The sequence below is a fragment of the Eptesicus fuscus genome, chromosome 6 (genome assembly GCF_027574615.1).
Source record: "Eptesicus fuscus isolate TK198812 chromosome 6, DD_ASM_mEF_20220401, whole genome shotgun sequence".
Classification (NCBI taxonomy): domain Eukaryota; kingdom Metazoa; phylum Chordata; class Mammalia; order Chiroptera; family Vespertilionidae; genus Eptesicus; species Eptesicus fuscus.
This window is the reverse complement of record NC_072478.1, coordinates 25,057,985-25,169,859: the sequence shown is the minus strand read 5'-3', so window position 1 is coordinate 25,169,859 and position 111,875 is coordinate 25,057,985. Positions and strand designations below refer to the sequence as shown.

The window sequence follows — 111,875 nt, the reverse complement described above, 5'->3', positions numbered from 1 at the left end:
AACTCAACCTCCGCTGTAGGCGCAGCCATCTTGTGTTACAGAATCCCTGCCTCCGCTGTGGGTGCAGACATCTTGATGGTTATGACATGATGGTCAATTTGCATATTCCCTCTTTATTAGATAAGAAGGTGCCTGAGGCATATAGGGAAAAATTTCAGCATTAATTCTGGAAAGTGGTTGCATACTGTTTATTTACTGTTCACTTGCTCTGGTGGTTTAAAATATTTATTTTTATTTAAAATAATGTTTTGTGTAGGTTTTTGTTTTTTTTTTTCAAGGAAAGACTGAAAATGTAAAAGAGTGAATCTCAATCTCCAATCCTGGAGTCCACACAGTAAAGAGATAGGGATGAGACTTGATTCTCCTCTAAGAATGAAATCTGAGGATCATACCTCAACATAATAAAAGCCATATATGATAAACCCACAGCAAACATCATACTCAATGGGCAAAAATTAAACCAGTTCCCCTAAGAACAGGAACAAGACAGGGATGCCTGCTCTCACCACTTTTGTTTGACATAGTACTGGAAGTATTAGCCATTGTGATTGGACAAGAAGAAGAAATAAAAGGCATCCAAATTGGAAAAGAAGAAGTAAAGCTATCCTTATTTGCAGATGACATGATATTGTACATAAAAACCCAGAAGACTCCATCAAAAAACTAACAGACTTAATAAATGAATTCGGCAATGTAGCAGGATACAAAATTAACACCAAGAAATCTATGGCATTTCTATACACCAATAGTGAACTTACAGAAAGAGAGACTTAAAAAGCAATCCCATTTACCATCACACCAAAAAAATTAAGATACCTAGGAATAAACTTAACCAAGGAGGTAAAAGACCTATATGTGGAAAACTACAGGACACTGAATAAAGAGATAGAAGAGGACGTAAACAGATGGAAGAACATACTATGTTCATGGATTGGTAGAATTAACATCATTAAAATGTCCATACTACCCGAAGCAATCTATAGATTCAATACACGCCCCATTAAAATACCAACGGCATATTTCACAGACCTAGAAAGAACTCTCCAAAAACTCATCTGGAATAAAAAAAAAAATCCCCAAATAGCCACAGCAATCCTGAGACAGAAGAACAAAGTAGATGGAATCTCAATACCAGATTTCAAGCTGTATTACAAAGCCACTGTTCTCAAAAGAGCCTGGTACTGTCACAAGAACAGACATATACCAGGGGTCCTCAAACTTTTTAAACAGGGAGGCCAGTTCGCTGTCCCTCAGACCGTTAGAGGGCCGGACTATAGTTTAAAAAAAACTATGAACAAATTCCTGTGCACACTGCACATATCTTATTTTGAAGTAAAAAAACAAAATGGCAAAAACACCCGCATGTGGTCCTCAGTTTGAGGACGCCTGATATAGACCAATGGAATAGAATAGAGAACCCAGATATCGACCCAAAACACTATGCTCAATTAATATTTGACAAAGGAGGCATGAACATACAATGGAGTCAAGACAGTCTCTTCAATAAATGGTGTTGTGAAAATTGGACAGATACATGCAAAAAAAAAAAAAGAAAAGAAACTAGACCATCAACTTACACCATACACAAAAATAAACTCAAAATGGATAAAAGACTTAAACATAAGACAGGAAACCATAAACATACTAGAGGAATCCACAGGCAGAGAAATATCAGACATATGCCAAAGCAATTTCTTCACTGATACCGCTCCTAAGGCAATGGAAACTAAAGAGAAAATAAACAAATAGGACTACATCAAAATAAAAAGCTTTTTCATAGCAAAAGAAACCATCAACAAAACAACAAGAAAGCCCACTGTATGGGAGAACATATTTGCAAATGTTATCACTGATAAAGGTTTAATCTCCAACATCTACAGGGAACTTATACAACTTAATATAAAAAAAAAAAGATAAATGATCCAATAAAAAAGTGGGCAACGGACCTAAATAGAATCTTTTCAAAAGAAGACAGAAGGAAGGCCAAGAAACATATGAAAACATGCTCAAAGTCACTAATTATTCGAGAGATGCAAATAAAAACGACAATGGGGTACCATCTCACACCTGTCAGAATGTCAATCATCAACAAATCAACAAACAACAAGTGATGGTGAGGATGTGGAGAAAAAGGAACCCTCGTGCACTGCTGGTGGGAATGCAGACTGGTGCAGCCACTGTAGAGAACAGTATGGAGTTTCCTCAAAAAACTGAAAATGGAACTCCCATTTGACCCAGTAATCCCACTTCTAGGAATATATCTCAAGAAACTAGAAACACCAATCAAAAAGGATATAAGCACCCCTATGTTCATAGCTAAGATTTGGAAACAGCCTAAATACCCATCAGCAGATGAGTGGATTAGAAAACTATGGTACATCTACACAATGGGATACCACGCTGCTATAAAAAAGAAGGAATTCTTACCATTTGCAGCAGCATGGATGGACCTGGAGAGTATTATATTAAGTGAAATAAGCCAGGCAATGAAAGGAAATTACCACATGATCTCACTCATTTATGGAAAATAAAGGACATTATAACCTGATGAACAAAAAGATAGATACAGAGGTAGTAAAGCACTGAACAGACTGTCAAATTATAGCGGGAAGGCTGGGGAGTGTTGGGGAGGTAAGGAAAGAGATCAATTAAAGGACTTGTATGCATGCATATAAGCACAACCAATGGGCACAAGACACTGGGGGGGCGGGGGTGGGATGAGGGCATGGGAAAAGGGGTAGGGGAGAGTGGAGGAAGGTCAATAGGGGGAAAAAAGGAGATATATGCACTGCTATAAATAATACTTTAAACAATATAAAAAAAGATCTATTCTCTCAAAAACAAAAAAGAATGAAATCTGAACCAAATATGGAAAAATTGAGAAGCCAAACTTACCCCACCCTTGCCCCACTCAAGACCAAATAAATGAGGGAAACCAGATAATTGTAGAATATGTCTGGTTTTTGAAGAGGCTAAGTCATGCTCAGGTAGGGAAAGAGTCCCTAGAATTTAGAAGACACAATAGGAGCCAGAAATGATGAAAGCTGATTGCAAATTAGATGAAAGAGGGAAAGTAAATATATGAAATTAGTTTCAAATTTTACTTACAAGTTAATCCTACTGAACTTTCTCTTACCTCTTGGATGTCCTCCAGATAGGCTGGTTGAAAAAAAAAAACACAAAAAAACCCACAAAACTGGCCAATATCTCATAGCATTTACCGGGGTACTTAAGATTACCTAGGAACCATCAATGAGTAACTCATCTTTCCTCTGGAAATTCAAGTGTGGAGATGGGAAATCTGTCCCCAGGAAGGGCAGGTGGACCAAGAAGGTAGCTGGGCTTCTGGGAAAGAAGGATCATCTCAGGAGACTCAGGTGTGCTGGTTTTTGACCTGGGATGGGCTGTTGAGTAGAAAGGTCACAGGTAGACTATTTGTAGTCTTGGGGGCTCAATTCCCCAAACTCCTCATTATCCAAATGTATACTGTCATATTTCACCCAAGGCAGTTCATATCCTAAGGAGCACAGCTCATAGAAAAGAACTCCTGGGTGACTGATTGCTGACACTGAGAAGACAGGTATATACATAATTCTCTTCCTACATGTTTCCTCTTACCTCCAGGGAATCTCATGCTTGAGGGAACTGGTAGGCTTCTCCTTAGACCAATTCCCAGCTTTATCTGAGTATCATTAAAGGACTAGAGAACCAGAGTGTATGTCTCCACAGAGACTCAGAGATTCAGAGAAGGTATCATGGGACCATCTCCACAAAGTCACTCTAAGAAAATTTTCTCTTTTCTTAATTAAAGTCCTTTCATAAATGAGGTTAGTACTATTGCAGGAAAGAGAGAGCAAAGAAACCAATTTAGTAGTTACTTGGCCGGGTTTTTAGAGGTTGCCTGAAAAATAGATACTAAAACCAACACTCTTATAGAGATCACAAAAAAGCACTATCTATAAAGGAAGCAATTGATAAAATGACTGCATTAACACTGGTAAACTTTGAATAATATAAAGGAACTCTCTGTATTATTACTTCAACTTTTCTGTATGTGTAATAGTAGTTCAATAAAAGTTTTAAAAAGTCAAAAAAATTAAAACCAAAAGTTGTAGTCCTTGCCCTGACCAGTGTTATGGGGTCGAACCCTGGAGCCAAAATAAGACCACCGGAGGCTGCTGATTGATTAAAAAAAAACAGGCAAGGATTTATTGAACTGGCCAGGACGGCCTCGAGATCACCACATGCAGGTGGAGCCCACACGACCGCCCCGTTTCAGGTCTCACCAGACTTTTTAAAGGTCCAAACCACAAAAATTTTCCTTTGTTCTAAATTCTAAATTCTAAATGCTGGGAACAGCCTGCCGGGGCGGGGCGGGAGGGTGGGGGGGGAGGTTTCCCAGCCCCTGCTGGACATTATTGGAATGTGGCCCTATCTTGCGAAAGCAGGTTTTTACAGAAGCAGACCCAAGCGGAGTCAGTAATCTCTAAAGGTTATCTACTGTTTCTACTCCTGGAGCTACTGAGTCAGTGGGAATCAATCTCCTGTAGACCTGGTCCACAGGCACAGGAAAATTACCTCTGTGTCTCCAGGTCTCAGTCTGGAAGCTGAGGTAACTACCCTATTATTTAAGCAAGTAAATGAGTGTAGAAACCAGGATAGGAGGGTTAAAATTGAAACAGTTTTTACCTGAGATGAATATTCTTAAGGTCTTACTTCACCAGGTAGCTCAGTTATTAGAGTGTTTTCCTGATATACCATGGTTTTGATTCCCACTCAGGATACATATAAGAAAGAAGTAGAACAATAAATTGATGTTTCTCTCTCTCTCTCTCTCTCTCTCTCTCTCTCTCTCTCTCTCTCTCTTCCTTCTTCCTCTCTCTGTCTTTTCCTCTCTATCTCTAAAATCAATAAATTAAAAAATTTTTTCAAGTGGTATGGCTACATACTCATTAAAATGGCCAAAGTGAAAAAGACAATGTAAAATATTGGCAAGATAGTGGAGTTGTATATTGGTTGGTTTCCAAACTACTTTGGAAAATTGTTTGGTTGTATTAAATAAATGTGACCATGTGTATTCCCTGGGCCCCATAAATTGCACTCATAAATATATTTCCAACAAAAATACATACAACTGTGAACCAAAATATGTATAAAAATGTTTATAGTAGAACTATTTGTAAATTACTCCAATTATAAACAACTTAAATGCCCAAAACAATGGAATGAGTAAATTGGGCTGGAATCAAGCAGAACCTGACAGAATCCTCTCCCTCATCCCACATAACAGTTGAAATTTTAAAATATAGGCATACATTCTCCCCATCCCCCAAAGGCAGCAGCCGTTAACTGAATCCCAAAACCTTCCCTTGATAGGCTTCTCTATCCAAATACTTGGCAGAAATCAATTAAAATGCAGACATTCAGACTACACCAAGCCACACCCCTCTCTCTCTCTCTCTCTCTCTCTCTCTCTCTCTCTCTCTCTCTCTCTCTCTCCCTCTTTCCATCTGAAAATCTAATCAATCTTTCCAGGGTGCATTCTCCAGAGAAAATCTCCCCAACTACTGAACTCTCCCCCATTCCCTGCGCACATGGATAAGTATTTCTTTTTGTGTTTTCTGTCCATTCAAATGTCATTCATCAAAATTACATTCATTGTGAGCCCAACATCCAATATAAAGCCAGTCTTCTCTTATTTCACTGAGAGCTCTCTATTCTTCCTATGTAGCCCTTGTCATGATATGTAATTATACATTTAGTTCTTTGTTTACTTATCATCTTTCTCTTCCTCTAGATTGCAATGTCCAAAAGTATAAGACAGTGGTCTTTTCGCTTTAAAATCCTATACCCAATCAACAGCACATCACTAGCCATATGGTAAGTGTCCATATTCTGAGTGAAGAAATTAATGGGTCACCAAATGATCAATTCTGCCTTCCATCTGGCCCCCAAATCATCCCTTGGTTCTACATTGCAACCATCAAGAATCTTCCTAAACCCTGTGGACAAAAATGGGGTCACATACTAAACCTGACAATTTCAGAAGAGGCCAGCATGGTAGGATTTATAAACGCAGAGACTGAAATTAACCACATTGGGTGGTCTAAACATAAAATTCTCTAACTAAAAGCAACTCATGGTGTTATTGTCTAGTTATTAGCTAGTTATTAATATTAATAATAGAAAGCAAAGGGGGAAAATGGACACATGGGCAGTGAATTCAGGGATGATGTAGGAAAGTGCTTGTCTGTCAGTCTAACCTGGGAAAAAGGTAAGTGGCTAGAGGGGTGGAGGAATCCTGAAGGATTCATTGATTAAGCTCCCAGTTACAATCCCCAGACAAAGAAGTCTCTCTCTCTCTCTCTTGCTTGTTTGCTCTTGTGCTCCTATTTCTCTCTTGCTCTGTGACCTACCCTCACCTGTGCCCCTCCATAGCCATGTGGCCATGCGGACCCCACATGCAGTGAACTGAAACTAGCCTAGCAAATGTTGGGCTCGACTGTGCTTTAATATGGAGCAGAGACCCTGGGCAGTGGCTTTAATCCTAGCTCTGCTGAAAACAGATGGACTTTTATGGCCAGATGGAAGGAAATTGGACCTTCGAAACCCAAGGGTTTAATTCCACAGAAATAAATAGCATTCATCTTCCCATGTGAGTCTCAGGAAATTCCTTTTCTTGTGGCATCACAAGAATTCCACTTCCACAGGCAACAGGTGGGGACACAAAGGACACCCCACCAATAACAATGATGGGGGTCGTGGCCTGGGCCTGTAACTTTTGACAAAGGTCACTCTTTACCTTAAGTAAACCTGCCATTGGCTTTTTGCATTTAAGATAAGATACCCTTGGAATGTCAGAGTAATCCCCTATTTCTGAACCCCTCAGGGCATGTCAATGTGAGAAACATCTAAACCTGTAAGAATTTTTTAGTTTATTTGAGCCAAACTGGTGATCAGTTCTGGAAAGCAAAATCTCAACAGAATGAGAAAATGCTTCAGAAAATGTTATTTTTTGCACCTTATTTTATACATTAGAATCAAAAGAGAAGATCTAAGTGGACTCCATGAAATCCATTGATGATAGATGAGGGAGGTGGGAGAATGCAAAGTGGGGAAATCTCTGGGACTGGGTAAAAAGTAAAAGGAATAGATGCATACTTCTTTTATATAGGTGGGTACAGAATAGTTAACAGTTAACAATTAACATGATAACAATGACAGCGAGGGGTTCTGTGGTCTCCTGCTCCTGTGGGAGATGGTGCCCAGTGGGGTCTGGAAAAGGAAATTACCCTGACAATTCCAAAGGTATGTTATCAGTTGATGCAAAAAGTCAGGTAGATGCAAAAACACAATAGACAGGCTAAGTTAAGATAAAGATTGACCTTTGTTGAAGAAGATACCTGCCATGATTCTTTTAGGTAGGAAGTGTTTTTGTTGTTTTTTCAATATATTTTTATTGATTTCAAAGAGGAAGGGAGAGGGAGAGAGAGAGAGAGATAGAAACATCAATGATGATAGAGAATCATTCATTGATCAGCTGCCTCCAGCACACCCCTACTGGGGATCGAGCCCGAAACCCAGGCATGTGCCCTTAACCGGAATTGAATCCAGGACCCTTCAGTCTGCAGACCGACGCTCTATCCACTGAGCCAAACCAGCTAGGGCTAGTTAGGAAGTTTTAATTCCAGACCATCCTATGTGGTTACTTTAGGTCTCTGAGTTTGTAAGACTCACTATGAAGGCCACCCTTGAGCTTGTCAGATTTAGTAGGTAGCCTCTTTTTCATCCACAGTTACAACCTCACACCAGAACACAAGAGGACAGAGCCCCTCATTGTTATCTTGGTCCACGAATACCAACTCTAAGTGCTGTAAATGTTAATTAGCACCGAAACCGGTTTGGCTCAGTGTATAGAGCTTCGGACTGAAGGGTCCCGGGTTCGATTCCAGTCAAGGGCACATACCTTGGTTGCAGGCACATACCTTGATTGCGGGCACATACCTTGGTTGCGGGCACATTCCTGGTGGGGTGTGTGCAGGAGGCAGCTGGTCATCGATGTTTCTAACTCTCTATCCCTCTCCCTTCCTCTCTGTAAAAAATCAATAAAATATATTATAAAAAATGTTAATTAGCAACTATACTGTACCCACCAATGAAAAAGAACCTTGAAAGTAAGTTAAGGGCTTAATTCTAAGGCTAGTGGGAAGCCATTGTGAGCAGGGTGTCACATGATTAGACTTGCATGTAGCAGAGCTAGTTCATGGTGAAGATGGAATGCAGGAAGAACAAGCTTGACTTCGTTCTACTCTGTATCCAATCTCAGATATTTCCCCACTTCGCTTTCTCCAGCCCCCTTAATCTACCACTAAAAGATTTCATATAACCTCCCTTGTCTCCTCCTTTGATTCTAATGTATAAAATAAGCTGCAAAACTGTCAATCTTTGGAGCATTTTCTCAATCTGTTGGGTTTTGCTTCCCACCAATTGCCATTAGTTTGGTTCAAATAAACTCATAAAGATGACTCACAGGTTTGGATGTTTCTTAGGGATGTTCCACAACTCTACTATGAAACCTTAAATCTTTTCTACATTCAGCTCATTCTTCCTTCGTTCCATCTTCACCATGCAGCTAGCTCTGCTACATGCAAGTCTAACCATGTTAAGAAGGCTAACCCCTATTTTGTAAAACTACTGTTTGGAATTATTATTTAGACGGCTATTATTTAGACGGCCTGTCAGATGCCTCTGCTATTATTTAGACGGCCTCTTATTCTAAACAAATAACTTTGCTTTCTAGCCTGCTTTAGCCTGCTTGAATAATGAGGAAGATAAACTTAGCTGTCTGACCTTGTAGGCCAGAGACTAAATATGCCCATACTCTCAATGCCATGCCAGGTATATTTTTTAATTGGATAGAACTGTGTTGTTTTCATGGCCAGGAGCAAGATAACACACATAGGGCTGGCTCTTTAATAAAAAGGGAAGTTCTGCTTGTAGCTTTGCTTGGAATTTGAATTCCTTTTCTCTAAGCCCACCTCGGTGAATAAAATGTGACTCAAAACTCTCTGAGCATTGCTTGATTTATTCCGGTTCTCTGTAACATTATTGGTTCCGAGACTCCCGGAAAACCAACCCATGCTTGGCCTTTTGGCCTCTGGTGAGTGGATCAGGTTTGGGGCCTGGGGGTGCTGGACAGGCCTCCGGGAGGCTCGAGCTCTGCTGATCTTAGCAGAATTAAACCAGAGGACTATGGGCACTCCTGGACATCAGCCGAGGACCCGGCCGGCATCTGGAGAGAGTGGACGGACACTTCTGGACCTGTCAACAGAATCAGTAAGGTAGGGGCCCCAGTCAGTCAGGCCCACGCCAAGTGAATGGAAGGGGGAGCTTGATCACCTCCCCGGAAGCCATAGGGCTTCCTTAGGCAATTAGTCAGGAATTGGGTGGATTGTTTAAACTCTGAGTGAATGACGGGTGAAAGTGTGTGAGTGTGGAAGGAAAGGGCCTGCCCTCTTCTCTCCTTTGTGTTGCTCCACAACTTCAGTTACATAGTCTGAGTGGGCCCCAACCTGTAGTTCCACGATTCGTCATATGGCATAATGATGACTCACCCCCTCTCGGAGGTGACCAGGCCCTGGGTTTATACAGGTGCACCTTAGCTAAGACGAATCTAAGCGCCCAAGGGATGGGGCCAGGCGGGCATCTGAGTGAGGATCTGTGAAAACAGGTCACCCCCTCCCTTGTCTGTCTCTCAACACCGATCATCATGGGGTCGGGACAGAGTAAACCCACTGTTCTTAAATGTATGTTGAAAATTTTTAAAAAGGGATTCAATGGGGATTATAGAATTAAAATGAATTCTGAAACATAGGAAATTCTGTGAAGTAGAATGGGCAGCCTTCGGGGTCAGCTGGCCCTTGGAAGACTCTTTAGATGAAGGATTGGTCAGGGCGGTCTGGAAAGTAGTCACCAGAGACCCCGGACACCCAGATCAGTTTCCCTACATAGACAGCTGGTTAGAAATTGCTTAAACCTTGCCGCCTTGGGTCCAGTTCTGCGTGTGTAGGAAGGGACAGAGTAAGGTTTTAGTAGCAGGAGTGAAGAGGCAGGCAGGGCAGGAGCAGGCAAAGGAGAGGCAGGGAGGGCAGGAGCAGGCAAAGGAGAGGCAGGCAGGGCAGGAGCAGGCAAAGGAGAGGCAGGCAGGACAGGAGCAGGCTAAGGAGAGGCAGGCAGGGCAGGAGCAGGCTAAGGAGAGGCAGGCAGGGCAGGAGCAGGCTAAGGAGAGGCAGGGAGGGCAGGAGCAGGCTAAGGAGAGGCAGGCAGGGAAGGAGCAGGCTAAGGAGAGGCAGGCAGGGAAGGAGCAGGCTAAGGAAAATCAGGCAGGAGAAGAGAAGCAGGTCCTCAGAAGGAAGTTCAGCCCTCTATTCTATAGGACACCCCCCCCCCCCCCCCCCCCGCCGCCCCTCTAGGAAGTCCCACCAGTTTTACCACCTCCATATGAGCCACAGGCAGCACCAAATGCTCCCCCTGCTAGCCTGGAAGGTCTGGAAAATCTGGAAACACTGCCCCCACCCCCAGTCTCTCCTCAACCAGGCTCTTTAGAGCCGGTTGGGCGGCATTTGCGTTCAGCTGATCAAGGGCCCAAACAACAACCTGCAATGTCAGATGCCTCTCAGGGAGATTCGGGGTGCCCAAGTGCTTGGCAAAGATGGGACCTTACAGGAAGGAAGGCCGGTCTATTATTATCAGCCCTTTACCACAAATGACATTCTGAATTGGAAACAACACACGCCATCTTATTCTGAAAAACCTCAGGCCATGGTAGAATATGCATGGTTAAAGCAGACATCCCTGTGTTGTTCCTGATCTTAAGGGAAACACTTTTAGTTTTTACCCAATGAATATGATGTTGACTGTGTGTTTGTTATATATGGCTTTATTATATTGAGGTATGTTCTCTTTATTCCCACTTTGCTGAGAGTTATTATCATAAATGGGTGCTGGATTTTATTAAATGCATTTTCTGTATCAATTGATATGATCATGTGGATTTTATCCTTCATTTTGTTTATGTGGTGTATCATGTTTATTGATTTGTGGATATTGTACCAATTTTGTATCCCTGTAATATATCTCACTTGATCATGGCATATGATCTTTTTTATGTATTGCTGGATCCAACTTGCTAAAATTTTGTTAAAGATATTAGCATCTATGTTCATCAGAAATATTGACCTATAATTTTCTTTCTTTGTAGTGTCTTTATTTGATTTTGAAACCAGGATAATTCTGGCCTCATAAAATGAGCTTGGGAATTCTTCCTCCTCTTGAGTTTTTTTGGAATAGTTTGAGATGGATAGGAATTATAGTTCTTTGAATGTTTGGTAAAATTCATCTGGTCAAGGATTTTTGTTTGTTGGGAGTTTTTAATTATTGCTTCAATTTCACTAGTTGTAATCTGCATAATCCAATTTCCTGACTCAGTTTTGGAAGATTGTATCTTTCTAGGAATTAATCCATTTCTTCCAGATTTTCCAATTTGTTGGTATATAATTACATCTCCTCTTTGTTTCTGATCTTATTTATTTTTTCTGATGAGTCTGGTTAAAGGTTTGTCAATCTTGTTTATCTTTTCAAAGAACCAGCTCTTGGTTTCATTGATCTTTTATATTGCTTTTTAGACTCTATTTGGTTTATTTCTGCTCTGATCTTTATTATTTCCTTCCTTCTACTCACTTCAGGCTTTATTTTGTTGTTGTTTCCAAGTTCCTTTAGTGCAGTGGTTCTCAACCTTACTAATGCCGCGACTCTTTAACACAGTTCCTCATGTTGTGGTGACCCCAAACCATAAAATTATTTTTGTTGCTACTTCATAACTGTAATTTTGCTACTGTTATGAATCGTAATGTAAATATCTGTGTTTTCCAATGGTCTTAGGCGACCCTGCTAGCGGTTCTCAACCTGTGGGTCGCGACACACAGGTTGAGAATCGCTGCTGTAGAGCCTAAGACCATCGGAAAACACAGATATTTACATGATGATTCATTAACAGTAGCAAAATTATAGTTATGAAGTAGCAACGAAAATAATTTTATGGTTGGGGGTCACCACAACATGAGGAACTGTGTTAAAGGGTCACGGTATTAGGAAGGTTGAGAACCACTGCTTTAGTGTAAAGTTAGAATGTTTGAGTTTTTCCTTGTTTCCTGAGGTAGGCCTGTAATGCTATGAATTTCCCTCTTATGACTGCTTTCACTGTGTCCCATAGATTTTGGGTTGTTGTGTTCTCATTTTCATTTGATTCAAGGTACCTTTTGATTTATTCCTTGATCTCATTATTAACCCATTCATTGTTTAGTAATATGGTATTTAGCCTCCATGACTTTGTGTGTTTTTTCAGTTTTTATTTCTTGTGGTTGATTTCTAGTTTCATAGCATTATGGTTAGAGAGAAGATGCTTGATATGATTTCAATCTTCTTAAACTTATTGAGATTTGTATTGTGTCCTAATATGTGGTCTGTCCTAGAAAATGTTCATGTGCACTAGAAAAGAATCTCCATTCTGCTGCTTTCGTGTTCAATACTCTGAAGATATCAATTGAATTGATTTGATTTAGTGTGTCATTTAAAGCCACTGTTTTCTTGTTGATTTTCTGTCTAGAAGATCTATCCAGTGATGTCAATGTTGTGTTAAAATCCCCTACTATGACTGTATTACTTTTATGTCCATCAAGATTTGCTTTATATATTTAGGTGCTTCTATGTAGGTACATAAATGTTTACCAAAGTTATATCCTCCTGTTGGATTGTTCCTTTTAGTATCAGTATGTAGTGTCCTTTGTCTCTTACTATAGCCTTTGTTTTAGTCTATTTTGTCAGATATAACTATTGCTACCCCAGCTTTTTTTCTATTTGCGTGATATATCTTTTTCCATCCCTTTACTTTTTAGTCTGTATGTATCTTTCATTCTGAAGTGGGTCTCTTGTAGAGAGCATATATATGGGCCTTCCTTCCTTCCTTCCTTCCTTCCTTCCTTCCTTCCCTCCCTCCCTCCCTCCCTCCCTCCCTCCTTCCTTTTTTTTTTCTTTCTTTCTTTTGTTAATCCTTACCCAAGGATATTTTTCCATTGAATATTTTTTTAGAGAGAGTGGAAGGGAGGGGGAGAAAGAGAGAGAAACATTGATGTGAGAGAGACACATCAATTGGTTGTCTCCCACACACACCCCAACCAGGGCCAGGGATCAAGGCTACAACTGAGGTACATGCCATTGACTGAAATCAAACCTGCAGCCCTCCGGTGCACAGGCTGATGCTCTAACCACTTGTCCATGCTGGCCAGTGCTACCCGATGTATTTTGATTGAAACGTTAAAGTGATTATCGATAGGTACATATTTGTGACCATTTTATTCTGTGGGAGATTCTCCTGTGCCTGAGATGTTTAGATGCATTTCCAGATTTCACCATTAGATGCCAGTAGCACCCTACCAAAACCCAGTTGTGACACCACAAAATAATCTCCAGCACTACAAAATGTTCTCAGTTGAGAACCACTGCTCAAAAATTAAATAAAATGTTTTCAATGAAGACAGGTAAGGTGTCTTAGAGTAAAGTAGGCATTTGTATCTGTGTTTCAAATAAAGCAGAGGAACAATATTGAACTTTGCCTGTGCTGTTGGAAAACCACGTTTCAGGAATGACTTACTACTATAAAGAACCTCCCTTTCCCAGGTGACATGGATAAGACTCACTGATGACCAGCTTGTTTACCTATAACACGGCCAGACACACCCCCTCCAAATTCCCACTCTTTTGTCTCATAAATGAGTAGATGAAATGTTTGTCCCCTTTCCGACAAACCATCTAGACCAGTGGTCGGCAAACTGCGGCTCGCGAGCCACATGTGGCTCTTTGGCCCCTTGAGTTTTTAGCGAAGGCCAGCTTAGGAGTACCCTAATTAAGTTATTAACAGTGTACATATCTATAAGTTTTTAAAATCTGGCTCTCAAAAGAAATTTCAGTCGTTATACTGTTGATATTTGGCTCTGTTGACTAATGAGTTTGCCGACCACTGATAGACACAGTGGTAAACATTTCTTGTTCAGCTAACAGACTCCCCTGATTACAGTAATAATTCCAAATGGGCAATCCTTTCACCTATAACTCGCCTATTTTTTCCTATAAAACTTTAAAACAAAATCACCCTTCAGAGACACTCTGATTTTCAAATGTGGGTAGTTTTCCCTATTGCAATAGCCTTTAAAATCAATCTTACTTGCTCAGTTTTTGTTGTTTGCCTTTGACAAAAAAAAAAAAAAGAAGAAAAGAAAAAGAAAGAAAGAAAAGAAAAACGAAGGAAGGAAGGAAGAAAATACCACAAAATGAGGTGGAAGAGAGAGTGAGCTCAACTGAAAAAAAGCACAAACTTACAGTTACCAGACTTTGGGGTTGTAATGTATAGCAATGCGATTATACTAATAATGATACATCTTGTATTTGAATGTTGCTAAAAGAGTAGATCTCAAATGTTCTCATCATGAAAAAATAAATGGTAACTACATGGCTATGTGATAGGATGGAGGTGGTAGCTAATAGTATGGTGGTGTGAAAGAAAAACACTAGCCCAAAATGGAGTCACTTGTGCTAAAGCTAATGCTACCAAACCTAGATTTAATACCTCACCTAGTTGCTGCTTCAACCTCTCCCAGACATTTAATCAAAAAACTGGAATTTTCTGGTCAACACCATGATATCACCTGTCACATGGGCCCTCTCTAGCCCCAATAGAAATAACAGGAAATCCATATGATGAAAATGGTTGCCATTCCCTTCCCCCAGTAGTAGATGTCCTGGTCTAAAAGTAATCCATTCTTTTCTTTTGTTAGTAGCCCTCTTGCCCACCTTTCTTCCTATAAAAACCTTCCATTTTGTACAACCCCTTGGAACACCCTTCTGGTTGCTACATGGGATGCTGCCCGATTCACGAATAGCTTATTAAAGCCAATTAGATCTTCAAATGTACTTGGTTGAATTTTGTTTTTTAACAACTATTATTAGTATACTCAGAAAAAATCATTGCAGTTGTTCTTTTCTTTTATTGGAGGTGAGATTCACAACTTTTAATATTTTCCTTTTCCTGTGTGTGTGTCTCTCTCTGGCTGTCTTAAGCGAGGGATTCTACAAATGTTATAACACTATTAGAGGCCCGATGCACGAAATTCGTGCAAGAGTAAGCCTTCCTTCTCTGGGCTACTGGCACCAGTTTCCCTCTGGCACCCAGGACCCCAGCTTCCCTCACAGCCCTAGCTTCATCCTGAAGGACGTCCAGTCTAATTAGCATATCACGCTTTTAGTATTATAGATTTTTGCCATAGCAATGAGTGGGTACTGCATCATTTGCTTTTCCAGTGCTTTCACCTGCACCTCATACAATACTAACATTGACGATAACTTGAGTAATTGTGATGCCACTTTCTGCATGTGTTACCCATGCCCCATTTTCCCCTCACAAAGAGGTTATTCCTAAGCTTTTCAAAGTATAACCAACCGGGTCCTAGACTCCTATTTTGAGAGTTTCTTTTTTGGTGCCAATCCTGCTACCCTTTACCATATCCATCAAGTCCCAATGGGATTCAGATGACACACTGAATTTAGAATAAGTTGAGAAGAGTTTAACAAGGCCATATTTACAAAAGTATAGGCAGGGTTTAGGGAAATCACAAGGCATTGTGCAGTAATTTATGGCTATTAAGAGAAATTTGCATTACAGGAGTAGAGAATTTGGTCTGATGGATGCAGCCAGCCCTCAGTGACCTGCAGGAGGGAAGGGAATAAATATCTAAATTTCACTCTTCTTCCCTCTGGCTAATCCTACCCCTTTGACACAACCCAACAGGAAGCCAGAGGGCAAAGAAATCTCTTGCTGTAGACTATAAGATTAGCCTTCCTGGGCAGGGTAGAATATGAGCTAGTAGCAAACAGAAAATACCCAACATCAGTGTGAGAAATGCTCACCTGCCTGAAATAAAACAATGGACTCGGAGACAGAAGTATGATGAAAACATGACTTTTAATAGTTCTTGAGAGCAGGCACACCTCGAGTAGCGAGCACAGCCTATTTATCTAGTCCCTCCTCCGGTTCCTCATTGGCTGCGTGATATGGGGTCACCTATTTCCTCATATGTCACCTAGGTCTTATTGTCTCCCATTGGACCATTTTAAAAAATTGGGCAAATTGGGCTGAGGCTTTTACTAGTTGCCTCCCCCTGTCTAGTTGAGGCAGGTGGTGGTAGGTGGTGGGGTGGGGAGGCCTACCTTGATGCTAGCTCACATCCACAGTTTTTTGTTCTTAACGTCCTCTTCCCTCCTCCCTACCTTCTGTTTGCCCCGGGGTAATTCAGTAATCGTTTCCATTAAAAGTTGACTTTGTTGGAGATGGACCACAGAGGCCTTTTCCTCCAATCAGTGAGAAGCCAGTGGAGAGAGCCTGGGTGGGGCTGCTTTAGCTCACTGAGAAGTCAGAGAAAAGGGGCCTTGGAGACAGGGTCAGGGGTTTAGCCCGGGGTGAGCTGCCTCTGCCTATGGCTATCATTGGTTGCAAGTCCCTCGGGGACCCTTAGAACTTAGCAGATGCATGCCTGTGAGGGAAGAAAGGTGTGGACATCCATGCTCCCAGGAGGGAGAGCATACCAAGAATGACTCCTTTTTCATTTGAACTGATAACAGTTGCCATTTTCTGAGATGGGGAGAATGTAGAGTTTAGCGGGTGGGGGTAGAATTAATTTTTTTCTTGAATTATAATGTACATTCAGAAGAGGACACATATAAGTTGAAGAGTTTTTACAATCACGTTATCAGCATCCAGATCAAGAAGTTGAACTCTATCAGCACCCTGGAAGCCCTCGGTTTCCCTTGCAGCCAACATCTCCCTGCCCACCAAGTAATGACCATCCTAATTTCTAACAGATTATTTGGCCTGTTTTGTACTTTGTGTACCGGTGAAATCATACACTGTGTCTGGGGTTTTTACTCAACTCGTGATGTTTTGTGGACGAAAAGGGGCCACATGCTAGCCTGACTACGTCAGAAAAGGCCTGCATGGCGGCCTTGCAAACTCATAGACCTAAAGTAACCACAAAGGATGGTCTGAAATTAAAACCTTTTGATTAAAAAGCAGTTGATAGGGGGTAATCACGTCTTAGGCCAGTACCTTCCCTGACAAAGACCAACTCTGATCTTTTCTGAGCCTATTGTCTTTTTGCATCTCAGACAGCATACCTGTGAAATGTCAGGGTAACTTGTAACTTCCCTTTTTCCGGACCCCTCAGGGCACAACCAAATGCGCCTGAGAGCTGGGACAGAGACCACAAATTCCTTCATTGTTATTGTTATCATTTTAATTGTTGACTATTAACTATCCTGTATCCACCTAAGTAAAAGGAACATGTGTCTATCATTTTACTTTTTATCCAATCCCAGAAGTTTCCTCCCCACCCCAAATCTATCACCAATGGATTTCAAGTAACCCACTTACTTAAATCTCCTTCTTTGATTGTAGTAATGTATAAAACAAGGTAAAAAAAAAACCTGCCATTCTATTGAGCACTATCTCAATACCTTGAGATTTTGCTTCCTGGCAATTGTTGACAGTTTGGTTCAAATAAACTCACAAAAATTCTTCACAGGTTTGAATGTGTTTTACATGAACAGTTTCCAGTATTCACTCAGAATTTACATATAGTGTCTGTCAGCTTGTTCATTCTCAGTGTGTGAATATGCTGCAATTTATTTATCCATTCTTCTGTTAATGGGCACTTGGATAGTTTCCATATTTTGGCTACTAATCATAGTGCTGCTGTGAAGATATTTGCACCTGTCTTTGGTTGAGGACTGGGATTTCTGGGTTATGGGAAATACATATGTGCCGCTATAGTAGATTCTGCCATTTTTCCAATGTGACTAACAAATTACCAGCATCCTGTGAGTTCTTCCTTCATGGACTCACTAACACTTGGCATTCTCAGCCTTTTTTCATTACAGTCATTCTTTTGGGTGAATAGTGCTCCCTCATTGTGGTTTAAATGAGCACTAAATTAGAATTTCCCCCTTAAGTTGAAAACCTTTTCAATATATTTACTGGCCATTTGGACATCATGTTTTGTGATGGGTTCAAACTTTGTTTTCTGCCTGTTTTTAAGCTGAGTTGTTCTTTTTCTTACTGATTAGTGAAAGTTCTTTACATATTATGAATATAAATTATTTTTTCAGATATATGTGTTTTTCTTCACTTTGGTTGCTTTTTACCCTATCAATGATGTCTTATGATGAGCAGTTCTTAATTTTAATACATTGCAGTTTATCAAGTCATGCTTCCCTTTTACCTCCTATTAAAGAAATCTCTACCTACTCCAAAACCATGAAGCCATGTTTGTGTCTCTTAATTTTTATGTTTTACCTTTCACGTTTAGTTCTGCCATTATTCTGGAGTGATTTCTATATGTGGTATGAGAGTGTGATTGATTTAATTTTTTTCTCATGTGAATATGCAATGAACCCAGCTTTATTGAAAAGACCATTTGTTTGGGGTTTTGGGGTTTGGGTTTTTTTTCCCCACTGCAATCATTGCCATCATGCTCTTGGTGGCGCTGTGTGTGCTGGTCTGGTTTTTTATTTTTTGCATTAGTCGGTTTTCTTTTTTTAAATATATTTTTATTGATTCAGAGAGGAAGGGAGAGAGAGATAGAAACATCAATGATGAGAGAGAATCATTGATTGACTGCCTCCTGCACGTCCCCTATTGGGGATTGAGCCCACAACCAGGGCATGTGCCCTTGACCGGAATCAAATCTGGGACCTTTCAGTCCACAGGCCGAAACTCTATCCACTGAGCCAAACCGGCTAGGGCTTTATCAGTCAGTTTTCTACTCTTGCAAGAAAGGGGTTTAATTCTATTTAAAATTTAAAATAAAATATAAAACAACAGGCAAACTCTTCTATGATGTGTGTGTGCGTGCGTGCAGAGTTGGGGGGAATCTTTCCTTCTACTCTTCTTGGCTAGGGTTCTGTAATAAAAGACAGATTAAGAAGAGGAGGGAAAAAGCATACAAGTTTAAGTTTTACATGGCAGTGGGTTTCATAGGAAATGAAGACACAAAGAAATGAGTGGTTAAACCTGACCATTTCTATGCTAGTTTTGAAAAAGTGGAAAGTTGTGGAAAAATGTGATGCACAAAAGGATATGAGCTAAGGGTAGTAAACAGAGGGAAATTTAACAGTCTTATTCATTTGTGTCCCTCTGATATGGAATTTTTGGACTGGAACCCAGATTCTTCGTCCGTTGGAGTCCCAGAATGAATCCACAGACTGAGGATGGTATAGCAAAGGTGGAGATTTATTGAAGAACAAGTACAGACTCCGACGTGGGGAGGGGGAAAGGGTCCCACCGACGTCCTGTTTCCATGGTTTATAAAGGCTGCAGTTCCTGTGTCCTGATGTCCCCTCTGATTGGTCAATATTCCCTTTTGAATTGGTTACTATAGTGATTCCTGAGGCCCTCCTCCCTCATTGACCACCTATTCCCTCTGGGCTTTCTTCCTCCTTCTTTATTTTGTAAATATAAACCTTTTTTGGCTACTCCCAGTTCCCTTGTCTTATGGAAATGTAACTGCCTGGCTTCCTTGTGCTATGGAAACCCTCATCTTCAGAGATCAGGGTGCTCCTTTCCTCTGGGGATAGAGAGGACACCTATCACATGGGGGTCTTGTGACCTGCTTCTGGGGAAGGTCAGAGTGTCCTAACATTGGGGGCAGCAGGAGAATAGTGGGGACTAGCTATGGTTATAAGAACTATTACTCATGCTCTGTTACCTGTGATTGTTTTGTTCTGATTAAAGACAGCACATTCTAACCTGGCTGGGAGTTGTATGCCCTGGGACCTGAGTTAACCTTAGAATGCAGTCCATTCTCAACCAAAAACTGCCTATCATCATGGAAAGATTAAAGTGCTTACCCCCAGCCTGCATGGCCTATTATCTGTAACCATAATACCCATTCTTATTTCGTTTGCCTGCTTCTCCATGTAATCTTTGTCCTTCTACTCAACCTAAGCAGCTGGCTTATGGAGGAGAGGGCAGAGAAGATTTTCATGGGAGACCTACTGCCAGCATTATTGGAATCAACACTCATATCTAACAGATTATTGGCTCAAGTAGTGACAGGCAGACCAGACCCATTGGTTGTCCAATTTCACTTCATGAACCTGTCATTTATCAAGTTCCTTCTGCTCAAAATATTCCATGTGCTAAGGATGCCATTATAATAAACCTAGTTATTAATAACCAGAAAGGAGCAAAGGGGAGGCCAAATAGCAGAGGCATGCCATCTGTGCAGCTTTGCCAGGAAGCTGCTCTTCAACACTCCCCAGGCAGCGACCAGTCCAAGCCCCACAGATCCCAGGGGGGAAGGGACTGGGCAGGGGACAAATAGATGCATGCCCAGGAAAGTCTGGGTAGTACTTGTCTGTCAGTCACACCTGGGAACAGGTCACTGGCCAGAGTAAGCATGGCCAAAACAAGCATGGGAAGATTCGAGATACTTAATGTCCTAAACAAAAGAGTTCAAGTTCTTGCACTCTTGACTCCCTTGGGACTCTTGCTGCAGGGGGCATGATCTCTTGGCTCCCCTGCATTCGCCCACATAGCCCACAGCCATGTGGACCCCACACAATGGACTAATGAACTGCAACTAGTCTCATGCTAAACTGGACCCAACTCAACATGGAAAGGAAACTTTGGATGCTGGCTTTGCTTATAGCCCTACTAAATCCCCAGCTGCGTATCTTCCAGGACCGGATTAAGGGAAATGAGACTTTGGAAATCCAAGGATGTAAATCCACATAAAAATCCCTGTCCTCCCGTATGAGTCTCAGAAAATTCTTCTTTTTCTCAAGATTCATAAGGACCCCACCCCAAGCGCGCACTTTCACCAATAACACCATATTTTAGAGTAGGTGTTTTGTAAACCCTATCAGGTGTTATAATAAGTCATTATAGGAGGATGAGAGGAGGATGAGAGGTTGTAGTGACCAGCAGGACCATGACAGGGGCTTCTGGGTTATGGGTAATTTTTTTTTTTTAAACCTGGGTAGTGTTTGCATAGGCATGTTAATTTAAATATAAAAAGTCAACGTGAGAGGCAACAAGCGTTGTTTTTTTTTTTTGAGATCACAGCATTGCAATTCCAGGACACAAATTCAGGAGGAAACCCAAATGTGTCCATATTTCAGGGTGAAGGCAAAAGGAGTTTTTATGAAAAAAAAAAAAAAAAAGGAACAACATTTATCACTGGTGCTAGCAAGCTAAGTTACTCTTTAGCTACACGTGGCTGGTTACTGATTCTAAAGAATGTCTGTAATAATCTGTTCTTGTAGTCAGGATGTCTGCTTTTCTGTTAGCTTCAAAAGCAGTTGTTCTAAAGACAATGTTGCTACGGTCCAGTTCAAAAGTTATTTTGCTCAGTTCAAACATTCTAAAGGTTCAAGGACCCAGACACAAGGTAGTTCCTCTGGAGTGGCTGCGATGGCTCCATTTTTTTTTTTCTTTCTTTATTTTTGTCACAGAGGTAGAAGAAGTGAATTTGGAAGAAGTGAGTCAACTGGGCTGCTTGAACTCAGGAAACAAGTTACAGAGGCAAAAGAAGGGCCCTAGGAGTTTAGGAAAAAGAGAGGAGAGAGAATAAACCTGGGTAAGAGAGAGGAAAAAAAGCATGGTGTGTGTGTGTGTGTGTGTGTGTGTGTGTGTGTGTGAGAGAGAGAGAGAGAGAGAGAGAGAGAGAGAGAGAGAGAGAGAGAGAGAGAGAGAGAGAATCTCTGGCTCCATTTTAAAATGACTCCACTTATGTCATCATTTCATAGGCATGTGCCCTTTTTAGGATTTGTGCAAAATGTATGTGTTGAATTTCTGTATGTTTGTTATAATTAAACAAATATTTCCTTATTTTTAAATTACAGTTGAACTCAATATTATTTTATTTTAGTGTCAAGTGTATAGCATAGTGGTTATGTTAGACCAGTGGGTCAGACTGGGCCTTGGTTCAGCAACACCAATACTTGAGTTCTGGCTAGGAAAGAATTGAGAGCCAAGATTCAAAACTGTAAGGACTGTTTATTTAGACAATTACCGAGGTGGAAGAAGTGAGTGGTAGAATAAATATGTTTAGGAAACAAGTTACAAAGGCAAAAGAAGGGCTCTTAGATCTTGGAAATGAGGAAGGTAGTGGTAACACACCTGGGGGAAGAGAGGGGAATAGGGGAGGGGGAGGCAGAGGAGGAAGGCACAGGTGTGCTCCCAGGAGGGAGAGCACCCTGGGTCCTCCATCCTAAGGGTTCTGAGGGTGGAGATTTTAGGGGAGGTCCCAGGGGAAGATCTCAATAGACTATTCAGCAGCTTTCCAGGTGTGTTCTTTCAGGGTTGGGGTCTCCACTGATTGATTCCTCGGTGCCAGGATCATTTATTCAACGCAGCTGGTCCTGAGGTCAACCTTGGCATCGCTTGTCTGGTTTTGCTGCTTTGCTGGGCCTGGAGCTGAAATACAACTGAGACTTAGATGTGATCTCTAAAGAGGAAAGGTCAGAGGGTCTAAACGGAATGACCAGAGATATGCTAGGGGGCTGAGGTCCCACTCTATAATAAGCAACTGAGGCTTTTTGCCCTGGTGACCTTTAGTACCTGGCTCATCTTCATTGCTTTGCTCATGTCTGTCTAATTGCCTATCATAATTAGACAGTTATATAATTTACTAGATGATTTTCCTGATAATTCTAGTACTCACCTGTCACCACATAGTTATTAAGATATCATTGACTCTATTCCCTATGCTGTACTTTACATCCTGGGGACTATTTTGAAACTGCTAGTTTGAACTTCTTAACCTCTTCACTTTTTTCACCCAGACCTCCAACCCACTCCAATCCTGACTCAGCATTGTTAACTAATTTTAACTACCCAGTTTCTTCCCCGGGTCCTGCATGAATCCTAATGAACATTTTTCTTTTCTTCCTCCTTTGTCCTGGCTCCAGATCTTGAAGATCTGATCTGTTACCTTTCCAGGAGGAATTTTCCCAGCTTAACACTGAAGTACCTTGTAGGAACCACGCCAGGACCCCGGATAGTCAAGGCCAATGGGAGTACAGAGGCCTTGTTATCAATACACCAGAATGGCCAAAGGCCACTCTGAGCATGTGCCTAATCGGGATGTCCAAGGACTCTGAGCTTGGGAATCCTATTCAGGCCAAGATATCCTGAGCGGGTGCAAGGACACAAGGTACACTGTGCCCTTCAGTAGCCAATATGATTGGTATAACTATTGGCACGAAGCCTACTTTGTCTAAATAGTGTAAAAGTAGGTTACTGACTAGCTAGTAGCCTGAAGTGTGTTCTCTAGAGAGAACAGCTGGGCAGAGCAGAGCTAGAGAGAGCTCAGAGAAGCAGAGGCGATAGGCATAGAGAATGTAGCTCCTATGTGTGCAAAGGAGACTAGAGAGCTCAGATGGAGCGGAGAGCTGGTACTGTAAAGCTAAGAGCTCACAGAGAGCTCAGATATAGCTACCATGTTAACCAGCCAGTGAGCTGGGTAGGGGAGACAGGAGAAGCTGCTAAGCCAGAGAGCTCAAGTGCCACTACAGTGTAAGGCAGTGAGTCTAGAGGCAGCATGCAGCTGCTCAGATAACAACTGGGTACAAAGACTGATGCTGCTTTATGGGAAAGATACGTATTTACCAGCCGGTGTCCGGCTGCCTGCCTTTATGGACTTTGCTGTGAGGACTGTTCTTGTCTGATGGCTGTGTGGCCACTGGCTTCTGCATTAAAGACTCATTCTTATTTACCCACAACCTCTCATGGCTTCTCTGTCTGCCCCGCCACCGAGAATTGATCTGTGTCTCTGATACTTGGTAATGGAGGAACTTGGACTAAGTTCCCAACAGTTAGTACAGTAGGCAGGGTTCAAGAAGGAATCTGCTGTGTGCTTGGCGTAGTCGAATGGGAGAATTTAGAAGAATATACATGGACCCAAAGCCAGTCAGACCAGCAGTGCTGAGCAGTGCTCCTGCTGTCTCTGACACTCCTGCCCCGGAGTCTTTCCACCTTTGCTCACCTCTCAAATTGGGCTTATGCTGCCAACTTCTGACGAGAAGTAATCAGTTATTTGCATTTCTCATTTGAGTCTTGCAACAACTTTAGGATGTGGCCCTTTTATACAAAAGGAGAAACAGGTGGTAGGCAATTTACTGGAGATGTCAGTCTCTCGGTAGAGTTAGGGTTAGAACTTTTGTTAGGAGGTGGATTTCTCTTTGTGCCCCATTAATGCTCACACCACCTAGATAAACGTCTTTACCTGGAAGCTGTGCCTCCTAAATTTCTGGCTCGGGTTTTATAAAAGAGGACCATGAGATGCTAACCCCGACTTTTCTGAGTCCCGGCATGACCTCTCTCAAGTTGACCCAGGGGCATGAAAAACATTTATGGCAAAGTGATCAGGTTCTGGGTTACCTGTCAGGGTAGAACTCACCATTCCCTGATGGATCAATGGGACAAACAAAAGAGTCGAGGGTGTTGCCCAGGTTTACAAGTGGAAAGTTAAGGTTCCTGTTATTTGAGTTTGAGAAGGTGGAGTCTGGAGTTGGATGTGTGACATTTTAAAGTGTTTATAAAATATCCAAGTGGAGAATGTCTCATTCCGTTTGGAATTCAGGTTAGAGGTGTTGGGCTGCAGGTGGACATTTGAGTCTTAAGTGTATATGTTGTATTTAAAGCGGTGAGACTCCTTGCGAGTATAGAGAGAACAATGATAAGAAGCTTGAAAAGTGAGACCCAAGGCTCTCAAACAATTAGCAGTTGGGGACAGGTGCTCAACCATCAGAATCCCCCTGGGCATACCGACCAGCATGCCTGCCTAAGCTCAGAACTACATTTCCCAGAAGCCTCTCCGCCCTGTGCTTCCGGGTTAAAGCAGCCAATGAGTCACGCGTGACTTAGAAGGCGGAAGTGAAACGGAAGCCATTATTCTCGGGAGGCGATAGTCGCTTTACACATAGGCTGTAGAGAGCTCCCCTGCGATTTCCTCCAGTTGTTGGTGACCTTCCGCCTCCCTGCGGCAGACTGGACCTTCCGTTTGAATTTCTCGGCCCTTCGGCGGCAGCTTCCGTGACCTCTGCTCCCCCCGATTTTACCCTCAGTAGGGTAAGCCCGGCTTTCCTCCTTTAACCCTTTACTCTCGGCTTTTCTGAGAACACCAGAGGCCTACAAGGCAAGGAGTTATGGGGGACCTGGACCTGGACCTGGGACTGGGAAGCCAGGTAGCCCGGCCAGTAGTGTGTTTTAGTCCCTGTGGAGACGCCAGGACTGAAATTTAGAACCATATTTAGCGACATATTTGGGCGCTGATGACTGGTCAAAAAACAAACAAAAATCCAACACCTGACACCTGGGGGTGGAGACAGAAAAGCCAGGCCCAGTGAGTTCAGGATATTATGGAGGCTCAGGAAATAGAGACTTTGAGGATGAATTACCTTTCTTTTGCTTTTGTGGTCAATTTTCTTTGTGGTTAGTTTTGTCTTAATATTAATACAGGCACGTTGTTTTTGGCAGCATTTGTCTTTAATGCTTTTTATACTCAAACTTTTGGTGCACTTGTCTATTTTTATGTTATTAACTTTAGTTGACTCGCATGTAAATAGCCTATAACTAGATTTGAAAATTCAGTTGGGCATTGTTACTTAACTTGAGAGTTAGTCCATTAATAGTTATTGTGATTATAACACTTTGCATTGATTTTTACCATCTTATTTGGTTCCTTTTATTTATCTTTCTATAGGACATATGCGCAAAAAATGTATGAAAACACATACTGGTACACACAGTTAAAAGGACAGCAATAAAGCACATCCACAAATCAGGCCAAGAAAATATTATGAAACCTCAGAAACCTGTGTGCTCCTGAATTGCATCCTCCTCCAAGATTTTCTTTAGGATTCTACTGTTTATATGCATTTCCCTCAAAATACATTTCCTAATTTTAATAATTTTTTTAATGTACTCACACGCTAAAGTATTTTCATACACATCCTTTTTCCATACTGATGCCACTACACATTCTAATTTAGAGATTTCTAAATATCTTTTGGGTGGAATTTGTACACATACCCATTGTTTTTTAGTACCTTGTGGCTTAAATTTTATTTTTTCAGAAAGTTTTTATTGATTTTGAGAGAGAGAGAAACATCGATTTGTTGTTCTTCGTATTTATGCATTCATTGGTTGTTTCTTATATGTGCCCTGACCAGGGATGGAACCTGAAATCTTGGTGTAACTGACAAAGCTTTAACTAATTGAGCTACCTGGCCAGGGCCTGGAAGCTTTTTTAAGATAGTATTTATTAGGTCAAAGAAGCTCCCTTCTTTCCCTGGTTTAAGAGCTTTTCTTTTTTCTCATGAGCAGCTGTAGCTTTTTACCAGTGATTATTTTTTTCTAGCATCCATCTACTTGGATATCTGTTGATGTATTTCAAAGGGATGCCTGGCTTGTGGTAGGTGCATGGAATGAATGAGTGAATAATATGTTTTTCTTATTTGTCTGATAGAGTGGTGAATTATATCAATGAACACTTCTAATATTACATTAAAGATGCATTGGTAAATAAATTACTTGGAAAGGATACTTATTATTGTATCATTTTTTGGTGATTTTTGTTTGTGATTTGTGTTTTCCTGTCCTATTCAGGTTTATGCCAGCCATATAAACTTTTTTCTAAACCCTGGAGTATTGTGCCTAAGAATAGATTGACTTGTTCCATAAAGGGAGCTGTACCAAGAAAAACCATTTAGGTTTGGAGTTTTCTTTGTGGGAAGTTTTAAAGCTGTTGTTTCAGTTCCTTTAAGGGTCATAGGGCATCTAAATTCTCTATTTTAAATAAAATTTCTTTTTATTCCATCTAAGGTTTAAATTGCATAGTCAAAGTTGTTAATAATGTGCTCATATTTTTAAATGCTTGCTAATCCGTAATGTTATTTTTTTCACACACACACACACACATATATACATACATATACACACACACACACACACACACATATATATATATATACAGTTCTTTTAAAAATATAAATCCTGACAGAATTTGGTCAGTTTTGTTTTCTCAAAGAACTTTTGACTTGATTGAAGCACTTTATAATATATATTTTTTTATTTTATAACTTTCTTCCTTTTACTTTATTTGGGATCTTTCTAATTTCTTTCATTGGGTATCTGCAACATCCCACAGAAGTGCCGTATGTAGTATTAGATTTCAGTTCTAAATATTATGACTTCCTTGACCTATGAATCACTTAGAATTTTCTCTTTTAATTTTCAAACTTTCATTCCTATGACTTGGTTGTTGTCGTCGTCTTTAGTCATAGTTTGCTTAACTTCATTGCACTGGTCAGACTGATGCCATTTACATTGTGCTTGTATGGTTGGATTTTATACTTAGGAAATACTGTTTCATCTTAATCAGACTATGTATAGTTATTGAATTATCTGCCTGAACTATATTAGTGAGAGCTCTGGTGGTGCTTTTTAATTTTTTTCATACTTTTGAGACTGTGTCATAACATGCAGGTATACACAGCATTTTCTTCAGTTATACTTTTCACTGTAATAGCTTGGTTTTCTCTCTGAGCTTTATTGCCTTAATCCATTTTGCCTTGTGTTAATATTTTTAAACCAGCTTAAAAAAAAAAGTGTGTGCCTTATATATTTTTTAATTTTCATTCTTGTTATATCCCTATGTGTTAGATCTTTCTTAGAAACAGCATATAACTGAATTACTTTTATTCCATTTTGAGAATATCTATCTTAGTTGAAGCATTTTCATTTCTTTTTAAATTTTTTAATATATTTTTATTGATTTCAGAGAGAGGAAAAGAGAGGGAGAGAGGGGCCAGGCCAGGGAGAGGGAGAGAGAGATAGAAACATCAATGATAAGGGAGAATAATTGATGGGCTGCCTCCTGCACACCCCCTACTGGGGAAGGAGCCTGCAACCTGGGCATGTGCCTTGACCGGAAATCAAACCGTCACCTCCTGGTTCGTGGGAATCACTGAGCCACACCCTCCAGGCTGAAGCATTTAGTCCATTAACATTTTATGTGTTAATATATTTGGTTGTTGAATTTGCCTTATCTTTTTCCATTTATTTTTTTCTTGCTTCCTTTGATTTGAGTATTTTTTATTCTACTTTTTTCTTTGAACGTTTTGAATTTATTTTACATACATATTTACTCTGAAGACATTGGCCTTAGAAGGGAGAGCAGATATCTCTTGTTTGTAATAGGAGAGGAGAAGATAATAGATTAGTTGTAGGAGGAATTTTTGTATAACTAGAGACCAGAAAGTAAGAAAATTTTCTTTTAACTTTTAAGTATAGATTACAGGAAAATGCACAGATCTTAGGTGATCAGTTTGATTAATTTTTTTGATAGTTGTGTACATGGTGTAACCACTAACTAAAAAAATACATGTAGTTTTTCCTCAGTCTATCCAATACCATCTCATGTTCTCCATCAAGGCAACCACTTTTTTACTATGGACTTAAACAATTTTTTTCATTGACTTAGATAAGTTTTGCCTATTCACGAACATCATGCAATTGGAATCAGAAAATTTCTTGTATCTATCTTCTGTTTGTCAGCATATATTGTGTGTCTCGGTAGTTTCTTTTTATTGCTGAGGAGTATTTCATTGTACATGTCACAGCTTGTTTTTTCTCTCGTTGATGGATATTTACATTGTTTACACCTTTTGGCTATTGTGAATCAGAATGTTTCTTGGGTAAATATCTAGATGTGGAATTACTTGGCCAAATAGTAGGTCTACTATTTAAGAAACTGGCAAATTGTTTACCAAAATGTTTGAACCATTTCACATTTCCACCATCATTATATGAGAATTAGAGGCCTGGTGCACGAAATTTGTGCACAGGTAGGGTCCCTAGGCCAGACCAGTGATCAGAGCTGATCTGTGGGGCGATTGGCAGGGTGATCGGAGGACCCTGCTGGCACCTGCCTTGGCCGGCCTGGCACCACCCGCTCGCCAGTCCTACCCTCCCTCCCCCTGCTGCTGCCGCCGCTGGTTGCCTTCCTCTGCGGGGCGACCAGAGGGGCGATTGGGGACCCCTGCTCACACCTGCCTTGGCTGAGGGCAGCTCCTGCGTTGAGTGTCTGGCCTCTGGTGGTCAGTGCACTTCATAGTGACTGGTTGTTCTGCCGGTCGTTCCACCATTCCGTCGATTTGCATATTAGGCTTTTATTATATAGGATAGGGTGTATGCCACATCCTTGGGAACATTTAAAATGCTGATAGTCTTTTATTTTGGCAACTCTGGTGGGTTGAAATGCTATATCATTAGTTTTAACTTTCATTTATCTCATAACAAATGATGCTGAGTACCTTTTGTCATGTTTATCTTATTTGTCATTACATTTCATGAAGTGTCTTAGTTCTGGCTTTTTATTTGTTTTGTAGGAGTGCTTTAATCTGAATATGAAATTTTTGTCATCACCATACATAGTTTCAAGATCCACTCTTCTAACTACTTTCAAGTATGCAATACAGTATTATTAACTACTAGAGGCCCGGTGCATGAAAATCGTGCACTGGGGGCGGGGGGGGGGTAGTTGTCTCTCAGCCGGGTCTGTGCCCTCTTGTAGTCCGGGAGCCCTGAGGGGATTTCTGACATCCTTAACACTGCCACAGAGGCGGGAGAGGCTTCCGCCGCTGCACTCACCAGCCGTGAGCCCGGCTTCTGCTGAGTGGTGCCCCCTGGTGGTCAGTGCGCATCATAGCGATTGGTCATTCTGCCATTTGATTTGCATATTAGCCTTTTATTATATAGGATAGTCACCATGCTATATATACATCACATGACTTATTTTATAACTGGAAACTTGTACTCCTTTCCCTCCCTCTTTTTGTTGTTGTTAATTCTCACCCAAAGATTTTTTTTTTTATTGATTTCTAGGCAGATGTGGGGGCGGGGGGGAAGAGAGAGAGAGAAACATGATGAGAGAGAGACTCGTGGATTGGTTGCCTCCCTCAGGCCCCCTGACCTCTTTTACCCATTTTACCCACCACAACTTCCTGAGGCAACTACCAGTCAGTTCTCCATATTCGTGACCTTAGTTTTTGTTTTGTTTTGCTTTTTTTACGTTTCTATATATAAGTGAGAATTTTTTTGTCAGACTTATTTCACTTAGCATGATATCCTCAAGGTTCATCTATATCACAAATGACAAGATTTTTTTAATAGCTGAATAATATTCCATTATGTGTGTGTGTGTGTGTGTGTGTGTGTGTATTTACTTCACATTTTCCTTGTCCATTCATTCATCAATAGACATTTAAGTTGTTTCCATGCCTTGGCCATTTTAAATAATGCTGTAATGAGCATGGAGTTGGAGATATCTTTTCAAATTAGTGTTTCCACTTTTAGATAAATACCCAGAAGTGGGATTGCTGGATCACATGGTAGTTCTATTTTTAATATTTTGAGGAAATTCCATACTGTTTTCCATAGTGGCTGTACCAATTTACATTCCCACCAAACAGCACAAGGGTTCCATTTTCCCTATATCCTGGATAACACTTGCTGTCTCTTGTATTTTTTATAATAGTCATTCTAATAGGTGTAAGGTTTTGATTAGCATTTCCTGGATGATTGGTGATGTTAAGCACCTTTTCATGTGCCTTCTGGCCATTTGTATGTCTTTGGAAAAATATCTGGTTAGGTCCTCTGCCCATTTTTATTTGGATTGTTTGTTTTTTTGCTATTGAGTTGTATGAGTTCTTTACATGTTTTGAATATAAACCCCTTGTCAGATAAATGACTTGCAAATATTTTCTCCCATTCAGTAGGTTGCCTTTTCATTTTGTTGATGGTTTCCCTTGCTGTACAGAAACTTTGTAGTTGTTTTTTGTTTGTTTATTTTCTTTGTTTTATCTTCTCCCAAGGATATATTTTTAGGTAGTGGAAAGTAGTGATAGAAACATCAGTCTGTTACCACCCATATGCACCCTGACTGAGGATTGAACCCGCAACCTAGGTATGTGCCCTGACAAAATCAAACCCACAATCTTTTGGTGTATAGGATGACATTCCAATCAACTGAGCCACAGGCCAGGGCAACCTTTTTTGTTTTTTTTTTAAAGAAAAATTTAAAAAATATATATTTTTGTTGATTTCAGCGAGGAAGGGAGAGGGAGAGAGAGATATAGAAACATCATTGAGAGAGAATCATTGATTGGCTGTCTCCTGCACACCCCCTACTGGAGATTGAGCCCGCAACCTGGTCATGTACCCTTGACTGGAATCAAACCCTGGACCTTTCCATCTGCAGGCCGAAGTTCTACCCACTTAACCAAATCAGCTAGGGCAGTGGTCAGCAAACTCATTAGTCAACAGAGCCAAATATCAATAGTACAACGATTGAAATTTCTTTTGAGAGCCGAAAACCGACTTCTGCGCATGGGCCACGAAGTTTCGCGTGGTGCGTGCGCACCCGCACGTGGTATTTTGTGGAAGAGCCACCCTCAAGGGGCCAAAGAGCCACATGTGGCTCGTGAGCCGCAGTTTGCCGACCACTGAGCTAGGGCAGGGCGAGCTTTTTTATTTGATGTAGTCCCACTTGTTCATTTTTGCTTGCTTTTGGTGTCAAATCCAAGAAAATCATTGACAAGACTTTTGCCAAGGAGCTTACTGCCTGTTTTCTTCTGGAACTTTTACGGTTTCAGGTCTTACGTTCAAGTGTTTAGTCTGTTTTGAGTTAATTTTTGTGTACAGTGTAAGATAATGGTCCAGTTTCATTCTTTAGCACATGGCTGCCCAGTTTTCCCAACAGCATTTTCTGACTGTCCTTTCCCATGGTATATTCTTGCCTACTTTGTCTTAAAATTAGTTGAGCATGTATGTGTGGATTTATTTCTGGGCTCTCAATTGTTTCATTGATCTGTCTGTTTTTATGTCAGCTTATTCATTTTTTAAATAATGTTATTTGATGATTAAAATTTTTTAAATTTGGTAGAGTTCAGCTTATTGCTTTTTTTTTAGTCTAGTTCTATTTGTGTCTAGTCTAAAATATTGTTATGTAACTCAAGGGTCATTAAAATAGTCTCTGTGGATTTTATTTTCTGGTGTCTAATTCATCTTAAACAGTTTTTTTTAATTCAAATTTTTGTGTATGTAGTGATAATATAAGTCAAAGTTTCTTTTTTCCATTGAGTCTTTCAACACCATTTATTAAAAAGATAGCTGTCCTGTTTTGCTCTGTTAAGTCAATAATCCTATATAATAAAAGGGTAATATGGAAATCTACCAAACAGTGGAATGACCGGTTGCTGTGACGCACACTGACCACCATGGGGCAGATGCTCAACACAGGGGCTGCCCCCTGGTGGTCAGTGTGCTCCCACAGGGGGAGCGCTGCCAGCCACAAGCCAGGTTGATGGTGGGCGAACGCAGCGGTGGTGGCGGGAGCCTTTCCTGCCTCCACGGCAGCGCTAAGTATGTCCAACTGCAGCTTAGGCCCGCTCCCAGCCTAAGCTGTCAGTTGGACATCCCCCGAGGGCTCCTGGACAGGTAAAGGTCACAGGCTGGGCTGAGGGCCGCCCCCCACCAGTGCATGAATGTCATGCACCAGGCCTCTAGTATTGTAATAACTGTGTATGGTGTTAGATGGGTACTAGACTTATAATGGTGATCACTTTGTAAGTTACATAAATGTTTGATCACAATGTTGTACCCCTGACACTAATACAATATTACATCCTATATAATAAAGAGGTGATATGCAAATTGACCATCACTCCAGCACACAAGATGGCCGCCCCCATGTGGACACAAGATGGCTGCCACAAGATGGCCAGCAGGGGAGGACAGTTGCAGGAGATCAGGCCAGCAGGGGAGAGCAGTTGGAAGGGACCAGGCCTGCAAGGGAGGGGAGTTGGGGGTGACCAGGCCGGCAGAGAAGGGAAGTTGGGGGCAACCAGGCCTGCAGGGGAGGGCAGTTAGGGGTGACCAGGCCAGCAGGGAAGGGCAGTTAGGGGCAATTGGGCCAGCAGGGAAGGCAGTTAGGGGCAACCAGGCTGGCAGGGGAGGGATGTTAGGGGTGACTGGACCAGCAGGGAGGGTAGTTGGGGGTGACCAGGACTGCAGGGGAGGGCAGTTAGGGGCGACCAGGCTGGCAAGGGAGGGCAGTTAGGGGTGATCAGGCCAGCAGGGGAGGGCAATTAGGGGAAACCAGACCGGCAGGGGAGCAGTTAGGCGTTGATCAGGCTGGCAGGCAGAAGCAGTTAGGGGCAATCAGGCAGGCAGACAGGCAAGCGGTTGGGAGCCAGCAGTGAGAGGGATGTCCGACTGCCCATTTAGGCCTGATCTGGGCAAGTCAGACATCCCTTGAGAGGTCCCAGATTGGAGAGAGTGCAGGCTGGGCTGAGGGACATGAGAGACACTCCCCCTCCCCCCCCCCCCCCCCCCGCCACGTGAACAAATTTCATGCATTGGGCCTCTAGTGTCAAGTATAATTTTAAAATGAATTTTTTAAAAAGACGGCTTTTCTACCCAGCCAGTGTTGCTCAGTGGTTGAGTATCGACCTGTGAACCCAGAGGTCATGGTTCAATTCCTGGTTGGTCAGGGCACATGCCTGGGTTGCTGGTTCAATCCCCATAGGGGGTGTGCAGGAGGCAACTGATCCATGATTCTCTCTTTTCACTGATGTTTCTCTCTCTCCCTCTCCTTTCCTCACTCTGAAATCAATAAAAACATATATATATATATATATATATATATATATATATATATATATATTTTTTTTTTTTTTTTTAAAAAGACTGCTCCTCTTATCGAATTGCTTTGTTCTTTTATCGAAAATTATTTGACCCTGCACTTGTATTTCTATTTCTAACTCTCTTCTGTCCTATAGACCAATTTATCTATACTTATTTCAATAACGCTTCATTACTGGTGAAGTTCATAGTATGAATCATTCAAGTTTGTTTTTCTTAATATTGTTCTGGCTCTTCTAGATCCTTTGCATTTTAATACACATTTTAGATTTGGCTTGTCAATTTCTAGAAAAAAGCCTGTAGAGGTTTTGCTAGGAACTGTATTCTATCTGCAGGTGAATTAGGATAGCATGAATACTCTAATAATGGCTCTTGTATTCCATGAAAGTGATATTCTTCCCCACTTATTTAGATCTTTAACTTCTTTCGTCAGTGTTTTCAATTTTTTATTGTAAAGGTCATACACAGATTTTGATTTATTACTAGATACTTTGCTTTCTGCTATCATATATGGAATTGCTTTTTGTTTCATTTTCTAGTCCTTGCTGAGGTCCATTTTCCTGGTTGTGATTACTATGAAAGGAACATAAGATTATTTGCTGAAAGAGGATAATGGTAAGACAGTTCTTTTTTTTGTTTTGTTTAGTTGTGTTTTTTTGTTTGTTTGTTTGTTTTTTTCAGAAAAACTGTTGAGATTTTTACCTGGTTATGGGGATATTGGACGATTGGATTGCCTAGTGTGCTTTCCTTTAGTGTAGATGTTCCTTTAGGGTTAACGACTTTGAGTTTTGAAGGTGACCAGGTGTGTGTGGACTAATCTTCCCAACTATCTTTATAGAGAGGAGGTAGATGGTTGGAATCATCCAGGGCTGGTCTTTTGCTCATTCAGGGTTATAATAGGAAGAAGAATTGGACAGATTGTAGAAGTGATGGATTGTGATGAATCTTGGCTTGATAGGTGGAGCAGTGAGAAGAGGAATTTGCTGTGAGGGAGCAAGATTGTAGAAGCCTGAGTGGTTTGGAATCCTCTATAAAGTGAAAGAGTTCATGCAAGAAGAATGTTGTGTAGAAGTGCAGATTTCTGAAGCATTGTTTGTGAGATAAAGTTGGCAACTAGAGATGACAAGGCCTGTGCGTTGGCCTACATTGTGTATGTTGATGTGGAGTCGGGGGGCCAAATAGCATTGGAGATTGGAACATGTAGTCCTAGATAGGCCATCCTCATGGATACTTGAATGATCCTAAACCATGGCATGTATCAAAGTTGAAGAACAGAAGTCTGGGGCACAAATATTTAATGAGCGAGGGAGTTTAACAGAGTTGCTGACACAATACTTTGGAGTCAGGGTTGTCCACCGCATTGCCTGGAGGTTTTGCCTAAGCAAGGGAAAGGCTTAGGATCAGACAGAATTTGCTGTTCAAAAGGAGAAATACTGGAAAGCAGAAGTCAGATTGTCCCGTTAGCAGGAGAGATAGAACGCCTTGACTTCTCCTAGTAATCTTTTTCTCATTTACTACAGATGCCTGCTCAAAGAGTCCCATAAGAACAAGAGAATAGCTTTCTGATACTAGTGCCCTGTTGTTCAGGCAAATTTATATCGTTCTCATAGGATGGCAGCTCTTGATCTCTCTCCCACATGTGGTAAGTTCTAGGGGTGAAGAATGCTCTCAGAATTCAAGCTTAAGTGGCTACTGCCACTTCCCAAGGACAGAGGGAGGGTTGCCAGGAGAGGATAAATCAACTGGAAAGTAGTGGGAGCAAAGTCCTGGGGAGAGCCCCTTGAGGTGACTGTCTGATTTAGGCAAGCTCTTTGTGAGTTTGGGTGAGAGAGGCGAGTGTGTATAATTGGTGTGAAAAGAAAAACACAGTATGGGTAGTAACCCTGAACTACCTCATTTATTATTTTGATAAATCTGAGCAAAGTTCTATCTCTTAGAGATTTAATTTCTTCTCTCATAAATTGAGAAAACATAATACTTTTGTTATAGGTATATTGGCCCACCTCCCTTTTTCCTGTCCTTGAGTAGAGCAGGGCTGCTCTGGATTCTTACTGAATGTGGTGGTGGTGGTGGTGTGTGTGTATTTTGATTGGGAATGTGCACTACACACTTATAGTTTAGTAGTTTGTGAGTGTTAAGCAAGCTTTTATTCTCATGCATTGTGTCTTCTCTAGCTATATCCATCCAGGAACCTGCCCATATCCAGGAGTCAGAAATTCCTCTTGCTTCAAAAGACCATTCTTGTCACCAGAATGTGGACCTGTTTGCATGTAATGGCCTGGAGCCTCATATGCCAACTAATGTTGTTTCCCAGGTACACCAATATCTCTGGGCCCCTGAAGGGGGGAGAGGCACTTCCTAGGACACCCCCAGTATCACATAATGAAATTCTTTTAGATTTTTATTCTGGTTAATTGATGCCTGATCAGGGATCAAGAGAAAAGAGCCAAATAATGTTTCAAGGCTGTCACGGTATCAAAGTTGTTAGGGAAAATGACTTACATACCAAATGTTTCTCAATAATATAGTTCAAGTGCTCAGGCCAGGCTAAAAGTGGAGAGAGATTTTGATCCCATGTCAGAGTTGCATTTGAAGCAGTGAGACAAGATAAGATCATCTCATAAGGAAAACAGAACAGCTGTTGACTGGCTTCTGGAATAAATTTTGAGACACCAGAACCCCAAACTGGAAATTCTATGATTTGAGTCTTTCATATTCAGTCTTCAGCCTCTACCATCTTTGAACACAAGCTGTTTCTCACTGACCCCAAATGTGGTGTTTCAGGACTCAGTGACTTTCCAGGATGTTGCAGTGGACTTTACTGAGAAGGAGTGGCCCTTATTGGATTCTTCTCAGAGAAAACTATACAAAGATGTGATGCTGGAGAACTATAGCAACCTGGCCTCAGTGGGTAAGACTGGCATCATTTCTTCATTTATTAATCAAATAATTTTATTTTAAGTAGTTGGCTGTAACCTAGGAGCAGGGTGGGGATTTGGAACACAATTGTTACCTGGTGCCTACCCTCTTGGTGTCTCCCATGGATATTGAGATCTGTTTATTGCATTGACCTTGGAGGTTGTCAAATGTGTCTGAGCTTGGGCATAGGTTTCTGAATTAAGAAATCCTTACCTTCTGAGTTAAGAAATCTTTTGAAGGGCAAAACATGTGGGTATTTGTGGTTTTGTTTTTTATGACAGCCTTTAACTGTGTCCCTTAGAAATTTGTCACCATCATTTTACTGCTCCTAAGTCAGTCTTGTCCATCTTCAGAACTCCAACTTCAGAACATGTGTCCTCTGCACAGTTCTCCCTCAACATGTATCTTTCCCCATGAGTAGGGTGTCAGGTGGGGAAACCCAGCCTCATCTTCCACTTGGAGCAAGAAGAGGAGCTGAGAACAGAGGAGAGGGGACTTCCCCAAGGCACATGTCCCGGTAAGGACCTGTAATCATAAGTGCTTCATATTAGTGGTTATTCTCAGTGTTTGGGGTGGAGGGAGATCCATTAGGAAATGTCACCCAGGGATATATAATATGCTCATTCCTTTCACTGCTCCTCCATTCTCTGACAGATTCTTTGGTTTCATTATCCTTTCACCTTTAAATTTGACATGTCCACACGGAACTTTTTTCTGTCCTTTTAAATTCAACATTCCTGATTATATTTTTTCTTTCATTAATGTTGGTCTTTGAAGAATGACTTCTTAGTGTGCTCACATGAATGTCTACCCCTTATCATTGCCAAATATCACACAGTCAAATATTCCAGTCATTTTTACTCATGCATTCTTCCTTTTCACCTCATCTTTCCTTTTTAGGATTAGTATTTTTTTAAAAATTACCTATTTTTGTCACCAGCATTCTACCATTTTCTTTTATCAGCAGATTTATTTATTTCCAATTTGTTTCAGATTGGGAGATTCCTTCTAAAATCAAGTGGTCTATTCTCATGGAAAATATTTTGGGGAATGAAACACCTAGTGGTGTGACAATGGTAAGATTTTTGGGGGGATAATTCTGGATCTTCTATATTAGGAGATGAGTGGGGCGGCTTAAGTTAGAAAAGGAGCTCAAGAACTAGGCAGGTGGCATTCCCCAAGAGGAAGCAGTGTTAGAGACACTAATATTACCAATTACTAACCCAAAACTTTCCACTTAGAGTTCTGATGAGTAAATATTTTTATAGCTATGTCTTAGATAATTGAGTGTTAAGAGCTCAATTCAGATTTAAACAGTTAAAGTCTATTTTGTAAAAAGCTTTGTTATAGTTACACACATGGTACCTTAGGGCATACATAACATTCACCTATTCTACTTGATAGAACCTACAGCGGCAGGAGTAGTACTTTTACATCTATAATCATAATGATGACATCTATAGTCATAATGATGTGCTTTAATTTATGTCAGTTTATATGGGGATAATTCTTGGGAATGAAATGAATACTGGAAATGCCTTAGCACTCATCTTTAAATCAACAGGAAAGAACTCATCTTGGAGAGAAATCTACTGAATATGCTCACCTGTTTGAAGTCTTCAGTATGGGTACTCATATTACTCAGCAAATGGGAAGACATACTAGTAAGAGGCCCTATCACCGCCGAGACTATGGGGTGGTTTTTAAGAACAGGCCACATCTAACACAACATATGAGCATTTACAATGGGAGAAAAATGCATGAATGTCATCAGTGTCAAAAAGCCTTCACCACAAGTGCTTCTCTTACACGGCACAGGAGAATACACACTGGGGAGAAACCCTATGAATGCAGTATCTGTGGGAAAGCTTTCAATGATCCCTCAGCGCTTAGGAGTCATGCAAGAACTCACCTCACAGAGAAGCCCTTTGATTGCAGTCAATGTGGAAATGCATTCCGAACCCTCTCCTCCCTAAAGATACACATGAGAGTTCACACTGGGGAGAGACCTTACAAGTGTGATGAATGTGGGAAGGCATATGGCAGGAGCTGCCACCTCATTGCACACAAAAGAACACACACTGGAGAGAGACCCTATGAATGTCAAGACTGTGGGAAAGCTTTCCAGCATCCGTCACATCTCAAAGAGCATGTCAGGAATCACACTGGGGAGAAACCCTATGAATGCACACAGTGTGGAAAAGCCTTTCGATGGAAGTCTAACTTTAATTTGCACAAGAAGAACCACATGGTAGAGAAAACATATGAATGTAAAGAATGCGGGAAAGCCTTTGGTGATCTCTTATCACGGAGAAAACACATGCGAATTCATATTGTAAAGAAACCCGTTGAATGTAGACAGTGTGGGAAAACATTCAGAAACCAGTCCATCCTTAAGACACACATGAATTCTCACACTGGAGAGAAACCATACGGGTGTGATCTGTGTGGGAAAGCCTTCAGCGCCAGCTCAAACCTAACAGCACACAGGAAAATACACACTCAAGAGAGACGCTATGAATGTGCTGCCTGTGGGAAAGTCTTTGGTGATTATTTATCCCGGAGGAGGCACATGAGCATTCATCTTGTAAAGAAACATGTTGAATGTAGACAGTGTGGGAAAGCCTTCAGAAACCAGTCAACTCTTAAGACACACATGAGAAGTCACACAGGAGAGAAGCCGTACGAGTGTGATCACTGTGGGAAAGCCTTCAGCATAGGCTCAAACCTTAATGTTCACAGGAGGATACACACTGGGGAGAAGCCCTATGAATGCTTGGCTTGTGGGAAAGCCTTCAGTGATCATTCATCTCTTCGGAGTCATGTTAAAACTCACCGGGGAGAAAAACTCATAGTGTCATCAGTGTGGAAGAGGCTCCAATGATACACCTTCTTTAAGAAACACAAGAGCTCAGACTGGAAGGAAACCTTGTAAGTTTCAGGAAGGCAGGAAAGCCTTTATTAACTCATCTTACTGAGCACAAGGGAATACATGTAACTGGAGAAAGCCAGTTTGTGTAATGACTGAAATGAGTTTTTTTCTCATCTCTCAGAATTGACGCTGAGGGAGAAAATGTGTCTCTATGTTGTGGAAAAGCCATCAGTGTACATTTAGGTCTTAACAAATGTGACAGCTTAGGAAGAGAAACCCTAGCCTGATACTTAATGTTGAAATTACTGTTGTACCACCTGACACCTTCTGAGCATACGAGTCAAGTAAGCACTCTAGGGAAACATGGAAAAATCAGTAATGGGTCAGGAAACTACAGCCAGCTGTCTATTTATGTACGGTTCTCAAGCTAAGAATAGTTTACATTTTTAAGGAAGAAAAATATGTGACAGAGACTGTGTGGCCCACAAAGTCTAAAATACTCATTGTCTGGCCCTTTACAGAAAAATAATTGCCAATTCCTGTTGCAGAGCCGTGGTTATTACCAGGGAGTGGATATGCTCCCCAGGAGACATTTGGCAATTTCTGGAAACATTTTTGGTTGTTAAAACTGGGGAAGGCATTACCTTCATATAGTTGGAAGACATCAAGGATGTTGCTAAATAGAGTACAATGCAGAGGAGCCCCCCAGAACAAAGATTTATATGCCCCAAAAGGTTAATATTGCCATGGTTGAGAAACCTTGTCCTAGAAGAGCTCCTCGATTTTTATGAAACTTGAGTACTCTAGTACTCACAGTAGGTGAATTTCTATTTAAAACTTCAAAAGTATAACCAATGTAATTCAAGAAATGCAAGAACCCACACTGCAGGCAATCCCTATGTGGAAATTATTTCAGCCACAGCCCCCTCACTTTGCTTATGGGGTGTGATAATTCATTCACACCCCAAAGGAATTTTCTAGTGAGTGTGAAATTGCATTTGATGTATTTCATCATGAAAATAGACACTAGCTCATAAATATTTAATCTTTAAGGTTATGCTCTAAATTACCCTTACACACATCACAATATGTTTGTATGTAGTATTTTAATTATAATTTCATTCTTAAGAATGTGTTAACTTCCTTTTGAATTATTTACTTGACCAATAGACTCTGTAGAATCTATGTACTGTGAACCATTGATATTTTTAGTGCCTGTTTGTTTGAGTATCTAAATCAAATGCATTGTGATCAGACTATGATGTCTTCATCAGATGAGTCCTTTGGGATGTTACAGCCAACAGTGGTATATACTTCTAGTTGCTCCTCTAATATCTCATCTTCCATGTCAAGAAAACTCAATTTTTGTCAGATTAGTAAGGTGTACTATTTTTAAAATCTCTTACAAGTTTCCTTACAATTCATACAGTCCATGTTCCACAGCCTGTCTATTATCAAATAAGCAGATGTTACTATACGGGCTTTGAGAAGACTCCTGAAAAAAGGGCCATTCTTACCTCGATTATTCTCCACTTGTTTTTTTTTATTTTTGTTCTTCCCCCCACTTCTCACCTAGTAAGGAGATCCAGTACCTAGTGTTAAAAGATCCATCTTGTGACCATGAGGATGCACAGGCTAAGAAAATTCACAAAGGATTCTGGCCTCCCCAGGGGCTTCTTTAGGTGTCTATACTAGCCCTAAATTTACTTCCAGACTTCCTATTACAAGGAAAAATAAAACTGATGATTGGTTTAAGCTGCTTTGGATATTCTTTCTTTTTTTTTTTCCTATTAGTTTTTTTATTGGCAGAGGGAGGGTTCTGCCTCATCAAGCTGGATGCTGTTTAACCCATTCACCTGTGACAGAGACTGTGTGTGGCCCATAAGTGAGTTTTTATAACTGCTACACATGTGGGTATAATCTGTTTATGCTTTTAACTGTTGGATATGAACTTTTAACTTCTTCAAGCCAAGTTTTAAAATTGCATTTCATATCTTTGATCTATTTAAACATCTATTTTCCTTTATTCTTGTATTGAAGAACTGTATTTGTTTTCACAGAAGTGCTAAGTGGACATCTACTTTATTCAGTTTCTTCTTAAGGTGAAGAAAACTCTTTGTAAATGTCCTAGAGAAATATAGTAGCTTTCTGTTCACACTTTGCAAGTAAAAAGGGTGGATCGTTCCACTACTGACATATTAAAAAAAAAAAAAAAGTGCTGAGAAGCAGGTGCCATCAATTTCTTTTGCACGTGGAGAATTTGAGGCAAGGAAGTTTAGGTGACTTGTCTGAGGCCAACCTGTTAGCAGGCAGTAATGCTTGTATTTAAACTCTGGTGCCGGATTCCAGAGTCTATATTACTATCTCAGGCCTTGTTCTATGCCCCAGGTCTGTAGTGAATCAAGATATTTGCCTTCAGGTTGCTTACATTCTACTTGGGGTCGAGGCACCTGGTAAATGAGTAAATATATCTCTGATGGTGGTCAGTGCATGGAGGAAAAATTAAGCATGTGATAACGAGAATGTGGGATTCAGTGGCGTTGTGGTGTGTGTAAGGAAAACCTTTTGTGTAAGGTGATGTTTGCACAAATGTAAATGAGCTGTAAGTGTGGGCTGTATTGTAAGGTGGGGAGGAGCACCTGCAACAAAAGTTCAAAGGCCATGAAAAATTTTGTGCTTGGGACAAAGGGGCCAGTGTGACTGGAGTGGATCAAACTTGTGAGTTGCTAAAGATGATGAGGTCAGAGCTAGATCAGGGTCCTGATCATGGGGACATCCTGTAGGGTTAACTGGAAGGACTTTGCCTTCATTCTCAATTTGGAGGGCTTAGAATGTGGCAAGTGTCTAACTTATAATTTTAAAAGATCACAGTGGCTTCTGGGTTGATAGGCTAAATAGAGGGACAAGGTACAAACTGTTAGGCCATTGCAGAATTCAAGTTACATATAATGGTGGTCAGATTAGTAGGGGTAGTGGTGGTTTTGAGAGTCACATTAATGACAGTAGCCCTAGTTTCATTTTTAGATTTTGATTCTTTCTATTAGTATACCACAGTTATTTACCTGTTCTGCTGATGTACAGTTAGTTACTGGATGTTTTCACTTTTCTCAGTTATGAGCGATGCTGCTTTTAAGAAATTTTGTCACATGTCTTCTGGAGTATTGGTGAGTTATTCCAGGAGTGTGAAACTGCTGGGCTATAAGGTCTGTGCATGTTCTGTTTATTAGTGTAATGCCAAAGTCATTTCTAAAGTGTATAATGATACTTTGTGTATATGTGGTAACATTTTAAAACAGGTTTTACTAAAATGCAGAAAAAAATTCATACATGTACAACAGCTAAATTATCACATGAACACATCCATACGATCAGGCCAGAAAAAGTACTACCAGCATTCCTGATACTCCTTCTTGCCTCTTTCAAATGACAAACCCTTCCCTACTCTCCGTAGGTGACCAATATTCTGACTGACAATATGGCTTGGGGTTTTTGTTTCTTACCCCTATACAAGTGGAACCATATAGTATATGTTCTTTTGTATCTATCCTTATTTTCCCTAATGTTTTTGTGAAATTGATGCATATTGTTTTGAGTATCTCTAGCTAGTACATTTTATTGTGTTCCATTGTTTTGAATATCCCACATTTTGTTTAAGCAGTTTGTGCTGATGGGCAGACATTTGACTTTTCAGCTTGGGACTGTTCTGAATAATGCTGCTATGAGCATATTTTAATATTTCTGATAGTGCACAAGTGTATGTATTTCTCTTGGGTGTATACCCTGTACTGAAATTGCTGGTTATATAGGATGCATATGTTCACTTTTCATAGATGATGCCAATTTTCCAAAGTGGTTGTGCAAATTTGCTTTCCAAGAAGCTATTTTATTGAATTTCCTGCCTTTTTCTTACTATGAGCCCTATGGTTGGATATATTTTACAAATATTTTCTCCAACTTTGTGGCTTGTCTCTTCAGTATTTTAATTGGTATTTTTTTAATGAAATGAATTAATGTTAATGTCATCTAATCTTTATGGACAGTACTCTTCTGTTCCTGAGTATTTGCCTACCCCAAAGGTAAGAAGCTATTCTACATTTTTTTCTATAAGTCCTCTATTGTTTCAATATGTACGTTTAGATCTACAGTTCACCTACAATTGATTTTTGTGTATTTTTTATCTTTTCCACATTGACCCAGATCATTTATTTTTTTTAAACTATATCTTTACCCCAAGGTTTTGAGATACCACCTTTGTCATATACTGAGTTTTATGTGTTTTTACCCTAATTATGAACTTTATTTTTTTGCCACAGTGTTTAAATTATAAGAAGCTTTGTAATACGTTTTAATGTCTATGTGAACGGGTTTCCCCTCACTGTTTTCCATTTTCAGTCTTTCCCTAGGTATTCTTGCCCTTTTTTATATGCACTTTCCTATCGTCCAACTCCATAAAATTAGCTTGTTGGTACTTTTATTGGCATTGCCTTGGATTTATAAGTTCACTTGGAGAGAACTAACATCTCTATATTGTTAAGTCGTCTTATCCAAGAACAGGGGATGTCTTTTCATTTAAGTCTACTTTTGTGTTTGTCAATAATGTTTAAAAAAAATCTACTTTAGTGTTTGTCAGGATGTTTAAAAATTTTCCTTGTACAAGTTTTCCTTATAACAAATTTTTGTTGTTTCTCTTAATATTTAATTCTTTATTTAAGTGAGATTTTTCTATACCATTATGATTTCATAGTTTCTGTATATGAAAGCTACTGATTTTGTATCTTAATTTTATAACTTGCTACTTGACTGAATTCTTTTACTTTTTAAGTTTTTTTATTGCTTTTTTTTTTTGGAGTTTTCCAGGCATAATACTGTGTCATCTGTAAATTATGATAGCTTCACTTGTTTACCAATTCTTATGCCTCTGATTGTTTTTGTTTGTCTAATTGCATTGGCTAATACCTCTAGTGTAGTGATAAGTAGTAGCAGAAATAGTAGGCATTCTTGCCTTGTTCTAGGGGTAAGGTCCCTTTTGTTTTTCTATTGATTAAGATAATGTTTTAGAGTAAATATTTATTTTATCATATTAGAAGGTACATTATACTCTTGGAAGTTTACCATGAATGGGTGGTGAATTTTGTCAAAGTTTTTCTGATTTATTAATAATAGTATATGATATTAATAAATTTCTCAGCATTGAAAAAGTCTTACATTCTGAATGACTTTCACTTGGTCATGGTGTATTATTTTCTTAATGTGGTTTTGGAATCTGTTTGTTAGTATTTTGTTTAGAATTTGTTGATTTTCATGAATGATAATTGGTCCATAGTTTTCTTTGTCTTTATCTGGTTTAGGTATTTGTATTATACTTGCTTCATCAGAAGATATAGTAATATTTCTTTTTTTCAATGCTCTGGAATAGTTTATACAGCGTTAGTACTCTGTGGTTTTGGAAGATTTGGTAGAACTCACTGTGAAACCATCCTGGTCAAGTGCTTTTCTAGTGGGATATTTCCTTAGTAACTTTATTTCTTTTATGGACATTGCTCTGTTTTAAGCTTTCTAACTTGAATGATGTCAATGTTGGTAATCTGTATTTTCCTAGGAAATTGCCTAATTTATCTAGTGTAGAGGTCAGCAAAATTATCTTACGATTTTAAAAATGTTTTCTGACTCTGTGTGTCAACACCTGTTTTGTTTTTTTGTTTTTGTATATTTGCTTTTTCTTTTTCTGAATCAAATGAATGGTTTATTTGTTTTAAAAGAAACGGAATTTTGACTAGTTAGATCGATTGCTTTTCTGTTTTCCTCATTAATTTCTTTTTTGTTTTTCCAAACAAAAAACAAAAAACAAAATCAAACCAAAAATACCTTAATTCCAGCCTAACAGCACCAGGTTGCAATGTGTGGGGACAGATAAGGTACAATGCTGTGTGGCCACTCACTCACATGTACACCTCTAAGAAGGCTCCCGAGGGGAACTTACCTCCAGGGGGCTGAACGAAGGGGCAGAGGGGAGTCCCCAATGAGGTATGGACAGGCATGGGGAAAAGGCGCTACTTCTTGACAAAGGAGATCTTTACGGGGTAGTTCTGGGTGATCTTGAACCCCTGTAGGGAGTCGCAAAGGGCTCCTGCATGTACCCCATTGTCAGACTCCACAAAGGCCATGTCATGCTGCCCTGGGACCAGCCAGACCTTGAAGATAGAGATCTGGTTGAAAAACATGGACAGCATGATCTTGTTGGTCTCTGGCAGGTTGGTGAGGAACAAGATGTGATTTAGTGGGTTTTCTGTAAGAGGCTGGGTAGGTGGCATCTGACCTGGCATAAGTTGCTGTGGGGGCAGTGGCTCTCAGTGGGATCTGGCCATGTTAGAGACCTGGAGATGGGATCATGCCAGGGGACAGCATGTAGGGAGGCTGGTCCCAAATGTGCATGATGCGGGGCACCTGAGTCATGGCCCCATGCTCAGGACAGACCCTGGGTCAGTCCCCACAATGAGAGTGACTGTCCTACCCTGTGCCACTTTCTTGGCAGCTGGGGTCTCCTGGCTCTTGGGCTTCCTCTTCTCCCACTTCTAGTTCTGCTTCACAAATGCGCCCTTCATCTTGGCAACGATATCCAAGTCAGTATTGGCATACGGGATGTGCATGGGTTTGTTGTAGAAAGGAAAACCTGCATGGAGCGCAGGGCACTGGTGCTGGCCTTTTTGAAGATGACAAGGGCCTGGCCCTCATCTTCAGGCTCTGTGGCAGGATATTCAGAATCTGGCCAAACTGGGAGAAGATAGCATACAGGGACTTCTTCAGATCATCCTTCTTGATCTTCTCATTGAGGTTGACAGTAAGGCTGGGGCAGGTCTGAGGAACTTCCATGAATGGAGGTGTCATGGTAGGGTAACATAGTCACGAGTCTGGCAAGTGGCTTCTCAGTGCTCAGTGCCTTCCTCATTAATTTCTGCTTTTAACTCCATTATTTCTTTATGCTTTCTTTTGGTTTATTTTTTTAAAAACTGGTAATTAATTCTTTTTTTAAAATATATTTTTATCGATTTCAGAGAGGAAGGGAGAGGGAGAGGGAGATAGAAACATTGATGAGAGAGAAACGTTGATTTGATCGTCTGCCTCCTGCACACCCCACACTGGGGATCTAGCCCACAACCCAGGCATGTACCCTTCAGTCCACAGGCCGATGCTCTATCCACTAAGCCAAACCAGCTAGGGCTGGTAATTGATTCTTAATCTTTTTATTTTATTGACAAGTATTTTGTGCAGTGAGTGTCAAACTACAGTGGGAAGGTAGGAGTGGGTAAGAGATCAACCGAAGGACTTGTATGCATGCATATAAGCACAACCAACAGACTCAAGACACTGGGGGCGGGGGGACGAGGGCAAGTGTGGCAGGGTGGGGGGGAGGAAGGTCAGTGGGGGGGAAAAACAGAGACATATGTACTACTGTTTGTAATACCTTAACCAATAAAATTTAAAAAAATGATCACTGCTTTAAAATGCATCCTGTAGATTATAACTTATGTCTTGGAAATTATTATTTCTTTAAAATTCTGTAATTTTAGTTTGTATTTCTCCTTTTGCTCAGGAGTTAATAAGAGGTTTTTAAATTTCCAGATAGAAGAGCCTTTTTTGTTTTTGTTAATAAATTCTAGGTGTATATATATGTTGATTTTCTGCAGTCTACCTAAAAAAAAAGAGTAACATGCTAATTGACCGTACCTTTGTGACACCCACCAGCCAATCAGGAGTGAGTATGCAAATTAACCCAACAAAGATAGTGGGTTAATTTCATTCACAGGCACTGAGTGACTGGGGGCAGGGCAGGACGCTTGTGTCACCGCCATGGTGATGACACAAGCTTTCCGCACCACTCCAGCTGCTCCAGGCCTCTGGGCAGCATGGGAAGGCAGAAAGGCGGCTCCAGCCTGAGTGAAGGTGGTGCCTGTAGCCAGGGGAATGAAGGCCCATTCTTGCATAAATCTTCATTCGTGCATCAGGCCACTAGTTTAAATATAATATGCCTCAATGTAAATTTTCTTTGGTATTGATTCTGCTTGTTGATCTCTTAGCTTCCTGGTTTGGTGTTTGTAATTAATTTTGGAAAATTCTCATTCATTCTTACTTCAAATATTCTGGTCCTTTCTCTCATTCTTCTCCTAGTATTCCCATGACACATGTTACACCTTTTATAATTGCCCCACAGTTCTCAGATATACTGTTCATTTTTTTCTCTCCTTACATTTTCTTTTTTTTTTTTTTTCTCCTTACATTTTCATTTGGACGTTTTTTATTTCTAACATTTCCTTTTGATTCTTTCTTAGAGTTTCTCTTTGCTTACATTACCCATTTGTTTTTGCATGTTCACTTTTTCTATTAGAATCCTTTACATATTGACTATAGTTATTTTAAATTCCCCATCTCATAATTCCAAAATCTCTGCCATACCCAAGTCTGGTTCTGATGCTTGCTTGCCTTCTCATTTTAGACTTATTTTTTTCTCGCTTTTTAACATGCCTTGTTGAAAGCTTGACATGATGTGTTAGGTAAAAGGAACAGCAAGTAGACAGGCCTTTAGTGTGTGTTTTTTCTTGCTAGATGTTAGTCTTTTTACTGGTTGCTGTAGCTACTGTGTCAGAGACTAAAGCTTTCTCTAGTGTCCTTAGTTTTGTCTCCCCTGTTTTCTTTGGGTTCTCCTATAGACTCCTTAAATAGGGGCTAAGACTAGCAACTTTTTCAACTGTATTCCCATTATACAGGAGCTTAGACAAATCTTCTCACCCTTTAGTGTAAGCAACACAAGCTCTGTTATGTATTTAACTAGCCTACTGCTACTTTTCTGAATTCAGAACAAAAGCTGACTTTTTTCCAGCCTACCCAGTTACTCCTTGGGAATCTAAATAAATAAATCTGCTTCCTAAAGACAAGTTCCAGACTCAGACCCTTGACAATTGTTTTGACATAATGTTTTTCATAATTTTTAAAAACTGCCTTCCACACACCACAATAAGGTGATCATTCATCTGTAAAAGACAGGTGGGAAGAGTCAGCTTATCAGCTAGAAACGGACCCTTTGTCAGAGTGCTTACTCTGTTCAGACCCTGCTTCCTTTCTTGACTGCCCTGCTTTTCATGTCTGTATCAACTGATGAATCGGTTTGGGCTGATGGTGCCTGATGTGGGGGGCACACAGTCACAGGTCACATGAATACATTAAAGCATTAATATCTTACACCTGCCTTTCTGAAATCTCTGCAACCTTCCTTTTCCCTTGGGATGCTTGTGTGTGCAGGTCTTTGGGTGAGTGGTGGGGGCACTTTCTCATCCTTGAATGAAGGTGCTGAATGTTGCATAAGCCTTAGTCAAAAGTTTTCCATACTCATTAATGAAGAAATAGCAATCATTGCCCAGCTCTTGCGTAGGAAAAAGTAAATGTGTATACCCTAGATGTCAGGCCTAAGGGGAATAGAGCACTTCTCTCAGCATTGAGTAAAATAGGACTACTTCTTTAATGAGGAGCCTTGGAATCTAATGTAATTACTCCCTCTGTGCCCAGTCTCTCTCACATTAATTAGTACAGGAGGAAACTCAATTCCCATCTCCACCTAAGTGTCCCAGAGCTCTTGAATCTCATTGCACTGCCTGCTAATTCTTGGGACAGATGTCATAATCTTGCTCAATCTCTCTGGAGGGGACTTCTAATTATACTCTTACTTAGTGTTGCCTCATTATGGCTTTTAATTCTTTGGGCCTCTCAGCAGTAAGCAGCTCTGCCTTGTGTAATGTTTGGGTAACACCAGTTCACTCAGGATTTTTCCCTCTCTAGAGAACTAGTGAACATCAGTTAAGGGTCTAACATGTAATTAGGCTTTGGGAAGAAAAACAATAAAACATACTATTGTCCTTAAAGGAATAATGGTCAAGGTGAGACAGATATAAACAATAAATAAAATAGTCTATCCAGGAAGTCTCCATGAGAGGGTGCTGCGTGTGGAGTGGTCAGGGAAAACCACAGGGAGCAGGTGGTGCAAGCCAATGTGGATGGCTTATGTATCGTGTTGAATGAGTATGTCAATCTCGAGTATAAGGCACGGCAAAAACACATCACATTCTCTGACATGGAAAAGGACAATCTTAGAATTAGGAGATAAAGCTGAGGGGTAAAGTGAGATAGATTATAACACACACACACACAGAAACATACATTAACACTACATACCACTCAATTTAAATGTTAAAGTTGATGGAAATCCATTAACATTTGATGAGATTTTCATTTGAGAAAGGTGACCTGTACCCCATAGTAGAATGGAATAAAGGGGTCTGTTTATATTTGCTGCATAGTGAACTGCCCAAAGCACAGTGCTTTAATGCAACTACACTTTCTTTAGTTAACAGTGGTGTTGGCTGACAATTTGGGTTGTGCTTAGCTGGGCTTAATCATGTGTCTGTGCTCAGCTGCCAGTTTGGCTGGGGGGTTACTTGCTCTTCACTGAGGTCGATCCTCCAGCCATCGAGGTGGGGCCTGTATGCATGCTGCTGGAAGGTTCAGGACAACTCAGGCTCCACTGTTCACGTGTTTGTCAAGTCCCTGCTTGTGTCCTGTTTGCCTTGTACCCTGATGCTCAGTGCAATCACATGGATAACCCCAGAGTGGACAGGTATTCAGAGTTATCCAGAAGGGGCATAGGCACAGGAAAGTGAATAAGTGATAGCTATTTTTGCAGGCACCACAAGGCCAGTGTTTGTGTGGCAAATGTCCCGTGGAGAGAGGATAGCTTTATATAGTTAAAATGGACATATAATAAATGTTAGGGTTTTGGCCAGTGATGCAGAGTGTGAAAGAATTCACAACTAAAAGAAGAGATGCAGAGAGGAAGTTTATTTTACTTTCCCAAAGGGAGGGGAAAGGGTGCATTGCCAATCAATACAAGGACAAGAAACAAAAAAGCGGCTTCCCCCTTTAAGCCCTGGTTATTGCTAAGCGACAAGGGGGAGAGGAGGATTTGGGGGCTGAAATTGAGCAGATATGGGGCGGGGGGGGGGGGGGGGGTTGTAGTTTGTTCTTCCAAAGACAGTCGGGGCAGGGCAGATGTCCTAGGAAGGTGTTTTACTGGTATTTTCCCCTCGCCTGTAAAACATGCTTAGAGCAAAAGTTATGAAAATTTCAAAACAGGCTTGTTTGAAGGGGAAGGAAGAAGGAAACTTTCTACTAAATATCCCTGAGTTGGAAAAACTGCAGGAGGTATATACATTACTGACTATAGCCTTGAAAGTAACTTGTTCCTCAGTTTGAATGGAGGGACAGTTTGAATCAGAGGAGCTAATAATCTTGAGGTTTAATTACCATGTTCTTCTCATAAATTGTGGAAGGCTACAGTAAGGAAAAAGAAAGGCCTTTTTTAGTATACTGATAAATTGCATTCTTAAAATATGCCACCTGATTAGCTTTGGCCTCTGTGTACACTTATGAAGCCATCACCACAATCCAGTTGGTGAATTCCCACAGTCTCCTCATATCCCTTTGAATCCTATCAAGCAGCCATTGAACAGGCAAGGTTATTGTCCTCTGAAGTTTTGAGGCACTAAAATTTGTTCATCTGTTTATTCAACAGTGGCATTGGTGCTTCTTTTCCAGACCTGAGGCCTTCTCCATAAGGACTCTCTTGACTAGAGACTGGTATCTTAGTTTTATTCTATTCTGGGCCATAGGAAGACCAAGGTCTTTCTTCCCTTCACTTTATTTTTCCTGCACTTTCCGTTCCTCGAGTCTTCTGAGTTATGGAGTTATGGTAGATCAGTGGTTCTCATCCAGCAGTGGTTTTGCACCTTAGGGGTATTTGGCAATGTCTGAAGACATTTTTAAGTGTTAAGACTGGGGCGTGAGGGTGGGGAAGCCACTGGCATCTAGTGTATAAGGCCTTGGATGCTGCTAAATTTTCCACTATGCATGGGACAACCCCCACCATAAAGAATTATCTGGCCCCAAATGTTAACAATACCCAGATTAAAAAACTGTGAGAGAATAATAATATTCCCTACCAGGAGCTAATTGAAAGATGGGGGACAAATCAGATAGTGCTGTAGGTTCATCAGTATGGTCATATGCTCTTGGCTTCATCTAATCTGCCCAAGGCACCAAGAACAGATGCTTGGTAAAATGGCTGGTAGTAAGACCTTGCACTGAAAAATGGGTTCTTTTTTGTAGCATCCCGCCAATAGATCTACCTCTTTTTGGCATAAGATGGGATCACAAATAAATGCTGTATTCATAAATACGATGTCTACTACTTTTTGAGAATTTATATATTAGACAATAATAATTTTACACCCCAACAACTATTTACACATAAAGAATCTGAGGCTGGCCCTAACCGGTGTGGCTCAGTGGATAGAGTGTCGGCCTGCGGACTCAAGGGTCCCAGGTTCGATTCCGGTCAAGGGCATGTACCTTGGTTGAGGGCACATCCCCAGTAGGGGGTGTGCAGGAGGCAGCTGATCGATGTTTCTCTCTCATCGATGTTTCTAACTCTATCCCTCTCCCTTCCTCTCTGTAAAAAATCAATAAAATAAAAAATAAAAAAAAAGAATCTGAGGCTGCATCCTAGCTGGTTTGGCGCAGTGGGTAGAGCATCGGCCTGTGGACTGAAGTGTTCTGGTTCGATTTCAGTCAAGGGCATGTACCTCAGTTGCAGGCTTGATCCCCAGCTAATCAGGAGGTGTGGGGGACGCAACCAATCGATGTGTCTCTCTCATAACGATGTCTCCCCCTCCCTTCTGCTCTCTCTCAAAAAAATAAAAAAAGGAGAAAATATCCTTGGATGAGAATAAAGGAAGGGAGGGAGGGAGAATCTGAGGCTGCTTAGAGATAGGGTCCTAATAAGTGGTAAAGTGAGGATTCAAACATTGGAATCTGAAAACAGTGACCACCAAGAGGGTTCCACTGGGTGAGGCCACAAGGCATCAAGACAATCTAAGACAGATATTTTGTTAAGTTTTTAATTTTTGCTCAGTTTAAGAGATTCTTCACATGGAGCTGAACCAGTATAAAGGATGCTTTGTTTTCCCAGTTCCCTGTTGTAGGGAGTCCTTGTCTGGGGCCATTACCTGGTCTAATCCTTCGTCTCTAGGTCCAGTCTCTGACCAGCATGTGGTGCTCTTAGGATTGAGCTTGCACAGGACTCAGTCTCCTACGTGGCTTTCTTGGTGCTCAAAGTCAGAGTTCTGGAGATGTACTCAATCAACCCCATCTAAACCCATGGCCTGATAAACTCCAGCCAGTTTTTCTAACTCTGTTCTGCTGATAATGGGTCCCTCTCCTGTATTGTGTGCCCCCCTTTTATTCGCTGCCCCTCCTCCCTACCCCCCCTCCCCCCCATCACACACACACACACACACACTACACATACACACACATTCACACGGCAGTGCAAGCTATAGTAGTTAATAGAGTTTAAGGGAGAAAGAGTCCCTGGCTGGCTGTTTATCATCTCTGCACCTTTGTGTGGTCAACATAGACCTCCTCGGTAGTCCTCATGGTCTTATGATGGCTAACAATTACTGAGTGCTTGTGTCAGACACTGTTCTGAGCTCCCTTATGTGTAACATTTAATCCCTGCCAGAACTCTAGGAAATGTATTGTCATCCTTATTATTATGGATGAGGGTATGGAGGCAGAAAGAAGTAACTTGAGCAAGATTATACCACTTGTTAGTGAATGATGAAAATATTTGAGCCCGGAGCCCTCTTAGTCACTATGCTATGCTGCCCCTCAATATGTAAGTGCTATGGAAACTGGAATGAGTAGGAGGATGGTGGCCAGAGTAGGCCTCTGAAGAGTGGATAGTTTTTTGTTTTGTTTTTAAATCTTTATTGTGGAAAGTACTACATATATGCCCTTTTTGCTCCCATTGACACCTTATAGCCCGCCTTTGCTTCCGATCCCCCACCCCAGGCCTCCACCACCCTACTGTCTGTGTCAGAGTGGACAGTTTTGATTTGAAGTCTAACTTGTGAGAAGAAGCCAGGCACGAGCAGATTTGGTGAAGCATGATTCAGGCAAGGAAGGCAGAAAGTGAATTGCTTTGGACTCTCATTTCAGATCCGCTGGCTCATGAATCAACAAAAATCAGAATTTTCTCTTTTACAGTAGAGACTACAAAGAAGTTTTTATTAAAGTCCTCAATGTAGGTCAGTGGCCGCCACAGGCAAGATACACTAAGTAAAATTTTATGGGGTCACAGAGGTCAGTATGAGACAGTCCAGATAACAGTTCCAGACCGAGGACAACATGGCCCAGCGGACATGGTGATTTGTTCTAGCTAGAACATAGCAGAGGGGTAAAGATGAGTTAATATGTGTAGACATTTGTTGTCATTCTCTTCTCACTGCATTGCTTGACTTGCTTTCTCCTTTGATGCTTGCAGGAATCTGCATTCTTTATTTTTTATTGAATTTAGAGAGAGGCAAGGAGAAAAAGAGAGACGGAAGGAGGGAGGGAGGGAGGGAGAGAGAGAGGGGGGAGAGAGAGAAAGAGAGAGACATTGATTAGCTGCCCCAGGGTGGGGATTGAACCCACAAACTGGGTATGTGTCCTGGCTGGGAATTGAACTTCCACCTTTTGGTGCATAGGAAAACGCTCCCACCAACTGAGCTGCACTAATCAGGACAGGAGTCTGTGTTCTTGAAATAGTTAATTTCCACAAGAGGTGTAGTAATTGGTTGGCTATTCTTTTTCCTTGGTAGATGGTGAGCCTTTGGGTGTGCTACTTCCAAGTTCGTCTTTGGTCAGGAATATCTTCTAGTATGTCATGATGATATTTCTTCTCTATGTCTTCAGGCTACATATCTAGGAATACTAATTATCAGCCCTTTGGATCTCTGTTGTCCTTAACTTGCATGATCTCACCAAGATTATGCTCTGCTGAAAAATCTCCTCAGAGCTTCTTTTATGTCCCTGTTCCTCAGACTGTAGATGAAGGGGTTCAGCATGGGGGTGACCACCGTGTACATCACTGAGGCCACTGAACCCTTTCTGGAGGGTTGGTTGGTTCCAGAAGTGAGATAGACCCCAAGGCCGGCACCGTAGAACAAGGAGACAACTGAGAGGTGAGACCCACAGGTGGAAAAGACTTTATACTTTCCCCCAATAGATGAAATGCCCATTATGGAGGAGACGATTCTAGAATAAGAAAAAAGAATCCCAGTCAGGGGAATAACACCCATCAGGCTAGTTACAAAATATTGTAGGATGTTGTTGGCAAGTGTGTCAGAACAGGCAAGCTTGAGGATCTGAGCAAGTTCACAGAAAAAGTGAGGGATTTCTGTCTCTTTGCAAAAGGACACCCTCAATACCATCAGACATTGCAACAAAGAATAGCTCAGGCAGATTAACCAAGAAATCAGAAGGAGAATACTACAAAGGCGAGGGTTCATGATGACTGTGTAGTGCAAGGGATGACAGATGGCCACAAACCGGTCATAGGCCATCACTGTGAGGAGCAAATCATCTAGCCCAGCAAAAAGATTGAAGAAATACATCTGGGTGAGGCAGCCTTCAAACGTGAGGTCTTTGCTCTGTGTCTGGATGTTCACCAGCATTTTCGGGACAGTGGTGGAGGTGAAACAGATGTCAGTGAAGGACAGGTTGGAGAGGAAGAAGTACATGGGCGTGTGGAGGTGGGAGTCGGAGCTGATGGCCAGGATGATGAGCAGGTTTCCTATAACACAGACTAGGTACATGTAAAGGAACAGCCCAAAGAGGAGGGGCTGCAGGTCCACATCTTCTGAAAGGCCCAGGAGAATGAATTTTGAAGTAGCTGTTTGATTTCCTGCTTCCATATACATTTATGGGAATTGCCTGAAGAGAGGCAACAACTATGTTAAAACAGTAAAAAAGCAGGAATGTGCCATCTATTTCAAACTCATTAAGTTTTAAGTTTTATCTGAGAGTTTTATTTTCTTAAATTGATGAAAATGTCGTCAATAATACTGCTCCTTTCCTGCTTCCATCAGTACTACCTGGAATAGTGACTCTTTTTAAAAAATATATTTTTATTGATTTCAGAGAGGAAAAGAGAGGTAGAAACATCAATGATGAGAGAGAATCATCCATCGGCTGCCTCCTGCACGCCCCACAATGGGGATCGAGCCCACAACCCAAGCCTGTGCCCTGACCTGGAATGGAACCATGACCCCCTGGTTCATAGGTCGACACTCAACCATTGAGCCGTGCCAGCTGGGCTGGAACAGCTACTCTTTAAAATTAATGTCCCACACTATTCAGGGTTCTTCTTTGCATTGTCCCTGACTACTGGCTAGTCCACCTCTATAATTCCTGTGAAAGGACAATCAGCTTCCTGAATGTCTCTTTTCTGCTTTGTAGCTGTGGTCCCTTTGTGTCCCAGGGAAATGTAGAGTATGGGAAAATCACTGGGAGTTGCATAATGTAATGCTTTTTAAAAAACATCTATTTTTATTGATTTCAGAGAGGAAGGGAGAGGGAGAGAGACATAGAAATGTCAATGATGAGAGAATCATTGATCAGCTGCCTCCTGCACGCCCCATACTGGGGATCAATTCCGCAACGTGGGCATGTGCCCTTGACCGGAATCAAACCCAGGACCCTTCAGTCCACAGGCCAATGCTGTATCCACTGAGCCAAACCAGCTAGGGCTTTAATGCTTTTTTTTGAAGAGAAAATTTATTTAGAAAGTTAGAGGTAGTAAAAGTGAGCCTTAAAAGAAACGAGCTTGGGATACCTGTTACAGAGGCAAAAGGTGGGTCTTGGAGCTTAGGAAGGTACACTCGAAGATTCCAGTGGGTGAGCTCTGGGGGGAAGGGGAGAGAGACACAGAAAGCTAGTTGTGTTTTTTCTTTGCCCTCATGACATTTGCCAGTATCTTGAACTAGACCATTCTCCATCTCAAGATTGACCCAGATGGCCAAAACCGGTTTGGCTCAGTGGATAGAGCGTCGGCCTGCGGACTGAAAGGTCCCAGGTTCGATTCCGGTCAGGGGCATGTACCTTGGTTGCGGGCACATCCCTAGTAAGGGGTGTGCAAGAGGCAGCTGATCGATGATTCTCTCTCATCGATGTTTCTAACTCTCTATCCCTCTCTCTTCCTCTCTGTAAAGAATCAATAAAATATATTAAAAAAAAAAAAAAAAAAAAAAGATTGACCCAGAGAAGGTTATTGGGGAAAGATTTTATAGATAATTCTTACACTATTACAGTTACTTTATTACTGTCCCAGTTTATTCCTCTGCCATTGTAATGAGCAGTGTACCATAATACACTCAATTCCCAAGACAAATCAGACCATTTTGTGTCCTGCATGGTTGTGTTGTAGTTCTTTAACTTTCTTTAGGTTGGGAGAACTATGACTTTTCTGTTTCATTTTCATTCATATCCCAAGCACTCAGCACAGTACCTGGTACATAACAGGGGCTCTATAAGTATGTGTTAGGAGAGATTTTCAGGGCAGAGTAGAGGCAATTCCCTATCGAAACCCTTTAATCAAGAACAAAGACACCATTTATCACGAAGGCTTTTCAGTTGAACTTAATGAGAATGAGAGCGTCCTTCCTAAGGAGACCAGTGAAAGTAATTACAAAGGAATAGATCAATAAAGTACATACAAGAAAGTTTTTAAAAGAGTAATGATGAGGAACAGGCACTTTAAGAATGGGAATAGACATAAATACAGGGATTGCCAAAAGTAGATTTATGGTTGTATGTGGAACACAGTTTATTCTTTTTGTTGTTGTTAGGATTGCTTGGTTAATATTCTTTTGTTGGAAAGGCATGGTTTGGGCAAAGGAGAAAAGGAAACCAGCCCAATAAAGGGGAATGTTTGATTGGACTGTTGCCACAGCAGAGAGGGGCAGGTGTGGCAAAGGTTCAGGCTGTCCCACAGGCACTGATGTCTGTGTATGGGGCACCAGAGGACGCCTGTCACACCTGAAACACAATTGCAGAGCTCAGGAAGAATCACTGTTTTTAAAACTATTATTTCCCTGACATATAAAATATGCATACATATAAATATACATGCCCTCTTCTGAGCTTCCCCTGCCCTCCACTTAATATTTGGCTATGGCCTTCTTTTCATGTGAATGAATTGGATGTACAGACAGTTTTTAATGGTTACAGTGTTATCCCTGACTGTTTGACATTACTATGGTTTACTTCACTAACCCTTTATTGTGGGGCAGGTTGTTTCCGGTTTCCCCTGGCATCAATAACTACAGTAAACGTAATTGCTTATTTGACTGTTTACTTAGGACACATTCACAGACATGGAACTCCTGGCCCAAAGCTAATTCACTTGAATTTTGATCCACATTTCCAATTGACTTTCTAGAAAGTGCTTCTGTTTGTTTAGTCTAGTGCTCGGCAAACTCGTTAGTCAACAGAGCCAAATATCAGCAGTACAACGATTGAAATTTCTTTTGAGAGCCAAATTTTTTAAACTTAAACTAGATAGGTAGGTACATTGTTATTAACTTAATTAGCGTACTCCTAAGCTGGCCTTTGCTAAAAACTCAAGGGGCCAAAGAGCCGCAGTTTGCCGACCACTGGTTTAGTCCATTGATTTTAAGTCAGATTACACTCCCACAAACGGGTTAAGAGAAAACTGTTTAATGCACCTTGGGCAAATTGCAAACTTGCTGAGCTTGAGCAGCCCCGGGGCGCGGGACCTGGAGGATCTGGGCTGTATGGTGAAGTCCAGGGTGGCGCAGCCGAGGGCCCTGTGTGAGGTCCACGTTTATGAATACACACACACACCCTCACTCCCGCTCTGCACCCTCGGCCACCAGGAAACTCCGTGGAGCCTGCCATGAGTTGGGATGCATCCAGTCCCAGCACCATGCAAGTCTGAGAAAGTTTCCCCAGACTGACTCCTCACCCGAACCGACGGGAGGCGGGACCAGGAGGGTCCAGGCTATAGGGTGAAGTCCAGGGAGGTGCTGGTGGCATTGCCAAGGGCCCTGTGTGGGTGCAGGCGTGTGAGTGTGTTTCGCTTGGATCCACGCTCATGCACACACCCACACTCCAGCTCTGCACCTTCGGCCACTAGGAACCTCGCAGAGTTCAGCCCGCTCGCCAGTCCCCTCCTCCCACTTGGTTGAGCCTTCAGTGGTTATGGACCCTGGCTCTTTATATAAATAGATAATTTGCAAATTGTAGGATTTTAAAATACAAACTACTGTAAATCTACTTTTGCCCACATCTGTATATAGAGGGATCAGTGGAACAAATTGAACAGTCAAGGAACAGATACTAGCCAATATGAGAATTCAGTTTAATATATATCACAAATCACCCATAAAAGGTAAATGATATAATTAACAATGTTTAGAAAACTCAGTAACTTTTTAAACACTTCAAAATAAATAGTGAGAAGAGAGTGACTGGCAACATTGAGAACAGAACACTATACTAATAAAAGGATAATATGCTAATTAGACCAGGAGACCTTCTGTACAAAGCCATGGTGGCGGGGCTGAGGCAGAGGCAGTTAGGGGCGATCAGGCCAGGAGGGGAGGGCAGTTGGGGGTGATCAGCCTGGCAGGGGGGGCAGTTGGGGGCGAGCAGGCCTGTAATGGGGGGCAGTTGGGGTTGATCAGACCAGCAGGGGAGGGCAGTTGGAGACAAGCAGGCCAGTGGGGTAGCAGCTGGGGGCTATCAGGAAGGCAGGTGAGTGGTTAGGGGCCAGCGGTCCTGGATTGCTAGAGGGATGTCTGATTGCCGGTTTAGGCTCGATCCTTGTGGTATCAGGCCTAAACCAGCAGTCAGACATTCCCCGAGGGGTTCCCGATTGGAGAGGTTGCAGGCCGGTTGAAGGATCTCCCCTCCCCTGTGCACAAATTTTGTGCACCGGGTCACTGGTAGATAATATATTTATGTGACTTCCTGAAGTGTAAAAACTTCCTAATTAGACCAGTGAAAGTAATTACAAAGCAATAGGTCAGTAGTTTAAAGTACATACAATAAATCATTTGTTTGTCAATAATACATGACATAAAAAGGCAAATTCAAATCTGAGGGAGGGAGAACTTATAACTTATGAGAAAATATAAAAGTGCAGTAACTTACAAAGCTCTTAAAAATAATAAGAACCAAATAGAAAAAATAAGAGGATAAATACAAGTAGATAAAAACATGAAAAAGTGCTCAAATTTCATACTAAATCAATGAAAACTAAAATAGGACAAGGAATCAGGAATAGATGAGGATGGCTGTTGCTACAATACTTTTTCATAAAATAGATGAGTATACGAAGATTATTTAAGAAGACTCTGTCTGTGGTATCAAAATGGCAAAATAAACTGCCACTGGACACTTTCTGCACTCACAATGCTGCTTTAATCCAGGTCGTGCTAACCTCTCATCTGTGCTGCAAATAGATTGCCACCCATTTGGCTCATTCTGCAGGGGATGTCAGGATAGTTCCAATCTCAGCATTGTATGCATCTTAAAAATTACTCAGGGGCTCCTGATCCCTCTAGGGGAGAGCCCAAACACCATTGCCCTCCATGATCTGGCCCCTATCCTATTGCTCTGTCTTCATCTCTCATTCAGCCACCCTTTTCCTGGCTTCTAATCCATCCTTTGCATTAAAGAGGGAATTCCCCAGAACTTTTCAGTGAGACAAAAGGATGACTCACTGAAGTGTCCCATGGCCTGCCTAATTCACTTTCTGGTGGAATGTTCCTTTGCTTCAGACCTAGCCTCTGAAGTTAATGCTCATAGGAATTTAATAAATTGCAAGTGATTTTTGCCCAGCATACATGCAAATTATTTTCAGGTAAAAGGATTACCCCAAAGTTATAGTTTATTGCCCTATGGGAGAAAAGATGACCCCAAAAGCTTTGATTTTATTTTTCTATATTTTTGCATCTAACTTAGAAAATTAATTCCATCATTTCTTTCCTGCCTATATAAATTTCTGTTCTTCAAATGCTCCTCAAACTAGCTTCACTCCCCTTCTCATTAATACGTCTTTGGCATATGCTCTCTATGTATTCGTGTGAGTCACATTTTTATCCACATTTTATCCAAAGTGATGCTTTGACATTAGATACTCAACGTCTTTTAATTCTGGGAACATTCTGTGCCGTTTGATAGCTTTGGGCCTTTGCATTTACCAGCCCCTCTCACCCTGGTCCTCCTTCCTTCTTCACATGGAAGAGTCCTATTCCTTCTTCCACACTGTCCTGAAATCTTTATTGACCTCCATTCTGCACTAACCACTCTCTCTCTGGACATTCTCTGTACCTTGGTAGACTAAACTACACATGGGGCAAGCCATTACATTGCTTTATTGCATGTCATAGAATTTTAATCCTCCCAGGAGAGCAACACATTACATCTACCTCTTTATGTGCAGCACCTAGCTCAGTGTTAGGCACAGAGAGATGCTCCATAGATGTAGAAATGTCCCATTGGAGAAAAAATTGGGCGAGGGAAAGTTCGAGTGGAGAGAGGATTGTGAGGGGAAGACCCAGAACTGAGAGGCAGTGGAGGACAGTAGACGTAAAGATAGAAGTAAGAGAACATGAGGTCTAGGGAGGCTTGGAAGAGCCCTGTCCAGAGCCGGGGACTTTTAACTTGATTTTGGTGGGCTTTTCCTCCTGTACATCCCTGCTTATGTGCCAGGAGAGCATGGAAGTACAAATTTTGTCCCCCTCTTACCTCTTTGCCACAACAGTTTCTGAGAATGCTGGGGCATCACAATGGAATTTCTGAAGGTCTGGGCTCTATTATCTTTGCTTCTCCCAGTGGAGGACAAATAATAAGGGCAGGAAAAGGGATGAAATGCTAAGCACAGGGCCCAGGGATAGACTGATACCTGACGTAGCTCAAGGGAATTTCCTCCTGGCCTGGGAGAGGCGAGCCTGAAATGAAAGACGCAAGAGGATTATTTGGTTCTGAATCATTTTCCTTCTCATTAAAGAAAATGCTGTTTTGATTGTTTGTTTCTAGAGACCTCCTCCCTGACCGTCAGTGGAGTGATCTCCTACCCACTGGGAGGAAGAGGGAGCCACGTGTTTGATCCTAAGTGCCAGGCTTTGAGTTCTGTGTACCATGTAACTTGTTTCATTTCATCTGCACAGTCTCCCTCAAAGTCTGTGCACATTTTATTGTTTTATAGATTAGGAAAGGAGCATAGCATGTTAATGTAATCTGTACAGGTCATGAGGCAGAAAGGCGTAAAGCCAAGTTAAAATCCTCAGTCTGACTCCGGACCTGGGGCACCTGGCCGGTGTTCTGCCTCTGCCAACCCACCTAAGTTACTTCACTTCCCGGATGCTCTAGGAAGAGATCACCTATTCATTGTGCTCTTCCCTTTGGGCTTTCTGGTAGACCACAGCAAAGAGCAGTGAGGGGTGCCTGCTGCATCAAATATATAGGATGTATGGATGGCTGAGGTCATAGGCAAAGAGCACAGAGTCGGCACACGGTAATTTAGGGCAAAGCCCCTGTTCCTGGATATCCCAATAGAGTTGTCCACTTCTTCCTCCAGTCATGTAATTGGCTCAGACAATCTCAGAGAGACATAACATCAGGGTCTTAATCCTTGTCTGCTCTACTTGTCAGCTTTGTGACATGGGGCAAGTTCTTAATATCTTGATTCCGAGTTGACACAACTGCATTGAGTAATGATTGACAGATAGCAATGCTCCCTGTGTGGTCAGTATGAGGTGGTGCATAAAGCAAGGGGAAAATAAGTTTTAGATATTATCTTTAATATTAAGGCTGATCCGCGTGTCATTTAACTTAAAAGTTCTGTGACCTGAAGTTATGATACCCTTTGATCCCTGAGATGACATTTTATTTTTGTCCTCTTATAACTAGATGTTTACTATTTGGAGAAAAACTAATGAGTCTCATTTATTTTTTATTCTCTAGGGCCTATACTTCCTGGTACAGAGGAAGCTTTGAATACAAAACAAAAATCTCTCTCAAATATTGAAAACACCCCTCTTCAGTTAATAAAAACAGCATAGACAGTATGGCTCCCACAAATTAGGTTCCTCCTTTTCAAGGATGCCCCATAGAACTAGAGAGAAGATAAAATAGTGTTTGCTTTAAATTGTCTATGTAATGGACACATTTTTGATGTACCAATGTAACATTATATCTTTATATAAATATAAAGCACAAGTTACAGTGATACTATGCACATTGTAATTGCTAATTAAATTGAATATTTTAAAATTACAATAAAATTAAAGTTTTTTAATTTTAAAAGTAAGTATAGGATTTTGAATTTCAATTGAAGGCACACTAATGAAGAATTGAATGGAGATGCAGAAAGAGAAGGTATGTTGTAATTGATTCCATTTACAATTTTCTGCAACAGAGCAAAATAAAAAAGGTGTATTTTGTAAAAATTTTTCAGAGACAACGTGGACACAAGGTATTTTTAAAGAAATAATTAATAAATTGGTAAGATTTCTAGTACCAGTCAAATAATTGATTAATTTTGACATCAGAAGCATGGTGGCGTGAGCGCTCTCTGTCCCTGGAGTTACAACAATTTTAACAATTATAATTCAACACAGGATTCCCTGCTCAATACACAAACATCTGAGAGATCTGCATATTGAAACATCTGGCGATGGGAAAATGGGAGCCAAGAGGAGGAGGGAAGGGTAAAGATCAGAGCCAGGTGCCACAGAGGCAGCCCAGTGCTCACTGCAGGGCTTGGGAGGGGGGGAAATCAGGTTGTAGTCTGCACTCTGAAGAGCAGAGAAGGTAGAAGGAGCATCTCTGCCTGAGTGGTCAGCACATACTTTGTCTGAACCCAGTGACCTGGGCAGAGACGGAGCGTAGATATGCGGATGCGGTTGTCTGGCAGCTGCTACTGCTAGGCAGGAAAACAGCCATAGAGCATGGAGGCCGCCCCTCACTCTCCCAGAGCTAGCAGTGGGCCCCAGAAGAAGCTGTAGCAGTGAGTGTTGGGCTACAGAGCACACTATGCAGCCCTGAGAACTGGAGAGGCAGAAGCATTTTCCCCAGAGGGGAAGATGCATGCTTGGGCTTAATCTAGAGATGGGTGGAGATACAGAGGTAAGGGAGCTGAGGTCAGGCAGTTGGCATTACTGGGAGGAGAAAAAGCCACAAATGCACCCGCCAGCCTATCTCGGCTCACCCCTCACCCATTATGGCTGAGCCTAGTTGGGGCACCTCAGACTCCTCCAGCAGTGCAGCACTGCTGGCAGCATCTGGCTGCAGGGGACAGCACTGGGATTTCATGGGATCAGAACCCCATAGTCTATCACATTCCCCCACAGGGATGGTACCTTGAGACCTAGTAACCTGGTCACAAAGGAGGTACCCACCTCCCCAGGGAATCGGCTTTTTTCCACCTCTGTATAGGAGCAGCGATCCAGAGCAGACAGTAGTGCAAGAGAAACTTCAAAATTTGTACTTCAGCCAAAACCGGTTTGGCTCAGTGGATAGAGCATCGGCCTGTGGACTGAAGGGTCCCAGGTTCGATTCCGGTCAAGGGCATGTACCTTGGTTGCGGGCACATCCCCAGTAGGGGGTGTGCAAGAGGCAGCTGATCGATGTTTCTCTCTCATCCATGTTTCTGACTATCCCTCTCTCTTCCTCTCTGTAAAAAATAAATAAAATATATATTTTTAAAAATTTGTACTTCATCGCCATATACTGGCAAACAAAAGATAGACTATTAACCTAATAGAGAAGTGCCCCCCCCCCCCACACACACACACTCATACCCCAGTGCAAAGTATAGTAGTTAATTGAATTTAAGGGAGAAAGAGTTCCTGGCTGGCTGTTTATCATCTCTGCACCTTTGTAGGCCTCCTCGGTGGTCCTCATGGTCTTATGATGGCTAACAATTACTGAGTGCTTGTGTCAGACACTGTTCTGAGCTCCCTTATGTGTAACATTTAATCCCTGCCAGAACTCTAGGAAATGTATTGTCATCCTTATTATTATGGATGAGGGTATGGAGGCAGAAAGAAGTAACTTGAGCAAGATTATACCACTTGTTAGTGAATGATGAAAATATTTGAGCCCGGAGCCCTCTTAGTCACTATGCTATGCTGCCCCTCAATATGTAAGTGCTATGAAAACTGGAATGAGTAGGAGGATGGTGGCCAGAGTAGGCCTCTGAAGAGTGGATAGTTTTTTGTTTTGTTTTTAAATCTTTATTGTGGAGAGTACTACATATATGCCCTTTTTGCTCCCATTGACCCCTTAAAGCCGGCCCCTGCCTCCCATCCCCCACCCCAGGCCTCCACCACCCTACTGTCTGTGTCAGAGTGGACAGTTTTGATTTGAAGTCTAACTTGTGAGAAGAAGCCAGGCACGAGCAGATTTGGTGATGCATGATTCAGGCAAGGAAGGCAGAAAGTGAATTGCTTTGGACTCTCATTTCAGATCCGCTGGCTCATGAATCAACAAAAATCAGAATTTTCTCTTTTACAGTAGAGACTACAAAGAAGTTTTTATTAAAGTCCTCAATGTAGGTCAGTGGCCACCACAGGCAAGATACACTAAGTAAAATTTTATGGGGTCACAGAGGTCAGTATGAGACAGTCCAGATAACAGTTCCAGGAAATAACCGAGGACAACATGGCCCAGCGGACATGCTGATTTGTTCTAGCTAGAACATAGCAGAGGGGTAAAGATGAGTTAATATGTGTAGACATTTGTTGTCATTCTCTTCTCACTGCATTGCTTGACTTGCTTTCTCCTTTGATGTTTGCAGGAATCTGCATTTTTTATTTTTTATTGGATTTTAGAGAGAGGCAAGGAGAAAAAGAGAGATGGGGAGGGAGGGAAGGAAGGAGGGAGGGAGAGAGAAACAGAGACAGAGACAGAGACATTGATTAGCTTCCCTAGAGTGGGGATTGAACCCACAAACTGGGTATGTGTCCTGGCTGGGAATTGAACTTCCACCTTTTGGTGCATAGGAAAACGCTCCCACCAACTGAGCTGCACTAATCAGGACAGGAGTCTGTGTTCTTGAAGTAATTTCCACAAGAGGTGTAGTAATTGGTTGGCTATTCTTTTTCCTTGGTAGATGGTGAGCCTTTGGGTGTGCTACTTCCAAGTTCGTCTTTGGTCAGGAATATCTTCTAGTATGTCATGATGATATTTCTTCTCTATGTCTTCAGGCTACATATCTAGGAATACTAATTATCAGCCCTTTGGATCTCTGTTGTCCTTAACTTGCATGATCTCACCAAGATTATGCTCTGCTGAAAAATCTCCTCAGAGCTTCTTTTATGTCCCTGTTCCTCAGACTGTAGATGAAGGGGTTCAGCATGGGGGTGACCACCGTGTACATCACTGAGGCCACTGAACCCTTTCTGGAGGGTTGGTTGGTTCCAGAAGTGAGATAGACCCCAAGGCCGGCACCGTAGAACAAGGAGACAACTGAGAGGTGAGACCCACAGGTGGAAAAGACTTTATACTTTCCCCTAATAGATGGAATGCTCATAATGGAAGAGACAATTCTAGAATAAGAAAAAAGAATCCCAGTCAGGGGAATAACACCCATCAGGCTAGTTACAAAATATTGTAGGATGTTGTTGGCAAGTGTGTCAGAACAGGCAAGCTTGAGGATCTGAGCAAGTTCACAGAAAAAGTGAGGGATTTCTGTCTCTTTGCAAAAGGACACCCTCAATACCATCAGACTTTGCAACAAAGAATAGCTCAGGCAGATTAACCAAGAAATCAGAAGGAGGATACTACAAAGGCGAGGGTTCATGATGACTGTGTAGTGCAAGGGATGACAGATGGCCACAAACCGGTCATAGGCCATCACTGTGAGGAGCAAATCATCTAGCCCAGCAAAAAGCATGAAGAAATACATCTGGGTGAGGCAGCCTTCAAACGTGAGGTCTTTGCTCTGTGTCTGGATGTTCACCAGCATTTTCGGGACAGTGGTGGAGGTGAAACAGATGTCAGTGAAGGACAGGTTGGAGAGGAAGAAGTACATGGGCGTGTGGAGGTGGGAGTCGGAGCTGATGGCCAGGATGATGAGCAGGTTTCCTATAACACAGACTAGGTACATGTAAAGGAACAGCCCAAAGAGGAGGGGCTGCAGGTCCACATCTTCTGAAAGGCCCAGGAGAATGAATTTTGAAGTAGCTGTTTGATTTCCTGCTTCCATATACATTTATGGGAATTGCCTGAAGAGAGGCAACAACTATGTTAAAACAGTAAAAAAGCAGGAATGTGCCATCTATTTCAAACTCATTTAAGTTTTAAGTTTTATCTGAGAGTTTTATTTTCTTAAGTTGATGAAAATGTCATCAATAATATTCCTTTCCTGCTTCCATCAGTACTACCTGGAATAGTGACTCTTTTTTTAAAAAAATATTTTTATTGATTTCAGAGAGGAAAAGAGAGGTAGAAACATCAATGATGAGAGAGAATCATCCATCGGCTGCCTCCTGCACGCCCCACACTGGGGATCGAGCCCACAACCCGAGCCTGTGCCCTGACCTGGAATGGAACCATGACCCCCTGGTTCATAGGTCGACACTCAACCATTGAGCCGTGCCAGCTGGGCTGGAACAGCTACTCTTTAAAATTAATGTCCCACACTATTCAGGGTTCTTCTTTGCATTGTCCCTGACTACTGGCTAGTCCACCTCTATAATTCCTGTGAAAGGACAATCAGCCTCCTGAATGTCTCTTTTCTGCCTTGTAGCTGTGGTCCCTTTGTGTCCCAGGGAAATGTAGAGTATGGGAAAATCACTGGGAGTTGCATAATTAAATGCTTTTTTAAAAAGATATATTTTTATTGATTTCAGAGAGGAAGGGTGAGGGAGAGAGACATAGAAATATCAATGATGAGAGAATCATTGATCAGCTGCCTCCTGCACGCCCCATACTGGGGATCAATTCCGCAACGTGGGCATGTGCCCTTGACCGGAATCAAACCCAGGACCCTTCAGTCCACAGGCCAACGCTGTATCCACTGAGCCAAACCAGCTAGGGCTTTAATGCTTTTTTTAAAGAAAAAATTTATTTAGAAAGTTAGAGGTAGTAAAAGTGAGCTTAGAAGAAACGAGCTTGGGATACCTGTTACAGAGGCAAAAGGTGGGTCTTGGAGCTTAGGAAGGTACACTCGAAGATTCCTGTGGGTGTGCTCTGGGGGGAAGGGGAGAGAGACACAGAAAGCTAGTTGTGTTTTTTCTTTGCCCTCATGACATTTGCCAGTATCTTGAACTAGACCATTCTCCATCTCAAGATTGACCCAGAGAAGGTTATTGGGGAAAGATTTTATAGATAATTCTTACACTATTACAGTTACTTTATTACTGTCCCAGTTTATTCCTCTGCCATTGTAATGAGCAGTGTACCATAATACACTCAATTCCCAAGACAAATCAGACCATTTTGTGTCCTGCATGGTTGTGTTGTAGTTCTTTAACTTTCTTTAGGTTGGGAGAACTATGACTTTTCTGTTTCATTTTCATTCATATCCCAAGCACTCAGCACAGTACCTGGTACATAACAGGGGCTCTATAAGTATGTGTTAGGAGAGATTTTCGGGGCATAGTAGAGGCAATTCCCTATCGAAACCCTTTAATCAAGAACAAAGACACCATTTATCACGAAGGCTTTTCAGTTGAACTTAATGAGAATGAGAGCGTCCTTCCTAAGGAGACCAGTGAAAGTAATTACAAAGGAATAGATCAATAAAGTACATACAAGAAAGTTTTTAAAAGAGTAATGATGAGGAACAGGCACTTTAAGAATGGGAATAGACATAAATACAGGGATTGCCAAAAGTAGATTTATGGTTGTATGTGGAACACAGTTTATTCTTTTTGTTGTTGTTAGGATTGCTTGGTTAATATTCTTTTGTTGGAAAGGCATGGTTTGGGCAAAGGAGAAAAGGAAACCAGCCCAATAAAGGGGAATGTTTGATTGGACCTTTGCCACAGCAGAGAGGGGCAGGTGTGGCAAAGGTTCAGGCTGTCCCACAGGCACTGATGTCTGTGTATGGGGCACCAGAGGACGCCTGTCACACCTGAAACACAATTGCAGAGCTCAGGAAGAATCACTGTTTTTAAAACTATTATTTCCCTGACATATAAAATATGCATACATATAAATATACATGCCCTCTTCTGAGCTTCCCCTGCCCTCCACTTAATATTTGGCTATGGCCTTCTTCTCATGTGAATGAATTGGATGTACAGACATAATTTTTAATGGCTACAGTGTTATCCCTGACTGTTTGACATTACTATGGTTTACTTCACTAACCCTTTATTGTGGGGCAGGTTGTTTCCGGTTTCCCCTGGCATCAATAACTACAGTAAACGTAATTGCTTATTTGACTGTTTACTTAGGACACATTCACAGACATGGAACTCCTGGCCCAAAGCTAATTCACTTGAATTTTGATCCACATTTCCAATTGACTTTCTAGAAAGTGCTTCTGTTTGTTTAGTCTAGTGCTCGGCAAACTCGTTAGTCAACAGAGCCAAATATCAGCAGTACAACGATTGAAATTTCTTTTGAGAGCCAAATTTTTTAAACTTAAACTAGATAGGTAGGTACATTGTTATTAACTTAATTAGCGTACTCCTAAGCTGGCCTTTGCTAAAAACTCAAGGGGCCAAAGAGCCGCAGTTTGCCGACCACTGGTTTAGTCCATTGATTTTAAGTCAGATTACACTCCCACAAACGGGTTAAGAGAAAACTGTTTAATGCACCTTGGGCAAATTGCAAACTCTTGCTGAGCTTGAGCAGCCCCGGGGCGCGGGACCTGGAGGATCTGGGCTGTATGGTGAAGTCCAGGGTGGCGCAGCCGAGGGCCCTGTGTGAGGTCCACGTTTATGAACACACACACACACCCTCACTCCCGCTCTGCACCCTCGGCCACCAGGAAACTCCGTGGAGCCTGCCATGAGTTGGGATGCATCCAGTCCCAGCACCATGCAAGTCTGAGAAAGTTTCCCCAGACTGACTCCTCACCCGAACCGACGGGAGGCGGGACCAGGAGGGTCCGGGCTATAGGGTGAAGTCCAGGGAGGTGCTGGTGGCATTGCCGAGGGCCCTGTGTGGGTGCAGGCGTGTGAGTGTGTTTCGCTTGGATCCACGCTCATGCACACACTCACACTCCAGCTCTGCACCTTCGGCCACCAGGAACCTCGCAGAGTTCAGCCCGCTCGCCAGTCCCCTCCCACTTAGTCGAGCCTTCAGTGGTTATGGACCCTGGCTCTTTATATAAATAGATTATTTGTAAATTGTATTATTTTCCATACAAACTACTGTAAACCTACTTTTGCCCACACCTGTATATAGAGGGATCAATGGAACAAATTGAACAGTCAAGGAACAGATACTAGCCAATATGAGAATTCAGTTTAATATATATCACAAATCACCCATAAAAGGTAAGTTATATAAGTGACAATGTTTAAAAAACTCCTTAACTTTTTAAACACCTCAAAATAAATAGTAAGAAAGAGTGGCAACATTGAGAACAGAACACTATACTAATAAAAGGATAATATGCTAATTAGACCAGGAGACCTTCTGTACAAAGCCATGGTGGCGGGGCTGAGGCAGAGGCAGGGGCAATCAGGCCGGGAGGGGAGGGCAGTTGGGGGTGATCAGCCTGGCAGGGGGGGCAGTTGGGGGCGAGCAGGCCTGCAATGGGGGGCAGTTGGGGGTGATCAGACCAGCAAGGGAGGGCAGTTGGGGACAAGCAGGCCAGTGGGGTAGCAGCTGGGGGCTATCAGGAAGGCAGGTGAGTGGTTAGGGGCCAGCGGTCCTGGATTGCTAGAGGGATGTCCGACTGCCGGTTTAGGCCCGATCCTTGTGGTATCAGGCCTAAACCAACAGTCAGACATTCCCCGAGGGGTTCCCGATTGGAGAGGTTGCAGGCCGGTTGAAGGATCCCCCCTCCCCTGTGCACAAATTTTGTGCACCGGGCCACTGGTAGATAAAATATTTATGTGACTTCCTGAAGTGTAAAAACTTCCTAATTAGACCAGTGAAAGTAATTACAAAGCAATAGGTCAGTAGTTTAAAGTACATACAATAAATCATTTGTTTGTCAATAATACATGACATAAAAAGGCAAATTCAAATCTGAGGGAGGGAGAACTTATAACTTATGAGAAAATATAAAAGTGCAGTAACTTACAAAGCTCTTAAAAATAATAAGAACCAAATAGAAAAAAATAAGAGGATAAATACAAGTAGATAAAAACATGAAAAAGTGCTCAAATTTCATACTAAATCAATGAAAACTAAAATAGGACAAGGAATCAGGAATAGATGAGGATGGCTGTTGCTACAATACTTTTTCATAAAATAGATGAGTATACGAAGATTATTTAAGAAGACTCTGTGGTATCAAAATGGCAAAATAAACTGCCACTGGACACTTTCTGCACTCACAATGCTGCTTTAATCCAGGTCGTGCTAACCTCTCATCTGTGCTGCAAATAGATTGCCACCCATTTGGCTCATTCTGCAGGGGATGTCAGGATAGTTCCAATCTCAGCATTGTATGCATCTTAAAAATTACTCAGGGGCTCCTGATCCCTCTAGGGGAGAGCCCAAACACCATTGCCCTCCATGATCTGGCCCCTATCCTATTGCTCTGTCTTCATCTCTCATTCCGCCACCCTTTTCCTGGCTTCTAATCCATCCTTTGCATTAAAGAGGGAATTCCCCAGAACTTTTCAGTGAGACAAAAGGATGACTCACTGAAGTGTCCCATGGCCTGCCTAATTCACTTTCTGGTGGAATGTTCCTTTGCTTCGGACCTAGCCTCTGAAGTTAATGCTCATAGGAATTTAATAAATTGCAAGTGATTTTTGCCCAGCATACATGCAAATTATTTTCAGGTAAAAGGATTACCCCAAAGTTATAGTTTATTGCCCTATGGGAGAAAAGATGACCCCAAAAGCTTTGATTTTATTTTTCTATATTTTTGCATCTAACTTAGAAAATTAATTCCATCATTTCTTTCCTGCCTATATAAATTTCTGTTCTTCAAATGCTCCTCAAACTAGCTTCACTCCCCTTCTCATTAATACGTCTTTGGCATATGCTCTCTATGTATTCGTGTGAGTCACATTTTTATCCACATTTTATCCAAAGTGATGCTTTGACATTAGATACTCAACGTCTTTTAATTCTGGGAACATTCTGTGCCGTTTGATAGCTTTGGGCCTTTGCATTTACCAGCCCCTCTCACCCTGGTCCTCCTTCCTTCTTCACATGGAAGAGTCCTATTCCTCCTTCCACACTGTCCTGAAATCTTTATTGACCTCCATTCTGCACTAACCACTCTCTCTCTGGACATTCTCTGTACCTTGGTAGACTAAACTGCACATGGGGCAAGCCATTACATTGCTTTATTGCATGTCATAGAATTTTAATCCTCCCAGGAGAGCAACACATTACATCTACCTCTTTATGTGCAGCACCTAGCTCAGTGTTAGGCACAGAGAGATGCTCCATAGATGTAGAAATGTCCCATTGGAGAAAAACTTGGGCAAGGGAAAGTTCGAGTGGAGAGAGGATTGTGAGGGGAAGACCCAGAACTGAGAGGCAGTGGAGGACAGTAGACGTAAAGATAGAAGTAAGAGAACATGAGGTCTAGGGAGGCTTGGAAGAGCCCTGTCCAGAGCCGGGGACTTTTAACTTGACTTTGGTGGGCTTTTCCTCCTGTACATCCCTGCTTATGTGCCAGGACAGCATGCAAGTAAAAGTTTTGTCCCCCTCTTACCTCTTTGCCACAACAGTTTCTGAGAATGCTGGGGCATCACAATGGAATTTCTGAAGGTCTGGGCTCTATTATCTTTGCTTCTCTCAGTGGAGGACAAATAATAAGGGCAGGAAAAGGGATGAAATGCTAAGCACAGGGCCCAGGGATAGACTGATACCTGACGTAGCTCAAGGGAATTTCCTCCTGGCCTGGGAGAGGCGAGCCTGAAATGAAAGACGCAAGAGGATTATTTGGTTCTGAATCATTTTCCTTCTCATTAAAGAAAATGCTGTTTTGATTGTTTGTTTCTAGAGACCTCCTCCCTGACAGTCAGTGGAGTGATCTCCTACCCACTGGGAGGAAGAGGGAGCCACGTGTTGGATCCTAAGTGCCAGGCTTTGAGTTCTGTGTACCATGTAACTTGTTTCATTTCATCTGCACAGTCTCCCTCAAAGTCTGTGCACATTTTATTGTTTTATAGATTAGGAAAGGAGCATAGCATGTTAATGTAATCTGTACAGGTCATGAGGCAGAAAGGCGTAAAGCCAAGTTAAAATCCTCAGTCTGACTCCGGACCTGGGGCACCTGGCCGGTGTTCTGCCTCTGCCAACCCACCTAAGTTACTTCACTTCCCGGATGCTCTAGGAAGAGATCACCTATTCATTGTGCTCTTCCCTTTGGGCTTTCTGGTAGACCACAGCAAAGAGCAGTGAGGGGTGCCTGCTGCATCAAATATAGGATGTATGGATGGTTGAGGTCATAGGCAAAGAGCACAGAGTCGGCACACGGTAATTTAGGGCAAAGCCCCTGTTCCTGGATATCCCAATAGAGTTGTCCACTTCTTCCTCCAGTCATGTAATTGGCTCAGACAATCTCAGAGAGACATAACATCAGGGTCTTAATCCTTGTCTGCTCTACTTGTCAGCTTTGTGACATGGGGCAAGTTCTTAATATCTTGATTCCGAGTTGACACAACTGCATTGAGTAATGATTGACAGATAGCAATGCTCCCTGTGTGGTCAGCATGAGGTGGTGCATAAAGCAAGGGGAAAATAAGTTTTAGATATTATCTTTAACAATATTAAGGCTGATCCCCGTGTCATTTAGCTTAAAAGTTCTGTGACCTGAAGTCATGATACCCTTTGATCCCTGAGATGACATTTTATTTTTGTCCTCTTATAACTAGATATTTACTATTTGGAGAAAAACTAATGAGTCTCATTTATTCTCTAGGGCCTATATTTCCTGGTACAGAGGAAGCTTTGAATACAAAACAAAAATCTCTCTCAAATATTGAAAACACCCCTCTTCAGTTAATAAAAACAGCATAGACAGTATGGCTCCCACAAATTAGCTTCCTCCTTTTCAAGGATGCCCCATAGAACTAGAGAGAAGATAAAATAGTGTTTGCTTTAAATTGTCTATGTAATGGACACATTTTTGATGTACCAATGTAACATTATCCTATCTAATAATAGAGTAATATGCAAATCATCACTCCGCTACACTCACAAGCCATGCCCCAGCCATACCCACCATCCAATCAGCGTGAGTATGCAATTAAACTGAAAACATGGCGGCAGCCCCGTTTCCCAGCATCTCCTGGTCTCTGGGAGTCGGAGAAGTCAGGCGCCAGCGCCTGAGGCTGGCTGCAGCCACGGAGACCAAGAAGCTGTCCGCCCCATGATCCCAGGCCTCAGCCAGCCTCAGAAGCCTCAGGTCCGCCCGCCCTACGTCCTGGGGAGATGGAAAAACAGGGCCCCAACACCTGAGGCTGGCTGCAGCCACGGAGACCAAGAAGCTGCCTGCCCCGTGATCCCAAGCCGCAGCCAGCTGGAGAAGGCACCCTCCCCACGTCCTGGGGGAGACAAGAAACCAGGTGCCAGCACCTGAGGGTGGATGCAATCTGGGAGACGAAAAAGCCGCCTGCCCTATGATCCCAGGCTACAGCCAGCTGGAGAAGCCTCCCACCTCATGTCCACCCGCCCCACGTTCTGGGGGAGATGGAGAAACCGGGCCACAGTACCTGAGGATGGCTGCAGCCCAGGAGATGGAGAAGCCGCCCACCTTGCGGTCCTGGGCACCAGTACCTGCAGCTGGCCGTGGCCTGGGAGACAGACAAGCCGCCCACCCTGCAGTCCTGGGCACCAGTACCTGCAGCTGGCTGTGGCCTGGGAGACAGAGAAGCCACCCACCCTGTGGTCCAGGTGCCAGCACCTACAGCTGGCTATAGCCTGGTAGATGGAGAAACCGCCCACCCTGCAGTCCTGGGCACCAGCACCTGTGGCTGGCAAAGAAGCCACCCACCCTTCAGTCCTGGGCGCCAGCACTTGCAGCTGCAGCACAGGCGAAGCCCCCTGTCCACCATCCCCTGAGGCTGCAGCCAGCCTGGGCACCTATGGCTGACCAGAGGGAGGGAAGCCCGGATCCTTGGTGCCTGTGGTCAGCTGGAGGAGGAATCCTGGGTACCAGGTGCGGGCCGATGCAGAGGTCGTTAGGGGCAATCAAGCCAGCAGGGGAGCAGTTAGGGGCAATCAGGCAGGCAGGTGAGCAGTTAGGAGCCAGCAGTTCTGAATTGTGAGAGGGATGTCCAACTGCTGGTTATCCTATGAGGGGTCCCATATTGGAGAGGGTGCAGGCCAGGCTGAGGGACACCCTCCCCGCTGCCCCCCGTGCACGAATTTCGTGCACCGGGTCTCTAGTATCTTTATATAAATATAAAGCACAAGTTACAGTGATACTATGCACATTGTAATTGCTAATTAAATTGAATATTTTAAAATTACAATAAAATTAAACTTTTTTTAGTTTTAAAAGTAAGTATGGGTAAGATTTTGAATTTCAGTTGAAGGCACACTAATGAAGAATTGAATGGAGATGCAGAAAGTAGTACTGTGCCTAGAATATAAAAGAAAGAGAAAGAAGGTATGTTGTAATTGATGGCATTTACAATTTTCTGCAACAGAGCAAAATAAAAAAGGTGTGTGTTTTGTAAAAATTTTTCAGTGACAATGTGGACACAATTAAGAGGTATTTTTAAAGAAATAATTAATAAATTTGATAAGATTTCTAGTACCAGTCAAATAATTGACTAATTTTGACATCAGAAGCATGGTGGTATAAGAGGCTCCCCTGGTCTCTGTCCCTGGAGTTACAACAATTTTAACAATTATAATTCAACACAGGATTCCCTGCTCAATACACAAACATCTGAGAGATCTGCACATTGAAACATCTGGCGATGGGAAAATGGGAGCCAAGAGGAGGAGGGAAGGGTAAAGAGCAGAGCCAGGTGCCACAGAGGCAGCCCAGTGCTCACTGCAGGGCTTGGGAGAGGGGAGAAATCAGGTTGTAGTCTGCACTCTGAAGAGCAGAGAAGGTAGAAGGAGCATCTCTGCCTGAGTGGTCAGCACATACTTTGTCTGAACCCAGTGACCTGGGCAGAGACGGAGCGTAGATATGCGGATGCGGTTGTCTGGCAGCTGCTACTGCTAGGCAGGAAAACAGCCATAGAGCATGGAGGCCGCCCCTCACACTCCCAGAGCTAGCAGTGGGCCCCAGAAGAAGCTGTAGCAGTGTGTGTTGGGCTACAGAGCACACTATGCAGCCTTGAGAACTGGAGAGGCAGGAGTGTTTTCTCCCAAGGGGAAGATGCATGCTTGGGCTTAATCTAGGGATGGGTGGAGATACAAAGGTAAGGGAGCTGAGGTCAGGCAGTTGGCATTACTGGGAGGAGAAAAAGCCACAAATGCACCCGCCAGCCTATCTCGGCTCACCCCTCACCCATTATGGCTGAGCCTAGTCGGGGCACCTCAGACTCCTCCAGCAGTGCAGCACTGCTGGCAGCATCTGGCTGCAGGGGACAGCACTGGGATTTCATGGGATCAGAACCCCATAGTCTATCACATTCCCCCACAGGGATGGTACCTTGAGACCTAGTAACCTGGTCACAAAGGAGGTACCCACTTCCCCAGGGAATCTGCTTTTTTCCACTTCTGTATAGGAGCAGAGATCCAGAGAAAACAGCAGTGCAAGAGAAACTTAAAAATTTGTACTTCAGCGCCACCTACTGGCAAACAAAAAAAGATTATCAACCTAATTAGAGAAGTGCTACTCAAAACACTCACACACACATCACATTTTATTCCCATGCTTAGGCAGAGAAAGAATTCCTCAAATACTAGGAATAACCAAGGTAACAAGGCAGCTTAGAAAGAAAATGAAAATCTCTAGAAAATAAAAAGAGGATATGTAATTCAAAGGCAGAGAATTCAAAACTGAATTTCTAAAAAAACAAGGTACAAGAAAACATAGGAAGTTTAATGAACTCAGAAACAAAATTAATGAACCAAAGGAGTACTTTACCTAAGAGATTAAAACTTTAAGAGAGAACCAACTAAATCCTCGAGATAACTCAATAAAAGAGATGAAAATGAACTAGTAAGCTTAGGAAATAGAGCTAACCAGATGGAAGAAATAGTGATATTGAAGATAGAAATCTAGAAATGATGCTGATGGAAGAAGAGACTTGAGAGTAAAAAAAATTCAGTAACTCTTGAGGTCTGACTCCATCAGAAGGATATTATCATTTACATATGAAGGAGAAAGAACGACTTCCAGACATACAGAAGCTGAGTGAATTTACCACCAGACCTGCATTTTAGGAAATAATAAAGAATCCTATCTAATAATAGAGTGATATGCAAATTAGGTGTCACTCCGCGACAAAATGGCGGCCCCTATACCCACAAGATGGCGCTGCCCAGTCCCCTCAGCCCCGCTGCTGGAGTGTCTGGCCTGTCCCACCAGCAAACAGAGCACTGAGAGCAGGGCATGGTTGCTTCCTTAGTGCTGCAGCAGCAGGAAGCCACCAGGCCCCTCGCACACGGAGCCCGCGGAGGAGCGGGGCTTGGCGTCTGTCTTCCCGTTGGTCTCCGCGGCGATTGAGAAGCAGCCAGGCCCTGCGCACACGGAGCCGGCGGAGGAGCGGGGTCTGGCATCTTCCTATTGGTCGCAGAGGCTATTGGGAAGACTCCAGTGCCAGCAGAGCAGGGCATGGTGGCTTCCTGATCTCGGCAGCCGGGAAGCCGCCAGGCCCTGCAAAGCCAGGCATGGCGGCTTCCTTAGTGGGGCAGTGGCAGGGAAGTCCCCAGACATGGCAGACAGAGCCCAGACAGCAGGGCTTGAGGGCTTCCTTAGTGGGCAGTGGCGGTGGAAACACCCCTAGGCCCTGCAGACAGAGCCTGGACAACAGGGCATGGGGCTTCCTTAGTGTGTCCGTGTCTGGGAAGCCCCCAGGCCCGGCAGACAGAGCACACTGCAGGGCATTGGGGCTTCCTTCACATGGCACATGGCAGCAGCAGGCAGAGAACGACAGCAGGGCATGGGGGCTTCATCTCCATGGCTGCAGGGAAACCTCCAGGCCCTGCAGAGAGCAGAGAACCATGGGGAGTGGGCCTAAGCCATCAGTAGGATATCCTCTGACAGCTCCTGGATTGTAGAGGGTGCAGGTTGGGCTGAGGGACCTCCGTGCACGAATTTCGTGCACCGGGCCTCTAGTCTATATATAAAAGGCTAAGTGTCTGTCCGTCTGACCAGTAGCTATGACGTGCACTGGCCACCAGGAGGCAGATGCTCAATGCAGGAGCTGCCATGATGCGCACTGGCCATTTAAAAATAAACTGCACCACAGACCTGACACAATAAACCAGCACTCGGCTTCCCCCAAGTGGGACACAGGCCCTGTTGCCACACCGGAGCAACACCGCACCACATCACAGCCACTGCTGCCAAGACCCCATGGCACAAAATGCGGCCTCCAGCCCAGCCCAGCCTGGAAATGGTCACTGTGGGTACTGGGTAATGATGTCACGTAGCAATGCCAGGCTTTCTCCCTCTAGTGACTAGCCGCCTTGGAGTTTTTTCAGCCCAGGAACCCAACTTGCTTTATAGCCAGGTGCAAACATTTACAGTTTAACAAATGTTTGTGAAGCATTTTCATGTGCCTCATCTCATTTGATCCTCACAGAAGTCCTGGAGTAGGTATATAGGAGACTTGGTAGAATCCTATTTTCTTTTCATTAACCAGAAAATGAAGATTTAGAACATTTAGAAACTTGACCCGACTTTAAATAAGTAAGAAATGGTTGAACTTGAAAATGACTTCAGGTTTTCTTACTGTGCAGAATATAGTCAAACAATGCTGCAGTTAAATATTTTACACTTAGTTCTCCCTGCGTGATCTACAATAATAATCTGCTTTGTGTTGATATTTACTGCTGTGTTTCTGACAATTACCTGAAAGAGAAGTTGGGGTGCTTCACTGGGCTGGAAAAAAGTTTAGCTAAATCAGAAAGCAGGTCTAGTTAAGCAAGTTTATTCTCTATATATAAAAGGCTAAGTTGACTTGTGCATGCACAATACATATAAAGTTCTTGCTGGCGCCAATTGCACACATGTGTTTTGATCTGTCATTGTTGATCATGAATTTGGTTGACACTTCTGTTATAGAGAAAGGGTGAATAGCGATATTAAAATATTTCGTCTAATTAATTTCCTTTCAGTGTGCATGAATCCGTGCATCGGGACACTAGTGTTATTTGATTTGAAACAAAAAATCAAAAGGTACAAAACTGTAAGTTAGATAACTAGCATCCAGAAGCAGGAAATTATAACTTTTATTCAGAATAGGGTATTACACTCTTAAGTATAGTATAAAGATTAAAGGAGGTAAAAATATTTTTTTCTAAGAGAAGAAAATTAGCTACTGCAATTGGGAAATAAATTTAAAGCATAAATAGAGCTAATCTGTGACAATAAAAACAGGAGAGAGCAAAGGTCTGAATTTATAAGGGAAATGGAGATTAAATGCATTCAAAAGAAAAAGACTGCCATATTTATGGAACATTATTTTTTTACATAAACCTAGTGGTAAACACACAGACACAGACCAAAACTGAAGACATTTAACTTCAAAAAGAGGAAACAGAGGAAAAAATATGGAATACCACGAAACACAACTAACAGACAGAAACACAAAGGAAAACAACCAACGAGGCCACAGAACTACCAGAAAACAAAAGATAACATGGCTATGTATCTTTATACATCAACTAGAGGCCCAGTACATGAAATTCATGCATGGGGGGGGGGGGAGGGCAGTGGAAGGGAAGTTGTCCCTCAGCCCAGCCTGCACCGTCTCCAATTTGGAACCCCTCGAAGGATGTCCAACTGCCCGTTTAGGCCCAATCCCACAATTCAGGACTGCTGGATCCCAACCACTTGCCTGCCTGCCTGCCTGATTGCCCCTAACTGCTTCTGCCTGCTAGCCTGATCACCCCCTAAACACTCCCCTGCCAGCCTGATCGACGCCTAACTGCTCCCTGCCAGCCTGATTGCCCCTAACTGCCCTCCCCTGCCGGCCTGGTCACCTCTAACTGCCCTCTCCTGCCAGCCTGGTTGCCCCTAACTGCCCTCCCCTTCTGGCCTAGTAGCCCCTAACTGACCTCCCTTGCAGGTTGCCCCCAACTGCCCTCCCCTGCTGGTCCTGTCATCCCCAACTGTCCTCCCCTGCCAGCCTGGTCACCCCCAACTGCCCTCCCATGCAGGCCTAGTCCCCCCAACTGCCCTCCCCTGCAGGCCTGGCCATCTTGTGGTGCCCATCTTATGTCCACATGGGGGCAGCCATCTTGTGTGTTGGAGTGATTGTCAATTTGCATATTGTGCTTTTATTATATAGGACTAGCAGCCCGTTTGCACGAAGATTCGTGCAATAGACCTTCATTCACCTGGCTGCCTGCACCAGTTTTCTGCTGGCACCAGGGACCCAGGCCTTGGCTGTGGCCACCGCCTTCTGCCTTCTTTCAGGCTCAGGGCTTGGCTCCGGGCTCAGCTGCACCCAACATCCCTGCTAAGGATCACAGGAGCCGACCCCCAGAGGTTTCCTGCGATCCGTGCAGGCTCCCCGCTGGTGCCCAAGGCTTAGGCTTTCCCAGCCTTGGGCTCGGCTGAACCCCAGCGTCCCTGCAACGGTTTCCTGGTGGGCGTGGCTGGTGGGTGTAGCGAAGGTAAGGTCAATTTGCATATTACTTTATTACTAGGTAGGATAATTACCATAAGTGTAAGTGGACCGGTTTCACCAATAAAAAATGGCACAGAGTAGCACATTGAATTTAAACACAACACACACACACACACACACACACACACACACACACACACGTGCTGCCTTTAGGAGACATCCCAGCTGCAATGACAAATATAGACCCAAAGTGAAAGGGGGAATAATGATTCTCCAAGCAAATGGCATCCAGAGAAAGGTGGGTGTAGCCAGACTTAAATCTGACAAAATAGATTTCAAGATTTAACCTTTTGCACTCGGATGTCGAGTGTGACTCGACACGGTTAGCATCGGTAGCAGGAATCGAGAAAAAAGCAAGCGAGTGAAAAGGGTTAAAAGAAAAAGGTAACAAGACAGGTGGACATTTTATTATGATAAAGGGTCCAATACATCAAGAAGACATAACACTTAACTAATATATATGCACCAATCAGGGAGCACCAAAATATATAAAGCAACTACTAACAGAACTAATGGGAGAAACTGACAAAAAAACATCAACAACCCACAATTATAGTAGGGCATCTAAATACCCCATTGACAACTATAGATCGATCATCCAAACAGAAAATCAACAAGGAAATACCGGCCTTAAATAATACATTAGATCAGCTGGACATAATCAACATTTAAAGGGCCTTTCATCCTAGGACACCAGATTAAACATTCTTCTCTAGTGCACATGGAATGTTCCCAAGAATGGACCATATGTTGTGACACAAAACAAGCCTCAACAAACTTAACATTCTCCCACCACAATGCTTGGAAATTGGAAATCAATGCAAAAGGAAAGCAGGAAACACCACAAATATGAGGAGATTAAACAATATGCTACTAAAGAATGATTGGATCAAGAAAAGATTTCAAAAGATATATAAGAGACATGGGCATGACAACACAACATATCAAAACTTTTGGGATACAGCCGAAACCGGTTTGGCTCAGTGGGTAGAGCGTTGGCCTGCAGACTGAAGGGTCCCAGGTTTGATTCAGGTCAAGGGCATGTACCTTGGTTGCGGGCACATCCCCAGTGGGAGGTGTGCAGGAGGCAGCTGATCAATGTTTCTCTCTCATCGATGTTTCTAACTCTCTATCCCTCTCCCTTCCTCTCTGTAAAAAATCAATAAAATATGTATTTAAAAAAAAACTTTTGGGATACAGCAAAAGCTGATAGAGGATTAATATCCAAATATGTAAAAAATTCGTGCACCTCAACAACCAATAAAACAATCCAATTAAAAAAATGACTAGAGGGTCTGAAGAGACACTGCTCCCAAGATGACATACAAATGACCAACAGATAAATGAAAAGATACTCAATTTCACTCTGAGAAAATTGAAAAGCAAAACTACATTAAATGCTTCTTCACACCTATTAGAATGGCTATTATCAACAACACAGGTAATAGCAACTGTTGGAGAGGTTGTAGAGAAAAAGGAACCCTTATCCACTGGTGGTGGGAGTGTAAACTGGTACAGTGACTACAGAAAGCAGTACAGAGCTTCCTCAAAAAAGGATCTAGTTACCATATGGCCCAGCAACCTCTGTTCTGGATATCTGCACCAAAATTTTAAAAACATTTATTCACAAAGATATATGCACCCCTATGTTCATTACAGCATTATTCACAGTGGCCAAGACATGGAAACAACCAAAGTGTCCTTTGATAGATGATTGGATAAAGAAGATGTGGTACATATGTACAATAGCATACTACTCAGCAATAAGAAAAGATGAAATACTGACATTTGTGACAACATGGATAGATTTTGAGAATATCATAGTAAGCAAAATAAGTCAGAAAAAATCAAGAACCAAATGATTTGATTCATATGTAAGATATAAAACTGAAAGCAGCAAATGAGCCATCAAGAAAAAAAGTGCTCATAGACGCAGATAACAATATGGAGGTCCCCAGAAGGAAAGGTTAGGGGCGAGGTAGGAAAGGAGATTAAATATATAGTGATGGAAGATTTGACTTTGGGTGGTGAACACACAATGCAATATGTAGATATGTATTATAGAATTGTACACTTGAAACCTATATAATTTTATTAACCAACTAGAGGCCCAGTGCACAAATTTTATGCATGGGAGGGGTGGTCCCTCAGCCCGGTCTGCACCCTCTTACAATCAGGGACCCCTGCGGGATCAGGCCTAAAGTGGCAGTCGAATATCCCTCTCATAATCCGGGACCTGCCTGCCTGCCTTATCACTCCTAACCACTTGCCTGCCTGCCTAATTGCCCCTAACCACTCTGCCTGCCTGCCAGATTGCTCCTAACCACTCTGCATGCCTGCCTGATTGCCCCTAACTGCTCACCTTCCTGCCTGATTGCCCCTAATCATTCTGCCTGCCTGCCTGATCACCTCTAACTGCTTGCCTGCCTGCCTGACCACCCCTAACCACCTTTGCCTAGACCCTGCCTGCATGGCTTTGTCTGGAAGGTTGTTCAGAAGGACGTCCGGAAGGTCATTTGGCTGTCCGGTCTAATTAGCATATTATGCTTTTTATAAAATCATAGATGTTACCCTAATAAATTTAATGAAATTTAAAAATTTTTTAAAAATATATTTTATTGATTTTTTACAGAGAGGAAAGGAGAGAGATAGAGAGTTAGAAACATCGATGAGAGAGAAACATCGATTAGCTGCATCTCCTACTGGGGATGTGCCTGCAACCTAGGTACATGCCCTTGACCGAAATCAAACCTGGGACCTTTCAGTTCGCAGGCTGACGCTCTATCCACTGAGCCAAACTGGTTTCAGTGAAATTTAAAATTTTTGATTAATTTTGTCACCTGAAATCAGATGACTAATATCCAGCAGAATTTAAAATATATATATATATTATTGATTTTTTTACAGAGAGAAAGAGAGAGAGATAGAGAGTTAGAAACATTGATGAAAGAGAAACATCAATCAGCTGCCTCCTGCACACCTCCTACTGGGGATGTCCCTGCAACCAAGGTACATGCCCTTGACTGGGACCCTTCAGTCCGAAGGCCAATGCTCTATCCACTGAGCCAAACCAGTTAGGGCAGCAGAATTTTTTTTAATATGTTTTTTATTGATTTGAGAGAGAGAGAGAGAGAGAGATGGTTGGAAAAGAGAGAAAGAGAGAAGCACCAATGTGAATGAGAAGTATCGATTGGTTGCCTCCTGTATGTACCCCAACCCGGAGCCAACCAACAATCTGGGTATGTGCCTTGACTGGGAATTGAACCTACAACCTTTTTGGTGTATGGAACAATCCTCCAACTGAGCCACCTGGCCAAGGCAGAAGTTCTTTTTTTAACTTGCTTTTTTTATTTTATATATATATGTATATATATGTATATATACACACACACACACACACATATATATATGTATATTCTTACATCATATATATATATATATCACTTAATTCTTACATCATATATATATGATGCAAATATATATATATTTAAGCAAATTTTGGGTGTACAGTTTGTGGCATTAAGTGCATTAACATTGCTATAACATCATTACTACCTTCCATCTTCAGAACTCATCTTTTCCAACTGAAACTCTATCCCCATTAAACACTAACTCCCTATTTCCTCTCGCCCCAGCCCTGGCCACCACCATTCTTTCTGTCTTTATGACTTGACTACCCTAGGAACTTCACATAAGAGGAATCATACAATATCTGTCCTTTTGTGAGTGCCTTACTTCTCTTAACATGATGTTGCGTCAGAATTTCCTTCCTTTTTAAGATGGTATAAAATTATTTTGTATGTATATACCATGTTTTGTTTACCTGTTCATCTGTCAAGATACTGGGTTGCTTTCACTTTTGGATGTTGTGAATAATGCTGCTATGAACACGGGTCTACAACCAACAAAAGTTTGAAACTTTTTTTTTCTCACTGATCTGAGCTTGTAACTTCGGTCAGCTATAAAATGGCTTGGAATCTTGCATATAAAATAAAGAAAAGCATTTTTTTGATAGGTGATAAAGCAAATTATTTCAGTTATTAAAATTTTGTTAGGAAATTAACAGGAAAAGAGTAAACAGGAATTTTTAAACATGAAAAATTTAAATTAGCCACTGAACAATTGTCCATAGAATAAAGACCTCTCTTAGCAATCAGAGAACACCTGATTCAAAATTTGAAAAATTGCAAATACTTTTACTGGGTGTTGCAGGATAAGAGACCCTGTCCAATTAATATTTTGATAAACTTTATCTCAATGAATTTACAAATTTATTAAGAAATGTATTCAGCAATTTTTCATTGAATATGTAAAGATTGCATCAGAATTTTCATGAATTTATTGTATTTTGCAAATTCTTACTAATTGAAGATATAAAGGAGTCAATGCAAATTATTTTTTATCTTTTCAGCAATTTATATTTTTGTGATTTTATGCAACCATATTTTTACTTTGTTTTGACAACTGAAAAATGTATAAGGGTTTTTGACAGAAATGTACTATATACACAATTTTAAATATAACAGATTTTACTGATATGCAAAAATTTTGCCATTAAAATAAATGATTTCTAAAAAAAAAGTGTGTTCAGTTTATAGCCACAAAATATGAATTCATAACATACATAATTTTGAATATTGCCATGGTAGAGTTGTTGCACTCTAAGACTTTTCTAGATGGAATGATGAAATTACTTACATTATAAATACATAATATTTAAAGACTTGTATTTATTTTTTCCAATGGCTTTTGGACTATGCCATTGAGATTATAGGTGTTTTTCAAGAACCAAAGTTCTTGATAGTGTTCTACACTCACAAGGTCAATTTCCTCATTGCTAAGTCACTCCCAGGCCCAGCAAAAGTAGACTCTTCCCCATCACTCTACCAAAATTGCTCTTTTGCAACTATTTTCAAATGGTGTGCTGTAAGAATTTTTAAAACATGCAATACCTGACTATTTAGGGCACTAGCCTCTTTTCCCTTAGATTGTCAAATAAAAAATGACAATAGCCAACACAACATCTGGTGTGAATGAATCACAATTATATCTATTTTCTTGGTCAGATCAACAAAAACTCTGGTGTGCCCCAGAATTTTAGTAATTAGTTTATGTGTGCCCTGAGACGAAAAAAGTTGAAAATCTCTGCTCTATTGTTTTCCATATCACTAACACCAAGACTTATTGTTCAGCCTGTATTTTACTTGCCATCAGATCATCGTTTTATAGGGTTGACTCTCCCTCTCTTGAAACACGACTTTATCTCCACAGCATGTTCAGCACCACATACACAAGGGATTCACTGAGAGATGCATCTCCATTTTCTTCTGTGTTACTTTGAGACCCTAAGTACTGTGGCCACAGGGAGATGGATCTTTGCAGCACACATTCCTGAGGAGGAATCTCTTCCTCAAAGCCAGATCAACAGTGATGAAAGTGAGGGAAGAGGTGTGCGTGTTTGCGTGTGTGTGTGTGTGTGTGTGTGTGTGTGTGTGTGTGTGTGTGTGTTTGGGGTAGGAGGGGGTGGTGGTATGGGTCCGTCTGGTGTGTGTGTGTGTGTGTGTGTGTGTGTTTGGGGTAGGAGGGGGTGGTGGTATGGGTCCGTCTGGCTCCAAAGCTGCCTTCCTGGAGACAGAATAAGCACAGGCTTTCAGTTCTGCCATTTGCTCTGCATCCCAAGGGAGCTGAGTGACTTCAAGAGTAGAACATCAGAGGAACAATTTTTTTTAATGAGGAATGATGAAAAATCATTCTCCTGGGGCTTGAGAAACCATAAATATTTCCCTAGCATCCTCACCCATAGTTCAATGAGACCTGTCCAGGAGAAGACCACACCTGTGCCTCTCACAGACATGACTTTGTGACAAGTTCTATCTCCCTACCATTCCCTGGGTGAGTCTGTCTTCAGCATCCAACAGTCAGAGAAGAGTTTGTATAAATATTTCTTTAAGCAATGCCAGTGGAGTGAGTTCCCTAGCCTAGTGAATACGGCATATGAATAGACATATTAAAAAAGTGGTGAGGGGTCCCTGACCAGGTAACTCAATTACTTAGAGCAGTGGTCGGAAAACTCATTAGTCAACAGAGCCAAATATGAACAGTACAACGACTGAAATTTCTTTAGAGAGCCAAATTTTTTAAACTTAAACTTCTTCTAATGCCACTTCTTCAAAATAGACTTGCCCAGGCCGTGGTATTTTGTGGAAGAACCACACTCAAGGGGCCAAAGAGCCACATGTGACCCACGAGCCGCAGTTTGCCGACCACTGACTTAGAGCATCATCCTGATACACCAGGGTTGCAAGCTTGATCTTTGGTCATGGCACATACAAGAAGCAACCAATGAATATGTGAATAAGTGGAACAACGAATCGATGTCTCTCTCTCAAATCAATAAATTAGATAAAAAGTGGTGAGGGAAAGAGAGATCATGGTTGATGATGTCCCATGGAAATTTTATTTTAATCTTTGGGATTTATTTTCCTGGTTATGTATGTCTTTTTAGATTCTGTTGTCTCTGTTACCTCCATCTCTGATGGAAACTCATTCAGGAACCAGTAACTTGCTCAGTGTCAGTAGGAATTGGCGCTGTCTCCAGTATAAAAAGTTTCCACCCACCTGCTCAGAGCTTTCTGTCTTCTTGTAATACAGTAATTCTCCAAGTGTGGTGCCTGAAGCACTGGCATCAGCACATCCTGGGGAGCTTGCTGTAAATGCAGAATCTCAGGCCCACCCAAGACCTGCTGACAGAAATTCCAGGGATAAGACCCAACAATCTGTTTTAACGTATCCTCCAGGTGATTCTGATGCCTTCTATAATTGGAGAACCTCTGCTCCAGCAAAGTGTCTGCTTCTCCTCTCCAGCCCCATTATCATTTGGTTTTTACGAGGTTATATACACTATTTAAAAAAAAATTATAATAGTGTATTGATTTTTAGAAAGGGAGAAGGAGAGAGAGAAACATCATTATGAGAGCTGTAACATCAATCTGCTGCCTCCTGCCTCCTGCATGCTCCTCATCAGGGATGGAGCCCCCAACCTGGGCATGTGCCCTAGACTGGGAATCGAACCAGCAACCTCTTGGTGCATGGGATGATACCCAACCGAATGGGCCACATTGGCCAAGGCTTATATACACTCTTCGATTAAAAAATATGTATTGAATGGTGACTATGTGTCAGGTATTATTTATGTTGTCATTGCAATTGTGAATGGACCTATTTTCCCTCTTTCCTAAAGATTCTTTGCAGAAACAAAGAAAGCTGATGATACTGATTAGTTCTAATTGTGTTTAAATTGACTTTAGTGTTCCCAAGTAGGTAATCATATCAGCAGCTGATTGTGACCAATTCTGTTTTTGGTTTTCAACTATTATATCTGATCTACTTTTCTTGTCTTATGGTATTTCTTTTGAATTATTAGGTACTATATTAAATAATTATAACAATAGGCATAATTTCTTCTTTCTGCTTCTTATGAGTTTGTTTTGTGTTTTAGGGTTTGATGATGGATCTTGGATTAATACTTAAAATTTTACTGTTCCCTTCCCATCAATGACTATTAAATTTTATTACATACATTTATGTTGAAACTATCATTATTTCTGCATCAGTCTGTTCATGCAAATACTTTGTTATCTGACTTTCTAATATTAAATATTTTTATAGGTTTCAAATGAACATTACTTCATAAGGGAATATGTTATATTTATTAAGCAGATAGCTTCATCTTACTCCTTTTTCAGTTTGCTGTGTCTATAGTCAATGTGAGATTAACTTGTAGATTTCTTGTTTATATTATATATTGCTCTTGGTTTCAACCTTCATTCAACTTTTCCTGCTCTTTGAGAACAAACCACTGGAATACCAGGATCAGTAAATTTTATAACATGTGAGCTGAAATGTATAGCTTATGTTTCAGTCATGAGAGGGACAGATTTTTAAAAAATATATTTTTATTGATTTCAGAGAGGAAGGGAGAGAGAGAGAGAGAGAGAGAGAGAGAGAAAGAGAGAGAGAGGAACATCAATGATGAGAGAGAATCATTGATTCGCTGCCTCCTGCACAACTCACCATGGGCATTTGCCCAGACTGGGAATCGAACCGTGACCTCCTGGTTCATAGGTCGATGCTCAACCACTGAGCCATGCCATCTGGGGCAGGGACAGATATTAATAAAATAATTTCATAAGTAAATGCAAAAACACAACAATGACTTAGACAATGAAGAAGGCTGTAGGAGGCTATGAAAGCTTGAACTAGGGGGACTGCACTTGCTGGGCAGGGAGGGTTCAGGAAGGCTTCTTTGAGGAAGTGATATTCCATATACGAGATAAGGATAAGAATTATCACAGGAAGACAAAGGCATGGAGTAGCACCCCAGCTGGGAGGGCAGTACTTACATAAGCATGGCTGGGGATGTTTAGGATTCCTAAGAAGGCAAAAGTGTTAGAACTGCAAGAGTGAAAAGCTAGAGTTGTGCTTAAGACTGGAAAGGTGGAAGGAACCCGCATGTAATAGCAAACCTGGAAAGGGTGTTAAAAGAAAGAAAAGTCATAGACACTGAGGCAAAAATCTTCAGATGAAAGTACCTTTCAGTGCATATTTGTGTTTGCTTCTGCCTGGGGCCTGGGTATGTGCCATCCAGGACCACTTGAGACTGAATTCCTCTGGCTGAGGTTGTAGGTGAGTGTGAGTGTGGGCTCTAAACCTGTGAGTGGCCACCTCAGCTACAGTGATTTTTGAAGGCTGACTCTTTCTGACATTTCATGAATGGATGTTCTTTCTTTTTTTCTACCCAGTACTATTGGGCATTTTGTGAAAGTGTTTTTAACTTTTAATTTTTACATTATTTCAGGTTTGAAGAAAAGTTGAAAGAATAGTTCCTACGTATATCCTTTGCTGGATCCCCCAAATGTTAACATTTTTACCACCTTTTATCTTTACCCCATGTTCTCTGTCTTCCTTTTGTGTGCATGTGTGTTTTCCAAACCATTTGAGAATAAGTTGCACCTCTAAATCATCGGTATTCCCTAAAAACAAGAACATTTTCCTCACACAACCTCAGTACAATGATCAAAATCAGGAAATTAACATTGATATAATACTGTTATTAAAGTTACAGACATCAGTCCTATTTGGACAATTATTCTAATAATGTCATCTATAGCAAAAGAAAATCCAAGATCACACGTTATATTTGCTTGACATCCCTTTAGGCACAGTTAATTTAGAACAGTTCCTAGACTTTCTTTGAATTTGAATGCCCCTCAATTTGGCTTTGTCTGATGCTCTTTAATCTGTAGATTGAAGTCCTGTATCTTTGGCCAAAGTCCCACAGTAGTCGCATTGAGTCCTTTCTAGTGCCTCATACCAGGAGGTACATGATGTTGATTTGTCACATTTTGAAGCTTCATGACCTTCTGAAGGGGTTGTTATAAAATGGATACTTAAGATAGGTGGTCAGGAATTCTATTTTGTAGAATTCCCTTTTGGTTTCATTGTTATAAAATGGATACTTAAGATGAGTGGGTGGGATAAGAGACTCCATTTTTTAGGATTCCATTTATAAGTGAATAGAGACCCGACTCTTATATAAAATGACAGTCTTTATAAATAACTTGTGTGAAAGGCATCGTCAACATTTCTGGTATGTGCAGGGTGCCAGTTTGTGCTAATTCATGTTGTTCCGGTCTCTTCCTTCATAGATATATCAACCACATGAAAGCAGGAAACAAAACAGGAATTTTAATGTTCACCCTCCTTGGACTCTCTGAGGATCCAGAACTGCAGCCCCTCATCTTTGGACTGTTCCTCTTCATGTATGTGGTTACTGTGCTTGGGAACTTGCTCATCATCCTAATCATCAGCTTTGACTCCCATCTCCACACCCCGATGTACTTCTTTCTTTCCAACCTGTCCTTGGTTGACATCTGTTTCAGCACCACCATAGTCCCCAATATGCTGGTGAGCATCCAGACAGAGAACAAAGCCATTTCCTACATGAACTGCCTCACTCAGGTATATTTCTCCATGTTTTTTCCTATCCTGGACACCCTACTCCTGACCATGATGGCCTACGACCGGTATGTGGCCATATGTCAGCCCCTGCACTACATGATCATCATGAACCCTCGTCTCTGTGGCTTGCTAGTTTTTATTACTTGGTTCATTGGCGTCATGACATCCCTCCTCCATATCTCTCTGATGATGCATCTGAATTTCTGTAGAGATCTTGAAATTCCACATTTCTTCTGTGAGGTGACACAGATCCTCAAGTTGGCCTGCTCTGATACCTTCCTAAATAGCATAATGTTATATTTTATGACTGGTGTGCTGGGTGTGTTCCCTCTTTTGGGGATCCTATTCTCCTACTCAAGAATTACTTCATCCATAAGGAAGATGTCCTCATTGCAGGGAAGGCAGAAAGCATTTGCCACCTGTGGGTCTCATCTCTCAGTCGTTTCTTTATTTTATGCAACAGGCATTGGGGTCTACTTCACTTCTTCGATGATTCACTCTTCCCAGAAAGTCTCAGTGGCCTCAGTGATGTACACCGTGGTCACCCCTATGCTGAACCCCTTCATCTACAGCTTGAGAAACAAGGATGTGAAGGGCGCCCTGGGAAGGCTTCTTAGCAGAGCAGTCTCTTGTCTGTGATAAATCCATTGGTCCTGGGACTGAGACGTTTCGTGAGTATCAGTGGCAAAAACTTTTATTCTGAAGTTCGTACTCTTGAACATCTCAAACAATCTTATTCTTTTATCCCAGTTCTTAAGGACCTATGAATTTGCGCTCTCATAGGTTTTTATACACATTTAAACAACTAATCTCGGAGTGATTTCTTTAATGACTTTTTTGTCCTATTGGTTGTCCAAAAATTATGTCCTTGGTCTTATTCCTTACCTTCACACTGGTGAGTTCTAAACTTAGATTTAAGGCATTTACTATATCTTTGTTATCTCAAATGTTGGCCTTAGAGAGCTTAAAGTGATTATTCACTTTAATTTATGTCTTTTTTTAAAAATTTCTTTATTGATTAAGGTGTCACATATTTGTCCTCATCCCCCCATTCCCATCCCACACCCCTCCCCACGGATGCCCCAACCCCCTGTTGAACTTAACCATTGGTTAGGCTCATATGCATGCACACAAGTCCTTTGGTTGATCTCTCCCCCTCCCCCCCCCTCCCCTACCCTCCCCTATCCTCCCTCTGAGGCCCGATAGTCCGATCAATGCCTCCTTGTTTCTGGTTCTGTTCTTGTTCATCAGTCTATGTTGTTCATCATTTCCCCTAGATGAGCGAGATTATGTGTCACTAGAGATATACTTATAAGAACTGAATGTGAGACGAGCAATAATAGTTATGCTGACAGGCAAATGAATCAGTTTGTAGTGAGTTTCTTTCTGGACCAACAGTTCTTTTGAGACCCAATATCAATGTCCACCAGTTCCTTATGTGTACATGTCGGCACTGACCCCTCAGAGCTGGATGGTGGACAAATGTTGGTAATGCAGGTCCGACTCCCTCTGGTTTGGTCTTGGCTGGACCCAGGGGCACGGCTTCACCCGGACTCAGGGGCACATGGCCTCACCCGGACCCAGGGGGCGCATGGCCTCACCTGGACCCAGGTGCGTGCGGCCTCATCCGGATCCGGGACCCAGCCTCACCCGGATCCAGGGGCACACGGCCTCACCCGGACCCGGGATCCAGCTTCACCCAGACCCAGGGGCACGTGGCTTCACCCAGACCCAGGGGTGCGTGGCCTCACCCAGACCCAGGTACGCGTGGCCTCACCCGGACCTGGGACCCAGCCTCACCCAGATCCAGGGGCACACGGCCTCACCTGGACCCGGGATCTAGCCTCACCCAGACCCAGGGACGCAAAGCCTCACCCGGACCCAGGGATGCGTGGCCTCACCCGGACCCAGGTGCGCACGGCCTCACCCGGACCCGGGACCCAGCCTCACCTGGATCCAGGGGCTCACAGCCTCACCCGGACCCAGGATCCAGCTTCACCCAGACCCAGGGGCGCGTGGCCTCTCCCAGACCCAGGGGCGTGTGGCCTCACCCGGGCCCAGGACTTTAATTTATTTCTATGTGTTTGATTGTGAATTGTGTTATTTGTATTTATCACCAACAGTGTTGTTGTTTTTACTGGATAAAGTATAATTAAAATACATGTCAAAATATAGTTGATGTGTTAGTGCTTATTATATGATAAGCATGTACTGATTTTTCTCTGTTATCTAATCTTCTGAATAGGAAAAATTACTGTCCCCATTTTAGAGGTGATAAAAATGAGACTCTAAGAAAGCTAAAAACACAAGAAAACTTTCTCAAAGTTCCAGAGGGATGAGGGACCAAGTGGCAAAAGAAGGATTCAAACCCAGAACTCTAACTCTGAGCCCATAGTCTAATCTAACAGTCTTCACAGTTTTTCACATGGATTTTGATGTTGTGCACATCTGTATGGTAGATTTTACTGCTGATTGGCAATACTTCTAATTATTCTCTCCTATTGGATACCCAACAGAATTGCACTTCCTTTTTCCTTGAAGGTAAAAGTGGCAGTATATTTTTATCTGTCCAGTAAAATATGAGTGGAATTGATGTGTCCCTTCTAGGCTGGTATATTTAAGGGATGGTAAATTATTCTTTATATTCACTCTGCCTTTGATATGGCTATTATGGAATAAGGGTATCGTAAGTTCAAAATAGTCTAGAAAGCTGGCAAGTACATGTAGGACTTGCCTGGATAGTTACTCAAGTCCATATATAAATGATTTTTTAAATGTAGAATACCAGGAATTCCATTAGTGCCACAATTCATAATCTTTCAGTGTGATATATCTGTGATATGATATGAGATGAGTATTTTCAGCACAGCCAATTGCTACTTTATTTACCCAGAATATTGCTATGTTTTCTTAGGGGTCTACTCCTACCTCAACATCTCAACATCTTGGTCCCTCTCCCATGTCCAACATTAATAGTTCAAAAGTCTCAAGACTTTACCTATCATCCAGTGATGGTGATGTATTCAGTGACAAAGACACATCAGATTACCACCAAGTCACTTTGTTTCAAGGAAAAATTAATATTCAAGAAAAACTTGTTGTATAGCTTAGTGCTAATATATGTAGTATATCTATATGTCTGTCTGTCTATCTCTCTCTCTATCTATCTATCATCTATCTATCTATCTATCTATCTATCTATCTATCTATCTATTTATCTATCTATCTATCTACCTACCTACCTACCTATCTATCTAATCACGTAAAATTTCCCAGGGCTGAGAGATGGGAGAAAGGGGCTGACAACTCTGTCAAAACATTGAGAGCTCATGAAGGGAGTTTGCATATAAGGCTTGCCTTGTGCGGCAGCTAGGCAACATGGATATTGTCCATGCTATGTGGTAGATGCTGAGTTACATAGGATGGAGCAAGATGGATGGAGTATTGAGGCATGACCTGCCCCAGATAAGGAGAAAAAACCTTAACCTTACATGCTTGCCTGGGGAAGGGCAACAGCCTATTCCAGGAAATGGCACTCCTGGGGTATATACTGAGTGGCCAGATTATTATGATCTCTGAACGCATAATAATCTGACCACTCAGTGATGTAATAGAAGGCTAATATGCAAATTGTCCCCTCGACCAGGAGTTCGACCAGCAGGCAGGCCAGCCAACTGCCCATGCCCCCCCGCCCCCCGCCCTGGCCAGCCTGGCCAGACCCCACCCATGCACAAATTCATCCACTGGGCCTCTTATCTCCTTGATAGTAGCTGTTCTAGCAGGTGCAAGTCAATATGTCACATACTCACACACTGAGTGGCCAGATTATTATGTGTTCAGAGATCATAATAATCTGGCCACTCAATGTAGGGGAAGGGTCAGACAGTCTCTGAGAAGATTTATGGGGAGCAACTTCCATTCTGTCCGGAATCTAGCTGGATCTAGATTAAGGTCCAGATACAGTTATGTTATTGAATAGCTCTCCTATCTATCTATCTATCTATCTATCTATCTATCTATCTATCTATCTATCATTTATCTATCCTAGATTTCAGCCTAAGGCACCAACATGTCCCTGAGCTCTTCTCTCTCCATGTCTTAGTAAATGAGGAAGTTTTTGTGGAGAAGATGAAGCAGGGTGTGTCTGAGTATGGACAAGCCAGTGGGCACAATGAAATATTTTCAGGGACCAAAGAGGTTTCAATGATATAAAAAAAAAATAGAATCACACAAAAATATATGAGTGAGAGAGTGGAAATGATAAAAGAGTAGAAAGTCAACACTGGAGAAAACAAGATTGCGGTATAGGTAAGCACCTAAACTGCTGCCTTGCACAATTTCAAAACTACAACTAAAAGACAGAACGGACATCATCCAGAATCACAGGAAAGCTGGCTGAGTGGAAATTTTACAACTAGAAGGAAAGAGAAAAGCTCTCGGAGAATCAGAGGAGCCGCAAAGGGTGGAGGTACAGAGACACACACACACACAGAGGAAGGGCGGCTGAGTGCCTGGCTGGCTTTCTCTGGTGGGAGGGAGAAGGAAGCTCCCGACTGCACTGAACTCCAGTTCCGGGCGAGACCCTGTGGGCTCATATGGGGGGAGTCTGGACTGTCAGGTAGAGAGAAAGGCACATGGAGACTCGGGGAGCCGCAGAGGGCAGGGGTCTGGAGGCAAGCACGTGAGTGCGCGCAGAGAGGACTGGCTGCTGAGGTTACTGCTGGCTTTCCCTAGCGGGAGGGAGTCGGAAGCTCCGGACTGCACTGAACTCCAGTTCCAGGCGAGCCCCTGGGGACCCAGGCTCTTATGGGGGGAATCTGTACTGTCAGGCAGAAACTCAGGGGAGCCACGAAAAGCAGAGGTCTGGAGGTGCATGTGCGAGTGTGCGCAGAGAGGAATGACTGTTAAGTGTGCCGCTGGCTTTCTCTAGCTGGAGGGAACCAGAAGCTCCCAACTGCGCTGAACTCCAGTTCTAGGTGAGAATCTGGGAATCCAGATTCATTGGGGGAGAAACTGGACTGTCTGGCAGAGGGCAAAACTCAAGGGCGGCTTTCTCTCAGAGGTGCTTGCAGCAATTACCAAGGGACACTGAGACCCAGGGGCCTCATAGAGCAGGACTGACGAGAAGCCAAGACTGTCTGCTCAGCCCTGAGACTCCGCCCCATCCAAACTGAGCACAGAGGCTTTTGCAATTTTGCAAGTCTTGTTTCATAAGGCTGTCTCCATCTCAGCACAGAAGTTCTCCCGGTGTAGACACAGCTGATCCTCACAGCCAACTGGCCTAGAGGTCAATTCCTCCCAGGGATACCAACAACAATCAAGACTTAACTACAACAAGGCTAAGCACACAGTCCACAAAGGGGTGCACGAAGAGTGTCCACCTCAGGTGACTGGGGAGGCCGAGCCACTGGATACTATAGGACACTAGCACACAAAGCTACCCTACCAACTCAGGGAAGCAGTGCAATGCAGAGACAAAGAAACAGATCACAAACGAAAGAAATGGAGGAAGTAAATGACTGGATATAGAGTTCAAAACCACGGTTATAAGGTTTTTCAAGAATTTCCAAGAAAAGACCAATAAATTTGGCAAGACCCTCAAGGATATGAAAAAGGACCAACTAGAAATTAAATATACACTGACTGAAATAAAAAAAAAATACAGAGACCCAACAGCAGACTAGAGGAATGCAAGAATCAAGTCAAACATTTGAAATACAAAGAAGCAAAAACACTCAACTGGAAAAGCAGAAAGTAAAAAGAATCCAAAAATTTGAAGATAGTGTAAGAAACCTCTGGGACAACTTCAGGTGTACCAACATTAGAATTATGGGGGTGCCAGAAGAAGAGAGAGAGCAAGATACTGAAGACCTATTTGAAGAAATAATGACTGGAAACTTCACCCACCTGGTGAAAGAAATAGATTTGTAAGTCCAGGAAGCGCACAGAACCCCAAACAAAAGAATCCAAAGAGGACCACACCAAGACACATAATTAAAATGCCAAGAGCAAAAGACAAAGAGAAAATATAAAGGCAGCAAGAGAAAAATAGTTAGTTACCTACAAGGGAGCACCCATACGATTGTCAGTTGATTTCTCAACAGAAACTATGCAGGCCAGACGGGAGTGGCAAGAAATATTCAAAGTGATGAATAGCAAGAACCTACCACCAAGATTACACTACCCAGCAAAGCTATTATTCAGAATTGAAGGTCAGATAAAGAGCTTCACAGATAAGAAAAAGTTATAGGAGTGCATCACCACCAAACCAGTATTATATGAAATGCTGAAAGATATTCTTTCAGAAGAGGAAGAAGAAAAAAGTAAAGATAAAAATTATGAACAACAAATACGTATCTATCAACAAGTGAATCTAAAAATCAAGTGAATTAAAAATCTGATAAACAGAACAAACTGGTGAATATAATAGAATCAGGAACATATAAAAGGAGTGGACTGATAATTCTCGGGGAAAGAGGTGTGGGGGGTGTGGGAAGAGATGACAAAAATTGCACACCTATGGATGAGGACAGTGGCGGGGAGGTAAGGGCAGAGGGTGGGGTGGTAACCAGGTGGAGGGGAGCGATGGGGAAAAAAAGGAGAAACAATTGTAATAATCTGAACAATATAGATTTATTAAATTTTAAAAAATAAAAAAATAAAAGAGTAGAAAGTCTTATGTGGGCATGTGTGTTTAATATCATTTAATACTAGAGGCCCAGTGCACGAATTCGTGCACCAATGGGGTCCCTTGGCCTGGCTTGCAGGATTGGGTCGAAACTGGCTCTCTGACATCCCCCGAGGATTCCCAGATTGCGAGAGGGCGCAGGCCATGCCAAGGGACCCCACTGGTGCACAATCGGGGCTGGGGAGAGACACAGGTGATTGGCCAGCCAGGGAGGGACCACAGGAGGGCTCCAGGGCGTGTCTGGCCCGTCTCACTCAGTCCCAATTGGCCAGACCCCAGCAGCAAGCTAACCTACCATTCGGAGTGTCTGCCCTCTGGTGGTCAGTGCACATCATAGAGAGCAGTTGAGCAGCCTTAGCATATTGCACTTTGATTGAACTGCCGATTGGTGGACCGGACACTTAGCATATTAGGCTTTTATTATATAGGATCATAACTGCCATAATAACTATATTGACTTTGTAACTATGTATAGTCAATAAATCATACTTAATCTAAATATATATTGTTTTTAAAATTAATTGATTTATATTTTTATTTTAATGTTTACTGACTCATTCTTTTATTAGATTTATTTTCTTAATTTTTCTAAATATTTAAAACAACACTTTTAAGTGCTTGATGGTTAAAAATGTAATATATAATGATGTTAGAAACTTGGAAAATGCAAATAATGAGAGATATGGTAGGAAACCAAAAGGATAACCACAATTAGCATTTTGAGGAATTTCCCATCTATGTGCACTATATGTCTACAAACAACACATTCTTTCTGATTATTCTTTCTAGGCTGCAACTGGGTTAATAAGTGTTCTCCCATCACAGATGAGTTTGACAAATTTGATTATTGTTATATTAAAATACTTGTACTTTCAAAGATGAAAAGGAGAACTTTAATTTTGTTTCTATTCACTGTTATTTTTAGTTAAATTGCACAATGTTTAATACTAGTTGAACTATGGAATTATTCACTTTAAAAAAGGCATGAGCCAGGGCTGGGGATTAAACCCCAATTTTAAAAAATCTTAATGGGTATATGATCTTAGGCAAGTCATCTGACTTCCCTGGTCCTCAGAAACCTCTGGGAGGAGAGTTTGGATCACTCCACCAGGTAAGCCATCCAGAGATATTACTCAAGGGTCAGGGGAATTGAGAAAGGATAGAGGAGAGAGACACTGAGTATCAGTTGTGGCTTTGAGACCACATATGGTAGCAGAAGCTATAGTTCTTCCCACTGATCCTCCTCTTCTTAGTGCATCTCATTCACCCTTTCCCCTAAAACAGACACATTGAAACCTTGGAAGAGCTTCTCCCAAAACTTATACAAAAAGTTGATTCAAATAAAGGCAAAAAACAAAAAACAAAAAAACACACCACACACCAAAATAAGCAAATGAGCCCATATTCAACCCAAAAGGTTCTGCACAGCAAAGGAAACCATCAACAAAATAATGAAAGCTTCCTACCAAATGGGAGAAAATATTTGCAAATCATATATCTGATAAGGGTTTAATACATAATATACATAAAGGATACATACAACTCAATAGCAAAATAATTAAAAATCCAGTTAAAAAAAAGGCAGAGAATCTGAATAGATATTTTCCCAAACAAGACATAGTTGGCCAACAAATACTTAAAAAGGTGTTCAACATCACTAATCTTCAAAGGGAGGGGTGAGGGTGACTGGATAAAGAAGGTAAAGGAATTAGCTAAAGAACATATATGCATACCCCATGAATATGGACAATAGTGTGGTGAATGCCAAGAGAGGGCGAGGGAGGAGTGGGTGAAAGTTGGCAAAGGGGGGAAAACTGGGACACCTGCAATAATGTCAATATTAAAATTTTTTAATAAAAAAAATGACAATGACATATCAACTTGCACCTGCTAGAACAGCTACTATCAAGGAGACAAGAAATAATTAGTGTTTGTGAGGATGTGGAGAAAAGGGAACCCTTGTGTCCTGTTGATGTGAATATAAATTGGTACAGCCACTATGGAAAACAAGTTATAGGTTCCTCAAAAATAAAAAAATACAACTGCCATATGACCCAGCCATTTCACTTCTGCCTGCTGGCCTGGTTACCCCCAACTGCCCCCCTCTGCCAGCCTGGTCGCCCCTCACTGTCCCCCTCTGCTGGCCTGGTTGTCCCTCACTGCCCACCCACCCCCCACCCCCGCCGGCTCGGCCACCCCATGCAGCCTACTTTTTAGTCATTTGATCATTCCCTCACTGCCCACCCTGCTGGCCTGGTCACCCCACGCAGCCTGCTGTTCAGTTGTTGGGTTGTCCCTCACTAACCTCCCTGCAGGCCTGGTCGCCCCATGCAGCCTGCAGTTTGGTCATTACTGTGAGGGCGTCCTGACCAATTTGCATATTACCCTTTTATTAGTATAGATTGAATGTTAACTATAATTAGAAAATAAAAAAAATTGTAAAGAACTATAAAAATCTTGTAAGGATAAAATAAAATAAAAAGTTGTTTCAAATGTCCCTAGGGATGGACTGTAGATGGAATGCTGTGCCATTGCCCAGATCCTAGCGTCAGGATGAAGGGCTTATTGTTCCAGGCACAGGGAGGGCAGCCATTTGACAGCACTCAGTCTGCTTTGCAAAGACCCATCAGTTAAAGGAAGTTGCCTCACCCAGGAGACCCCACTCAGATCTCTTGCTGTGGGCAGCATAATGGGCCAGACATTTGCATTCACCACTATATTTGCAATGTGGTTGCTCCTGAGCTGCACCCAGTCACTTAGTGAGAACAGCAGAATGCCAGTGCATGCCCATTGCCATGGTCACACGATGACACTGATGACCAGGATCAGTTACCCCTGCCAGAATGGTGACTCCTCTTCTTGGCATGAAGGAACTGAAGTGCCAGGCAGCATTAGAGCTTGAAATTCAATGGGACTTTTGCCATGTGTCCGGAAGTGTATCTTTAGGAGTCAAGACCTCTTCACCTGCAGAGGCCAGAGTTGTGGAGATCTGAAGCACAAACTCCCAAGTGACTCAATGAAAATGTGAAAATATCCTACAAATCAGAGATACAGCACACTGATTGTCAGTGATTTAGAATGTATACTGCATCCTGTGCACTATGTAGTCAGAACTTCCTGTGTATTCAAAGGTCTGCACTAAATTTGGTCATTCTCTTTAAAACTATATCTGTCCCTATACGTTCCATTAAAATTTTTCTTAAACCCTCTCATGTTCCACACTGTTTTTATGCTTTATACTCTCTCCTCCCCTTTCCCACAATCATTATAGGTGGATTATATTTGTCACCTACACTGAGTGGCCAGATTATTATGTGTTCAGAGATCATAATAATCTGGCCACTCAGTATATATATTAGAGGCCCGGTGCATGAATTCATGCATGGGTGGGGTGCGGCCAGCCTGGCCAGGGGGAGGAGACTTGGATGGTTGGCCGGCCTGCCTGCTGGTCGAACTCCTGGTTGAGGGGACAATTTGCATATTAGCCTTTTATTATATAGGATATACATTGGGTGGCCAGATTATTATGCATTCAGAGATCATAATAATCTGGTCACTCAGTGTGTATTTCCCCAATACTCATTCTTCAACCCCCTCCACCTGTATTGTTTCTGCCTCTAGCCCTCTATTTAGAGGTAATAAGTGGAGCCCTTATTAATGCCAACAGAGGGTCCCTGTCACCACCAAATGCAAAGAATATTTTTCAGCCCTCGTTTGGTTGGTCCTTTCAACAGAACCAAACTATTTTACAACTCTGCTTTTTTTTTTTTTTTTTTAAAGTGATCCATGAGACCTCCAAAGGTTCTTTAATGGAAGAACAGAAAGTTGGTTTCTAGCTTTGGTTCCTGAGCAATTAAACATTCCTTAGGGATACCTTGTCACTTTTAAGTCAGACAGAAGAAATAATTGTTTCTCTTTGGAGGAAATAAATTCATCTCCCACCTCTGATGCTTGTACAGACACAAAATCAGGTATCTTTGCTCCCCAGGGGATCTGAATTGTTTGGAGAGTAAAAGACAATAGCAAAACTGATTTAATGAGGAGCTCTGAGAATTCAACACTTGAGATGTTGGAAACTTTAAACATGTTCCTTTCGCCACTTTCCTTAATTCTCTGGTCCCAGCCAGATAAAAGCTCAAGTGGGCTTCCCAGGGACAGACCTTGGAGAACAGACAGCTTCAGAGATATCCTGCAGAGAAGGTCATCGTATTCCATCCAGTAAGGGCTGTTGGAATGAAAGGGAAATGAGACAACGTGGGTACTAGGCTTTACCTCTGGAATAATTAGACTGAGACAATCCTGTAGTATATAGTTTACAACAATGAAGTCCCTGTACTTGAAGGTACTTCAGTTCCCCCTAAAACCTGTCTTTTCAAACCTTTGTTCTGTCCTTCTCTCTCTTTTTTGGAATCTAGAGGTCTCTATAAAAATATTTCTTTTCCATAGAATCTCCACCTCTTTTCTACTCTTTTCCATAATTGTAAGCTTCTCTTGTTTGTTTTTTTTTCCAATCATTTATTCATTAACTACTCACTGAATATCTACTCTGCATAAGGTATTGTCTATTTTGTTCCTAATGTGATTGGGTATCTTTATTGCATTTCCTAACCTTTTTTCAGTAGATCTGACTCACATAATTGTTCTATATTGATGTTATTGTTGTTTCACCTCAGTGTCCACAATAGTATCTACAAATAATATAATTATTTCTGATGTTCAGTACTCAGGCGAATTTTCTTTCCTCATCTTACTTGTCTCTTTAAATGTTCAGCAGAATATTAAGTGATTGAATATCAATGAGTTGACTTCATTGGTCTCTTCATAAATTTAACTCAAATATTTTAGTGAGTATTGGAGAATATTCTGTTGTCTGCAGTTTTAAAACAACTAGTCTTTACTGAGTTAAGAAATTGCCATTGGTTTCCTTATTTAGCAAGAGCTTGAAGATTTCTTTTTTGTGTGTTATAGTTGGCACTTTGGTCTCAAATTTCATTATATGCCTAACATTTGTATACATTGAGCATCTGCTATATGCCAAGCACCAAATAAACCCCTGGCAGGACTGACAATGGTGAGCAAAAACAATTACAATTTCTAACCCACAAATGATCATAAAATTACCAACATGAGAGGCACTTTAAAGAATAGTACTGGTTGCTCAAACTGCGGGCCTCACATACTCTGTCCTTCCTGACCCCAATTATCTGTTCACTATCTCACTGGTCTCTCAAATCACTTCTGTTACCAAGCTTACCAGGACAAGTGCAATTGGTTATTCTGTTCTCTTAGCCCCCAATGCTTGTCCTTTTTTAATTTCTCCTAATTCACAATTACCCATCTTTCCTCTCACAACGCAAGTATTTTTATTTCAGAGAAGCCTTTTCATTTTTATTATTTTTTAAAAATTTATCTTCACTGTTGAGGATATTACAGATGTCCCTCATTGCCCTGCTCCACAGAAAAGCCTTTTCTAACAACCTCCCCAAATCAAATGGGTCGTCAGTGATTTTTTTCCTCTCCTTAATTAATTAGCATTCTCTAAACATTAATAATAGTGAAACTTTTTTATCATTCAGAATGTAAACTTCTATTTACTTTCATTTTGAAATTAAATTTATTGGGACAACATTGATTAATAACATTTATAAGATTTAGGTGTACAAATTTATATTATGTCACCTGTATATCTTATTCCATCACTATATGTTTGACCCTTTTTATCCTCCCCACAACTCACTTACCCTCTGGTAACCACCATACTATTGTCTACTTCTACGAGCTTGTTTTGTCTGTTTATTTGTTGATTTCTGTTTTCTATTTGACATACAAATGAAATTATATGGTTCTTGTCCTTTTCCTTTTAACTTATTTCACTTAGCATGATACTCTCAAGATCGATCCATGTTGTCACAAATGGCAGTATTTCATCTTTTGAATGGCTGAGTAGTGTAATTTTTTCTTTTTAGTGTGTATGTACCACATTCTCTTTATCCAATCATCTGTTGAATAACACCTAGGTTGTATCCAAGTCTTGGTTATTTGTGAATAATGCTGCATTGAGCATCAAGTACATGCATGTATATTTACAAATAAGTGTTTTCAAAAATTTTAGGTAGATATACAGAAGAGGAATTTCTGGGTGATAAGGTAACGATTCTTCCTTTTTTTTAGTGACCCTTCATATTATTTTCCATAGAGGCTACATCAATTTTCATACCCTCAAAGGTTCCCTTTTCTCCTCCACATCTTCTTAAAAACTTATTTCTTGTCTTACTGCTAATAGCCATTCTCACAAGTATGAGTTGGTATCTCATTGTGGTTTTGATTTGCATTTCCCTTATAACCAGTGAAGTTGAACATTTTTTCATATGTCTATTGACTATCTGTATGTCTTCTTGGGAAAGTGTCTGTTCAGGTTCTTTACCTACTTTTTAATTGAACTGTTTGTTTTCTTGATTTTGAATTGTATGGGTTCTTTATATATATTGGATACTAGAGCCCCGGTGCACAACATTTGTGCACTAGGGGGGGTCCCTCAAGCTGGCCTGTGCCCTCTCGCAGTCCAGGACCCCTTGGGGAATGTCCAACTGCCAGCTTAGGGGTCCTTAGCACTGCCATGGAGGCAGGAGAGGCTCCCACCACCACTGCTGCGCTCACCAGCCATGAGCCCAGCTTCTGGCTGTGACCACCCAGGGGCAGCACCTACACTGAGTGTCTGTCCCCTGGTGGTCAGTGCACTTCATAGAGATAGGTCATTTTGTTCAGTCAATTTGCATATTAGCCTCTTATTATATAGGACTATAGGACCTATGCCCGAAATAGTGCAAGAGTAGGACTTCCTCCTCCCGGCTGCTGGCACCGGCTTCCCTCTGGCACTCGGGACCTGGGCTTCTCTCCGGCCGCCTGCAGGCACCTTGGACCCAGGCTTCCCTCAGGTTGCCAGCAGGCACCCGGGACCCGGGCTTCCCTCACAGCCCTGGCTTCGTCCCGAAGGATGTCCAGTCTAATTAGCATATTATGCTTTTATTATTATGGATTATTATAGATTAGAACCTTATTTGAAGTATTATTTGCAAATATCTTCTTCCATTTGGCTTGTTGCTTTTTTATTTTCAAATCGTAAAGTTGCCTTGCAATTTTTAGGATGATTTCATGTATAAACACTTTGAATATTTCTTAATAAAATATGTAAATTTTTTTCAGTTCATGCCACTGATTTGAATGCAATACATCTCCACTTGAGAGCATGTTCAAATGAGCTCATGCCCGCACACATGCTTTCTGTTTTATTATGATGGTAGTGTGCTTCTGTTTCCCCCTATTATCTCTGAAGTCAATGTGCATCTTCCTCTTCTTGGAAGAATTCACTTGGCAGGAAGTCTCTGAAATAGAAAACCATAAGGACCTTCATTTTTTAAAAATTTTTTTTATTGATTAAGGTATCACATATTTGTCCTCATCCCCCCAAGGATCTTCATTAATTAGAAATGCTGCATGGTGATAAAAAAATAATAGACCTGTTGTGTTTACAATGATGACTGCCAAAGTTTAAGAGAAATACTAAACATGATTACCATGTAAAGCAGCGTTATTGTGATGTTAAGAACAGAAATTCACTTTTATCATGTGCCCACTGGATATCACAGGAACAACACTAGAAAAATTATATGCATCATGCCATTTAATCACACATCTGTCCTACAATGTAAGGAATATTTAATACTCTCATTGTGGAGGTAAAGTATCTGTAGCTGAGGGAGATTAAATAACTTTGTCAAGGTCACAGAGATGTAACATGGTAGATCAAATTCTGTTCCAGGAAGTCTGACTCACATCCTATTTCTAAATCACAGGTCTGTACTGTACTTTGAAAGAGTTATATGTAAAAAATAATTATAATGAAAGAATAGATTAATAATGATAATAATAATTATACCTTAGAAAGATCTTACTGTAATTAAAGGCATTGTATTACCTGGTAAAAATGGTAATAGCAGAAACCACATTTATAAACACAATAAGGCACATAAGAGAGTTAACTGTGACATAAACATAAAGCATCAGGTCACAGAACTAAGGTTGTTTGAGCTGAAAACACATGTTTTAATCACTATTATGAAATGCAAGTAATATGGAGATTGTCAAAGTAAGCGCCTTAAACATCTTTAGTTAATTTGGAAGGCTGGTATGAAAGAAAAGAATTGGTTTATGTCCATAGATTTCAGTAAGTGAATTAGAACCAGTGAGTTGAAGATAAAAGAGAAAGACTTCCGCTAACTTAAAGTCTGCATGTTTACATCATTTAAAATAAAATAGGGTAACCACTTAAATGAGTGAATGACTGGCATTGGAATGACTACTAGATCATGAACGATGCCCACACAGAGGGGGACTGAAAGGTGATGACCAGCTGAGATGCCATTTGGCTGTTTACTGAATGTTGCTTTTTCCTCCTTTAGAATACACACCAGCTGCATGGAAGCTGAAAACCACACAGAAGCATCACAATTCCTGCTCCTGGGTCTCTCAGATGATCCTAACCTGCAGCCCGTCCTCTGTGGAGTGTTCCTGTCCATGTACCTGTTCACTGTGCTTGGAAACCTGCTCATCATTGTGGCCATCATCTCTGACTCCCACCTCCACACCCCAATGTATTTCTTTCTCTCCAACCTGTCCCTTGTTGACATCTGTTTCACCTCCACCACGGTCCCAAAGATGCTGGTGAATGTCCAGGCACAAAGGAAAACCATCTCCTACATCGGGTGCCTCACTCAGGTGTATTTTACTATGATATTTTCTGGAATGGACCACTGCCTCCTGACTGTGATGGCCTATGACCGGTATGTGGCCATCTGCCACCCCCTGTACTACATGGTCATCATGAACCCACGCTTCTGTGGCACTCTGGTTCTGATATCTTGGCTCATCATTGTCTCGGTCTCCCTGCTTCATATTCTACTGATGAGGAGGCTGACCTTCTGTGTCGGCACTGAAATCCCACATTTCTTCTGTGAACTGACTCAGACCCTCAAGGTGGCCTGCTCTGACACCTTCATCAATAGCATCATCTTGAATGTGGCTACTGCCCTTCTGGGTGTGATTCCTGTCACAGGAATTCTGTTTTCTTACTCTAGGATTGTTGCCGCTTTAATGAGAATGTCCTCTGCAGGAGGGAAATATAAAGCATTTTCCACCTGTGGGTCTCACCTGGCTGTGGTCTCCTTGTTCTATGGGACAGGCCTGGGGGTCCACCTCAGTTCTGCTCTGACCCATTCTTCCCTACAAAACTCAATTGCCTCAGTCATGTACACTGTGGTCACCCCCATGCTGAACCCCTTCATCTACAGCCTGAGGAACAAGGATGTGAAGGGGTCCCTGAGAAGGCTCCTCAACCTAGGAGCACCTTGTCTGTGATGGATCTCTGGCCTCAGAACTAAGGGTATATTGAGGGCCCCAAAGATAAATGTTGCAAATTTAATATCTGGTTCTTTTTCATTCCTCTAAGACAGACTTGATTTCTTCTGTTTCCAAACATGTGTGATTTTGCTTTTGTTTGTTTTTGTATTAGTTTTTCTCAGAAATTTCTTTTTTTACTTTTCTTCCTTATATGCAGTCTATGGTGTTCCATGTTTGGTCAGCATTCCTGCAGCTATTCTTAAGATTTCTCATTTGAAATTTAAAGCACTTATCTTATCAAGTGCTGACTTAATTTCCCCAAAAGTTGTCCCTATATGTTGCTGATCTTCACCTTAATTGGGTTGTATCCTTTTTTTCCCCAAATAAAATTATATGAAAATCCTACAGTAATCAGAACAGCATGATAATGCTATCAGGACTCTTTAGTTTCTTCACACGAATGATTCAATTTCATCTTAAATACATTTTTTTGAGATATTTTCTCTCATTCACTTTACTTTTCAAACGAAGAGACAGAATTGAAGTTGGACTACAACCTGGAAAGCTTACTTTACTATCCTACCTTTCACAGGAACTGTAAAGTGATTTTCAAGTTGAGTATGAATCTAGATTTGAAGGATGGTTTCTTTAGATATCATAGAGGAATTTACTGCCTCAAAAACTGAGAAGTGTCATTTTTTGTGTGTGATCCTTTCTTCCTTTCCTTTTTTATTTTACTTATATTTCCCATTATTGCAATGTTGATATACACCTTCTAAGATCCAAAGCCATGTAATAATGAGTAAAATATAATGAGTTGTTTTCTCAAGTGATTTAGTTATTTTCTGGAACTCTGTGGGGATGCCTCAGGAAGAATAGTTACACATTTGTGTAACGTATTTAGAACTTAATTCTTTTGGGGGGAAGAATCTTGACAGAATTGATTCTGCAAGGAAGCATGGAGGAGTACATGCTGGTAACATTCCTTGCATATTCTCTGCCATCCTCTCACCAATTTCCATTGCATGACTGGCAACATCCAGTACCAGCTGGACCCTACTTTGCCCAATATGTGGTAGCAGAAGTGACAGGGAATTATGTCCCATCAGAGACAGCTCTTGATGGAGAGGTGTAGAGTACAGCATGTCCTTCATCCTTTATCTGGAATAATGCTGAGGTTTATGTTTTTTACCATTTTCTGGAATTTCCCCTGGAGATGAAATCTCTGTTTATTCACAATGGTCGGTGCCATAATGCAAGCTTCATTCGATATAAATTCTTTTGTGTATCAGTTTCCCTCTCTTACATCCATGTTCCTAACACCTTCCAATAGTGTTTGAACATTAACCCTTGGCTCATCACCTGCTTTTGTATGAACAAAAATCAACACAGGGGTAATATGTGATGTATTAAGATAATATGATGATATTAATTAGGGACTTTGGAGAAAAAATAGAAACGAATTATTTGGGACATAGTAAGGTTTGTACAATTACTCAAAAGGCATTTTTTTTATAGAGGAAAGACTTATTTGAGCTGACTTTAATTAATCTTGTTTTCATTACGTTTAATCCAATGTGTATTTATTGTCTACTCGGCATACTGAGGAAGAAGCCAGAGAGATACAGATGATGCACTGTGTAGTGTTGAGCATAAGAATATTGGTGTGTAGCAGATCCTGTTCAAACACAAGTTTTGAACTCACATTGAATAATTCCAGGAAAAACTCTTTAAAATTTATGTTTTAATATTTTTATTGAAATAGTAGAGGCCTGATGCATGAAATTTGTGCATGCGTAGGGTCTGTAGGCCTGGTCCGCAATCAGGGCCAATTAGGGCCATCAGGCTGCCAGTCAGGGCCTTCCTTCCAGCTGCTAGCCAGGGCCTTTTCTGGCTACCCCCTGGGGCCTCCCATCATCCTGCACCACCCCCTGGTGGTCAGCACACATCATAGTGAGTGCTCGAACTCCCAGTCTCCTGGTTGAACTCCTGAGGGGACACTTGGCATATTCACCTTTTATTATATAGACTAGTGGCCCTGTGCATTAACTTCATGCACATTAAAAGGGAATTAATTAGAGGACATATTTTAATATTGCTATTTGCCCTTTCTCTATAATAGAAGTGTCAGAGATGAAAGAAAATTATTAAAATGTATATGAAAATCTTCCTCCTGTCAGAGTCTGGGGCATGCCACGGGACCCAGAGTCAAGTACCCACCCACCTGCGTGTGCCTCAAAATTGCGCAAGACCCAGCTCCAGCCAGCCCCACCCCCATTGGGTGATATCCAGACCTGGCCAGCCTCACCTCCATCAAGCCCCACTGGGCGGTTGGCACAGCCTCACGTTCCCTGTCTTGGCGCTGGGTGGGGGACGCAGCCTCAGGTCCCCCAGCCGAGTGCTGCGAGAGGAGGCACAGCCTCAGGTCCCCGTCAAGCCCCGCTTGGCAGGGGGTGCAGCCTCAGGTTTCCCTGTGCACCCTCAGGTCCCCCGGCCTGGTGCTGGGCAAAGGATGCGGCCTGAGGTCCCCCAGCCTGGAACTGGGGTGAGGGGTGTGCCTTGAGGTCCCCCATCAAGCCCTGCTGGGTGGGGGCGTGGCCTGAGATTCCCCATCAAGCCCCTTCAGGTGGGGGACACAGCCTGAGGTCCCCTGGCTGGGTTCCAGGTAGGGGGTGAGGCCTCAGGTCCCCTGGCCTGGGGCAAAGGGCACGGCCTGATGTCCCCCATCAAGCCCCGCTGGGTGGGGTGTGTGGCCTGAGGTGCCCCAGCCCAACGCTGGGGCAGGGAGCGCTGCCTGAGGTCCCCAGTCAAGCCCCGCTGGGCTGGGGATACAGCCTCAGGTCCCCTGTCCTGGCCCAGCACCACACAGCCTAGGTCCCTGCTGATTGCTCATTATGGGAACCCCGCCTCCACTGTGGGCACAGCCATCTTGTGACGGTGTGATGATGTGATGGTTAATTTTTGAATATTACCTCTTTATCACATAGGATAGTTAACACACATAAAATTCACCTATTGATGTAATAAGTTTGATTATCTTAGTAAATTTCTAGTGTTATGTATTTGTTAACAAAATCCAGTTTTACAATATTTTTATCACCTCAAAAATATCTTTTTGCCCACTTACAGTTAATTACCACTTCCCCTTTTGCATAGGAAACCCCTGATCACTTTATGTCTTTATACATTTGTGTTTTCTACATATTTCATATAAATTGAATCATAAAATATATGGCCTTTTGTATCTGGCTTCTTCTATTTGGTGTATTTTTCTTTCCGAAATTTTTTCCTTCCTAGTTTGTTTTTTTAAAATATATTTTATTGATTTTTTACAGAGAGGAAGAGAGAGGGACAGAGAGCTAGAAACATCAACGAGAGAGAAACATCGACCAGCTGCCCCCTGCACACACCCTACTGGGGATGTGCCTGTAACAAAGGCACATCCCCATGACCGGAATCGAACCCGGGACCACTGAGTCCGCAGGCCGACGCTCTATCCACTGAGCCAAACTGGTTTCGGCAGGTGTATGTTTTATAGGGTTATTTATGTAGAAGTATGTATCAATATTTTATTCCTTTTAATTGCAGAATAGGCTCCTATTCAATATTTATACCACAGTTTGCTTATCCATTTACAGCTGATGAACAGTTAGCTATTTCCAGTTTGGAGATGTTAATAATGCTGCTGTGAACATTTGTGCACATTTCATTGTCCTGATACACCTTTTCATTTGTTTGGGGTAGATACCTTGGACAGCAATTACTAGGTCATAGTGAAATTGATGTCTAATTTTTAAAGAAACCGCCAAGTTTCTTTTTAAAGTAGTTACATCAGTTTTATATTCCCACAATGAATTCATGAAGGTTTCATATTTTCCACATCTTCACCAACACTTAGTATTCATGAAAAACTGCTAATAGGAGAATATGCTTGAGTATTAAATAAAAAAATTAGAAGAAATTTAATTGCGAAATATGTTAGGTAACATTCAAGAGACATTCAAGAGTATGACAATAAGGAAGCTATATGGAACTTTGGCTGAGTTACTAGAAATCGGTTAGATACATAGATGGATATCAGATCATTGTGGTCATTATAATCTTTTCATTTGTTTATACAGCAAATGACATTATTGCTTCTATTCCAGCACTAAGGCCTTCTTCTCCATGCAAAGACTCTCTTGACTAGAGGTTGCTGTTGTAGGTTCATTCTGTCTGAACCTGAGGAAATCCAGGGTGTTCCCCTCACTCCATTTTTATCTGCATTTTCTTTTTCTTGAATCTTCTCAGTCATGGTAGATCACTAGTTTTCATCCAGGAGTGGTTTTGCTTTTCAAAACAATATAGCACACATTTGCGTATCAGTTGTGACCTTAAGACCACCTACGTAGCAGATGTTATGGATTGTCCCACTGACCCTCTTCTTATTAGTGCACCTCATTCACTGTCTTCCATCACAAAAGACTAATAGAAATCATAGAAGAAGTCCTCCCAAAAATACAAAAAAAAGTTAACCAAAATAAAAGCAAAATAATAAAATATAAATAAATTGGAGCACATCCAACTAAAAAGCTTCTGCACAATAATGGACGCCATCAACCGAATGAATAGGCAAACTAACAGAACAGGAGAAAATATTTGCAAATCATATATCTTATGAGGGGTTATTATCCAAAATGTGTTAAAATCTCACACAAATCAATAGCATAATTCAAACAATCAAATTTAAAAATGGGCAAAGAATCTGAATAGACATTTTTCTGAAGATGACGTACAGATGGACAAGAGGTACATGAAAATGTGATCGGTTCAAAATGGCAGCAGAGTAGGTGCAAGGTACATTCTCCTCCACCCAGGACCAAACTGGAATTACAACTAAAATATAAAACGATCAACATGAATAACCAATTGAAGACTAGCTGCACAAAAATCTTATTACCAACAATATACAAAACAAACTATATCCAGACTGGTAAAGAAGTGTGGAGACATGAAAATGCCTGTCCTCACACTCCTGGGCAGAGGCTGAGGTTCTGGAGGGATATCCCAGCTGCAAAGGTTTCTGCTGAAGATCATGGGGATCTCAATCCCATGCCAGGCTCTGCAGCCCAGAGAACCAGAGCCAGGAAGAGGTGCCCACATAACAAGTGGCTGTGAAAATCTGCAGGGATTCTGTATGCTAGCAAGAAATGAGAGTTTCACAGATGCCCTCTTAAAGGGCCAATCCATAAAATCACATTCATAGACATTCACCCTGGTATATGAAGAAGGGAGAGCAGATTG

The 111,875-nt window shown here is 41.8% G+C and overlaps 5 protein-coding genes, 1 non-coding gene and 1 pseudogene across 6 annotated transcripts; 4 read left to right on the top strand and 3 right to left on the bottom strand.

The window, feature by feature from the left end:
• Positions 1 to 25,077: 25,077 nt before the first annotated feature.
• On the top strand, positions 25,078 to 41,525 carry ZNF317 (zinc finger protein 317). The gene is made up of 8 exons (XM_054717454.1): positions 25,078 to 25,237; positions 34,414 to 34,489; positions 35,395 to 35,516; positions 36,049 to 36,188; positions 36,659 to 36,785; positions 37,215 to 37,310; positions 37,787 to 37,869; positions 38,358 to 41,525. The coding sequence occupies exons 3-8, from the start codon at positions 35,486 to 35,488 to the stop codon at positions 39,675 to 39,677; spliced, it is 1,797 nt and encodes a 598-aa protein (XP_054573429.1). The 5' UTR covers positions 25,078 to 25,237; positions 34,414 to 34,489; positions 35,395 to 35,485; the 3' UTR covers positions 39,678 to 41,525.
• LOC103303168 (olfactory receptor 7D2) lies at positions 36,754 to 91,317 on the top strand. The gene is made up of 2 exons (XM_054717455.1): positions 36,754 to 36,785; positions 90,196 to 91,317. The coding sequence occupies exon 2, from the start codon at positions 90,209 to 90,211 to the stop codon at positions 91,145 to 91,147; it is 939 nt and encodes a 312-aa protein (XP_054573430.1). The 5' UTR covers positions 36,754 to 36,785; positions 90,196 to 90,208; the 3' UTR covers positions 91,148 to 91,317.
• On the top strand, positions 41,736 to 41,864 carry LOC114229194 (small Cajal body-specific RNA 24). The gene has a single exon (XR_003615283.1). It is a non-coding gene; the product is annotated as a small Cajal body-specific RNA 24 (non-coding RNA).
• On the bottom strand, positions 45,716 to 46,538 carry LOC103303153 (U1 small nuclear ribonucleoprotein A-like; annotated as a pseudogene).
• On the bottom strand, positions 54,581 to 55,513 carry LOC129149414 (olfactory receptor 7D4-like). Its single transcript, XM_054717456.1, has one exon. The coding sequence runs from the start codon at positions 55,511 to 55,513 to the stop codon at positions 54,581 to 54,583; it is 933 nt and encodes a 310-aa protein (XP_054573431.1).
• On the bottom strand, positions 65,905 to 66,837 carry LOC103303167 (olfactory receptor 7D4). Its single transcript, XM_008160191.3, has one exon. The coding sequence runs from the start codon at positions 66,835 to 66,837 to the stop codon at positions 65,905 to 65,907; it is 933 nt and encodes a 310-aa protein (XP_008158413.3).
• A 14,354-nt stretch (positions 91,318 to 105,671) lies between the features above and the next one.
• Positions 105,672 to 106,610, top strand: LOC129149302 (olfactory receptor 7D4-like). Its single transcript, XM_054716899.1, has one exon. It carries the CDS (start codon positions 105,672 to 105,674, stop codon positions 106,608 to 106,610), a length of 939 nt encoding a protein of 312 aa, XP_054572874.1.
• Positions 106,611 to 111,875: the final 5,265 nt, after the last annotated feature.

Excerpts from the sequence above, each read along its gene's own strand:
- ZNF317 (XM_054717454.1), top strand. The coding sequence starts at position 35,486 with ATGGCAGCTCTTGATCTCTCTCCCACATGTG. Across the intron at positions 35,517-36,048 it reads TGATCTCTCTCCCACATGTG|CTATATCCATCCAGGAACCT; the intron begins GTAAGTTCTAGG and ends TGTCTTCTCTAG. Across the intron at positions 36,786-37,214 it reads TAGCAACCTGGCCTCAGTGG|GGTGTCAGGTGGGGAAACCC; the intron begins GTAAGACTGGCA and ends CCCCATGAGTAG.
- LOC129149414 (XM_054717456.1), bottom strand. The coding sequence starts at position 55,513 with ATGTATATGGAAGCAGGAAATCAAACAGCTACTTCAAAATTCATTCTC.
- LOC103303167 (XM_008160191.3), bottom strand. The coding sequence starts at position 66,837 with ATGTATATGGAAGCAGGAAATCAAACAGCTACTTCAAAATTCATTCTC.
- LOC103303168 (XM_054717455.1), top strand. The coding sequence starts at position 90,209 with ATGAAAGCAGGAAACAAAACAGGAATTTTAATGTTCACCCTCCTTGGA.
- LOC129149302 (XM_054716899.1), top strand. The coding sequence starts at position 105,672 with ATGGAAGCTGAAAACCACACAGAAGCATCACAATTCCTGCTCCTGGGT.